Consider the following 122406-nt stretch of genomic DNA (forward strand, 5'->3'; position numbering starts at 1 on the left):
GAAAGAAAGAGAAAGAAAATTAGATACTCATCTAGTGCCATTCCGCTCTTTCAAGGGTTGACTTCCATTCAGAATCTGCCTGCTCTTGGTTCCACTCAGTATCTTTAGGTGGCTGTTTTTGTATTTTCCCCAGAGTTTATAATAGTTCTATGGGGTAAAGTCAATCCATTAGGAGCTTACTTGATCACAGTAGAAGCAGAATCCAGTTATCTTTCAGGTACATCATTTGGATGTTACTTTAGCTAATAAACTTGAAGGACCAGAATGAAATCAAAGAGTACAGTTAGAAAGTTATTGCAGTAATTCAGGCAAGAGCTGATGAGGGCCTCAACCAGAGTAGTAACAATGGGGCCGAAGATGATGAATTAGAGAAAAATGCACAAGGTAACGTAACTGAGTTTCATGACTGATTGCATGGGAGATGATCAAAGTACAAAATGACCTCCTTAAATTGTTTTGCAAATCAGATTATACACTAATATAAATTCTATACTAATTAGGGTGTAAGTTCAGCAACAGTAACCAATGGGAGATTTTATATGCAGGTGCACACATGCACACATACACACACACAGAGTTTTGTTTTCCCTTTTTCTAACATTCTGCAGTTTATCAGTCCAGCCTGGACAGACAGCCCCACACCACAATATCTTTCAGGTAACCAGGTGTTTTTTTTTTTTTTTAAGATTTTATTTATTTATGAGAGAGAGAACACGAGTGGGAGGGGGGTGGAGAGGGACAAGCAGACTCCCCGCTGAGTGGGGAGCCTGAGGCAGGGCTGAATCACAGGACCCTGAGATCATGACCTGAGCTGTAGTCAGACGGTTAACTGACTAAGCCACCCAGGCGCCCTCAGATAACTATATTCTACTCATTTTGTTGATCCACCACCACTAAGGTGTTTCCCTAGTTTTCATGGTCAATATAAAGTCACCACTCTGTCCATGTTCCATCCTGTGGGGAAGAGGGAAAGAGCACGTGGAGGGCAAGCAATATCAACCTTAAGTGTATATCACATATGCTCGCATCCCAAGGGCCAAGATTTAGTCATGTGGCTACACCTAATTACAAGGGAATATGAGAAACATGGGCTCTAGCAGGGCAGTCAAAATTTGGACAGGGATGGGGGCTCTATTCACAAAAGAATTAGAGGATGGACGCTGGGGAACAAGAGCAGCTAATGTCATTAGTCAACCACTCTGGGAACTAAGTACTCATGAGAACTGCCTTTTCACCACAGAAGAAATTTAACCCTTCTCCAGGGCAAACAAGTCGAAGTTCCACCCAGATTCTGAATCTGGCAGTATGTCTAGGATCTCTGGATCTTAAGTAGGAAGCAGGAGAGATGAGGTATTAGGGACGACAATAACTGCCTATGTTTCAGACATAAATTTGACAGCTTTCCTCTACCCTTCACACACATAAGCAGATACATTTTTTTGTGTGTTTCGTTTTGGCATAACAAAATAGAGTCACAAGCATGCCAAATGTGGGTCTACAGTATAGTATAATGAATCACAGGAATAATGCAACTTGCATCAGCTATACAACGGCCTCATGTAGACCAAGTATAATTTTATAAGGAAGTGCAAACAAGAGGAAAAAGGAAACTAAGAATGATGGTAATGCTTGAAAAAGGAAAAGCAATACAAAACTAAAAATGTGTTCATCCATGTGAAGTTGATTTAAGATAGAGCATCAATATATATATTTTCTCTGTCATGTGATAAAGGATTGTAAATGAACGAAAACAGATTAGCCAGCAACTACATATTTTAAAATTTTAAAGCAGACTCAAGGGGTGCCTGAGTGGCTCAGTCGTTAAGCGTCTGCCTTCAGCTCAGGTCATGGTCCCAGGGTCCTGGGATCGAGCTCCGCACTGGGCTCCCTGCTTAGCAGGGAGCCTGCTTCTCCCTCTCCCACTCTCCCTGCTTGTGTTCCCTCTCTCGCTGTCTGTCAAATAAAATATTTTAAAAATAAATAAATAAATAAATAAATAAATAAATAAATAAAGCAGACTCAAATGATACTAAATGAGTCTGATAATTAGAAAGGTTTAATTCTGTGCTAAAGGAAGCCTTTAACATGAAATATTATTGTACTTATGTTGGGCAAAATGAAAACATTTTACTGGGTTACACTAACTCTCCTCAGTTTGCCTTAACCCTATTATCATTAGTTATATATATTTTAATTTTAAAACACTGAATTTTTAATCATAAATTATCTCTGAGGAAAAAAGATTAAAATATATTTTTGAAAATGAAAATCAATATACGTTAAGTGCCTTGATAGTCAGCTTTCCACACATAATTGAAAGATCTGAATTTCTTTTTTATTATTATCCCAGCAAATGTTACACTAGAGAAAATGATTGGGAAAATACAAATAGAGTCATTAAAAACACAGGCTGATTATTCATATCTACTACATTCAGAAGTATGCAAAACAATTTAGTTATATTGCAAAGCTGTAATTCCTTTTCCTAACAAAGCATTATTTTATAAAACTGTAGTGTTGTATTGATTCAATTTTAATACAAAATACTTATATATACAATACAATATAAAAGTAAACTGTGGGACAGTGCCTTCCACAAAGGGATATATTAAGGCGCTTTACAAATATACTAATATATTGACCCAAATTATTTTTTGCTTTAGATTAAAACAAACAGGCTAAATAAATGTTTCACTTTAAATACCAAAGGGATTTTGTTTATTTTCGTTTATTAAAGAAAAATTTCTAAAGTACCTTAGGTAACAGCAGCAGCAATATCTAAAACTCCTCCCACTGTATTCTCTAATTTCTAACATATTATTAAGTCAGAATAAAACATTTTCACTCACAGTTTTGCACTTTGCAACAGCAGAAGGTAATAACTTTTTAAAAAAGTCAATCTCAAAGTGACTTCTTAGTCATACATTCTATAGTTCCTATTACAAATAAGGTAGAAAAGATACAGCAATAGGGCCTGCCTTAGAGTGTCACTGGACAATACATAATAGTATCTACAATTACATAATTATAGAACACATTTTATAAATACTATTGATATACATAAAAAGGGTAAGTATAAGAAAGACAGCAAGTTTTTTAATAAGTGGAAAATTATTTGAAAAAGAAAACACGTATAACCAATGTTTTCACTCTATTTCAACTGAAAGCATATAGGTTTTTTCATGTTGTTCTCATCTTTTTGGTCAGGAAGCACCAGATTCTGTGCTCTAAAAACTGGATATGTCTGGGAATAAGACAGCTAATAAGTATATCCAAACTGTTAAAACTGCAAATATCAAACTGCTTTACATAGACAGCAAAAGCTTATGTTGTCAGAGGAAATTTTAAAAGAACACAAAATTTGTAGTGTCAACACAGATTTTGTGGGGAGGGTGGGGGAAGAGAAAGCACCTTAGTTTTCCTACAACATAAATGTAACAAAGTTGGTTTTGTACTGCATTGCACCACAATCCAGAAGTAAAACAACCAAATGGAAATTTCACTAAATCTGACTGAGAAAACCCAAAGAGCCACAGGGATATCTTAAAATTTGAGTACTGAGCTAAAAATTCTTGAACTACTTTGTTTGGCATAGGATTTTACAGCACTAATCAAATGTTCCATGAAGTGAAGGCTGCCAACTCATTATGGTGCCTTTTCTTACAACTCTCTGATTAGCAGTCCTTCAGAAATATTTCCGTTATCAAGCCTGTAACATGCCAAACATCTATTTCAATGCCCTCAAGAGTATGTTTAGAATGTCTTAGTGCTGTACCAGCAAGAGAGAGGCATTCCTAGGGATATCTTAATACATGGTACAGACTTTTCCCATCACAAATTATCAGTGTTTATACAAGATGTGCGAATCTGAGTACTAATCAGTAAATTTAAAGCAAAGTTCTTAGTTTAATATATCAGTGTTCTTACAGGACAGAGGTCCTTAACCAAGTTTGTGAGTTTTCAACATGTCCAGAATTCCTAAGACTGCATGCGGCATTATATATGTGTGTGTTGATGTGTATTTTTCTGGGAAAAGAGTCCCCACCTTTCATCAGATTCTCAAAAAACCCAAAGAACCCCAAAGACCCGTGGTTTACAAGCTGAGCTCTGAGAGGGACACCTAGAGAAAGCTGGGAAGTGTAAGCTAATAAGTCTTTGTTGCCCGTCCCAGTTCAACCAGAACAGCTTTGCCTTTAATTTTACTTACACATGTGACTTCCACTAGCTTTTTTCTATTAGTTTGATAATCACTAAAATTATGCCTCTTCTTATCCAGACATATAAAATTTTGATAAAACAATTCCCCACCAGTGGAGTTTAAAGAAAAGGAAGTAAAATACAAATTTTACTTATGTCAGAAAAGAGCCCTTTTCCCCTTCCTAAAAGAGAAGCTAAATGTATTTTGGTATGAAACCACAAGTGTTTTTAAAACCTAAACATTATATATAATAGGCATGCTGAAAAACATATTATTTAACCTTAAATTAAGTTAGGAGGATTTGAATTTTCTACTAAGACCACTATGTAACTTTTTCTAATTACTAATGGCCACCTTAATTAAGAATTAAATAATAATTAATTTTTTCACCAGTTAACCTGTCTATAGGTAAAATATGGCCAAATAGCCAGATTTCCTTTGCCATAACAATCCATGTATACAGCACTGTTCTGAAAGAGGAAACGTGTAACATTACTGATGACATAACCAAAACTGTCACTACAAAGAAAAAGTAATTTTCTAGTGAGTACCCACAAATACATTTTCTAATTAAAGTTTCATATGAAACTGAAAATAATCTCTCTGCTTAGGATGGTAGAAACTTTAAAAAAATTTAGAAGTAAAAATATGGAAGAAGGTTAGCATTCAGTACTGTGAATTTTGACTTATGGCAACTTTGTTCCCTTTTAAAAACTAGAAGCAGCATTAAAAAATACCGGTATAGAAGGAAAAATAGTAGTGCTTTGCTTCTTTTAAAGCCAGTAATTCATGAGAAATAAATGCTAGAAGATTAAATATTCCACAGAGGGGGAAAAAAAACCCCCCAGATAATCTGCATTATTTTTTCTTCTGATGAACATACTATTTCAACCCTGTATTTCTCAGTTCCAAATGTAAATTATCAGATTATCATTAGCCTAGGAACACTCATCACCATCATGGCTTTATTTCTATAGCTTATTTGCACCAAAAACAAGGTTATGGGGTTTAAAAAAAAAAAAAAAAAGAGCTCTTTGAATGTGGGGTACATTTCATATTTGGTTAAAGCAAGATAAAACTAAACCTGTCTTTCAAAAAAGTTTCAAACACTCTTGTCTTTTAAAATTATTTAGTGTATGTACAAATAGATACCAGGCTTCTCCTTTTAAACAAAGCACTATTTTTTTAAGTACTTTAAGTACCAAGAACTGACTATAATATTCAGTTCATAATTTACTTTATAACAATTTTTTCTAAATTACTGATTAAAAAGGCTGGAATAAATTAACATTTTAAAAAAATTTTCCATAATTTAGGAACATAAAATATTGTACACAGAGCACTCATACATAGCTCTGTCACATTTGCATAATTTTACTCTTAGAGCCTCAAAAAACTCTGCGTTTCAGGTCTTTTTGCAAATCCTCATTACAATAATTTCCTAGTGTGTTAAACATATACTAGATCAGGATTTTTGATCTCTGAGCCTGTGTGATGATCATCTTCATCTGACTGTTGCTCTGAGCCTTGTGAATTAATATATTCATATTCAATAGGCTTTGGATAATTATATGGGTAGCCATTGTCATCAAAAAACCTCCGAAAGGTAAATTCATAGAAAGCATGTTCAGGGTGCTTTCCATTTTTATACCATCCGTTGAGAGTGTCGTTTACATTTTCTTCCTCATTATCATCACTCCATAACTTATCAGGATCAACAGGATCAAAATTTGATGTATCTGTTGGGTGTGTGATTTTAGGAATATATGAAGCCGACTGCTGTCTCAGGTCACTGGAGAAATCAATTGTTTTAAAAAATGGATGAGCTTTTATTTCATCAGCCCCATTCTTGCCTAAGCGATCTTCTGGTCCTCGGCAAAGTTTAATAATAAGATCAGACGCTTCAGGACTCAGCTTAGCTTGAGGTGGAATGTGAAGAGATGTCTGCCAGTTGATAACCTTCAAAGAGGATTTTTAGAAATTAGGAGGGAAGAGATAAATAAGAAAAACAAAAATTTCCTCCAGGTTTTATACCAAAAAGTTTTACCAGACTATTCGCATCTTTAAAAAGAAATCACATGGTATTTTGCCTTCCTTACCTTTAATAATAAATGAATCAGTGGTGGGAAATAACCTTTCCTTCCATTCCCTCCACTCCAGGCAACTTATACTCACATTACAAGACTCATCATTTTAAGTTTTAGCTCCCCTGTTAAGCTCTTCTACCTATGGCAAAAACGACTTTTTCTACTGTGCCTCCCATTCTATGTATTTACTATTACCATAGTATCTTTAATACTTTGTGACACCTATTTATGTCTGTGTCCTTCTACCACAGAAAAAATTCCATAAGGCTATACACCATGTTTTGTCTTTGTATTTCTCAGTGTCTGGCAAGTTGCCTGGCACATAATGAATAGATGTTCAATAAGTATTTATTCTGCGGGTGCCTGGGTGGCTCAGATGGTTAAGCATCTGCCTTTGGCTCCCAGGTCATGATCCCAGGATCGGGCCCATTAGGCTCCCTGCTCAGCGTGGGGCCTGCTTCTCCCTCTCCCTGTCCCCCTGCTTGTGCTCTCTTTGCCTCTCTCTCAAATGAATAAATAAAATCTTTAAAAAAAAGAGAAATATTTATTCTGGCTTTGAATAAAACAGAATGAGGGAGAGAGGGAAGGAGGAAGGAAAGAAGGAAGGAAAGAAAGAGAGGGAGGGAGGAAGGGAAGGAAGGTAGTAGGTAATGAAGAAATATTTGTTACTACTGAGTTTTGAAAGTTCTTTTTATAGTCTAGATACAGCCCTTTCTGGGAAATGTGATCTGCAAATATCTTCTCCCAAGCTGTAGCCTGTCTTCATTGTTTTGACTGTGTTTTGTTTAGTTTTTAAAGACTTTATTTATTTGAGAAAGGGTGTGCATGACCGTGCACGTGCATGCTGCGGGGGATGGAGGGGGCCTGCGGGGCAGGGGGGAAGAGCAGAGGGAGAGGGCGGGGGAAAGAATTTCCATCAGACTCCTAGCTGAGCGTGGAGCCCAACACAGAGCTCAATCTCATGATCCTGAGGATCATGACCTGAGCTGAAACCAAGTCAGACGCTCAACTGACTGAGCCACCCAGGTGCCCCTTGACTGTGTCTTCTGTATACTGAAAGTTTTAAGTTTTGATAAATTCCAATTTCTCAACTTTTTCTTTTATGGATCATGATTTTGGTGTCATTTCTAAGTATTCTTCATCTAACCCTAGGCCATAAAGATTTTTGCCTATGTTTTCTTCTAAAAGTATTATTGCTTTATGTTTTATCTCTAGATCGATGATCCATTTTGAGTTAATCTTTGTGTAAGGATGAAGTTTACATTGAGTTTCAGTACTTCTGTATATGGCTGACCAATTTTTCCTATATCATTTGTTGAAATACTATTCTTTCTCCAGTTGCACCTTGTCAAAGATCAAATGGTCATATTTGAGTGGTTCTATTTCTCCATTCTCTATCCTGTTCCTGACACTTGATTTATGTTTGTGTCCTTTTGCCAGTATCACCCTGTCTGGATTACTGTAAGTCTCAAAATCAAGTTGATTCCTCTTTCTTTTTATTTTATATTTAAATAAATAAATAAATATTAAGTAATATTTAAATAATAAATATTTATTTTTAAGTAGGCTCCATGCCCAGCGTGGAGCCCAATGTGGGGCTTGAACTCACAACCCTGAGATCGAGACCTGAGCTGAGATCAAGAGTCAGACGCTTAACTGAGTCACCTGGCAGCCCCTTTGTTCTTCTTCTTTTTTTTTTTTTTAAGATTTTTTATTTATTTGACAGAGAGAGAGAGCACAAGCAGGCGGAGTAGCAGGCAGAGGGAGAGGGAGAAGCAGGCTCCCTGCCGAGCAAGGAGCCCGACGCAGGGCTCAATCCCAGGACCCCGGGACCATGACCTGAGCCGAAGGCAGTTGCCTAACCAACTGAGCCATCCAGGCGCTCTGTTCTTTTAAAAAATTGTTTTCATTATTCCAATTCCTTTGTCCATCCATATACATTTTAGAATTGGCTCATCTATGTCTACAAAAATTAGAACAGAATTGGGCGCCTGGGTGGCTCAGTTGGTTAAGCGACTGCCTTCGGCTCAGGTCATGATCCTGGAGTCCCTGGATCGAGTCCCGCATCAGGCTCCCTGCTCGGCAAGGAGTCTGCTTCTCCCTCTGACCCTCCCCACTCTCATGTGCTCTCTCTCATTCTCTCTTTCTCAAATAAATAAATAAAAAATCTTTAAAAAAAAAATTAGAACAGAATTAAATCTACAGATGTTTTTGGAGATAAGTGATAGCTTTACTATGTTGAGTCTTTCAATCTATCAACATGGCATGTGTCTGTATTTATTAAGATCTTTCTTGATTTCTTTCATTAGAGTTTGTAGCTTTTAGCATACAGATCTTGTTCATGTTTTATTAAATTTATACCTATATATTTCAATTTGGGGAAGCTTCTATAAATGGTACTGCTTTTAAATTTCAGTTTCTGGTCATTTATTGCTTGAATACAGAAATACAATAGATTTGTATGTATTACCCTTATATCCTAGGACCTTGCTAAACTCACTTAGTAGTTCTATGGGTTTTTTCATAAATTCCCTGGGATTTTCTTTTTCTTTCTTTTTTTTTTTTTTTAAGGTTTTATTTATTTATTTGACAGAGAGAGCACAAGCCCCAAGGATATCTGTTCTTACCAGTCTTATTAAGCATAGTTCTGGAAGTCTTAGCCAGTATATAATATAGCAACAAAAGAAATAAAAGGCATACAGATTATAAAGAAAGAAAAACTTCCCCTATTCAGAGATCATGACATAATTTTCTATATAGAAAATCCCAGGGAGGGGGAGCCTGGGTGGCTCAGTCAGTTAAGTGTCCACCTTAGGCTCAGGTCATGATCCCAGGGTCCTGGGACTGAGCTCTGCATAGGACTCCCTGCTCTGCAAGGAGCCTGCTTCTTCCTCTCTTTGCTGCTCCCCCTGCTTGTGCTTGCTCTCTCTCTCTAATAAATGGGTAAAATCTTAAAACAAAAAACAAAAAAACCCCCAAATATCCTTGCCTTGTTCTTTTATTTTTTTAAAGATTTTATTTATTTTAGAGAGAGAGAGAGAGAGAGAGCAGGAGTGGGAGGGGCTGAGGGGAGGGAGAGAGAATCTCAAGCAGACTCCATGCTGAGGGTGGAGCCTGACGTGGGGCTTGATCCCAGGATCCCAAGGATGACCTGAGCTGAAACCAAGAATCAGATGCTTAACCAACTGTGCCATCCAGGTGCCCCATCCTTGTTCTTGATTTTAAGGAGAAAGCATTCAATTTTTCACACAGACACACAAACACACACACACATTTTTATATACATATATATATATAATTTTCATATATACATATATTACAATGAAAGTGAAATAAAGACACTTTCAGACAAAATAATCTGAACTAAACCTGAGGGAATGCATTACCAAAAGACCTATACAAAAGAAATCTAGGGGTGCCTGGTGGCTCAACTGGTTAGGCAACCGACTCTTGATTTTGGCTCAGGTCATGACCTCGGGGTCCTGGGACTGAGCTCCGTGTTATGCTCCAGGCTCAGTGCAGAGTCTGCTTGGGATTCTCTCTTCCCCTCTCCCATTGCCCCTACCCCCGCTCGCGTGCACACGCTCTGTCTCTCTCTCAAAAATAAATAAATAGGGGTGTCTGGGTATCTCAGTTGGTTAGGCATCTGCCTTCGGCTCAGGTCACGATCCCAGGGTCCTGGGATCGAGCCCCACATCGGGATTCCCTGCTCAGTGGGGAGTCTGCTTCTCCCTCTCCCTCTTCCCCTCCCCCAGCTCATGCTCTCTCTCTCTCTGAAATAATAAAATCTTTTTTTTTTTAAGATTTTATTTATTTGACAGAAAGAGACAACGAGAGAGGGAACACAAGCAGGGGGAGTAGGTGAGGGAGAAGCAGGCTTCCCACCTAGCAGAGAGCCCAATGTGGGACTCGATCCCAGGACCCTGGGATCATGACCTGAGCTGAAGGCAGACGCTTAACAACTGAGTCACCCAGGCGCCCCTGAAATAAATAAAATCTTAAAAAAAAGAAAGAAAAAATATAAAGGAAGTTATTTTTATCTTATTTATTTTTAAGTAGGCTCCACACCCAACACAAGACCAACATGGGCTCAAACCCACAAGCCTGAAATCGAGACCTGAGCTGATATCAAGAGTTGGACACTTAACCAACTGAGGCATTCAGGCGGCCCAGAAGTTTTAAATATAGTATATTAAATGCAATAAAGAAGTGGTTACAACTTAGGGGGAAGCATCATAGAAGAGATAACTTCAGATACTTAAAGGATGATTAAGAATGAGTTAGTTTAGTAGTTAACCATGTTTAAGAAAGTGGGGAGGGTTGTGGAAGATGGGAAAGAAAGAAGGACATTTCAGACAGAGGAATGGTATGGACAAAGGAAAAGAGGGTAAATTTGTATTTTAATCCATGCACATGGGAACCACTGAAGGGGTTTTAATGGGACTGTTTACGGTCCAAATCAAGGGCAACTTCTCATTTAAGTGCCAGAGGTAATTTCAAGTGGAGATACATATTTTGTTTGTAGTTTGGGGGTAGAATGTGCATGGAAGGTAACAAAGCCAGGAGCCAGAAGGTGACAAAAAATAAATTAGGATAAATCTGCAAATAGTACTAAAGACTTCCATGAGAATGAGTGAGGGGGAATATAATAGTATGACAACAGTAGGATGATGCAGAGTAAAATGCACCTGTGGAATTTTAGTGGCTTCCTATAACCTTACAAGTTCATTTTTTTTTTTTATATATAACTCTATCCCCAATGGGGGCTCGAACTTACGAACTCATGACCCCAAGATCAAGAGTCACATGTTCTATCAACTGAGCCAGCCAGCAACCCCCTTACAAGTTCATTCTTAAATTCCAAATTAAGATGCTCTAAGTAAAGGACTGCTAAAAGTCTGTGATATAAGGACTTTGTGAAATTCTTTGGTATAGATTCTAGCTTACCTTCATTTGTGTTTCTAATGGTGTTTGTGCCAAGAAAGGCGGCTGTCCCACCAGCATTTCAAAAAGAATTACACCAACACTCCACCAATCACATAACTGTGTATAGCCTAAAATAAGATACCAAAGTTATAGTATACAAAGTTATAGTTTCTACAGCTTATGCTGTAGAAATTAGTATTTTTACTATAAACCTGAAAAATAAGCCACATGCTAATTTAAGTTTCAGATGGTTTAAAGGACTATTGAGATATTATGAAACTAATGTTTTACCTGTTCGTAACAACACTTCAGGTGCAATGTAATTGGGAGTCCCAACCAATGAGTGTGCAAGACATCGCTGGTGCTGGCGTGCAGCTCTCCGCTCTAGTGGCTTCAATCTGTCTCCACATCGACAGTTAGAGGGGTCACCCCACTCATTACTGAAATCCATACTGTCTTGCCGTGGATGGTCACCTGTGTAGGAAATAGGTAAGTAAATAAAAGCATCAAGAACAAGAGCGTACCTAAAGCCTGTTTCATCTTTTAGCACCACGGTTTAGAGTTAACAAACTTTTCTTTTGACAAACAATGTGTGCCTATCATTGATGGTATTTATTACTGACTAGAGCCTGTGCTCTGAGATATCAATAGGACAGGTTTTAGTGTAAGATTCAGTAATTCACTCAATGTTAAATGATGATAATCAAAGTCATGAGTAGGCAGGACCAGGAATCTGTTATTCAGATTGCTCCCCATTACTAATCTGAACGAAGTTTCAAACAAATTACATCAGTGTTTCATTCACTCAACAAATGATAAGGATAAATAAGAAAGACAAGGTTCTTCTCTCAGGTAGCTTCTCTGTATGGGACAAACACAACCAGTACATATGTAATCCATATGCATCCCATTCGGAGAATCAACATAGGGTGATATGACAACTATACCAGGGTGGCTCAGGAAGACTGAGGTGACATTTGTAAAAAAACAAGAAAGACTCAACCATTTGAAAACCAGGGCAAGGCATTCTACACAGAAACAGTAACAGAGCAAAGACCAGTGCAGTTAGTAAAGGAGAGAATGGTAGACAACAGAGTGGGAGCCAGTGTACATGGGTTTTATAAGCAAAAGAAATGATTTGCCTTTTACTCCAAATACAGTGGGAAGACAGCGGAGTTTGATGGAAGAAAATGACAAGATCTGATTTATGTTTAAAAAAGAAAACACTAGCTGCTGTGTAAAGACTAGTTTATAGGGAGGACAAATGTGAAGAGAGACCAGTTCAGAGGCTATTGCAGTTAAACTTGGACTATGACTGGGGCGCCTGGGTGGCTCAGTCGTTAAGCATCTGCCTTCAGCTCAGGTCATGATCTCAGGGTCCTGGGATGGAGCCCCACATCGGGCTCTCTGCTCAACGGGAAGCCTACTTCCCTCTCTAGCTGTTTCTCTGTCAAATAAATAAATAAATAAAATCTTAAAAAAAAAACAACTTGGACTATGATGGTAACAGCTGAGACAGAGAAAAGTGAACAGATCCAGGGTATTTTTAGAGGTGGAATAAGCAGGATTTATTGATGGACTGGATGTAGAGGGTGTGGAAGAAAAAGAATCAAGGATAACTAAGTGGGTGGTAGTAGTGCAATTTACTAAAATGGGGAAGACTGGAGGGGGAGAAATTAAGAGTTGTTTATTGGTAACGTTAAGTTTCAAAGGCCCATTAGAAACACACATGCGGTGCCTGGGTGGCTCAGTCAGTTGAGCCTCTGACTCTTGGTTTCGGCTTACATCATGATCTCAGGGTCCTGGGATCGAGACCCGCATTGGGCTCCATGCTTAGCACGGGGTCTGCTGGAGTTTCTCTCCCTGTGCCCCTCCCCCTGCTTGTGCACTCTCTCTCTAAAATAAATAAATAAATCTTAAAAACACACCACACACACACACACACACACACACACACACACGAAAGGGAAGAGGCCATTTCTAAAGAGAAATTTGGAAGTCGCTGATATGAGATGGCATTTAAAGCCATGACTGGCAGCACCTGGGTGGCTCAGTCGGTTAGAAGTCTGCCTTCAGCTTGGGTCATGGTCCCAGGGTCCTGGGATCCAGCCCCGCATCAGGTTCTCTGCTCAGCAGGGAACCTGCTTCTCCCTCTCCCTCTGTCTGCTGCTCCCCCTTCTTGTGCTCTGTGTCAAATAAATAAATAAAATCTTAAAAAAAAAAAAAGCCATGACTAGATGAAATCATCTAGAAAAATACATCTGAAATTAACCTGACTGTAATAATCACTGGGGATGTTTGACTAAAATACAGTTTTTTGGGGCGCTTGGCTGGCTCAGTTTGTAGAGCATACAACTCTTAAACTCACGGTTATGAGTTCAAGCCCCACGTGAGGTGTAGAACCTACTTAAAAAAATAAAAAGCAGGGCGCCTGGGTGGCTCAGTTGTTAAGCGTCTGCCTTCGGCTCAGGTCATGATCCCAGGGTCCTGGGATCGAGTCCCACATTGGGCTCCCTGCTTGGCGGGAAGCCTGCTTCTCCCTCTCCCACTCCCCCTGCTTATGTTCCTGCTCTCGCTATCTCTCTCTCTGTCAAATAAATAAATAAAATCTTTTAAAAAAATAAAAAATAAAAAGCAAACTTAAAAAAAAAATACAATTTCTCCCCTCCAGTGAATATTTTCAATCAGAAGACTGGAATAGAGCCTAAGAATCACATTTTTAAGAAGAACCCCGAGTAATTCAGGTGAATCTGGGGAGACAGGTTCAGGTGTCTCAGTTCTATCCATTTAATGTTCAATTTACTGTGTTCACTTAAGCACAGAAGGCTAATAAGACTTACCTCAGAAGATTGCTTTGACCCTTAAGTTAGAATATATACAAAGAACCTAGTCATAATAAGTATTCAAGAATTGTTAGATCGACTTACACTTCCATTAGGCGCTTTGAAGGGATCTTGGTGAGGCAGTGTGGTGTAGTAGAAATAACACGGGCCCTGTAATCAGACAAACCTGGGCTCAAACCCTAGCCCTTATACTTCTTTTCTGTCTGACTTGGGCAAGTTATTTCATCTAAATAAGCCTCAGTTTCTTTATCCTGTCTCACAGTGATATTGTGTACATAAAGTGTTTACATTTATTTATTTATTTTAAAGATTTTATTTATTTATTTGACAGAGAGAGATAGCGAGAGCAGGAACACAGCAGGGGGAGTGGGAGAGGGAGAAGCAGGCTTCCCGCCGAGCAGGGAGCCCGATGCGGGGCTCGATCCCAAGACCCTGGGATCATGACCTGAGCCGAAGGCAGACGCTTAACGACTGAGCCACCCAGGCGCCCCAGGTGTTTACATTTAAATAAGTTGTAGTCATACAATGGAATCCTAAATAGTAGTGAAAACAGATGTCATATGCAGTAACACAGATCAACCTCAAACACATAAAAGAAGTGAACACAGAAGAATACATACAGAATAGTTACACGTAAATAAAGGTGCAAGAGTAGACAAAATGAAAAAAACATTGTTCAGGGTTACAGACATTATGTAGAAAAAGTATAGAGAGAAGTAAAGAACTGATTACAGAGTTCTGAAATAATAGTTACCTCTACGGAGGAGAAAAGGGGAAGCGGTCGTTTAGGGGCTTCAAAAGTACTGATAACTGGTTCTTTTTTTTTTTTTTTAAGATTATTTATTTATTTATTAGAGAGCTTGTGCATGAGCAGGGGGGGAGGGGCAGAGGGAGAGGGAGAAGCAGACTCCCCGCCAAGCAGGGAGCCCGATGCGGGACTCGATCCAGAGACTCCAGGATCATGACCTGAGCCCAAGGCAGTTGCTCAACCAACTGAGCCACCCAGGCGCCCCCTGATAACTGGTTCTTAAGTTGAATGGCAGGTATGGGGTTTCATTTCAAGATTTTTTAAAATGTTATTTGTCTGACATATTTCAAATTAACAAAATTTAAAGAGATTAACTCAAGAATATTAATGATATTTAGAAATAATTGAATCTAACATATTCTTTCATTTTATAAGACTAGGTGTCTAAAGGATTCACTCACATTTATCCAATAGTCAAAACCTGAAACCAGGACTTCTGGCTTTCACCCAGTGATAATACCATCTTATATCTTATTGCATTAATACATCATATTAATATGTACACATTTTATGATTTTACTCACCACTCTGATAGTACTTAGAATCATGTGTCCATCTGAAGCCAGTGCAGAGGCCGAAGTCAGTCAGTTTAATATGACCATCACGATCAATCAAAATATTATCAGGTTTAATATCTCTATGTATAAAACCCATTTTATGAACACTTTCGACTGCACAGGTAAGTTCTGCTATGTAGAATCGTGCCAGGTTTTCTGGAAAGATGCCCATCCTAATTAATAGGCTCATCATATCACCCCCAGGAATATAGTCCATTACAAAGTATAAATTGTCCTTATCTTGGAATGAGTAATATAGACGAACTACCCATTCATTGTCAGCTTCGGCTAGGATATCCCTCTCAGCTTTAACATGAGCAACTTGATTTCGAAGAAGAACATCTTTCTTTCGAAGAGTTTTTGTTGCATACAAAGCCTTAGTATCTACTTTTCTTGCTAGACAGACTTCACCAAATGCTCCTATTCCTAGTGTCTTTATCTTCACAAACATAGACTTGTCCATTTTGGCCCTCTTAAGACGGATGTAATTAGACTCTTTTTGGCAAAGCATCCTTCTCATTTGATCCTGCGCATCTTGAGATAATCCAACCTAGGCAAATAAACTAAAGGTTAAATGAGGAATTATCTTCTATACCAAATATTTAAAAATAGTTTGGAAAAAATTCAGGCATATAAAGGTTAAATGCATAATAATTTTTAATAAAGCATGTTAGAAATCTAGAAAATACTTCAGAGAAAATTAATTATCAAAAGTGCAGCTTAAGGGATAGTTAACAGGATATACAAAGGTGAGTATATATGCAGATTCTGCTGTGGAGAGCAAGAAGACGATACCAACAGTCAGCCTTCAACTGCTTTCTAATGCACCCCCAAAAAAGTTCCCAATGTGCAATAACCAAACATCTGTTAACATGCATCCTCATCTATCTCTCCATGCATATTCATCCCAAATTATGTGATTAGATTGCCTTCATTATATGCTTCTCTTGTGGAATGCCTAGGATTAAAATATTCTATTTTACCTTTCATGAAAAAAACCTCTTCCCATCCAGATCATTTACTCTAAAAAACTGATGTATTAAGAACAAAAGAACGCCTTCTCTAACCAAACCACTCATTAATAGTCCATCTTTCCTTTCATCTTTCTTTTATTTTTCTCAGGCATTAGAGTAAGGGTAGGACTCACAGCCACCACTAATGCAAAATGCAAAGGCTTTGTCCTACCTTATTTAAAAGGGACAACTTGTTTGATTATAAGGTATCTTTTAGACATTTTGGAACATTTCAAAGGATAGTCATGGTGACTTATGAAGATACCAAAACACAGATTAAAAACAAAAGCCAACTTCTGAGTAGACATGGACTACCTGGATTTAGAAGGAAGTTTATTTTTGGCTAGTTCAATAAAGAACTAATTTAAGGGTTTAAACAGAAAAGGAATTAAAGAAGTAGAGTCTAATTCTAGAAATGCAAGCCTAATTAGAATATAGCAACCTCATGCTTCTGTTAGGATGCGCATTTCCATGCAAAATCTTTAAAGAAGGGTGGCATGCCAGACTTAGAACTGTTTCTCTTAAAATCTTACTTGCCTACACAGTAATGGAGGCTACAGAAGTCAGCAAAGCTTCCAACACCATAAAAGTTTAAATCAGCTATTAGTGAAAGTGAAGAGGAAAAAGGAAAAATAAACTAAGAAAATACATACAGATAGACTTTAGTAAGAAATCCTAAGAACTAAAATATGGATAAGTCCTACAGATTATCATGGTATTTCTCATCTAAGAAAGTTCAATTAATAGCAGGAATGACATAACTGTGAAATCAGATTTAGAAAAATTATCTTAAAAGACTGGCTCTCAAGTTATGTGAGAAAGTTTTATCACAAATTTAAGCCTCCTGGATTCTGAGTGATAGATATAAGATTGGGAGTCAACCTCTGAACTGTAAACATGTGACAAAAATATCAACAATGATGGTACCACCATAACAACTAGTGAAGATATATATATGGAATCATAACAGAGATTTATCTAAAATGAGTGAGCACTAATTCTGGTCTCCTTTTTAGTAGTTTAAAAATTTCAGCACATTTTCCAGTACATTATAAAAATAAAATTAGAAGATGAAATAACAGAAGGAACAGGTCTTTGACACTTTCTAATGAGACCAACCAAATGAATAAGCCTGATAAATAAAGCCCAAAAACTACTATAAGTAAAAACAAATGTTTCAAAAGTATATAAAGAGATGGGACCCAGATATTTCTAGCTTATTTTAAAATGTTGTAAGATAATGTGTAAAACCTAGAAAATAACCTTTGCTCCTATTTCCATATAAAGGGATTATGAAACTAAACAGCACACTATAAATTATATTTTTCTTAATTTATTAGAACTTCATTCCAGGAAATTCTGAGTAAATCTTGAAATACTAAAACAAAATGGCATAATCAAAAGTACTTTAATTTACTGACTTTTAAATAACTGATAATATATTTAGGTATAAAAAGAAAGAAAAATACTGGACCAATATTTTAAAATAAACAGTAAGCAAATAGATGATCAAGCATGAAATGGGCATTTTAAAAGGTTTTACCCGCATCATTTCATTCTCTAATTGTTTTTTACGATGTAGACGCTGCTGATGAGATTTGAGTACATTTTCTACATGTTGCTCCATAAAGAATTTAAATGCCTGAGGAGAGTAACTTTGAATACGAGATTCCCTTCGCTCTTCATCTTTCTTGTTTTTCCTAACGGTGATAGGTGAGGTTGTAATCTGTTTCTTTTCTTTATCCCCACTATCAATATTTTCATAACTTTTTTCACTCTCATCTTCCTTGGGCACGCTCGCCTGATCCTCTTTGCTAGATTTACTGATTGATTCGTATGGAGGAACAGATGGGTTTTGGTGTAGCAGATGCTTGGGATAAGGTGGAGGTGGACCTTGATAGGTTGGAGCTTCAGCAACAGGAGGCATAACGGTCATATTTGAAGTGGTGCCCTCAGAAAAAGGACTAGGTTGAACCGTTTGAATTGGCTGTGGTATCCAAGAAGGGTGTGTAGGGGCTAATGCAGTCTGTAGCTCTGGTTTTAATACACGTATACTTTTCACAGGCTGTTGAATAGGAGCTGGTGTAATAGCAGTGACTGTTGTAGCTGAAGGCTGAGAATTAGCAGGATGACTTGTTCTATTTCCTAATGGATTATTAAAGGAATTGGACCTCACTGGTATGTTAGGCTGCCATGTGGGGATTTCATGCCCACTGCTTGGGGACGACTGGGCTGGAGCAGAAGATGACTGAGGCCAAGTTGTCTGCAGTCCAGGTGCATTCATGTTATAAAGTTCCATGTTATGACTGTTTCTGTTTGGCACCATCATAGATTGGGGAAGATTTCCATTTGTATATGATGAAGGAGCAGCAGATGCCCCCGTTTGTAGAGCAGAAGAGCTCTGTCCATTAGCTGGGGCCAGAGGATATGGAGGCGGTGGCTGCCGATTCACAGTGCCAGCAGGGACATTTTGGTGTATTATAAAATCAGTCTGTCCACTACCATTCTGAATTCCAGGTCTTCCTGGTGGAAAGTTAAATTTGTTGGAACTCTGCATGATGATTGGTTGTCTGCCAACAGGAACAGAACTAATGCCTCTCTGACCCTGATTAGGAGGATTCATTGCGGATGTGTTCAGAGGTGGTGGAGGATAGCCCTCCTGCCAGGCTCCAGGTGGAACAGGAGAGATTCTGGAGATTACATATTCCATGTTCCCGGAATAGCGCTTTGTTTGAGAGTTTGGTTCCCATGAGGGGGGAGGTGGAGTTGTACCTCTTGGAGGAGGAGTCTGGCCTCTGGGAGGTGGTGGAGGAGTGACACTCCTTACTTGAGGAGGTGGTGGGGGGTTCACTCTCTGTCCATTGCTAGGGTGAGCTTGAGCAAAAGCCGTTATACCAGAGCCTGACAAAGGTCTTCCTACATCTGTCTGCGAGTTAGGACTTTCAGAACGATAGGCTACACTTTCTCCTAGTGGTGGGCCATGTCTCTGAGGAACTAAGGATTCTTTGGAACCTTTCCAGCTTTGTTTGCGGTTAACTGATTGTTGCACACTCCCTATGGTCATAAAACAGAGAAAAAAAAACACGTTTTTAACCTCTTATTTTTGAAAAATTTAGCTTGGAATTCTGACATAGCTAAATGGTAATTCTCTTTTGAGAATTATAAAAATCAAATTTCAGTTAAGTGGTTTTATGTTACCTTTCAAATTTTTACTTGACTAGGTAATACATTCTCATAGCTCAGAATTCAAGAAGTACAAAAGTATACCCACCTCTGTCCTTTAGCCAACCAACTTCCTTCCTTGAAGGTAATCAGTGTCATCAGTAAGATATATTGGGGATATGCAAGTAAATACACTACCTCCTATGTATACTACTGTGCCTGGCTCTTCTCATTAAAATATTGAAGATTCTATATCAGTATATAAAGTGTTTGCTTACTTTTAAAAAGTTTACCACAGTTTTCACTGTATGGATGTACCCAAATTTAATTTTTTTTAAAGTAGGCTTCACACCCAGCATGGAGCCCAATGTGGGGCCTGAACTCATGACCCTGAGATCAAGACCTGAGTTGAGATCAAAAGTCAGCTGAGCCACGCAGGTGCCTGGATGTACCCAAATTTAATCAGTTTCCTTACTGAAGAATAGTAAGGTTGTTTCTAGTCTTTTGCTGTACAAAAAAAGAAAAGGCAGTGAAAAATTTTGTACAGATACCATTTTTTTTTTAAAGATTTTATTTATTTATTTGACAGAGAGACAGAGAGAGAGAACAAGTAGGCAGAGAGGCAGGCAGAGGGAGAGGGAGAAGCAGGCTCCCCGCCGAGCAGGGAGCCCGATGCGGGGCTCGATCCCAGGACCCTGGGATCATGACCTGAGCTGAAGGCAGCTGCTTAACCAACTGAGCCACCCAGGCGCCCCCAGATACCATTTTTTAAAATATTTTTTTAAATAAAGATTTTATTTGAGAGAGAGAGCATGCGCAGGGGAAGGGGTAGAGGGAGAGGGAGAAGCAGACTCCCCACTGAGGAGGGAGCATGACATGGGGCTCAATCCCAGGACCCTGAGATTATGAGCTGAGCCGAAGGCAGATGCTTAACCGACTAAGCCACCCAGGCGCCCCCAGATATCATTTCATATATGTTAAGTAGATAAATTGTCAGAAGTGGCATTATTAAGCCAAAGGGTGTGTCCATTAATAATTTTAATAGATACAACAACTACTTTTAAATATATTTCAAAGATACCAGGAGACAATTAGCTGAAATAAGATACAGATTTTATAGTTTCTCTTTACTGGAATTTCCAACTATGAAACAGGCAAGAAAATAAATGATACAAAAAAAAAAAAAAAACTGAAGTATTTAAAGTAGTCTGACTACTTGGAAAAAGATCTTTAACACATTTAAAAATACATAAAATGCATTTATATAAAATGCAATACATATAAATAATACATTCCAGATAGAGAATATACAGTAAAGATAATTTACAGATCTAAATACATAAAACATAAAACACTTAGCAAATTCAAAACAAAACACATATGAGGAAAAATTGGTAAATGTTCAGAATGTACAGCTTAACACTGTGTTTCATTGAGGCTGGGTAGCATTCTGGGCCTATGACTTCAGGAAAAGTCATCACTCCAGGCAACCCAAGCAAGTCTTCTGGCCACCAACCTCAGTTTCACCTTCCTCAGATACTCAGCTGAGGCTAAATACAACAGGTCTTCACTCACTAAGCTTTTACCAGTTAAAATATTAGTCTCCGTGAGCCTAGAGTATACTGCCATCTCTGTTCTGCACCTCTCATAAAGCTCTCCGTGCTCTCCCACTTCCCAAACCCTCCCACTATTGCCCCCCAGACGTGCTTGCTCTGTTCTATAACTAACAAATGCTCCTATATCACCGTCTGCTCCAAGCTTTCCCACCAACTCCTTAAAGCTGGTTATCTTCTGCTGACACTAGTTCCTTTTCAGCCCTTTGCAATTAAGGTTTTCTTTAAAAATAAACTGGGCTAGGGGCACCTGGGTGGCTCAGTTGGTTAAAGGTCCGACTCTTGATTTCAGCTCAGATCGTGATCTCAGGGTTGTGAGATCGAGCACCATGTCGGGCTCTGCACCTGGCATGGAGCCTGCTTGAGATTCTCTCTCTGTCCCCCTGCCCCTCCCCACCTCCCTCTCGCTCTCCAAAAATAAATAATTAATTAAAAAATAAATAAACTGGGCTAAAGGTGGGATTCTACCTCTCATTATTCTTTCATACTCTTTTAAAAAAGCCAGCTCTTTGGATGCTCTTTCTATCTGGGAGGCCACATTCATTCCTCTCAATTAATGAACTCTTATTTGCTTGTCCTCATTCACCCATAGTTTTGACATTCAGTCTACCCTAAGCCCTGCCAACATTCTATAACTTCAACATCCACGTGGACAAACCATCCATCACCCTCACCTCAGTTTCTTGACCTCCTCCCTCAACCTCCAATATCACTCCTAAGATCATATTTCTAATTTTGATATTAACCATATCTGCTTTTTTCAAAATCATTTCTTTAAAGTTTATACACTTGGACTACAACTCTCCTTTCATGTTTAACTACCACTACAAACATTTTTCAACTTCACCAAGACCTTCATATCCCTACTTCACTAGTCCTCCACTTTCTTTATGCGACACTGCGGCTAATTTAATTCCATGGTCCAGTAGTTCTTTCTCCCCTCTGTATTCCTTTTCTCCTCCCCTCACTTCTATTCATTCATTAAATTTTTATTGAGCATCTACACCATCCAAGTACAGTGGTGAACAAATATCCATGGCCCCATGGAACCTCCATTCTTGGGGGAGAAGACTGACAATAAACAAGTAAATAAATAAGGTAACATCTGGGTATGATAAATCCTAGAAGGAACCATAAATGGTGTCAAAATGGTAGAGAGTAAAAGGGAGATAGAAAGGGATGAGATTCAGCAGTCAGAAAAGGCTCCACCAAGGAGATGACATATGATCTAAGACTAGGCAAAGGTCCTGAAGGGGGAGCTTGGTATTTTCCAAGAACAAAAAGAAATTCAGCATGGCTGGAGAGCAGTAAATGAGGGAAAGTGGGGTACTGGAGGAAGTCTGACAGCAGCAAAGCCATCAAGAGGAGTCTGGAAGGAATGAAAAGCCCCTAACAGCAGAGCAGGAATATGCCTTGATTAAGGATTTAAATCACCCTTTCAGCAATATTCTGTCCTCCCTTTATCTATCTTATTTTGTACTTGTTTAGTAGAACTCTAGTCACAGATGATTCCAGCTATCTAACTTTTTTTTCATGCCTGCTAGAAAAGGTGATGTAAAGTGCAGATTGATTCCACCATAAATTCAATGATCAGCATCATCAAATGGCTTTAGCACTGCCAGGAAATCCTGTTTCTTTTGGTCTCCACTACAACTCTCTAGTCCTGGGTCTCCTCAAATTGCCTGTCCCATTCCTCACACACCACTCTCAGCAGATGACCTGATTTTCCACTTTGGAGAAAACTGAAGGCATCAGAAAGGAACTCCCTTATCTTCCCCACATAACCTGGGCCTGTTAGTTCCTGTTAGAGCAAAATGGTTGATTCCTCTTCCTCTATAAGGCTAATAGTCTGTCATCCTATGCTTTGGATCCTTTCTTTTCCTGGCTTCTCAGGAACCTTACTTGATCCTTTTCTCTTGAGTATTTAATTTCTTTATCTTAACTGGAGTTTTGCAATTATCTTTTAAACATGCCTAACTCTTTACTATTAAAACAAACAAACAAGGCTCTCCCTCCATTTTCATCTGGAGCACTACCTCAAAATGTTGCTACTAGTCCACTAGAAGTATGGAAGTGGAGAACAAAAACTTAGAAACCTTTACAGAAATCTAACAGTGAAATTTCATGTCTGTTAAATATAATAATAAACTATTTGTACTTATATATGTCATTTTAAATTTATATTTTGGAATAATTCATCATTATTATATTTTATAAAATTAGGGCCCACCCTAAGTGACCTTATTTAACCTTAGCTGCCTTCTTAAAGACCCTGTCTACAAATATAGTCAAATTTTGAGGTACTAGGAGTTAGGACTTCCTGAATTTGGAGGAGGGAGGACACAGTTCAGCCCATGACACATGGGGTAATTTGTTTCTGTTCAGTCATGGGAGCATAATTCAGAATGGAATGGGTTGAGGAATAAATTGATGTGAGGTAAAGAATTCATGTATAAAAAAAAAGAATTATGTATAAACAACACTTTGAGAAGTTTTTCTATGAGGGTACAGTGAGGACATTAGCAAGTGTATGCTTCTTACACAGTGAAGATCTTTTTATTTTTTAAATTTCCAATTCATTACAGATTAATAATTTTATAAAAAACACTCTTGGCTTTCAAGACACTTTTTTTTTCCCTTCCTCTTCAGCTAATTCTTCTGTCTTTGCAGGCTTATCCTCTCCTGCCAGCTACTAAGTAATAGGCTTGGTTCTAGGCCATCTTGTCATTTTTGTCTACATAATCTCCCTTAATGACCTATTTCATATACAGGGCTAATTGTACATATATCCATCCAGCTCCCTACCTGACATCTTCACTTGGGTAACTCAATGAACCTAACTCAACCTGAGGTAAAAAACCAGACTTACGATCTTTTTCCATCAAATCCTGTTCTCTCTTAGCATTCACTTTTATAGTGTGGGGTATCGCCATACTGAATCTATATTTCTGCACCAGAAGCATAGGAATCATTCCTCTCCATTATCACCCCTTGTATGTAATTTATCACCGGGTCCTTGTCAACTTTACCCTCTCATCTCTCTTAATTCATTCACTTTTCTCCACTGCCCTCTTCCAGTCTAAATAACCCTTGTTTCCTGGGAACTACCGTATCTCTTATCCAGTCTATTCCAATACCCAACCCCCAATCCATTCTTATCCACTGCAGCCATCTTTTTGAAACACAAATCTAATCATATCATTACACTGCCTGAAGTTTCCCTAACTTCCTGCTGCTCTTAGGATAAGATCAACACACAGTCCTGCATAGTCAGGCCCTATGTATTTCTCTAGTCCTATTGCATACTCTTGTTTTCAGTTCTTCCAGTGTAGCATCAAAACCTGCCAAACAGGCCATGCATAGGGACACTGTTCCTCACTAAACATTTCCCATTAACCTTAGTCTTTCTTCAGCTATCAGCTCTACTATCAGTTTCACAGGAAGGTTTTCTCTGATCTCCTTAAGTCAAAAAACCCTTTATGATATGAGTCTACAGTACCGTATAACTCACCCCACTTCATTCACATGTATGTAGCTGTTATCCTATGTGTATTTATTTGTGAGAGGGTTTGATCTCCCTTACCAGAATGTCAGCTCTACAAAATGGCAAGAACTTTATACCCAATGCTGAGCAAAGGGCCTGAAACAGTGGTGAACAATAAAATTTTGCTGAATGAAAAGAATGAATAAATAAGGCCTCTTATAAATCAATAAAAAAGGATGAACACAAAATTAACAAAGAATAAAAATGCCAATTAAAAAATAACCAATAAATAAATAAGTAAATAAAAATAATTGATAACCAAATGTTTAATACCAGTGATCAAAGAAATGTGAATATAAAACAAGACAGTAATTCCACAGCCATTAAATATATAAAAATCATAATACCTAGGATTTATAAATATAGGCATTCTTATATTAAACTGATCAGGAGAATATAAGTTGGGAATACCTTTCTAGACAGCAATATCTAAGAAAAACCTTAAATTTTTGCAAGACTGAAAATTTTCTTCACAAAATCATCAGGAATGTACAAGATTTAGGTACAAAAGGATTTACTGCAATGCTGTCTATAATGGCAAAAAAGAGAAACAAGGCAAATGTCAGAGAGACTGGTTACATAAGCTATGTGATAAGTCTAACAAAATGTAGTTACTAAAATTAATTTGTAGACCATTTAATAACAAGGAAAGTTATGCACAGTATATTAAGTGAATCAAGTAGGTTTTAGTATGACCCCATTTTTTTGCTTAATCAGTAAGAATCAAAATACACATGTAAACCCACTCAGGTTTTCCACAGGAAAGAAGACTGAGAAACAAAACACACCAAAACCTTGTAGGTATTTATAGTGATGTCTTCTTTTTCCTTACTTACTTTCTAAATATTCTGTGATGAACACCTTTCACTCTTATAATAAAACAAGATTATAAAAAGAAAAAAAAGAATAGTTTGAATATGGTATCTGTGGTAAAAAAAGAAATATTTCAGCTTCAGTATAACCAATCAAGTAGTTTTCAACCTCAGCGGCCGCTTATCGAATTACTTATGAAACCTTAAGGGCCCCATCCTCAAATTCATTTTGGTATAACACTATCATGCTATTACCTTGACTAGACTTTCACTTACTGCGATGCTCTTAACAATTTCTAAGACTAAAGAGTTGACGTAGATAAATATTTTAAAACAATACTATAAGAAACAAGAAAAAAATGTCTGATTGATCACCTGGTTTCAAGCTGGCATTGACAGGTCTGGCAGCTGCTGCGGCCATCTGTTCTCGGCGAGGATCTTGGTAACTCATTTTACTAATGAATTCAATTGCTGCCTCTATACTTCTGTTATTAGTTTTCTGAAGAGCTTGTATAACCATATCCTGATATGAAGTTTAAAAAAAAGAAACAAAGCTTAAACTTTATAATTAAGAGAGAAAGAGCACTATGAGCTTCACTAGAGAAATTCATAATTATGAAGCACAGGGCCCCAAACAATAATATTAATGTCCTGTTTGTAAAACTTCTATAAACATCCATATAATCTCAAAGTAAAAAAGAAAACAAACGCTCAAATTCCTCAAATGTTTCTTTAATATTTTCACCTTTATGTAACGTATCACTTTTTTCTTATAGGATTAGCTTCTGGGGACAATCATAACAACAGAACTCTGATTATTTCTCATTCTTTATTTCATCTTTATTTGTTTGTATAAGGAGACTATCAGATTCTTAAAAAGGTATCAATCAAAATACTGGAAACCACTCTTTTGTATCATTAAAACATTTTAGTAAAGCACCTTTGTCACTGGGTTTACTAAAAAAGCTATGTAGTTCTGATTTCTATCAGATTTCTATCTAAAAGAGCTATGTAGTTCTGATTTCTATCCTCTTAGAGCTTACATTTTCAGAGAACCTTATTTACAAGGACATAAATCTAGGACAAATGGTATAAGAAAAACACTTACAGTGTATATGATTATGTGATGATGACTTTAGGAGGCTACATGGTATGATGAAAAAGCAGAGTCTGGAATCAAACAGAAGTGAGTTTGAGTTCCATTACTATGCTTTTGTTTTTTATGCTTAGAAGCAAAAATACACTCCAGTGATTGCAGATTTATTTACTTTAGAACTGTGTGAACTCTGGCAGATTATTTAACATTTTAGAGCTTAATTTCTTCATCTGCAATACACTTACAGAATTGATGTGAGGCCTAAATAAGAAAACATGTAAAAGCACGTAAGTACAGTGCCTGGAGATTAGATGTGGGTTGTCCTCCTGCTCTGCTCCTTGCCCTTTAAGTGTAAACATAAATCATACACTAACATACAGAACGCATACCGATAGGCTTTTTTCAAGAGAGAAGCAGCTATTTACTTGCCCTAGAGGAGCTAGTATTTCAAACAGTATTTTTAAATGGGAATGGAATAGTAAGACCAGTGGGTGAACAGGCTACTGACAGATGATCCTCCTAAAGAAATGACTAGGGTGAGACCAACCACAAAAAAAAAAGGTTGTGGCAGGGGCACCTGGGTGGCTCAGTTGGTTGAGCATCTGCCTCCGGCTCAGGTTATGATCCCAGGGTCCTGGGATCAAGCCCTGCGTTGGCAGGTTCCCTGCTCAGCAAGGAGTCTTTCTCCCTCTACCCCTCCCCTCTGCTCGTGCTCTCTCGCTCTCTCAAATAAACAGAATCTTAAAAAAAAAAAAAAAAAGGTTGTGGCAGAGACTTGCTGCCTATTCAAGATTCATTCTCCCTTTCCTAGAAAAAGTTACTGATTTTGTTGGAAGAATCCTTCCTTATAGCTACAGTGGCCACATGACAATTCTGGCAATGAAAGAAAAGCAAGGGTTTCTGGAAAAATGTTGCTATCCCTGCTTTAGGTACGAGTACTTCCTGTATCCTGTTTCCTAGACGACAGATCTCACATCTGTGCTACAGCATGATGCCACAAAGAAGGAACATTCAAGAAATTCATAAGAGTCCTAGGTTCTCACATCTTTAAGAGTGGACCAATACTAGCTATATAAACTGAGTCATCATTTTGTTTAGAGCATTATTATTTGGATTTTTGTTAAAAGCAACCAAACTCAATCCTTAACTGATAAAAAAGTACAGTGTGATCACATTTTACGCCAATCAGATTTCCGCAAGTTTGTAGTGAGATACAAAGGAATTAATTAAGTCTCACTTTGTGTGCAAATTTAAAATAATTCAGGGGCACCTGGGTGGCTCCGTCGTTAAGCGTCTGCCTTCGGCTCAGGTCATGATCCCAGGGTCCTGGGATTGAGCCGTGCATCAGGCTCCCTGCTCAGCGGGAAGCCTGCTTCTCCCTCTCCCACTCCCCATTTGTGTTCCTACTCTTGCTCTCTCTCTGTCAAATAAATAAATAAAATCTTTAAAAATAAATGAATGAATGAATGAAATAAAATAATTCAAATCACTCCAAATTAAAATTCAACAGGGAGGGCTTAACTTCAAAACTGGTTAAGCCAAATGAACTGTATTGATGCTACTTTCACACAGCAGTGTCATCTCACTTGGTAAGAAAACTGGCACCCACCATCCTTTTTCAATATTGTGGGAACGATTTTTTTTTTTAAAGATTTTATTTATTTATTTGAGAGAGAAAGAATGAGAGAGAGAGGGCATGAGAGGGAGGAGGATCAGAGGGAGAAGCAGACTCCCCTCCGAGCAAGGACTCCAGGATCATGACCTGAGCCGAAGGCAGTCACTTAACCAACTGAGCCACCCAGGCGCCCCATGGGAACGATATTTTTGTTAAATGCACTAGAATTTCAGCTGGTGACTAATATGCTGCCTTTTATTTTTGAATATTATTGCTGTTATGTTAAACTGTTTCTGGCATCTGTTAATAATATCGACCAAAGTTCTGTAGGTGGGGGTGTTGGTGCCAGTGTGAAAAAGAGCACCCTTAAATCAGTAACTTTGGAATCGAAGTCTTATGTGATAAGAAAACATCATGTCCACATTACTATGGTTTTTTCCATGCTTAGCAGCAAAAATACACTCATTGATTGTAGACTTATGTGCCCCAAGAACCCATCAATTCCGTTTATCATTTATTCCTACAAAGAAACTAATCTTGAAATACTTGATTTCAAGTACTGATACTTAATTGATACTTAATTTTTACAGGCTACTAGAAACATTCTCAAAAAACTGCACTGCCTTGAACCTGACATAGCTAAAGGAATAAATAGGGTTTATGAAACGATAAAATAATGAAGTGAAGACTAGATAAAAATTTTATTTTTAAAAAAAATTTTTAAAGATCTATTTATTTGAGAGTGAGTGAGCAAGCAAACAAGTGGGGGGGGGGGGGGAGCAGAGGGAGAGGGAGAGAGAAACCCAAGCAGGCTCAACAGAGTGCAGAACCCAACAAGGGCTTGATCTCACCACCCTGACATTGTGACCTGAGCCAAAGCCAAGAGTTAGACACTTAACCAAATGCACCACCCAGACGCTCCTGGATAAAAATTTTAAAGTACCAAGTTAGGATTTTAAACAAATTCTGCAATATAATGAGAAGCTATCAGAATGAGTGATTCAAGGAGACAGAAGTAAATATTGCCATATGCTTTATATCACCGTGGGGATAAATAATACCCTAACTTCTTTATTTGGACAAATGAGAATTGATAAATGTCTAAATGCTTTTAGGAAAGCAACCTTGCTTAAGGGGTTATTAATGTCATAAGGTGACAACTGTGAAATGTGTGATTGTAATAAAGCTAACGTATCTTTGTAATGAGAAGCAATTATTATTATTTCCAAGAGATAAAGAATAGGGCATTGACCTAAGTGAAGTAAGTCAGAGAAAGACTAATACCATATGATTTCACTTACATGTGGAATCTAAGAAACAAATGAACATACAAACAAACAAAAAAACCATACTCAAATACAGAGAAAAAACTGTTGGTTGCTAGTAGGGAGGTGGCTTGGGGGATGAGCAAAATAGATAAAGAGTATTGAGAGTACAAAGTTCCAGTTATAAGTAAGTCATGAAGATGGAAAGTATAGTACACAATATACTCAGTAATATTGTAATAACATTGTATGGTGACAGATGTTGACTACACTTATGGTGGTGAGCACTGTGTAATGTAGAGCTGTCTACAGAACCGTGGAATCAACATGTTACATACCTGAAACTAATGTAACATCATATGCCAATTATGCTTAAAAATAAAAACAACAGAGCACTGACTAATGCTTAGATTTCTTAAAACTGTCTACATTACAAAGAATTTTTAAGTACCTTAAAGGAATAGACCATGTTTGGTGTATGACTCACTACAGGGATCAAAGGGTTCACACATAGTAAGAGCTCCAGAAATACGTATCTATTGAGGTGACTTACCTGACATAACATAACACCACTTAAGGGCCTTTACAGCCATGTGATTTTTTTAAACTCTCTTTCCCTAGCAATATATAATGGGAACAAATAAGGTCAATGACTCATTCCTTTTTTTTTTTTTTTTTTTAAGATTTCATTTATTTATTTGAGAGAGAGCATGAGAGAGTATGAGCGGAGGGGAGGGGAGAAGGGGCCTGCAGGGCTCGATGCAGGGTTGGATCCCAGAACCCTGGGATCATGACCTGAGCTGAAGGCAGACGCTTAACAGACTGAGCCATCCAGGTACCATGATTCATTCCTTTCATTTTTCTTTGCCTTCTGGCTAAGAGATTAGGAAGAAAGTACTCTGGAGAAACTCCATGTTAAGCCATTTCCTTAATCCTCCAACTACTAACCAGGAAAACATCACAGGTCCTCTCCTCTTTTCTCTCTCGATATTTTCAGGTGCAAATCCAATTATTTTTAGAACACTTAACATAAAAATGATAGGAAATAATGTTAGTCAAATGGATGAACAGGGTACACCAGAAAAGACTCATCTTTTTTCTCTATAGTTTGGTTGAAATCTTCCTTTTCAAATCCTCTACTATAATGCATACTTAAGTTCTGAATTTTAACTGTAGAGATCTCTGAGAATGTGGTCACCAAATTATTAATGATAATGAAAGAATTTTAAAGGTAATTATGTAGTAGAGCTAAAGATAATTTCCAGTGTTTTCTTTACACTTTTTAATTTTTAACAGGAAATAGGTATTTTTATAAGCACAAAAAGTTACTATAATTTCGAAGGAAAACTTAATTAACACTTGCTCATTCACATTTAGTTACATTTTCCATGGCAATTTGTATCCAAAATGATCTCTGCCACCTAAAATATTCACAGAAAGTATGTTATCATGGAAAATAAATTTTATAATCTAAACATTAGATTACAGACCTAAACATATATGATTATAAATATATATATGTGCAATGAAAAACATTCAATGTGAATTTTAAAGGTAAATATTAAAGATTTGGCATAACCAACATGAACTAAAATTTCATTACAATAAAACTTCAAAATTCTAGCAGACTGAGCAACATGTAAATTTTTCGTTTTCGTGAATTTGAGATTTAGACCTGAGAATGATGTGAACATAGCTGCTTAATGAAATCTTGATTTAAAAAAAAAAAATGAAATCCTGATTCTACTTCTTTCTCTGTAGTATGAACTTAAACTTCATAAACTGTCATTTTCACACAGCCACTTGGCTCCCCAGAGCTCCTATAGCAGAGACCTCCCTCCCTACCTACTCTGTCCTCCCCTGTAGCTTTCTTCAACTGCACTTCCATCTGACTTCATGACTTGACCTTTTAAATCCCAGAAACCACAGAGAAAACTAAAGAAATAATTATTTTGTTTTACTAATTAATGGAATTGTAAACAACATTCTTTGCTGATTAGAATATACAAATTTGTATACACAGTTAAATTCTCTCAATGGAAACATTTGGGTAGGAGATTATCAAAATAGTCTTATGTAGTGTAAGTAAGAAAAATCCCTTCTTTTGTCTTTCAAAATTCCTACCTCATCAAATCCAGCAGCTTGCAAGTCTTGAAGCATTTGTGGATTAACTTCTGAAGTACTCCGACTTGTTTCATTTGCAAATGGTTGTAGAGAGTTTCGAATTTCCAGCAAGGCTTTATGATGCGTCCCAAATTTGGGTGGATTTCTGACTTGTCGAGGATCTTCAGCTGACATTTTATTCATGTTATGCTCAGCCTTAGCAGCATCTGATGGTTTGGATAAATTCCTAAGGGATTCCCGAATTTCTTGCAACATCTGCCGGCTACTGCCAGTGTAGTTACTGGCAGGAAAGGTCTTAGGCCTCATTTGTCTATATCCTTCTGGCTTTTCACTCCTCTTCATGAAAACATCTATATTTATAACCCACACAAAGGATTTCTTTAAGACCTACTTGATAGATCCAGAACTTTCTCTTGAGCAAAACTGAAAAAGATCCTTTGCAGAAGTCCCCAGGAATGATGAAATTCTTTACAATCTAAATAATTAACCCTATAAAAGAAAAAAAAAAGCCATAAAGTGATTAACTGATAAAGTAGTACCATGTGTTTGAGGGAAAACAGAGTAGAGACCTGGGTTATAGTTCTGGCTCCATTAAGGATTACTGTACAGGGGGCGCCTGGGTGGCTCAGTCGTTAAGCATCTGCCTTTGGCTCAGGTCATGATCCCGGGGTCCTGTTCTGTGGGAAACCTCCTCCCTCTCCCACTCCCCCTGCTTGTGTTCCCTCTCTCGCTGTGTCTCTCTCTGTCAAACAAATAAATAAAATCTTAAAAAAAAAAGCGGGGGGGCGCCTGGGTGGCTCAGTCGTTAAGTGTCTGCCTTCGGCTTAGGTCATGATCCCAGGGTCCTGGGATCGAGTCCCACATCGGGCTCCCTGCTCTGCAGGGAGCCTGCTTCTCCCCCCCCCCTCCCCCTGCTTGGTGTTCCCTCTCTCATTGTGTCTCTCTCTGTCAAATAAATAAATAAAATCTTTAAAAAAAAAAAATTAAAAAAAAAAAAGATTACTGTACAGCCAGGAAAAGTTAGTTAACCTCTCTGTGCCTATTTCCTAATCTATAAAATTACATCAAGTACTGGTTATGATAAAATATAATTTTAAGAGTGCTTAGTAAACTGGGGTGCCTCGCTGGCTCAAAGACCATGCAACTCTTGATCTTAGGGTCATGAGTTCAAGCCCCATGTTGGGTGTAGAGATTACTTAAATAAATTAAAAACTTAAAGAAAAAAAGGAGTGCTTAGTAAGCATATAAAGTATATACAGATAGAAGGATTACCAAGTGAATGATACAATGGACAGCTCTCATTAACTTCACCTTGCAGTTCCAATTCTAGATTTTAAAATTGGACTTTGGGGCGCCTGGGTGGCACAGTCGGTTAAGTGTTTGACTCTTGGTTTCAGACTCAGGTCATGATCTCAGGGTTGTGAGATCGAGCCCTGTGTTGGGATCCATGCTCAGCACAGGGTTCTGCTTGAGATTCTCTCTCTCCCTCTGCCCCTCCCACTCATGCTCTCTCTAAATAAATAAATCTTAAAATAAAATAAAATTAGACTTCAAGTATAAGATTTCTTTAGAAGAAACAGTACTGTTGCTTTAGAATGGTTTTTAAACCACTAGTCCAGAAGGTACCTTTATGCTTCAAAAAACAGATGCTTGAGCTTATTTCACCAACTGTGGACTAGGACTCTAAGTTTATTAATGACAGGACAGGGAAAGGATGTCTGTGGACAACTTGTCTTATGCCTCACTTAATGCATGAATGTCTTTTAAAACACACTAGAATTTGCAATGATGTGGATGGAACTAGAGGGTATTATGCTAAGCGAAATAGAGAAAGACAATTATATGATCTCACTGATATGCAGAATTTAAGAAACAAAACAGAGGATCACAGGGGAAGAGAGGAAAAAATAAAACAAGATGAAACCAGAGAGGGGGGCACCTGGGTGGCTCAGTCCTTAGGTGTCTGCCTTCGGCTTAGGTCATGATCCCAGGGTCCTGGGATTGAGCCCCACATCGGGCTCCCTGCTCGGCAGGAAGCCTGCTTCTCCCTCTCCCACTCCCCCGGCTTGTGTTCCCTCTCTCGCTGTCTCTGTCAAATAAATAAATAAATAAATAAATAATCTTAAAAAAAATAAACAAACAAACAAAAAAGAAACCAGAGAGGGAGACAAACCATAAGGGACTCTCAATCATAGGAAACAAACTGAGGGTTGCTAGAGGGGATGGAGGTAGTGTGGGATGTGGTAACTGGGTGACGGACATTAAGGAGGGCATATGATGTAATGAGCATTGGGTATTATATAAGACTGATGAATCACAGACCTGTACCTCTGAAATCAATAATACATATGTTAATTAATTGAATTTAAATTAAAAAAAATAAACTGGGAAAAAAAAACATACTAGAAGAACAGTCACCTAAAGTCTACTTAAATATCCTCACTGATAGGGAAATCACTAATGCAAGAAAGCCATTCTACTTGTGACCTGCAGCAAGTGTTAAAGATGTTTTCTTTCCATGGAGCATCGTGAAATCCCACTCAGTACATGTTGAGAGGCTTTTATGGGCTGGTAATAAATAATTTTGCCTACATCCTTATTTAACTATCCTAACAGCCCTGTGAAGAAGGTTTACTATCTCTGCTTTGTACATGAGGAAACAGGTTCAGAGAGTTTGGGAAAAACAGATTGTAAGTGGTACCACTGGGATGTGAAACATTGCTAATTATCATCTACTAGGAGCCTATTTCTATTATATTTTTTTAAGTAATCTCTACACCAATGTGGAGCTCGAACTTACAACCCCTACATCATGAGTCACAAGCTCAGGGCGCCTGGGTGGCTCAGTCGGTTAAGTCTCTGACTCTTGATTTCGGCTCACATCATTATCTCTCAGAGTCGTGAGATTGAGCCCTGTGTTCAGCTCTGCGCTGGGCATGGAGCCTGCTCGGGATTCTCTCTCTCTCCCTCCGTCCCTCTCCCAGCACGCACATGCTCTCTCTTCCTCTCTAAAAAAAAAAAAAAAGATCGACTGAGCCAGCTAGGTGCCCCATTTCTATTCTTATAAATGTAATCATCATTCATGTTACATAAAAAGGTCTACAGGCAAATATAAATACATCCTCCTAGTCATTTAGGTCTCAGCCTTATGTTACCTCCTCAATAGCTCTCAATGACTGGTCACCTAATTACCCTGTTTTACTTTCTTAATAGTACTTATTACTATCTAAAATTATCATAATTGTTTAGTTGTTAATTGTCAATCTTCCCTCACTGACATAAAAGCTCCATGAGAACAGAAGACGTTATTTGTCTCATAACCACTGTCTGTTCAATGCTATCAGAGGCTGACACATAGTGAGCCCTCAATAAATGTATATGTTGACAAATGAAATACACGTGTCTCCTAAACAACCCCAGTTCCTTTAAAGATTTATTTATTTGAGAGACAGAGCAAGCATGATTTGGGGAGGGGCAGAGGGAGGGAGATAGGAAGAGAATCTGAAGCAGTCTCCCCACTGAGCATGGAGCCCTACTGGGGGTGGGGGGCTTGATCTCATAACCCTGAGACCATGACCTGAGCCAAACAGAAGAGTTAGATGCTTAACTGACTGAGTCACCCAGGTACCTCTAAATGTTCCTAATTCTAGCCATACTCTTCTGGATAATGCTCTAGTTTGTCAAAATCCTAGAGGTGCCAGAAAGTAATGGAAAAACAAAAAAATTATTCAAGTACCTGTTCTGTTAATTTTAGCAATGTGAACTTAGGTATTTATTTCTCTCAAAAACTGTCTCCTGAGGCATAAAATGGTTGGAATAACAAGGTTTACCTTAAGGCTTGAATAAGGATTATGAGGAACAGTGCAATACAACTAAAGGAACACAAGGGTTCGAAGATGAAGGATGCTCCTTGCAACACCATTTATAACGGCAAAACATGATTATCAGTCTAGATGCTCATCAGTAATTGAGCAACTGACAGTACATCTGTATGTGATGAAGCAGATGTTAAAAAGAATGATGCGGGGCTCCTGGGTGGCTCAGTTGGTTAAGCGACTGCCTTCGGCTCAGGTCATGATCCTGGAGTCCCGGGATCGAGTCCCGGGATTGAGTCCCGCATCGGGCTCCCTGCTCGGCAGGGAGTCTGCTTCTCCCTCTGACCCTCCTCCCTTTCATGCTCTCTGTCTCTCATTCTCTCTGTCTCAAATAAATAAATAAAAATCTTAAAAAAAAAAAAAAGAATGATGCAATTCTATCTAAATGTACTGACAAGAATAGATACCAATAACACATTCTTTTTTTTTCTTTTTTTATAGATTTTATTTATTTACTTGACAGAGGGAGAGAGAACACAAGCATGGGGAGCAGCAGAGGGAGAGGGAGAAGCAGGCTCTGCGCTGAGTAGGGAGTTCGATGGGGGGCTCAATTACAGGACCCCGGGATCATGACCTGAGCCGGAGGCAGACACTTAACCAACTGAGTCACCCAGGTACCCCCTCATAACACATTCTTAAGCAAAAAGGGCAAGTTTCAAAATGCTACAGATAAAATAAAGCCATTTTCTATTTTAAAATTAGATTATTATTATGGTTGTATAGCTCTGGAAATGAACCCTGAACAACCACTGAATTGTATACTTTAAATGAGTAAATTTTATGGTATATAAATTTTATCTTATAGCTGTTAAAAATAAACACTTTTTGGGGGCTCCTGGGTGGCTCAATCAGTTAAGCGTTCGACTCTTGATTTCGGCTCAGGTCACAATCTCAGGGTCATAAGATTGAGCCCCATGTCAGGCTCTGTGCTGGGCATGGAACCTGCTTAAGATTCTCTCTCTCCCTCTCCCTTTGCTCCCCTCTCCACCACTCTTTCTTCTCACAAACAAAAAAACCCACAAACAAAAAACTAAACACTCTTCTATTTTTAAAAATTACACTTATGAATGTTAATTATACATACACATAAACAACTGTTTGCAGCAGGCCTGAAAAAGGATGAAGTCCTGAAACAGACTATCAGAGGCAGTTTCGTGATGACTTTGCCTCAGTAATCAGTTCTTAGTTAATTATGATCAATCCAATTCTACTTAACAAGCAGCACGTATTTCTTTTTTTTTTTAAAGATTTTATTTATTTATTTGAGAGAGAGAGAATGAGAGACAGAGAGCATGAGAGGGAGGAGGGTCAGAGGGAGAAGCAGACTCCCTGCAGAGCAGGGAGCCCGATGCGGGGCTCGATCCCGGGACTCCAGGATCATGACCTGAGCCGAAGGCAGTCGCCCAACCAACTGAGCCACCCAGGCACCCACGTATTTCATTTTTTAAAAACAAAAATGAACTCTGTCATTGTACTGCTGAAAATTACACATATTCTGTCTACAACATAACCCAATCTACTGATAACTACTTCATAAATGAAATAAAGATGGACACATCTTATGCTTTTATGAAGGAAGCTGGTCCCTAATGATAAGCAGTTTTCCCCTAAGCCTTCCCAAAATATTAATAGCCTACTAATGAAATTTTTTAGGTTTCACATTTAGCTCACCAGTCTAAAATTTACAGAATTCCCCTCTTGCCCTTCCTGAAAGTGAAAATATTTTCCATTTCCTGTTCTGCAACCTATCATTTCTCTGCAATCAAGGATTAACGATAGTGGTTATGCAATGTCATGTGTCAGTTCTCTCAATATCTGAGTTATATTTCATTCATAGCATCTAAGCATTCCATTACTAAGTCACTTATTTTGGGTTTCAACTCCAAGTTTAGTACCATTTTACTATAAGTATTTTACCATTTCCAGTATCATTCTCCTTGACAGAGAAGATAAAAATTAACAAAATAAGCATAACTTGCTTTTCTCTGTAAATATACAACATTTGCTTCCATTCCTAACACAGAGCCTGGTAAACAGTAAGCAGTGCAAAAATATCTGCTGAACTAATAAATGCAAGTGATTTATCCCTTCTTTTTACTCTTAAAAAACTATAATCTTAGTTTTTTCTAATTATACAAAAATGCATCCTTATTGAAAAACTTAAATATTATATAATATAAAGTAGAAGTCCCTCATAATTCACCTCCCTCAACAGTAAGAATCACTTCAGTAGCCTGAATAATGGCATCCTAAAAGATATCTACTTCCTAATCCCTAGAATCTAAATGTTATCTTACTTGGAAAAAGGGACTTTGCAGATGTCATTAAGGATTTTGAGATGGAGAAATTATCATGGATTATTCAGGTAAGCAGTACACACAATTACAAGTGTTCTTCTGACAAGGGGGAGATCGGATACACACAGAAGGGGAAGAGGCAATGTGTCCGAGGGGACAGAGACTGGAGTGATGTGGTCAGAAGCAAGGAATGCCGGCAGCCAAAATGGCAAGGAACAGATTTTCTCCTAGAGCCTCTTGGAGAAGAGTGGCCTTGTCAACACCTTGATTTTGGGCCAGTGATACTGATTTTGAATTTCTGGCCTCCAGAACTTTAAGAGAATAAATGTACGCTTTTTAAATCCTCATGTGTAGTGATTTGTCATGTAAGCGGCACAAAAGTATATTAATACTGCATACTCTAGACATTTTCAAAGAAGACATACAAATGGACAACAGATACATGAAAAGATGCTCAACATCACTAATCATCAGGGAAATGCAAACCAAAACCACAAGAAGCTATCACCTTATACCTGCCAGAATGGCTAGAATCAAAAAACAAGAAATAACGTTGATGAGGATGTGGGAAAAAGGAACCCTTGTACCCTGCTGGTGGGAATGTACTTTGGTGCAACCACGGTGGAAAACAGTATAGATGCTCCTTAGAAAATAAAAAATAGAAATACCATACAATCCAGTAGTTCCATTACTGAGTATTTACCCAAAGAAAACGAGAACCCTAATTAAAAAAGATATATGCAGGGGCACCTGGGTGGCTCAGTCGTTAAGTGTCTGCCTTCAGCTCAGATCATGATCCCAGGGTACTGGGATTGAGCCCCACATCGGGCTCCCTGCTCTGCGGGAAGCCTGCTTCTCCCTCTCCCACTCCCCCTGCTTGTGTTCCCTCTCTCATTGTGTCTCTCTCTGTCAAATAAATAAATAAAATCTTTAAAAAAAAAAAAAGATATATGCATCCCAATGTTTACTGCAGCATTATTTATCATAGCCAAGATATGGAAGCAACCTAGGTGTCCAATGACAGACGAATGGATAAGGATGATGTGGTATACACACACACACACACAACGTACTATTACTCAGCCATAAAAAAGAATGAGATCAGGGCAGCCTGGATGGCTCAGTGGGGTAAGTGTCTGCCTTTGGCTCAGGGCATGATTCCAGGGTCAAGGGATCATGACCCTGGGATCAAGCCCCATGTTGGGCTCCCTGCTCAGCAGGGAGTCTGCTTCTCCCTCTCCTTTTGTCCCTCTCTCCCGCTTGTGCTCTCTCTTAAATTAATAAATAAAATCTTAAAAAAAAAAAAAACCAAAAAACCCAAAATGGGATCACAAAATATGACATCATTTTATATAATACATGAATTTATAAGAAGAAAATGCTGTGTTGCCCAAACTTCTCTGACCAAAGAACTTTTTTCCTTCCGAGCATTTCATGAGATTCATTTCTATGGAATATATTTTAGAAGATGCTGGGCCAGGGGCACCTGAGTGGCTCAGTTGGTTAAGCGTCTGCCTTTGGCTCAGGTCATGATCCAGGAGTCCCCGGATCAAGCCCCGCATTGAGCCCCACATCGGGCTCCCTGCTCAGTGGGGAGTCCACCTCTCCCTCTGCTCCTCCCCTTGCTCATTCTCTCACTTGCTCACTCTCTCAAATAAATAAAATTAAGAAAAGGAAAGGAAAGGAAAGGAAAGGAAAGGAAAGGAAAGGAAAGGAAAGGAGAGGAAAATGCTGGGCCAGTCATTCTAATCCTGTATTCTGTAACTCTGTACTTGAATGATGTAATTTCTTCTAACAGTGTTAACATCTGAGTATACAATGGTCCAGAAATGACTGAGGTCTGGTATATGTGTAATAATGTGTTTTAAGTTAAAATAAATGAAAAATTAGTTTATGCTTATCTCTTTCATCTACATGTTGAAATATGAATAAAATATGATGTCTGGAATTTATTTTAAAATATGACATCTGGAATTTTATTTACTTATTTATAATTGGGTTTTGTGGTGAAGTGGAGACACAGATGAGACAAACGTAGCTGATGACTGCTGCAGCTGGGTGATGGGCACATGAAAGTTTGTCATACTATCCCCCTTACTTTTGTATGTGCTTGAAATTTTCCAAAACAGAAAGTTAACAACTAAAAAAGAAAGGAAATGACTACAGTGCTCTGGATCTTGAAATGGTTCTGCTGCAGATTATTCTTACACAAATACAAAACACACAAAGAACACACAGGATTTCTTTAATTTAAAGGAACCATTAATTCCATGCAACAACATCATTTCAACATTAGCTTTTCAGGGGAAATAACAGAGACATTACATTTATCTTTTTTTTTTTTTTTTTAAGATTTTATTTATTTATTTTAGAGAGGGAGAGAAAGCACAAGCAGGAGAGACAGGCGGAGAGAGAGAATCTCAAGCCGACTCCATGCTGAGCACAGAGCCCAATGTGGGGCTTGATCTCACGACCCTGAGATCATGACCTGAGCTAAAACCAAGGGTCAGACGCTCATCTGACTGTGCCACCCAGGCACCCTGAAACATTACGTTTAAATGTTTGTTTCAAAAGGTAATCCATACCATCTGATTTCAATAATGATGGAATGGACGAAATGTGGCATATCTTTATCTAATTGCTCTTGATAAATCCTTGTGCCAGAGACTATCTTCACATACTGCCCTCTATTTCCTAAATTAGTTCTGGCCAAAGCTCTGTGAACTGATGTAATGTGTCAATTCTAGGTTGAGGCAGTTAAAAGCCAGAGCTTCTCCATCTCTCTCTTCCTGCTTCAATAACAATGCTGGTCACATTTTGAGATGGTAGCCTCACAATATGGAGGGAATATGGGTTCCTAAGCCACTGGATGGCTTACTACTGAACCCCACTGGACTCTGTGTAAGGAAGGTAGGAATCTCTGTTGTGTTATACCACTGATATTTTGCGATATTACCACAAAACAGCTTAATATTATTGTGGAAATAAAGACCATCCAAGGGACGCCTGGGTGGCTCAGTCAGTTAAATGCCTGACTCTAGATCTCAGCTCAGGTCTTGATCTCAGGGTCATCAATTTGAGCCCTTGCAATGGAGCCTACTTAAAAAACATTTTTTTTAAATAGATAAATAAATACCAGTGAAAATAAGCAGAGTCTATTTATTAAGAGCCTGCCATAGCAAGGGAGGCAGCCAGCCACCATCTCTTTGGCAGAGATTCAAAGGCAGGCAGGGGAGCGGAAAAGCTTTAAATTGAATAAAAGGGAAGACATCAGGTATGCTCTGCCACAAGAAAGCTGGAGGCCAGCTAACTTGAAGCAGGGCAACCTATGTGATTGGTTGGGGGGTGTATTTGTCTTTCCCTGGTTGGTCCTGAGTTAGAAGTTGGCAGTTACTGACTAAGACCTGGCTGTTTGGGCCTATTGCTACTGAGGCTGTGGGTCACAGTTCTATTTTCATGTATGATCTGGCCATTGTCTATCTGCCTATTTAGTCTCTCACTCTCCTAATACAGACATTGGTACCTAGAAGTGACATGCTACTATAACAAATACCCTAATATAGTATAGAGTTAGTAGTGAGGCAAAGGGCTTCAAGGAAAGTGATGCTGGGGGCTGGAAAAATGAAGAACCATGTTTAACCGTGGCTAAATATTTGATAAAGCTGTTGTCTGTTATAACTTACAAGGTGACAAAGAGTCTACTGAATTTGTAGTTCTATAAAAAAGAGTTTGAGAAAGAGAATCTTAAAAGTGTATGTTGGCTGCTATTGGCTATTTGGCAAAGCATTATAAGTAAATGATAAGGTCAGGAAAGCAGCAGCTGATTTGCAAACAGAAATAGGAAGGAATAGACAGAATTCAGAAATTTAAAGTCTTGTTGGAATGCAGCTTGCTTCTAGACCCCGAACAGGAAGAGATGGAATTAAAAGGCTGAGCTCAGATGCCCACTGGCATCTCTCAGCTGGATGAAGTACCTCAGTGGTAAAACCCACACTGAGGGGATAGCCATCTCTCAAACAACCAACTGAGTAGAGAAATGGGAGCCCTCAATCTTTGGAAGAGGTTACTAACACATGTGAACTTATGGTTAGGGACACATGGAATTGACTAGAACTAAACACATCAAAGGCTTACTAACTTTGAGGAAATTACTTTGTTAAAATTTTATTTATTTACTTATTTATTTTTAAGATTTTATTTATTTGACAGAAAGAGACAGCCAGAGAGGGAACACAAGCAGGGGGAGAGGGAAAAGCAGGCTTCCCTCAGAGCAGGGAGCCCGACACAGGGCTTGATCTCAGGACCCTGGGATCATGACCTGAGCTGAAGGCAGACACTTAAGGACTGAGCCACCCAGGCGCCCCAGTTAAAATTTTTTTTAAAAAAACTACTCAAGCTGAGACTAAAAAAGCCTTTGACTATTCACAATTTAAACCCCTGGGGCTCCCAACTTCCATGAAGCATATTCTAGATGAGAAGATTTGCACCTTCCAAAGAGGACTAGTCTCCCAAAGTTCACACAGCCCTATGTGGCCAAGGATGATAATCGGAAAAAGAACCCCAAGGAGGTTCTTGGAAGGAACTATGGCCAAGGGTCACAGAGAACAATGAATGAGGGAGTTCTTTCCATATAATTGGATTAAGGCCCAATTAAGGAAAATCCCTACCTCCAAGGCTGGTTGCTTGCAAGACCTATGGTTGTCTATAGAGGTATCAAAATTATTACAGAACAGCGATTGCTGCTATTTCCTATTCTCCTTTTCTAACAGTAGTGCTTACTAAGGCCCTGCCATTCTTGTTATACCACTGTGTACTTAGTGGTGAGTGAATGAGTGAGAAGAGATGGAGAGGAGGACAGAGTGAGAGCAAAGATAACTGAACAAGTCTCTGGACCAAGAGGAACCATAGTTGTACCTGAAGGGCAGATTACTGGACATACGGGCCACAGGGCCTGTGAATCTAGCTATTGCCGCTTAGGGCCCAATATACTATCAAAAGAATAATATAATACTATGAACATCTTTCGTCAGTAAGTACAGTGTTTTCTTGATTCTAAGATACATGCTTTTCCATATTCTAGTATTTCTGAAATTGAGTATATACAAAAGTCAGTATTTATTTTTAAAGATTTTCTTTTTTCTATTTTAAGTAGGCTCCATGGCCAGCATGGAGCCCAAAGCAGAGCTTGAACTCACGACCCTGAGATCAAGACCTGAGCTGAGATCAAGAGTGAGATGCTAAACGGACTGAGCCACCTGGGAGCCCCTTAAGATTTTTATTTTACTTTTAAATATTATTTTTTTCCAAAGATTTTATTTCTTTATTTTATAGAGAGAGAGCACCTGAGTGAGCAGGGGGAGGGGCAGATGGAGAGAGAATCTGAGGCCGACTCTGCATTTAATGCAGAGCCCAGCACAGGGCTCAATGATCTCATGACTATGAGATCATGACCTGAGCCAAAACCAAGAGTTGGTCGCTTAACCAACTGAGCCACCCAGGCTTCCAAGATTTTGGAATTTCTACACCCAATGTGGGGCTCGAACTTACAACCCCGAGATCAAGAGTTGCACGCTCTACTGACTGAGCCTGCAAGGTGCCCCTTAAAGTCAATATTTAAAGAAATTTTGCCAGCTCCAAAGCAGAGAAGTTCTGGAACAGCAGACAGTGCACATAGCTAATTTGACCATAAATACGAGGTGAAATTTCCTTGTCATCTCAACTCTGTGTGTGTGTTTTTAAGTAGGCTCCATGCCTAGCATGGAGCCCAATGTGGGGTTTGAACTCAGGACCCTGAGATGGAGACCTAGCTGAGATCAAGATCTGACGCTTAACCGACTGAGCCACTTATGTGCCCCAACTGTGTTATTTTTACAGGCAGCACCACATATAGTTGAATCTAGACCTTTGATTAATAGTCAAATGTCTTTTTTTCAAAAAGATTCTATGATGTAGCATTTTGTACTCAGGCAATGCAATTAAAGGTATAAAGAATTGCCAAATTTAGGTGAGATCACATAATTTTCAAAGGTAGGAGAGATTCATAAAGTACATGCACTCAGACATGAAACAACTGTCAAAGTCGTCTGAGTTATCATCATCAAATGTTCAATTTCCAGCAGTAATTCACTTAGCTAAGAAAAAAATAGTTTAAGCAAAAAGAAAAGACAAAACCCCAGTATTCTTCAATATGCCTCAAAATTATATACTTAATCATAAAAAAAAAAAATAAAAGTAGCATGTCCCCATATTATGTGTTAACTACCCCAAAGCCCAAAGAAATTCAGCCTTATTCACATTCAGAATTTTTTCTGAATGTGAATAAGGCTGACTCAAACTTTATTGCCATTCAAAAAAAAAGGGGGGGGTTCTACAATTGACTGGATAAATGTATGCTACTGAAGGTTAATAAAAAACTATGTTTAGGGGCGCCTGACTAGCTCAGTCAGTGGAGCACATGACTTTTTTTTTTTTTTTTAAAGATTTTATTTATTTATTTGAGAGAGAGAGAATGAGAGAGAGCACATGAGAGGGGGGAGGGTCAGAGGGAGAAACAGACTCCCTGCCGAGCAGGGAGCCTGATGCGGGACTCGATCCAGGGACTCCAGGATCATGACCTGAGCCGAAGGCAGTTGCTTAACCAACTGAGCCACCCAGGCGCCCGAGCACATGACTCTTGATCTTGGGATGTAAGTTTGAGCTCCACAATGAGTACAGAGACTACTTAATTTAAAAAAAATTTTTAAGAAATATTATTGAAAAAATTAACTATAGGGGCACCTGAAAAAATTAACTATAGGTGGCTCAGCCGGTTAAGCGTCTGTCTTCGTCTCAGGTCCTGATCCCAGCATCCTGGGATTGAGCCCCATGGCAGGCTCCACGCTCAGTGGGGAATCTGCTTCTCCCTCTCCTTCTGCCCCTTCCCCTGCTTGTGCTCTCTCTCTCTCAAATAAATAAATAAAAATTTTTTTTAAAAAAAGAAAAAATTGACCATAAAAAAACTATGTTTCTATTTCTTTCCCTGAAATACTGTTACTAAATAGATGGTTTTAGACTTACTGTTTAGAATTTCTTGAAACTGAGAAAATATGACAATTCAACCTTATTTTTCTAAATAACTAAATACTGAATACATCATGTATATGTACCATAATTTATCTATCCCCTACTCATGGGCATTTAGGTTGTTCCCAATTTTTGCTATTATGATGTTTCAAACATTGATAACTTCAGCTGTATTGGTAATATTCTAGTTCTGAGGATGGGTGGAGAGTTCATGAATTTTTTTTATTATGATCATAGCTTACACGTATATAACATATTCCTTGTAAATATAAAAACTAGTTCATTAAAAAATAAAACAATAAACTGTTGTGCAAACATTGTTGAGCATTTCCCTTAGGACAAATTCCCAGGCACTGGGTGGCTTAGCTGGTTAAGTGTATGACTCTGGATCTCAGCTCAGGTATCGATCTCAGGGTTTTGAGCTCAAGCCCCATGTTGGGCTCTACGCTGGGCATAGAGCCTACCTAAAAAAATAAATAAATATTTATATATATTTTGTTTATATATACTCTATATATTTATTTATATATATTTTATAATAAATAAAAATAAATTCCCAGAACTGGAATTACTGCATCAAAAAGAATGCATACAGGCATATCTAGTTTTAGTATACGTGCTGCCGAAGTGAGCACCAGGCATACCTAGTTTTATTTGGCTCCTCTTTATTACATTTCAGATACTGCATTTTTTTTTTTTTTTAACAAATTGAAGGTCTGTGGCAACCTTGCCTTGAACAAGTCTATTGACACCATTCTTCCAACAGTATTTACTCACTTCGTGTCTCTATGCCATATTTTGGTAATTCTTTAAGTATTTCAAAACTTTTCATTATTGGGCGCCTGGGTGGCTCAGTCGTTAAGCATCTGCCTTCGGCTCAGGTCATGATCCCAGGGTCCTGGGATCGAGTCCCACATTGGGCTCCCTCCTCAGGGGGAAGCCTGCTTCTCCCTCTCCCACTCCCGCTGCTTGTGTTCCTGCTCTCGCTATCTCTGTCTCTGTCAAATAAATAAATAAAATCTTAAAAAACAACAACAACAAAAAACCTTTTCGTTATTATTTTATTTGTTATGGGGATCTGTGATCAGTGATCTCTGACACTATTACTGTAATTGATTGGGTACACCATGAACTGCACCCATACAAGACAGCAAATTTAATGTTGTTGTTCTGACTGCTCCACCCACCAGCCATTCCCCCATCTCTTCAGGCATCCTGATTCCCTGAGACACAACAATACTGAAATTAGACCAATTAATAACCCTATAATGGCCTCTAAGTGTTCAAGTGAAAGGAAGAGTTGCAGCTCTCTTGCTTTAAATAAAAAGCTAAAAACGAATAAGCTTAGTGAGGAAGGCATGTCAAAAGCTGACATACCAAGAGGAACCATATTTGGACCTGAAGGGGAGATCTCTGAAATTGAGTATATACAAAAGTCAGTATTTATTTATTTATTTTTAAAGATTTTCTTTTTTCTTTCTTTTTTTTTTTTTAAAGATTCTATTTATTTATTGGAGAGAGAGAGAATGAGATAGAGAGAGAGCATGAGAGGGGGGAGGGTCAGAGGGAGAAACAGACTCCCTGCTGAGCAGGGAGCCCGATGCGGGACTCGATCCCGGGACTCCAGGATCATGACCTGAGCCGAAGGCAGTCACTTAACCAACTGAGCCACCCAGGCGCCCAAGATTTTTTTTTTTCTTGTGCCAGTTAGCTAAGTTGTAAATGCAAAGGAAAAGTTGTTGTTGTTTTTTTTTAAGATTTATGTATTTATTTTATTTTATTTAAGATTTTATTTATTTATTTGACAGAGACAGACACAGTGAGAGAGGGAACACAAGCAGGGAGAGTGGGAGAGGGAGAAGCAGGCTTCCTGCTGAGCAGCGAGCCCGATGCGGGGCTCGATCCCAGGACCCTGGGATCATTACCTGAGCTGAAGGCAGATGCTTAACGACTGAGCCACCCAGGCACCCCAAGATTTATGTATTTATTTTAGAGAGAAAGAATGAGAGTGCGAGCAGGGGTAGGGGCAGAGGGAGAGAATCTTTCAAGTGGACTCTCCACTGACAAGGCGCCTGAGGCGGGGCTGGATCCCACATCCCATGAGATCATGACCTGAGCCAAAACCAAGAGTCAGACACCCAACTGACTGAGCCATCCAGACACCCCAGGAAAAGTTTTGTTTTTTTTTTTAAGATTTTTTATTTCTTCATTTGAGACAGAGAGAGAGCATGATCAGGGAGTCCACGTGAGGCTCGATCCCAGGACCCTGGGATCATGACCTGAGCCGAAGGCAGACGCTTAATCATCTGAGCCACCCAGGCGCCCCCCCTCCCCCCGGAAAAGTTCTTAAAGGAAATTAAAAGTGCTACTCCAGGCATGCCTGGCTGGCTCAGTTGGTACAGCATGTGACTTGATCTCAGGGTTGTAAGTTTGAGCCCTACGTTGGGTGTAGAGAGTACTTGAAAATAAAAATCTTTAAAATAAAAAAATAATAAATCAAATCAAAGTGCTACTCCAGTGAATGCATGAATGATAAGAAAGCGAAATGCCCTTATTGCTGATATGGAGAAAGTTTTGGGGGTTTGTGTTAACAGATCAACCAGCCACAACATTACCTTAAGCCAAAGACTAATCCAGAGCAAGGCCCTCCCTAACTCTCTTCAATTCTGTGAAGACAGAGAGGTAAAGACAGTGCAGAAGAAAAGTTTGAAGCTAGCAGAGGTAGGTTCTTGAGATTTAAAGAAAAAAGCCATTTCCATAACATAAAGTGCCAGGTGAAGCAGCCAAGTACTGACTTAGAAGGTACATCAAGTTATCTGGGAAATCTATCTAAGATAATTAATAAAAGTGGTTCCACTAAACAACAGATTTCCATTGTAGGTAAAACAGCCTCTATTGGAAGAAAATGCCACCTAGGCCTTTCATAGCCAGAGAGAAGTCAATGCCTGGCTTCAAGGCTTCCAAGAACAAGCTGACTCTCTTGTTAGAGGCTAATGCAGCTGGTGACTTTATCTTTCTAAAAATCCTAGGGCCCTTAACAGTTACGCTAAACCTACTCTGCCTGTGCTTTATAAATGTAACAACAATGCCTGGATGACAGAACATCTGTTTACAACATGGTTTCCTGAATATTTTAAGCCCATTGTTGAGACCTACTGCTCAGAAAAAAAGATTCCTTTCAAAATATAACTGTTCATTGACAATGTACCTGGTCACCCAAGAGCTCTGATGGAGATGTACAATGAGATTTATGTTGTTTTCATGCCTGCTAACAAACATCTATTCTGCAGTCCAGGGATCAAGGAGTCATTTCAACTTTCAAGTCTCATTATTTAAGAAATACATTTCATAAGGCTATAGTTGCCATACACAGTGATTCCTCTGATAGATCTGGGCAAACCTTTTCCAGAAAGGTTTTCCATTTCCAGAAGGTTCCAGATTCACCATTCTAGATGCCATTAAGAACATTCATAATTCATGGGAAGAGGTCAAAACAGCAACATTAAGAGGAGTGTGGAAGAAGCTGATTCCAACCCTCATGGGTGATTTTGAGGGGTTCAAGACTTCAGTGGAGGAAGTAACTACAGATGTGGTACAACCTCATGATAAAACTCTAATAGACGAGGGGTTGCTTCCTTATGGATGAGTAAAGAAAGTAGTTTCTCAAGATGGAATCTACTGCTGGTGAAGATGCTGTGAAGATTGTTGAAATGACAACAAAGGATTTAGAATATTACATAAACTTAACTGAGTTTCTTAACTTAGTTGAGAAAGCAGTGGCAAGCTTTGAGCGGATTGGCTCCAATACTGAAAGAAGTTCTACTGTGGTTAAAATGTTATCAAACAGCTTGGTGTGCTACAGAGAAATCGTTCATGAAAGGAGGAGTCGATCGATACAGCAAACTTCACTGATGTCTTATTTTAAGAAACTGCCACAGCCACCCTAACCTTCAGCAACCACCACCCTGATCAGTCAGCAGCCATCAACATGGAGGCAAGACCTTCCATCAGCAAAAAGATTATGACTTGCTAAAAGCTCAGATGATGGTTAGCATTTTTTAGCAGTAACTTATTTTTTAATTAAGGTATATATATTATCTTTTTAGATGTAATGCTATTGCACTATCAAGTAGACTATAGTATGGTGTAAACATGACTTTTATATGCACTGGGAAACCAAAAATTCATTTGACTCGCTTTATTACAATATTTGTTTTATTGCAGTGGTCTGGAACTAAACCTGCAATATCTCCAAGATATGCTTGTATTTAAAATCCTGACATCTGAATCGCTAAAATCAAAAACACAAGAAACAACAAATGTTGGTAAGGATGTGGAGAATAAGGAACCCTCTTGCACTGTTGGTGGGAATGCAAACTGGCACAGCCACTGTGGAAAACAGTATGGAAATCCCTCAAAAAGTTAAAAATAGAACTACCCTGAGATCCAGTAATTGCACTACTGGGTATTTACCCCCAAAATACAAGAACACTAATTCAAAGGGATTCGTGCACCCCTATGTTTATAGCAGCATTATTTATAAGAGCCAAATTGGGAGCAGCTGAAGTATCCATCAATAGATGAATGGATAAAGAAGACGTAGGGCGCACATACACACTGGAATATTATTCAGCCATAAAAAAGAATGAAATCTTGCCACTTGCAAGGACATGGATGGAGAAACAGACCTCTAATTATAGAGAACTGATGGTTACCAGAGGGGAGGTGAGTGGGGGGATCAGTAAAATAGGTGACAGGGATTAAGGAGTGCACTTGTGGTGATGAGCACTGGATGATGTATGGAATTGTTGAATTACTATATTATATACCTGAAATATAACACTGTATATTAACTACACTGGAGTTTAAAATAAAATACAATTCTTGAAAAAGGGAAAAAAAAATAAAAGATATGCCAAAAAATAAAATGAAATGAAATAAAATTCTGACACTTATTGTCAGATTGCCTTCCAGAAAGGTGTACTAATTTATAATTCCAACCACCAACAAGATATGGTCAACACTGGCATTAACAAATCTTAGTAATCTTTGGGGCGCCTGGGTGGTTCAGTCATCAAGCGTCTGCCTTCAGCTCAGGTCATGATCCCAGGGTCCTGGGATCGAGCCCCACGTCCGGCTCCCTGCTTAGCAGAAAGCCTGCTTCTCCCTCTCCCACTCCCCCTGCTTGTGTTCCCTCTCTCACTGTGTCTCTCTCTGTCAAATAAATAAATAAAATCTTAAAAAAAAAAAATCTCAGTAATCTTTGCTAATTGCAAATGTGAAAATTCAAATTAATAATAAGTAAAGAGAGTTTTTAAAAGAATTCTTCAAAAGCTATTTTGCTTTGAAACACGCTAACTCGTGTTACACTGGTGCCAGATTAATCTTCCAAATAAATAGTTCTGATCATGTCACCCTCAATGACTCCTTTAAATTAGTGGTTAGAGAGCTTTGGAGTCAAACTGCAGAGTACAAATCCCAGTTCTACCACTAACTGGCTGTGTAATCTTGGCAAGCTGTGCCTCAGTTTCTTCATCTTCAAATGTGGGCAATAATGGTCCTATCTAATCGGGTTATTTTGAGCATTATGCTCAAAATACAGTTTAATACAGTTGACCCTTGAACAACACAGGAGGTTAGAGGTGCCAGCCCCCTATGCAGTTGAAAATCTGAGTATAACTTCTGACTCCCCCGGAACTTAACCATTAATAGCCTACTGTTGACCAGAAGCCTTACTGATAACATAAACACAGTTAACATATACTTTGTTTAAGTATTATACTCTATATTCTTACAAAACTTTTTTTTCTTAGTTTTTTCTTCAGTATTTCTAGGTTATACATCTGTTTTTTTCATTTTTTTTTTCAAAGATTTTATTTATTTGAGAGAGAGAATGAGAGAGAGAGAGCACATGAGGAGGGGAGGGTCAGAAGGAGAAGCAGACTCCCTGTTGACAGGGAGCCCCATGCGGTACTCGATCCCAGGACTCCAGGATCATGACCTGAGCCGAAGGCAGCCGCTTAACCAACTGAGCCACCCAGGCGCCCTCATCTGTTTTTTCAATTTGTTGCAAATCTCCAAAAAATTTTCCAATATATTTAATGAAAAAAGTCTGAGTACAGGTGGACCCGCACACTTCATATCTGTGTTGTTCAAGGGTCAATGGTGCATGTCAAATGTTTAGAATAAATGCCCATTGGGGTGCCTGGGTGGCTCAGTCAGTTAAGCGTCTGCCTTCGGCTCAGGTCATGATCCCAGGGTCCTGGGATCGAGCCCCAAGTCAGGCTCCCTGCTCAGTGGGAAGCCTGCTTCTCCCTCTCCCACTCCCCCTGCTTGTGCTCCCTCTCTCACTGTGTGTCTCTGTCAAGTAAGTAAATAAAATCTTAAAAAAAAAAAAAAAGAATAAATGCCCCACTCAATTATCTTCTTATCTCTTTTCACTATCTCACTGGACTCTCCCCAGTGTACCTTATACTCTAACCAAGCCAACCTACTTGCTCTCAGCTTTTGTACCTCTGCTTTTCTACCTTCATGTCCTTACTCATCCTGTTTCTTCTTGGGAGAGGCCCTGCCATATTTTTTTCTTACAGAAATTATACCCAACTTTTAAGGTGCCATTCACATGCTGTCTTCACAAAGATTTCATTGAACTGCCTGTTTGTTAGCCTTCTCTGAACTGTAAATGCACTTTGCATGGTCAAATAAAACCTATGCTTTTGCCCTACTTTTGTAGTTGTCTCATTTTTCCTACTAGATCACAAATTCATAGAGAATAGGGTATCTTAAATATATATATCCCACCCCCCCCATACACACTCCAGATGAGGAAATGGATCCAGAGAGATAAACTGGCCTAAGTTCACACAGCCAGCTGGAGGTCACACTAGAAATAGAATCCACACATCCTGAACTGGCCCAGTGCTCTTCTCATCAGAACCTGCATCTTGAGTTTCCTAAAGGCAGGGATCATGACTCACTCATTCCTTTAAGGAACATTTAAATTGGTTAAACTGAACAGACAAAACCTCCGTTTCTTTGAAACTTCAGACCTTCATCAAATATGCAAATGTCAGCAAACCCAAACAGTTTTTGTAGATACCTCGTTCAACTTGGGGAAAAACCAGGTACCACTACATATTAAGATTTCAAAGTGTTACCTCTGGTTGAATTAGGTTTATAAAAAAAGATGGCCTGTCTCAGTGCTTTGACTAAGTCAGTTATGAGAGTAGCAACAGTAGTAATATGTACTGTTTCTTTCTGAGCAGCATATAGTCTCAGTTGCTTAGACAGCAACATTCAAGACTCTATTGCTTACTGATGACAGTTTCTTCAACTCGCTTTCTACAAAGCTGATCAAAAGTGAAAACTACCACTATATTTTATTTTATGCTGAAAAATGCCATTTCCACTTGATAAAAATGTTGTTCAATGACTAAATAACTTTGTGGTCTACAAAAAAGCCACTAATCTAAATATAACATCTAGAATGAAAACTAAATACTCAGAGTTAGATCTATTCCAAGGCTATATTTATACAGAATAACAAGGACTATCATTAAAAACAAAACAACCTATAGGAGAAAACAGATACCATACCAAAAAAAAACACTTCTAAATTTTTTCATACCAAAAAAAAAAAAATTGTAGAAGTACTTTTTTAATTTGCCTTTGGAGAGTGGCAAGGCATATTCAATAGATATTCAAGCACAGAAAGAATGCGCCTTCCCCAGCATGTGCCACGATCCAGTTTCTTGCAGCATCATCTGATCAGAATACAATGCCGCTACTTTTACTGTTAAAAATCAGTCAAATTCCTCCACTGCCTGAGGGAATCAACTAGCTCATTTTACCTGCCTATGAACATTTTAAGGAAAGAAATAACCTTACTTAAATCACAAATGTAGCTATCTTAGCAGAGAACATTCATTCCAATTATAATGTCCTACCTTTTCTTCCTCATGAAGGAAATTTGATAAAGAATTTTAATCTTCAATAAATAATCCATAAAGGCCTGACAAGCTTCATGATCCTGGGTGAAGTAACACAATATTTGTGTGTGAGACTGTATTTATTTACTTATTTCTCACTAGATTTATGAATAACGTCTACACAGCGATATATATTTTTTAAGTCATAGTAACATATGGGGCGACCAACATTAAACCTTGTTCTCTTAGAAAATAACTTTCAATTGGAGAAGTGAGAGAATGGGTTAATCAAATCACCGGAGAGTCATTCTTTGAGATCCAAGTTCTTTTTGAAGTCATAACAAATAATATTCCTTTCCTTTTCTTTCCTTCATTTTATTTAGGTACACAGTCCTACTCCATAAAAACCCTTCCATCCCTCCTACCCCTTCCAACTATGAACCGTAAGCTAACATTACAGTGGACTGGAAATAGAAATTCCCACGCTTTCTTCAAGGTAAATCCAGGATCGACTCTCTCTGGGATGCAAAGAACTGCGGCTCTTTCACTGCAATTTTCTTTCAGAACCACCTTTCACTTTCCTTCCTTCCTAAACACTGACCCGTCCGTGTTCGGGATAGGGGTGGAAGCGGGAGACACTCCGCGCAAAGCCTCCAGCAAGTCAGGCTCTCCCCAACCTAACCCGCACTTCCAAGGCCGCGGTGCCTGCGGCTCTTCCTGCAGCCCCGGGCGCGGCCAACCCTCGCTTCCCCAGGGCAGGGCTCAGCTCAGGTCCATGCAACCAGCCAAATCAGGCCCGCACCGGGCCGACCGGGCCCGGCCCACCCGTCCGCAGCAGCCCCTGGACCCCCGCCAGCGGGGCTGGGCGTGGGCCCCGGCGGCCACCGCCCCGCTCACTCGGTCTCGGGAGGAGAGAGTGAGCCCCACCCGCTACGCCAGCCCCAGACCTACCTGCAGGGGAGACCGGGGCTCCTGGACAGCGGCCACGGGCCCGAGGGCGGTCGCCCAGGCGGCTGGAGCCCGTCCCAAGGACCCCAAGTGTCCCTGGTGGGGCAGGGCGGGGAGAGACGCCGGGGAGCTGCCCCGGGCCAACGCGGCCCGTCGCGAGGGTCGCGGGGACCTGGCTCTCCCCTCAGCACCAGTCCGCCGCCGCCGCCGCCATTTTGCCTTCCACTCGGTGTCGCCGCCGCCGCACTCCGCCGCAGGTTTCCCGGATGTAGGCATTTCCCGGCGTCGCTTGCGCGGGGGCCGAGGACTGGGGGCTTCTGTCCGCCCGGCCGCCAGCAGCCCGCGCGCCGCCTGCAGCCTGCCAGCCGCCTCCGGTCGCCTTCTCCTCAGCGTGTTGGCGAGCGTCGCCTCGCGTCGCCCCCGCCTGGTGCTGCCCAGGTGACTCGTCCCGGCTCGTGGGATCAGGCTCTCCCCCTCCCAAGTCCACTCATTTCAGTGTCTCTCTTTTTTTAATTGAGCTCTTCTGTGCACGGATAGAGAATAAGACGCACATCTCAAGGAGTTTAATTCTCAGAAGGACAGCAATGAGTTGCTCTGAAACCTCGCTGTGGGAACCAGGATCGAGATTTCTAGAGGCTTTGAAATGAATTCAGTTTTGCTTAGCACTCTTTCCTCGAGTAAGTCGGTAGTTAAGTATTTGCTGAATCAGCCAGATCAATATATTCTTGAGCCAAGACAGGGTTAACAGAGTTTGGAGATTTTTAACCTGTCAACCGAATCGGTAGACGGGGAAGTCATTATTGCCATAATTGGAATAATGGCGACTGTCAGAAGAGGTTTTATTTCTTGCTAAGTTGAATTAGAAGTTTGGGATGAGATCATTAGGCTTATGGTGTTTGCAAGTACCGTCTACCCTTTGTAAAGAGTGCCTTTGCCAAATCTGCCTCTAGAAAATATAATTAGTATTTTAAAACATCTTTCTTTTTCTTTTCTTTAAGATTTTATTTTTTAAGTAATCTCTACACCCAACATGGGGCTGGAACTCACAACCGGAAGATCCAAGTCACAAGCTCCACCGACTGAGCCAGCCAGGAGCCCCTCAAACATCTCTTTTCATTCTTCTACTAGAGACTAACTATAAAAATTTTCTTCGAATTAAAATACTTTTCTTTCTTTCTTTTTTTTTTTTTTTTAAAGATTTTATTTATTTATTTGAGAGAGAGAGAATGAGAGAGAGAGCACATGAGAGGGGGGAGGGTCAGAGGGAGAAGCAGACTCCCTGCCCAGCAGGGAGCCCGATGCGGGACTCGATCCAGGGGCTCCAGGATCATGACCTGAGCCGAAGGCAGTCGCTCAACCAACTGAGCCACCCAGGCGCCCCTAAAATACTTCTTTTCATGATGTTAAATTAGGTACTGGCCAGGGCGCCTGGGTGGCTCAGTCGTTAAGTGTCTGCCTTTGGCTCAGGTCATGGTCCCAGGGTCCTGGGATCGAGTCCCGCGTTGGGCTCCCTGCTCAGCGGGAAGCCTGCTTCTCCCTCTCCCACTCCCCCTGCTTGTGTTCCCTCTCTCGCTGTGTCTCTCTCTGTCAAATAAATAAAATCTTAAAAAAAAAATTAGGTACTGGCCATTGTATCCTGAAGTTCAAATGTGAAAATCTCTGTTAAAAGAGTCCATTCCAAGAGCACTTGGTTGAAACTCTGTAAGCACAAGCACAGAGATTGTAGAAGATACAGTGTATGACCCAAGGTGGGTCACATAATAGCCCTAGGTCTTACTTTCTTCAACTGCAGGACTAAGTAACCTTTGGAGATCCTTTCAGCCTCGAAATTATATGAATCTAATATGTTCACAGGCCTGCTTGCCCTTCTCAGAAGGATTATGTATCTGAAAAGACATACTGCCCCCCAAATCTTGTCACCTCTGTCATCATCCAGAGAACTTCTTTACTTAAGCTCTTCGATTCTAAGCCTAAAGTGGAGTATCTCCATAAACTACTGTTCTGGGGAACTTTTCTGGATTATTCAAGGAGCTTAGTGAATTGCTCTGAGACGAGAGGTTTAACTCCAATGAAGCAGGGGGAGAGAAGAGCAGGAAAGAAGGAATGATCAGGAAAGATGTAGCAATCCCCAAGATGAAAAGCATCTGAGACTGGGGAATGGGGGGAGGTGAAAGAGCAGGGAAATGCTTACTAAGGCTGCTGGATGTCTGGATGGCAAAACCTACCACTGCATTGAAGGGCTTTGTATTGGTGTGATGGAAAACCCTTGGTCCAGCTTCAACCTACTCAACTTTTCAATACTTCATGGAAATGGGGACTTGGGGTTTCATTTTATTTTTATCAACAGGTGTAGGGGCCAAATTTCATGTTTGGGTGACTGTAGGAACAGGGACAGCAAACATGGAAGAAGTCTGAAGAGCAATGTGGCCCTGAGAACTTAAGTCCTCTCAGTAGCTCAGTCTTAGGGGAAGGCTATAGACTATGAGCAGCCCACACTTAAGGGGTGAAGAATTGCATTCTACCTCTTTTTGGGCAGAGAATTTACATAAATTGGTTGGAATTCTGAGCAGATTAGTCTCTTCTCCATTATTTTTTTTTTAAACATATCAATATGGACTCATGGATATTTATTTTATAGTTTGAGTATTTTATTTTGTTGATCACATTGTTCCAGCTTTGACTATTGGGAGCTCTTCCAGTTGAATTGGCTTCTGTGTCCCTTTGACATACCCCTCCTCTCCCCCATTATTATGACATTTAAAAAAAAATTTTTTTTAAGATTTTATTTATTTCACAGAGATAGCAAGAGCAGGAACACAAGCAGGGGGAGTGGGAGAGGGAGAAGCAGGGTTCCCGCTGAGCAGGGAGCCTGATGTGGGGCTTGATCCCAGGACCCTGGGATCATGACCTGAGCCAAAGGCAGACGCCTAATGACTAAGCCACCCAGGAGCCCCTTAAAATTGTTTTTTAAAAGAACTCCCTTAAGGGGCACCAGGGTGGCTGAGATGGTTAAGCATCTGACTCTTGATCTCAGGGTCATGAGTTCAACCACTGCATTGGGCTCTATGGAGTGTGGAGCCTACTTAAAAAAAAACTTCCTTACTTTCTGACAGTACAAGATGCTTCAAGCTATCTTATATATTCCCTGTCTCTCCAAGAAGTCCTTGTTCCTTTTATTGGAGAATGGTATTAGAAACCAAATCTGGGGGCACCTGGGTGGCTCAGTCAGTTAAGCATCTGCCTTCCGCTCAGGTCATAATCCAGGAGTCCCAGGTTAGAGCCCCGCATTGGGCTACCTGCTCAGCAAGGAGTCTGCTTCTCCTTCTGCCCTCTGCCCTTTACTCTGCTTGTGCTCTCTCTCACTCAAATAAATAAATAAATCTTAAAAAAAAAAAGCAAATCTGGTTTCTAGGTATGCTTGTTACTACTGGAGTATCATTGTTTGTAGAACATCTCTTCCTAAGAAATTTTAAAATTTAACCTCATTCCATACTATGAAGGGGTAAAATCTGTATTTTGATGAGTAGGAGCTATTATTTTACAGTCTACTATTACAGTTTAGCTTCTTATGTCCATGGCCTGCACAAAAATTATTTTTTGACAGCTGATGCATTTCTGATGACTCTGTTAGGCTAGTCTGTCACCTACTGCCCCCCAAAGTCTAGTTATGACAGTTTGGAACTGAACATTAGTTTATTTTTCATTAAATTTTTTTTTACTTGATCAGCTATATTCTGGTCATTCTTCTTCTCCCTTCTTACCTGCCTCCCCCCCAATGGTTTTCTCCCTCCTTGTTTACCTAATACAGCAAAATGTTCGAATTGTTTTGAAGCTAAGATGATGGTAGTCTGGTAGTTCTGTACATTGCCACTTAATGTTGTGGTTCAGAAGATACTGCTGAAAGAGTTTGAATACTTGCTTGTCGTAGTTCAAATGTCCGCAGGTTTCTAATCTATAAGACTAGAGCACTGCTACTGCTTCAAACCATGTAACTAGTCTGAGCTGGGTACCATATTGATACCATAAGCTTAAATGAAGGCTTGATATAAACTATACTGGTGGACTTAGTATTCTTCCTAGACAAGATTCTGGAATGGATTATTAAAAGGATGTTTCCACAATACTATGAAATGGAAGTGTTACAAAGGACAAGGAATTTTTCAATTATACAAAATTTTTGATGGGATAGCTATAGCACAGTTATCTCCCCCACAGCAGCTTTGTGAACAAGATAAATGGGGCAGAATGTCAATAAATTAGGTTTATAAAGATTTCAATAACTATAGTCAAACACCAATGATTTACATGTTGCTGATAATTGGGAGGACTAGAGGAGTGGGCCTAAGCACTTCAGTACATTTATCCTATCGCCTAACCAATGGGGTGAGAGTGTAGATCATGCTGGGAAATTCTGAAAATGATCAGCTTCTGCTGAAAACATTCAAAGGAGATTGTTAGTTCTTTCCTCTACGGAAATAGGATTTGTCTTTTAGAACAGGGATTGACCTATAGTAAGGATCAAAATCATCTGCATTAACTCAACACTAGGGGAAGTACAGTATAGTATACTACATGTGTGAAAAAGGCAAAGGGTTTAAGTTCAACTAGTCAGCAGTCTAATTGAACAAATGTCAGAATAGTTAAAATAAGTTGAGACAGCATTACAAAGGAATATTGTGCCAAGAACCAGGATGGTGAGTTTTTTTTTTTTAAAGATTTTATTTATTTATTCATGAGAGACAGAGAGACAGAGGCAGAGGGAGAAGCAGGCTCCCCGCGGAGCAGGGAGCCCGATGCGGGACTCGATCCCAGTACCCTGGGATCATGACCTGAGCTGAAGGCAGACACTTAACCGACTGAGCCACCCAGGCGTCCCAGGATGGTGAGATTTCTTAAGTCAACTCTGAGGGAGGCAGACACCACCTGGGAAAGCATTCATTTTGGAGGTCACACTTTAATGACGGTCTTTGGTGGCAAAAGGGAGTATTTTTTTTTTAAGGGAAAACAAGACTGTGAGGTTAGTTCAGCTCAGTTTGCACTGACTCAGTGTTTACCATAGATCAGACACTATATTAAACATTATTAACACAACACTAAGGTATGGGCCTTGTTTGTGTGGTCCAGTAGAAACAGGCTGCTTAATACAGCTGTAAGCACAGCACAGGCTCTGCACAATGGGCTTTTGAAGCAGAGGACAATTTAGCCCAAATTGGTAGAGGCCAGGAAAGGCTTTCTGGAGAAAATGACACCTAAAAGGAGTTTGGAAGTTTTGGAGTTTAGCCAAGAAGGGCAAGAAACAATGCAAAGAGAACTTTGCCCATTAGAAACCATTGAAGGGATTAAAAAAGTTTACCCCAAAAAGCTATGATACATAGTTTTGAATATTTGGATATGTGATGAAGGATTTTTTTGTGGCTCCCAAGAAGACAAATGAAAGCAAATTTCAGGTCAGTATATGAAAATTAATTTATTTAGTAAAACCTTATAGTAAAGCACCCCAACATAATGTAAATTCAGTAAACTGATTGGTGATTGGCTGTCTCGCAGTAGGTTCACATGATCATTTCATTAACCCATAATAATATAATTCTACTTTTTGTTTTACAGTATTGTTTTAGATTCCACTCATACACTAAAACCCTGCCATAATGCTGTATCAGTAAGAGCTGTCCAAGTGAGGGGAAGCTGCACTGGGAAATGGGAAACTTGGTAACAGTATATTTTCAAGTACAGGTTGGATGATAATTTGTTGGGAATGCTGTGGAAGTGATGGTTAAATTTGGGTTAAAGATGCTCTCCAAGGTACCTTCTACCTCTGTGATCCTGCAGCCCTCAAAGAAACTATTTGATAGTTTCATGAATCAAGGCAGTGATAATGAACAAATTTATAAACCAGGTTTTATTTATACTACAGAAAGCTTATGTTTCTTATTAAATCTGGCAGAATTCACCAACTGATAAGAAATGTAACACTAGGGCACCTGGGTGGCTCAGTTGGTTAAGCGACTGCCTTCGGCTCAGGTCATGATCCTGGAGTCCCGGGATCGAGTCCTGCATCTTCTCCCTCTGACCCTCCCCCCTCTCATGTGCTCTCTGTCTCAGATAAATAAATAAAATCTTTAAAAAAAAAAAAAAAAAGAAATGTAACACTATCCAAACGTACTTTCTTTTACTCATGGTTACAAATACTCTTAAATCAAAGCAAAGCTTCAAACTTGAAACTTTTTGCAGCCCAAGTTAGTATTCTAAGCCTACACATATGGCTCCCTCCCTCTACCAGTTATTTACTATAACAACCCAGGGAAATTGTATGTAATTGCTGCTGGAACCTGAGAAGGGTGCTAAGAACATGTATGAATCCTTCAAACTTTTCAGCAGCATATAATGTAGATGAAAGCAGAGGCACAAGTTTGCCACTCACTGTGCATGAAAAATGTGCCCCCCAGGAGCTACCTTTCTAGGAGGGAGATCAACTCAGGGCCCACTCAGAGCAAGGATGTTAGTCTGCTGAATGGAATGGGAGTATGCCTGGGAAGTAAAGAAAGGGACGCTGAAGCTCAGGTTGCAGCAAGACATTCATATAAAGGGAAATAAGTCAAAGGAAAATTAATAGCTATGTTTTTACTATGGAAACCATGTGATTACTCCTGGGGAATATATATTCATAAATATAACATGATATATTTCATTTTAATAAAGTATACACACATTGATGGATTAAAAAAGGGAATGAAAAGACTATTAATTGTATAAGTACTTAAAAATTTCTTTTGACTTTTTTTCTGTAACAAATTACTTTTGTAATAACAAAGTCTTAAAAATTAGTCAGCAATAAAACTATAAACAGATTAAAACTTCCATTGGCAACATTTTCTTTCTTCCTCTGATTCTCTATAATTCAAGTTACTAATTTTATCAAATATTTCTGAGTCAAATTTATATAAAAAAGATTGCATATATGTATTCCATTTAAAAATGTTGACAAAAAACCCCACACAACCCCCACCCCCCGAGGTAAGGTGGCATAAAAGAACTGAAAAGTATTTATTAGGATGGAAAAACAAAACTTTACCATAATTACTATTATTGGAATTATAAAGTAAACGAATACATGCTTTAAGAGCATAATAACAGTGATTTGTCATTAAGGTCTTCACGTTCAATAACAGACTTAACAAACTTTGGAAAGACAATGTCACAAAATTGTTTTTAAGCACTACACATTAACCTGAAACTAATGTAACATTATGTCAACTACACTCAAAAACAAACAAAAGAAAACACCTACATGTTAGATTATCATTAACATTGTAGACAAGGGAGGAGGGGGGTGGGAGGATGGGTTAGCCTGGTGAAGGGTATTAAAGAGGGCACGTTCTGCATGGAGCACTGGGTGTTATATGCAAATAATGAATCATGGAACACTACATCAAAAACTAATGATGTAATGTATGGTGATTAACATAACATAATTAAAAAAACATTGTAGACAAGGACAAAACAATATTCTTTACTCTTACCACATCATCATACTAGTCTCATACATGTTATCTATCAAATTTTAGTTTGGAAGTCAGCTCAGTTATCAATATCAAATTCTATTTTATTGCACAATGTCCAGTCCAGCAATTTTGAACTATGTTGTAAAACTAAATGAAAGCAAAAATCCTTAGGAAAAATACTTTTCCTTTTTCAAGAAAAATGAAGTTGGGTCTCAGCAGTTGACAGAGTTCTGTTCAAATCTACTCTAATAGAGGAACCTGTCAAAACACTTTCCTTTAACAAAACCTTAAAAAAAATGGGAACACTACAAAAACCTGTCATCTTTGCTCTTCTCAATTCTTTGTGAAGTTTATTAAACTTATTAAGGAAATAAAATGTGGAAAGATTGAAGAAAATATCTACAATAAAAAGGATAAACATTAACATTGGCCAGGGCCACCAGGGAGGGGTAATATCCCCCATAGTGTCGATAAAAAGAATAGGAACCTGTTGGTGGTTTGAGAATATTAAGTTCCATAACATCAAAAATGAAGAGCAGGTTCCATGAGCTAAAGCAGGTTCTACAGAATAGCCTGTTTGAAGGCAGTGTATACATGAGCAAAAGGATCCCTCTGATAGTCTTCCACAGATTCCAATTCTCTTGCCATCAGTCATCTCTCTGACTCTGCAACTATGAGAACATTCAATTGACAAAAGTCAAAACAGGGCATCGATATTATCAATAGTTTACAGAAGCTTCCTCTGCAAATTTCACATTTTGCAATAATAAAAATCTGCATAGAAGTTGTACTTCAAAACGCTAACAATGTGCTTCACCTGAAATCTTGTAATTATAGTATTTTCATGAGAAAAGCTGTCTAGTAACATAAATGGCTTCTGAATCAGTTCCACAAACAAGACAAGGACCTAAAACATCCAAACTGTTCACGGACAAAGTCCTGCTGGGAAGCAAGCTTGTGATTTCAATACGGTCTTTTGCAGGATCAGTGCTGAGCCAGGAGCTTATGAGAGACTGGTGAACATTAGTCTGGCTACTAATGCTGTGAGACAAAAAAGTACTATTTCTTCCTCCTGCAAGAAAAAAAGGGGAACACATCTTTCAAGACTAATATTATGTCATAAACATCTGAAATTCTATTGATATTTTTAAAAGGCTAGGATTGAAACTTAATTCCAGAATAACAGGGTGATGACTTCATTATCATACATCACCATTTTTGACCAAAGGCTTATTCAGTGATATTAAATCCTCAAATTTCCATAGGATATTATGGATATCAAATTTGAATTCTTCAAGCAAAGCAGGAGATTTTAACCGTCCTTCTGGTGATTCTTGGATGGAAAGTCTCGGAAATGTAGCATGAAGAACCCTGGCTGTGCGAAGTTAGCCAGCTTATGGCATTTGTAGTCATCAGCACTAGAGTAGTAAGCAGCTGACAGATTTCAAGCCCTATGATACTAGAATTTACCCTGAGGCAGGAGAATGGAAACATTCTACCATTCTTTAATGTTAAAAATACGAGAATTTCTAATGTGGTATTTAAAACTACAACAAAATTACACACAAGAATCTTCATTAAATCCTTTTACCTTGGTTAAACAGTGATGATTTTTCAGGTACGTCTGTGGAGGCATCCCAATGCCAGAGGGATCCATCCTCAGAACAAGTAAATAGATGATCTGGGTTGGACGGGTGAAAGTGCACTTCCCACACTAAAAGATAAGAACCAAGAAGCTATTTCCTGTGCAGAAAAGTTGAACACACTTTAAGACCCTATCTCTAGGCATCATATTCCATTAACCTTCATCACACACCTTCAAACCCCAAGTCTGTGATAAAAATCAAAGGCTTCAGAATTAAAGAAAAGATATAATTCTCCAAATGGCTATAACACATAGATAGGATAAAGAAGCCAAATAAATCTACTTGTGTATTGGGCCAGCAAGTGAATGAAAATAAATGCTACCAGAAGCTATAAAGAACTTATCAAACTCAACACCCAAAGAACAAATAATCCAATCAAGAAATGGGCAGAAGACATGAACAGACATTTCTGCAAAGAAGACATCCAAATGGCCAACAGACACATGGAAAGTGTTCAAGATCACTCGGCATCAGGAAAATACAAATCAAAACCTCAATGAGATACCACCTCACACCAGTCAGAATGGCTAAAATTAACAAGTCAGGAAACGACAGATGTTGGCGAGGATGTGGAGAAAGGGGAACCCTCCTACACTGTTGGTGGGAATGCAAGCTGGTGCAGCCACTCTGGAAAACAGTATGGAGGTTCCTTAAAGTTGAAAATAGAGCTACCCTACGACCCAGCAATTGCACTACTGGGGATTTACCCCAAAGATACAAATGGAGTGATCTGAAGGGGCACAAGCACCCCAATGTTTATAGCAGCAATGTCCACAATAGCCAAACTATGGAAAGAGCCTAGATGTCCATCAACAGATGAATGGATAAAGAAGATGTGGTATATATACACAATGGAATATTATGCAGCCATTTAAAAAAAAATGAAATCTTGCCATTTGCAATGACGTGGGTGGAACTAGAGGGTATTCTGCTGAGCAAAATAAGTCAATCAGAGAAAGACAATTATCATATGATCTCACTGATGTGAGGAATTTGAGAAACAAGACAGAGGATCATAGGGAAAGGGAGGGAAAAATGAAATAAGACAAAACCAGAGAGGGAGATAAACGTAAGAGACTCTTAATCTTAGGAAACAAACTGAGGGTTGCTGGAATGGAGGGAGGTGGGAGGGATGGGGTGGCTGGGTGATGGACACTGGGGAGGGTATGTGCTATGGTGAGCACTGTGAATTGTGTAAGACTGATGAATCACAGACCTGTACCCCGAAACAAATAATACATTACATGTTAATTAAAAAAAAAAATAAATAAATAAATGCTAATCATTTGACCTATTACATTTTTTTATGGAAGAATATGACAATGGGGTAATTCCTAAAATATGTACTTTTAAGATTTTATTTATGTATTTGTCAGAGAGAGCACACAAGCAGGGGGAGCAGCAGGCAGAGGGAGAAGCAGGCTGCCCACTGAGCAAGGAGCCTGATGCGGACTCGATCCCAGAACCCTGGGATTGTGACCTGCGCCGAAGGCAGATGCTTAACCAACTAAGCCACCCAGGTGTCCCTAAAATTTTTTTTTAAATTGTTAAGTTCTCTTATTTTCAATTCCTGTGTCATTAACATATGAAGAAAGGTTAGGTGTACCTGAGTGGCTCAGCTGGTTAAGCACCTACCTTCGGCTCAGGTCATGATCCCAGGGTCCTGGGATTGAGCCCTGCTTCTCCTTCTCCCTCTGCCCCTCCCCACTGCTCATGTTGTCTCTCTCACTCTGTTCTGCTCTCTCTCAAATAAATAAATAAAATCTTAAAAATATATATATGAAGGTTATATAACTGGAAAAACAGAGAGAATACCATAAAAGCAACATACAAATGAATTTCTAAGCAGCAGTTCAATTTTGCTTCATGCCAGGCTTCTGGATACCTCTGGTATATATCACAGAAATAGCAACTAGCTCTTAGCAAACTAAAACCTATAAATGCTCCCAGAATCTGGACTCATTTTCAGATGGAGGGCTTTTAAGAAGCCAGCGTAGGATTGAGGACCCTGCAAGTTCTAAACTTTAAAGGAACTTTGTGTCAATAGACAAATGGGAGCCAACAACTGGCCAGGTCGCCTTAGGAGGTTCTCTGCAGCATGCAAATCAAACAGGTAGTCTGTGAACAAGAGTTCTGTGATTCTGGACTAGAACCTTAAAGAGGCATCATAGAAGGTGCCTGGGACATGGCATAAAAAGTATTAGAAGGCACATGCTTGCAATTGGGCAATTTTCATTCTGACAATTACCACAATTAAGCATCATGCCACAAAACATTAAAAGGTCATCTTCCTCAAGAGAACTTGTTCTGGGCAAATCCCTATGTAAAATACATTCATACTGTTTCATTAAAAAAAAGTGAAAGAAAACAGCCTCTAGAGCCATAAGCCTACTGTACAAACCTAGATTCTTAAGTATTTATTTTCAGAGTAGAAAACAAACCTCTATACTAAAACATCTTATTTCATTTCTAGTCAAGAGTCAGAATGAATCAAAACAATACATTACGATCTGCTACATTTGTATGTATTGCTTGGCAATACAGGCTGGCAGTTAAGGGGGGCTGGAAGAAGAGATCTGAAAGTTTGTAATATTACTACCACTGGCTTAGCCAACATCAGATTCTATGAGGACATACCCTATTTTTTATTTTTTCCCCCCTGGGTAGAGTTATAACTAGAAGAGGCAAAAAATTTCTATCCTTTTATTTGCTTATTAAATATAATCTTAAAAATCATTTATCTTTCCAAGGTAATAATGGAACTTAAAATCGAGATTACAATACTGGTATGTTTCTACTTCTGTACTTTTATTCAAGCAAAGCTTAACATAAACTTCTCTTAAGTCAGAATTTAAAACTATAATGTAGTCATGGTATCAAAGATGGTGATAAAATGAAAAATTTCTGTCTAGTCAAAAAATCCCCCAAATCAAAAGATGAACAAAAAGGGGACAAGATCCTATATATACTGTTCCTATTTAAAAAAAAAAAAAGGTACAATTCTTCTGTGAGGAACACACAGATCGGTAAATATTAACAATAGCCTGCATTTGCATGGGAAAGGGCATCCTCTTATACAGAGTATGGCAATATAAACTGGTATTATTTTTATGTATAACAGTTTGATAACATGTATCACAGCTTTATGTTTTGGCTCACCAATTCTACTTCTAAAAAATTATCCTAAGAAGATAAGCCCATAAAGATGAACATATAAGGATAATCACTGTGGTTTTGGATAAAATAATGAAACATGTTGAAGAACTTAAGTGTCAAGTAAAATACATACATTTACATAATATACATAAATACATAAATACATATAATTCAGCCAAAAGCTACTGTAAAATGATCCGTATGTATGATTATGGAAAGCTGCTTACAGTACATCATACTACTATCCAACAAAAACTCATGTATCTCCACAGCACTTACTTTCAGCTTCATGAGCCTTCAGCAGAGACACAGGCATAGTGCCTTGTCTAACATCCCAAATACTCAGCATTCCATCCTGGCCACCAGTAGCTACAACATGCTGCTGGTTGGGATGTCTGTCAACACAGTGGAGGGGCACTCGGTCACCAGTCCTTTTATGGGAGATACAATGACATCAAACATGTTGTGAAGTAGGATTTATCTTTGCATAATCCATGAAACATGTTTCACTCTAGAAACTAAATGATGACTTTGTGGCTGGAGCTACTAGCTGAACTTAAATTATGTCAAAAAATTGAGTGCATTAAATATATTTCTAAATATTAGAATTTTGCAATGAAATTAAAGCCAAAGTTATTCCCTCTTCGATTTGGAGACATAAGGAGCATGATAATCTGATGGTAAGATATGCAAACATATTTCCATTTCTTGGTATTTTAAAAACATTATGTACAACTAAGCAGCATATTTTTTACTTTTACCTTATTTAATATTTTGTTTATATAATTACTTTTTCAGTTTGACACATTCTATATTCTTATTAGGGAAGAGAAAATCGCACACACAGAATGGGAATTTTTGCTCAGAAAAAATCTTGGGATTGTATTTTTTTTTTTTTTTTTTAAGATTTTATTTATTTATTTGACAGAGAGACACAGTGAGAGAGGGAACACAAGCAGGGGGAGTGGGAGAGGGAGAAGCAGGCTTCCTGCTGAGCAGGGAGACCGATGTGAGGCTCAAACCGAGGACCCTGGGATCATGACCTGAGCCGAAGGCTAACGACTGAGCCACCCAGGCGCTCCTCGGATTGTATTTTTCACCCAATCACATCTGGATTGCATTGTACCTACTATCAGTAGAATCACTTGCTGAGCAAAAATAAATTCCCCATTAAATAATATAAACTTCAAAGAGATAAAGGCTCTGAATCAATACGACAAATATTTACTAAATGCAGCACAGCAGTACCAAACCCATCAAATTACACTTGCTTTATCAAATTTAATCAGGGATCATTCTCTTCAAATGCAATTAAAATACAGTATGGTTTAAAGTCAGTTGCTATAAATAATCGAACAAATTAATTTTGCATTACGGTACTGAAATTACAAATGAAAACTTACAGTGATAATATCTGAGAGGGCTCATTTCCTTGTTTTCTGAAATCCCATATTTTTAATTGCCCAATTGAATTTACTGTAAGAATCTCAGGAGTTCGAAGGAAGGTTACAGCATGGAGTGTACTGCTATCTGCATTGTCTACAAATTAAGAAAACAGTAGTGTGTGTTAATAAGTCCTACTTTTCCACAAAATTCTTAAATTGCATTCCTTCTATTGATTGAAATATTACAAGTGAACTTTTAAATAAGTCAGTCTAATTTCTATAGAAAAATGCACGGTAATATGTATGTTAAAATGGACTCTCCTTTGATAGAAATATATTACTTACAGAACATCTGACTGTTTTCCAAACAGAGGGCAGAGTTTTCATATATTTCTCTATTTCCACCTAAGATTGTCACCCTCCAATGCTGATATAGCTATTCAAGTTCCTCCATATACAATTTTATATCTCCCACTAGTGCTTAACCCAGAACCTCCAAACCCCAGTGCTTCCTATAGAGCTCATTCCGAACTTGTATCATTTGGCTGACTTATCTCAAATCCATTCATCTTTAGGGTCGCCTGGTTGGCTCAGTTGGTAGAGCGTGCAACTCTTCATCTCAGGGCTGTAAGTTTAAGCCCTATGTTGGGTGTAGAGATTACTTAAAAATAAAATCTTCAGGGGTGCCTGGGTGGCTCAGTCAGTTAAGCATCTGCTTTTGGCTCAGGTCATGATCCCAGGGTCCTGGGATCAAGCCTTGCATCAGGCTCTGGGGTCAGTGGGGAGACTGCTTCTCCCTCTCTTTCTCCCCCCTGGCTGGTGCTCACTCTCTCTTATGCTCGCTCACTCTCTCTCTCATGCTCCTCTCCCTCTCTCTCTCAGATAAATGAGTGGAATCTTAAAAAATAAATTAATTAATTAAATAAAATAAAAAATCTTAAAAAAAAAAAATCCCTTCATCTTTAGCCTCATTAACTCTCTTCTCCATGAAGTCCTTCCAGACTGGTATATACTGGTCCTTTACCTTTTCCTAGAGTGTTTAAGTTATACCACATATTTTTTTTAAGATTTTATTTATTTATTTGACACAGAGAGAGATAGCGAGAGAGGGAACACAAGCAGGGGGAGTGGGAGAGGGAGAAGCAGGCTCCCAGCTGAGTAGGGAGCCCGATGCGGGGCTCGATCCCAGGACCCTGGGATCATGACCTGAGCCAAAGACAGACACTTAACTGACTGAGCCACCAGGCGCCCCTATACCACATAATTTAACATATACTTCTAAACTTTTGTGACAGTCCTCCAAACTCCAGGCAATGGTCCTTAACGGTTAAATAAACGTTCTTCAGAACTAAAAAAAACTAACAAACAATACAAAAAACTGATTCATGGGCTGAATGCACAGAGGTTCTGATTCAGGAGGTCTAGGGTAGTGAGTTGTTAAAACTACTGTCAGGCTGGAAAGCATAGTTGAGAACTACTAGACTAGAATAATCCTTCTAAAGCATGACAGGGAGTTTATCATCCCCTTGCTCAAAAAGATTCAATGGCTTCTTAGTGGCCCAACTAACAAAATGTAACCTCTGTAGCTATGCATTAGACTCTTCACAACCTGGCCCCAATTTACTTCTCTTGCTTTATCTGTCACCTCTCCTACATAAGTATGGAAAACTACACTTTTTGTCATTCTCTAAATGGACGTATCCTGCCTCCATGTTATTCCCTTTGTTTGGTGTGCCATCATTTAGGATTATTTACGGTCTAGAACCTAGATTAAATCAATTGCCACTTGCTCCTCAATTCTTTATTTGATAATCTTCACCAGCCAAAAAAAACACACAAAAACCCAAACCCAAACCCAAACAAAAAAAAAACACCCCCTCAAAAAAAAAACCCAAAATAGTTTCTCCTGCGTAGTCATTCATTCATACACGCCTTATCGACATATTGTCTTATAAAGGGATCCTACTCTGTATATTTTTACATCCCTCAAACACTTAGCATTGGGTCTGCTTAGCACATGGTAGGTGCTCAATTACTACGTGATAACAAAAGAAGTATGATTTTTCTTACCTATGGTTCTCACCGCCTCCTTGTGATCGACTCTGAAGAGATTGATCCGACCATCTTCTCCGACGGTGACAATTTCTGGGTTACTGCACACAATACCTGTGCACGGTGCACTGCCGCAGGAAGGACTGCCCGGACCTGTGTGGTAGTGAGCGGCTGTCCACTGCTGGCTGACCGACAGAGTCTAGGAGTCAGAAATGAGAGTACGATGAATCAAAGCAAAGCCCTAAAAACTAGCACTTTTCCCTGAATGAAGAGTATTTTAAAATTCTGTCTCACACCCTCCTAGAGAAAGAATAACTCCCTCCTTTTTCCTTTGTATTTCTGGGCACTAAAGCCTAGAAACTACTTCCATCAAAGTTCTGTATACACTGGATTAGACTAAAAAAATGCTTTTCAATAATATCTTCAACTTATCTCAAAGAAATGGTTTAGGTATCAGATAGTTGTGTGTTCAAAAGCAACTCTAAATTCTTTTTTTTCTTTTTTAATAAGTTTTTTTTATTTGAGAGAGACAGGCACAGCGAGAGGGGGAACACAAGCAGGGGGAGTGGGAGAGGGAGAAGCAGGCTTCCCACTGAACAGGGAGCCCGATGCGGGGCTCGATCCCAGGACCCTGGGATCATGACCTGAGCCAAAGGCAGACGCTTAATGACTGAGCCACCGAGGTGCCCCCCCGCTTTTTTTTTTTTTTTTAAAGATTTTATTTATTTATCTGAGACAGAGAGAATGAGAGAGACAGAGAGCACATGAGAGGGGGGAGGGTCAGAGGGAGAAGCAGGCTCCCTGCCGAGCAGAGAGCCCGATGCGGGACTCGATCCAGGGACTCCAGGATCATGACCTGAGCCGAAGGCAGTCGCTTAACCAACTGAGCCACCCAGGCGCGCGCCCCCCCCCCGCTTTTTTAAAAGATGTTATTTATTTATTTGTCAGAAAGAGAGACAGCACGAACACGCATGCAAGAGAGCACAAGCAGGGGGAGTGGCAGGCAGAGGGAGTAGCAAGCTCCCCGCTGAGCAAGCAGCCTGATGTGGGACTAGATCCCAGGACCCTGGGAAGAAGACTTGAGCCAAAGACACTTAACTGACTGAACCACCCAGGAGTCCCTAAAAGCAACTCTACATTCTTTTTTTTTTTTTAAGGATTTTATTTATTTGACAGAGAGAGACACAGCGAGAGAGGGAACACAAGCAGGGGGGGAGTGGGAGAGGGAGAAGCAGACCTCGCTTAATGACTGAGCCACCCATGTGCCCCACAACTCTAAATTCTTAAGGGAATTAGCCTACATCTAAGAAATAAATCTTTAGTGTTTTCTAACTGAAGCCATTAAGAAAAATACGTAAGAAGATCTGGGTCTTATATTTACTAGGCATGTCTATTAGGAAGATGACCTTTATTAGCCTGAAAATCTAAATAAGCAATCTCTTCAAGCAACTTAAAACTGTTACTACAAATGCGGCTATGTTAAAGAACTGCCCTACCATTATGAAGGTCAGCACTCAGGCTTTCAATACACAAGAAAGGCACTGAAAAAATGTCAAGTCTTCATATAGCGCATCCTCTCTTCTAATTAAAACCTAGGTTCTAGGGGCGCCTGGGTGGCTCTGTCGTTGAGCGCCTGCCTTCGGCTCAGGTCGTGATCCCAGGGTCCTGGGATCGAGCTCCGCATCGGGATCCCTGCTTAGCGGGAAGCCTGCTTCTCCCTCTCCCTCTGCAGCTCCCGCTGCTTGTGCTTGCTCTCTCTGTCAAATAAATAAGTAAAATTAAAAAATAAATAAATAAATAAAACCTAGGTTCTATCCATAGAAGCAAAGTAGCTGTCCCTGTTCTCTCTAATGATACCCAAGCTAAAAGGTGCTCTTTCTTTGAAAGATCAGAACAGTAACTTTTAAAAGAGAAAATTACAGGAAAATTACTTGCCAGAAAACCATATTGATAGCTCTGGACCAACAGAATTTAAGAGATATCTAATTTCAATAAAAGCTCACACAAACCTGGTTTGGGAATTAATCTACTGAAAGATAGGTAATATGGTATTTCCCCCTCCATATTTTGAGAGTATGAAACTTATTTGTGTCATTATTACATACAATCTAGTTTAGGCCTTCTTAAAAATAATTAAAATATAAATTCAGTTTTCAAGCAAAAATTCTTTACCTGGTTATTCGGGTGGTGAAGGAAAACTGTTACACATCCTGTTGATGAAGCAGCTACAATTCTTTCCTGGTCAAAAAACTAAATAGAAAATTCTTGCTTGTTATGGATTCAGAAATATCGATAGGAAGGAAACCCATTTGTTTAACTCAATTAGTAGTACAACAATTTTAAAATGCAAAGAGCCTATAAAATGCTAAGCAAATAAAATGTGATGATGGATCTGAAAAGTCAAAACCACTACACAAATGAAAGGATTTTCATGAACAATAAATAAATTTTTTCCCCTCAACTCCTTCACCTAGAACTGGTTTAATTTTGGACTACCACCATAGAGGTTTAGAAAATAATCATTCTCAAGGTTAGGCAGCTTTCTATAGAAGAAAATGCAGGGACTTTGAAGTCCTATAGACCAGGGTTTGAAAACTTAATTCTATTCCCCCCACTTTAATGGCTTTGAGACATTGACCAAGTTAAGTTCTCTAAGCCTTGGTAAACTTTTTAAAATGGAAGAACTAATCCCCACTTAGGGGGTTGTTATAAGAATTTATAAAGCAAAACCATGTATAGTGCCTTGCACAGTATTTGTCCCATGGTGACATATAACACCTGATTCACAAACACGTGATAAAAATATTAGACTTTTGTAAAGCCCCCCAAATGATGTTTGGCACACAGATGGCCAACTAATTAAACAAACAAACCAGGATTTTAAAAACTGATTAAATTCACATCCCCTTCCCCAGTTCTGATTCTGCCATTGAGTGGCTATATAATTAATATTAGCAAATCATAACCTATAGAGAACTCAGTTTCCTGTAAACCCGGAATAAGACTAGACAAAATCTAAGGTCCTTTGCATCTCCAAATATATTAATCTCAGTTTTTAAAAAATTAGCTTTTGGAAGTTACACAGACTTACTTGTAAATCCATTACATCGCCATGGTGTCTGATATCACACAGTAACTGATGGTCTCCTTCAAACCCTCCATCAGAGTCCAAGTTCCCAAAATCTCCAATAGACCACAGTGAAACATAATTTTCCTGTAAAGCAGAAAGTTTTCTCTTGAGATGAAATATACATCAAACTCTTGAACATTAAAATCTGTGTTGCCTTCAAGCAACCTTGCTTTGAAAGCATCTCAGATAAATGGAAGGTGATGGTTTAAAATACGAGATTCGAGGCTCAGGCACATCATCGATGGCTCTGAGGTACCGGACAACCGAACCTGAGATGGGAACTGGGGGACGGAGATGGCGAGAGGAGCTAGAAGGCGAGAGGAGCTAGAAGGCGAGAGTTCGCGCGCAGACCCCCAGCGGCGCGGTTCTAGGAGAAAGAGAGGAAGCAGGAGCTTCCCGCCCGGGAGCAGAGGTACCTCATTGTCCCAAGATCCCGCAGCGAAGGTATCCGCGGTCTGCAGGCTCCCCGGAGGTACCGGTCGCCAGCGGGTTTTGCTGATTTTCTGAGACACAAACTTAGCATAAATATCCTCCATGGCAAAAGCAACCCCTACGGGTAGAGCAGGAAACACTGCGCGCGCCTCCGCGTCCCGCCCCTTCCCGCGGAGTCTGATTGGGCCGGACATTACAAGGCGGACGGTGGCTGCGGAGAGCCAATTCCCGTCCTTCGGCAATGCGGGTACCATCAACCCCCAAGCGGGAGGAAGTTGGAGGGCCCTTCCTTACCGAGGTGGCTTTGAACAGAGTCCTCAAAGTCAGTATAGGAACACTGAAACGGTGCATTTGTGCAATAATTGTGCAGTGTAAGAAAAATTTAAGAGCAAAACCAAAACAAAATCAATGCAAGAGAAACCACCTAGTAGCTACACCCTAGCATTCAGTTTTGTATCTCAGCACCCATTGAAAATACTGAAAATCCTTCAATTCTTATAGAAGTGCCTTCATTACTGCACAACCTTTATTCTAAAGGTCTCCCTCTTTGTCTCTCAAACAAATACTTTGCTTCCAAGTTGTTAATACACACTGTCAGAGCCTGGAGTTGGAATTCTAAAAACTCCAATTCTAGTTTTGACTGAACTGTCTAGCTATGTAACCTTCCTCAATTCATTTATGTATGTAATTAATGAGTTTGATATGTAACGTCGACAGCCTAGGAATTAGTGCTCTAGGTTCCTGCTTCTGTACTTTGAATTACCTACAATATCCTTTTATTCCTTTCTACTTCTTAGAATCCTTGTCATCCTTCAAGGACCAGTTCCTTCCCCTATCTTTTCCTGATTACTCCAGCCCATGATGATCTAAATAAGCATAGCACTTGACATCTAGACCAGAATAGTACTTATATTTTGCCCTCTGCTGCCTGTTTTCTTTTAATGCAGATCTCCCCAATTAGAATGTAAATCCTATTGCGTACAGAAGGTATCATTGATTTTTTTTTAAAATCTCCTTTATAATACATTCATAACTGTGTGTTGGTTGTTTCTTTAAAAGGAGCCCTGATATCTTCTTTTTAACGGATATTGGTAGTCCTATTTCCCAGCCAGAGCTTATGGAAGCACCACATGTAGATGCAATTCATCTAGGTCAGCTTTAGAGAGACTTACCAGGCTCTTGCTGAGGATAGACTGGTTTTGTTCTTTTAACTAGAATATTAGGAGACTGCAGAGATAAGATAGAAAACTAGTAGAGTCCCAAACGGACAATTTTATTTCTGATATTAAAGAACACTGAGGTGCTTCCTTAGGGCAGTAGGCAGTGCGTCAGTCACATAAAGAACACTTTTTTTGAGTGTGGTTTCATTTACGTCACAGAATCCCAGAAAACAGGTAATGTACAAGTGTATTTCGGAGTGGTAGTAGAGGCTGAGTGTTACATTTGACAAAATCTGACAAGAACTGGAATTTGAAAACCACTGCTCATGCAGTAGCGTAGAGGTCTTGACATTGCTTTGTTTCCTTTCTTAAAAGTTTATTGGACTAAATGATGACTGGATTCTGTCAGTCTCAGTTCTGATTAGGAGGCAGCAAGTTGGATGTGCCGGGCAATGTTCCCTGTCAGCTTCCCGAACTCATTGTCTTGCAGGGCTGGTAGCGATAAAGCTGGTGTCCAGTCTAACGGTGGAATTTGTGGGGATTAATTAGCTGAAAATGCACACTTTTGTTGGGAAAATAACACATTCTCCATTAGATACTGTGGTAATTTTAGCAGATTGCATTGTTTGCAGGAGCAAAGCATTCCCACGCTCCGCCGCCCCCCCCTCCCCGTTATGGTGTTCTTCCACTCTGAGTATGTGCTTTAGAGTTGAGAACAAACCAGGGTCCCAAAGTCTCTGCTAACCAAACACTGATGTACTTGTCACAAAGCCAGAGGCTCGAGTACTCGGGTCAGAGAGGGCCTTTGCCCTCCCGTTCTATTAAGATTATTCAGGCTCCACCATACGGAGCTCCGACTCGAACTGACCTAAATATTAGACAACTGGGTTGGGTGAGGAATAACGGAGGAAGCCCACCGTCTAACAATCTGGACAGCTATAGGAGCAGACCCGCGGCTCGCAGCAGCTGACTCAGCTGCGACTACGGAGCTACCGGCAGCGGCGTAACCGGATCGGGCAGACGCGGGGGCACAGATCGGTCCCGCCGTCGTGCCACCGCGCTCGGTGACCCAAGGCCGCAGCCAGGCACGCGACCGACCACGCCGGGGCCCACCCCGCCTGGCCGCAGGGCGAACTCAGCAAGTTGGCGGTGCGCAGCCCGAGTCCTCAGAGAGGGGGCACGCGCCGGCGGCGCTGACTCAGCCCGGGCTCCCAGCCCGTCCGCAGCAGCCGCAGCTGCCACAGGCGCAGGCGGTGGGGCACGCGGCCACCCCTGCCGGCGGCCCCACCCCGCCGCACCCGAGGCCGCGCAGCGTCACAGAGCGCATGCGTGCCGCGGGGTATGCCGGGAGCGCGCAGTGGCGGCACCGGCGGCGACAGCAGTCACAGCGGAGACTACAGCGGGGACGCGAGCGGGGCGGTGACCGTGTGGGAGGTGGTCTCACTCTTGGGGAAGCTGCTGGGCACCGTCGCCGCGCTGAAGGTGGTTCTGTACCTGCTCCGGGTGTGCTTAGCGATGGCCTGGAAATCCGGCGGCGCCAGCCACTCGGAGCTAATCCACAATCTCCGCAGTAAGTGCCACCCCCGCCCAATGTGGGGCAACTGGGCCAGGCTAGGCCTGGACTGGGTCTCCCTGGGCCGTCCGGAACGCTCTGTCTACGCCTCGGCCCCGTGCCGGCTGGAGGGTACGGTGCAGTGTTGCACCAGCAGTATCGAGCGGCTTGCGCTTGCTATCGCCTCCCCCGGGGACCTGTCACTCATCGGCGACGTGGACTGGAAGGGTAGAGAAAGAGCCACGGGTCGCTCTTGGTGAGGCAGGGGCAGGCGTCTCCCCACGGGCCTGGGGGAGGGGTTGCGGCACAGGTGGTGGGGCTGTCACTCGAGTCCGCTGCCTGCTCGTTCGGGTCTGGCGGGCGAGGGGCGTGCCCTCAGGGTGGGGAGATGTTGGCGGGGCCTAGAGGCTGGGCTGGATCTGAGGGGACCCCACCTTTGACCCCCGCGTCGTCTCGCTTTCCTTCTCCTTAATAATCGGCCTCACTGCAAGCATTCTCTCCGTCCTATACAGCCTCCCCCGCCCTCCGTTTTTTCCTCTGGAGGGAGATGCCACCGTCTGATACAGGCGAGGGGAGGGAGGGAAAGATGAGAGTATTGTCATTGCGGATGCTGGGAGAAATTTCTGGGGCGGCTGGCCAGTGGAAATCTTCGTGGGGGGCGGAGGAAGAAATAATCAGAGGATGCTGTTCCTGAGAGACTTGTGTTTCAGGAGCTTTTAGAGGTCTTGGGATTCAACAAATGATTGTGTGTGTGGAATGTTCTAACTTTTTTTCAAGGCAGTTTCTTTATATCATTTTCTTTAGTTATTGTATTCCTTCCTTTTATGATAATTTTAGGGTGGGGTGAGTGCTGTTACTTTCTTTTGTTAAATGGAGATAACAGTGTTGCTGTCGGGTCGGGAGACCAGAAGGACCGCAGTCCGTAATACCTTCACTCTAGTCAGAATTTATAGCATTGTTTGCCACCAGCTTTGCAAATAATCGTATCCTGCCACGTGGTGTTTTTAATTGTCATATGTTATTTAGCTTTTCTTGTATTTGTCATGTTTCCTAATTCGATTTGTAACTTCCTTGAGGGCTAGGACTTTTTTTTTTTTAATCTTTGAATTCTCTCAAACTTAATTCTCATTCCTTTTTTCATGAATGCAATTAAATATACATTATATGCTTGGATCTGTGCCAGAAATACCAAGATGAGTGAGAGAAATGGCACATGGTTAGTACGTAATATTAGTCATTTGACTTTTTTTTAATTACAGTATTTAAAAATTTTGTAATTGTATCCTTTGCATTTAGTAATGAAGAATGTTTAGATTTCAAAATTCTGTCAAGCATTGCCAATGTTCATTTATGGAAGGGTATTTGAGTGGAAGTGGACATTTATATGCTGAGGCAGTATTTTTAAGTCTGATTTAGGTTCCCGTGGATTACACATAAGCTCAATATGTTGTAAATATTTTAATAACATTTCTTAAAATGATCCAGTGCCTGCTCTCTTAGTGTACATATCCAAAACATTCTATGCACAAATTGTGACTAAGTAATTTTCCGCTGGTAAGTTATCACAGTAGACACTGGCCTGTGGCAGAAATTTGTAATCAGGCTCTTAATGACTCTCCTTTTTGGGTCAAACTGGTAGTAAGTCAAGACTAGCTCTTTCCCCAGTGGTTTTATAACCATTTTATTGCAGGGTTATTATTCCTAGCTGAAATTTCTAAGGATGTTTTTCTGTCAGAAAATTTAATAACAAATGTTTAACATACATGGATGTCAATATTGCAAATATTTAGTCTTTACTGTATCTGTGATTTGAGTACTCAAATTGTTTAGCCTCTTGTAACACTTGTGCAATGTTAGTTTCAACTTCGTGCGGAATTCTAGCTAATAGATTTCATTTTTACTTATTAGTTTATTATAAAAGTAGTATTTTCTTGTGAGAATTTCAATTGGCACAAAATTTGAAAATTTCTCTCTTTTCCTAGTTATTCCACTGTTGTATGTTCCTGAAGGCTTCTAGTTGAATCTTTAGAAAAAGATTAAAGCTTGATTATGTTATTGAATCACTCTATTGTATACCTCAAACTAATATAACACTATACTGTTAACTATACTGAAATTAAAATGAAGAACTTAAAAAAATGTGCTATGTTGATGTTGAAGTGAAAAAGGATCTGCAAATTGGAAGAGGAAGCAAATTACAGTTGTATATTTTTATTTATTTATTTATTTTTAAAGATTTATTTATTCATTTGAGACACAGAGATACGGAGAGAGAGAGAGAGCATGAGCAGGGGGGAGACAGAGGGAGAGGGAGAAGCAGGCTCCCCGCCGAGCAGAAAGCCCGATGCGGGGCTCGATCCCAGGACCCTGGAATCACGACCCGAGCCGAAGGCAGACGCCCAACCATCTGAGCCACCCAGGCGCCCCTACAGTTGTATATTTTTAAAAGAAATGAAGTTCACGATTGCTTTAGTTTTAATATTATTATAATTTTATTGAAAATATCTACTGAGTTTTCCTTTTATAAGATGTCATAATAGAAATATGGTATATGATTTCATAGTTGATATATCATTTATGGAATATTGTAAAATGTAATGGTATGTCTCAGTATTTCATAGCTTATGATGACAAGCACTTTTTTTTTAAGATTTTATTGATTTATTTGAGAGAGAGAACACTTGTGTGAGCGAGAGAGAGAGAGAGAGAGAGAGGAGGAGCAGAGGGAGAAGGAGGAGCAGACTCACCCATTGAGCCGGGAACCTGACATGGGACTCAATCCTAGGACCCTGGGATCATGACCTGAGCTGAAGGCAGATGCTTAACGGACTAAGCCACCCAGGTGCCCCAACAACCACTCTTAAGTAACTTAGAACAGTGGTCTAAAACTTGAGCATGATTCAGAATCTCCTGGATCCCCTGGAGAGCTAGTTAAAACAGATTGCTGTGGCTCAAGAACTTGCATTTTTTTTTTTTTTAAAGATTTTATTTATTTATTTGACAGAGAGAGAGAGGGCACAAGCAGGGGGAGTGGCAGGCAGAGGCAGAGGGAGAAGCAGGCTCCCCTCAGAGCAGGGGGAGCCTGATGTGGGACTCAATCCCAGGACCCCGGGCTCACGACCTGAGCCGAAGGCAGTCACTTAACCAACTGGGCCACCCAGGCACCCCTGTATTTTTTTTTAATAAATAAATTTATTTATTCTTTTTAAGTAGGCTCCACGCCCAATGTGGGGTTTGAACTTAAAACCCTGAGATCAAGAGTCACATGCTCCACAGACTGAACTAGCCAGCTATCCCCAGGAGTTTGTATCTTTAACAAGTTCCTAAGTAATGCTGCAAGTGGTCTGGCCACCACTTTGAGAATCACTGATACAGAGAATTGAAAATTATGAGGTTAAACTCTACCAGTGTTTCAGCTGAATCAGTTTTATGCTTTAGAATAAAGTTTTAAGAAAAAAATATAACAGTCCTGTCCAATAGAGCTCTCTGTAATGTCTGTGTATCTGTCCTCAATATGGTAGCCACTAGCTACATGTGGCATTCAGCATTTGAAATGTGCTTAACACAACTGAGGAACTGGATTTTCATTTATTTAACTTAAACAGCCACATGTGGCTAATGGCTACCATATTGGACAATGCAGGTCTATAGAAATGAAGAATATAGTTATTTTATAATTACAGGCTGATGATGTGCTCTTAAAACAAATTAACTTAAAACAACTATGAGCCTGCTTAATCCAGGAAATGTGACAATTTAAGTAAAGTTTATATTAGAATTTATTTTCTACTTTTATTGGAGTAATATCAAGCCATGGTAAAAGTTAGGAAAAGATAGGGGCAGGAGTAGATGAGGTTGAGAAAGGTGGTCTCCTAGAGCAGGGGTGTCTAAACCTGAGCATTTGTGGAAGGTTAACTCTTAACTGAGAGACTCCAAATGCTATACTGGCCACTTAAAACATTTTTTTTTTTTTTTTACCTATTTTTATTTGTTAGAAAAAATTCAATCCAGTGCTCTGATAATATCTGTTATTTTTTACTTTGCATTCTTGATTGTGTCATTTTGCATATACTATAATGTTTACAGGATTTGTCAGTTAACTGATATTTAACTATCTTCTATATACCAAACTGAACAAAACAAATACTCTCTTTTATAGATTACTTCTAATGGGAGCAGACAAGTATAATACCTAGTATGTCACATGATAAGTCACAAAGTAGGGAAGGAGATTTGGGAGTGTGGGGTACTAGGTTTGCAGTTGTGGGAGGGAAGGCCTCACTAAGGTGTCACTTGAGCAAAGAGTTGGTGGATGGGAAGAAATTCTAACTATGCAGATAGAGCCGGGGGACAGGCATTCCAAGCAGAAAAAATTGTATGTGCTAGACTTGGGGTGTGGGAGAAAGATTGGAGTCAAGGATATGAAAGCAAGGTTTTGGGCCTGGGCATTTAGAATGATTTGGTATTTTCTGAGTTGGAAACAATAAGTGAGTGAGCAGCAGGGACTTTTGGGTGGTGGGGAGGAGGTGTGCAAGGAGGTGTGGAGAGCACGAGTTTATTTTTGGGGATGTTGTATTTGAGATGCTTAGGAGACATTTCGGTGGAGACCTTGATTAGGCATTTGAATAAGGATTATAATAATTTGTAGTTTTTGTATTCTTACTTATTTCTGCAAATAAATTGGAATTATTTTCTTATGCTATTTAGAGTGTCAGTTCTTAGCTACTAGTAGCGTGACTAGTGGAAAAGAGACCATTCCATTAGTTTTATTATGTGTGTTCATGGACCAAATATAACCAGCTAAGAAAATCCTAAGGGATTGTTTTCAGAAATTGGGACCTCATTTAGAATCCAGTCCTCCTCATTTTGACTAGTTTCAAGTCAGTCTTATGGGTACATACTAATAGGTAAACTTACAATACATTGAGTAAGATCTAATTTATATGATGGGGGGGCTTTAATATCAGTATGTCTACTTAAATTTAAATCGATTAAAGTTAAATGAAATTTAAAATTCAGTTTCTCAGTCACACTAACCATATTTTAAGAGCTCAGTAGCCACATGAGGCTAGATCTGTTAGTGCAGACATAGAACATTTCCATCATCCTAAGGTCTATTGGACAGCACTAGATCTAGATGGATTGTATTACATTCTATTTCATGTGATCTTAAGTCCATTGTGCTGTTCCACATATTTTTATTAGTATTACATTTAGTTTTAGCCAACATGCTTTAAGAGTAGCAGTGAAAACACAGAAGATTATCAGGCAAGGGTGATCAAGATGACCAGAGAGAGTCAGCATTTTATATGGTAATTTGATGGGATTGAGGTGGTTTGATTAGCAATGAGAAAGCTTAAGAGAGCAATAGTGTTGAAATATTTTAGGAAATGTCATGTAGTAGAGGGTCAAACCAGTACAAATGGAAGGCAGATCTTGGCTCATTATAAGGAAGTATTCACAAAGCTATCCTAACAATCAAAGAGTTGGCTTTGAAAAATAATGTTTTCTGTCACTGAATATGTTGAAGCAAAGAACGGTTGACCATTTTTCTGTAAGGGATATCATAGAAGAGATCTGTCATCAGCTTTAACTGTATATAAACTCCTAAGGACTCTTCCAAATCCAAGATTCTTGATTTCAGTTATATCGTGGATTCTGTAAAATCACCTGAAGGGTGTGTGTGTGTGTGTGTGTGTGTGTGTGTGTGTGTGTAGGAGAGAGAGCCACAGAAGTTAACATGCAGGGTGTGTGTGTGTGTGTGTGTGTGTGTGTGTGTGTGTAGGAGAGAGAGAGCCACAGAAGTTAACATTTGGTTACCTATATTTTAGAATCCTGTATAACATTGTAGTTTGTCAAATGTGAGGAGTCCAGGGAATATCCTCCTTTAAGAAAGTGTCAAAAAGAAAAAGAAAAAAGGGGCGCCTGGGTGGCTCAGTCATTAAGCGTCTGCTTCTGCTCAGGTCATGATCCCAGGGTCCTGGGATCACCCCGCATTGGGCTCCCCGCTGAGCGGGAAGCCTGCTTCTCCCTCTCCCACTCCCCCTGCTTGTGTTCTCTCTTTCGCTGTCTCTCTCTGTCAAATAAATTAATAAAATCTTAAAAAAAAAAGAAAAGAAATAGTGTCAAAACAAATAGTTAACTTCATGTATCTATTAGGAGTGATAGCAGTCCAGGGCGATATGTGTTTTTTCTTTCTTAATTATCTGACACAGAGTGCTACATTAGTTTCAAGTGTACAACATAGTGATTCAACAACTCTAGGAAGAAAAATGTATTTTTAAATAATCTCTGGTACTTAGATGATATGCTTTATCATAATTTGCCATCATGTGAAATTCTTCTTTGATTATAGTATGAATTTAAAACTAATTTCTCAGACTTTCTATACTGAAAGTGTCTCAAGCTCTGTTTACCTCTTATGCCTAATCATTCTAGATAGGAAGTAAAGGTGACCAGTTTGTTCATTTCTTACTGTTTTTCCTGGCATGTTGATAGTTGAGAAGGAATATAGAGTAGATGGTTAGCAACTGTTCAAGTCAAATAAAGTAATATGTAATGTAATACTTATTTTATTGAGATGTAACTTTTTTTTTAAGATTTTATTTATTTGAGAGAGAGAGAGAGAGCGAGCACGAGAGCAGGATGAGGGGCAAAGGGAGAGGGAGAAGCAGGCTCCCTGCCGAGCAAGGAGCCTGATGGGAGACTCAATCCCAGGACCCCAGGATCATGACCTGCGCCAAAGGCAGACGCTTAACCGACTGAGCCACCCCGGCGGGCCCTGAGATGCAACTTTGTAGCAAGATTAGAGAAACTTGTTTGAAGTCCATGGCAGCTTACTTTTCCCCCGATGTTCAGTGCTTCATATCAACACAGGCTTTCTTCCTTTCCGTTTCTGCCAGGGTTGCTTCCATTCTTCTGTTCTCCTGGATCAAAAATCTTGGAGTAGTCATTGATTCTTTCAGACTGTTACCACATTAACTCAGCAGTTCTTAATGGATACCTTTCCTAGTCATTGCTTCCACTGTTACTGTATTCTCCCAGCCTGGGTCCTTCGTCCATACTCGGAGTGATAGACCTCCAGGTGTCTGATGGGTTGTCACACTCTCAGTTTCCCTCCCCTCAGCTCTGTTCTACCCATTATGCTAGTTTTCCTAAGATACTGCTTTCTGTTAAGTCACTTGCTTGCCCAGGCTTCCCATTGCTTACTCTGTCAAGTGTAAACACCTCTTGCTCAGCTTTCAGGCCTCTTTAGGGTCTTCTACAACCTATTTCCACCCTCCAACTCCATTCCTGTTCTTCAGACTGATCTTGTTTTCCTCATACACTGTGTGCATTAGGGTTCCTGTTCATCTGCTATAACAAAGACCACAATAACAATGGCTGAAACAAAATCAAAGTTCTGTCTCCTGTAACAACCCAAGCATAAACAGTTCAGAGCTAATATGGTGGTTCTAAAGTGTTGAGGACCTGCGTTCATCTCTCTTGTGCTTCCTAAAGTCTTTCCCTTATCTAAAAGTTTGAAGATAATTTACCTGCATCATTTCCGTATTCCGGCCAGTGGGGAGAAGAATGGCAAAAGAGAAAAAAACCCATTCCTTTTTAAGGGGATGATCTGGAAGTTGCATACATAATTTCTGTGTATGTTCTGTTGACAAGAACTGAATTTTAAGACTACACATAACTACAGAGAGGCTAGATAATGCACCCAGTTAAAATTCTACCACTGGGAAGGAAAACGAGTCCCCTGCCACATCTTACATCTTGCTAATCGGAGAGGTGTGTGTGTGTGTGTGTATTGTTTATATATTTATATAAATACATACTATCTGATAACAAGGTTAGGAGAATTAAGATTAATTTTTATTTTTTTAAAAGATTTTAAAATTTATTTCTTTTCTTTTTTCTTTTTTAAAGATTTTATTTATTTATTTGAAAGAGAGAATGAGAGAGAGAGAGCATGAGAGGGGGGAGGGTCAGAGGGAGAAGCAGACTCCCTGCTGAGCAGGGAGCCCGATGTGGGACTCGATCCCAGGACTGCAGGATCATGACCTGAGCCACAGGCAGTCGCTTAACCAACTGAGCCACCCAGGCGCCTTCTATTTATTTATTTTCTAAATAGGCTCCACACCCAGCGTGGAGCCCATTGTGGGGCTTGAACTCACAACCCTGAGATCAAGACCTGAATGGAGATCAAGAGTCAGATGCTTTAACCAACTGAGCCACCCAGGTGCCCCAAGATTAATTTTTAGTCAAGTAATACATGTACATGGTTAAAAGATAAAATCCTACACAAGGGCATTTATTGAAAAATAACAATTGCTTGCTTGGCTCCATTCCTTCCCACCCCTAGACTCATTGCCTAGAGGGAACCACATTTAACTACATTTTTTTGTTTTTTCTGGTGATTATCTTCATGTCTTTAAATCATGTGGTTAAACTGTCATTTCTTGTTTTATCAACTTCAGACATTTATCTGTTGACCTCCTGCCAAGATGGACAAGTATTTAACTCTACAAACCCACCTCTCCCTCATATAGTTATATCATAATTTTTTGCTTCCTTTTTTGTGGTTACCTTTCTAACATTAAGTAATATACTTTAACCTCAGTTTCTTGTTTCATAATTTATAAACTAACACTACCTCTGGTTAACCCTTCTACTTTGTAAGAAAGGATACTAGGGAGTTCTCCATCTCATTTCCCAACTTATTAGCGGCTCTTTTACATTGTCAAAGTTGATAATTTGTGTTCTGAGCAGTAAATAAATTTTCTGCATTTTGTTGATTTTTAAGTGTTGAAAATCAGTAGTCATCAATTGTATGACTATGTCAACATTTGGCTGAGTTATGTAGTCTGCTGTGAGTTTATTCCCTACTTTCTGTTTCCAATATCACAGACCCCTCCACTATTGTAGAGGAATAGTCGGATATTTTTCCTTGTTTTCACATTTGATCAGTTGCTTGAAATCATGTCACATTTTAGTTTTCTTCATATCTAAATCATGACTCTTACAGCATTTTTGTTTTTTTCCTGGAATTTATCTGTACCCTTCCACCTCTGTACCCTTCCACCATCCATCAAGTTGAAAAAAGAAACAGACACCTTAACATGGCTCTAATCTTTTCAGGTTTTTTATTATTTGACTTATGGCTTGGATTCTATTGCATTCTCCTTTTTGAATCCTACTGACTTCTCTTTTGGATCAATTGCATATTTGGACCAACATTAGCCATTATTATAATTATTATTTTTAAAGATATTTATTTATTTGAGAGAGAGAGAATGATAGCGTGAGAGGGAGGAGGGTCAGAGGGAGAAGCAGACTCCCTGCCAAGCAGGGAGCCCGATGCGGGACTCAATCCAGGGACTCCAGGATCATGACCTGAGCTGAAGGCAGTGGCTTAACCAACTGAGCCACCCAGGCACCCGCCATTATTATAATTATTTAATTAAGGTCCTTGGTCTCTAGGGCACAGGAGGATTGGGTATGGGTGGTTCTAAAGCTGTTCACTATTTCAGAAAGCCTAATGGTAATTACACATTTACTCATAATTAGGCTATCCACAAAAAAGTGAAACATTAAATTATTTTGCTGTTTGATAAAAATTTTCAAGGCACTGGCAGTTGTATATGTCAAATTACCAAAAATGGCAAAATCACTTAATAACTTAGTAAATGTAGCTTAGTTTAGGCATCTTTCAAAATACAGAATTCAGGGCGAAAATAAAAAGAATCTTGTGAAAATTTTGGAAACCAACCAGTAATGGTCTAATAAACCTGGATTCTGAGCCTTGATGTGTTCAGCTTTTTAATAAATAATGACATGCTTTTTTTTTTTTTTTTAAGATTTTATTTATTTATTTGAGACAGAGAGAATGAGAGACAGAGAGCGTGAAAGGGAGGAGGGTCAGAGGGAGAAGCAGACTCCCCGCCGAGCAGGGAGCCCGATGGGAACCCGATGCGGGACTCGATCCCGGGACTCCAGGATCATGACCTGAGCCGAAGGCAGTCGCTTAACCAACTGAGCCACCCAGGCGCCCCTAATGACATGCTTTTAAAAACCATTTGGTGGGGGGTGCCTGGGTGGCTCAGTTGGTTAAGCATCTGCCTTCTGCTCAGGTCATGATCCCGGGGTCCTGGGATGGAGTCCTGTGTGGGGCTCCCTGCTCAGGGGAGAGCTTGATTCTCCCTCTCCCTCTGCCCCTTCCCCCCGTCGTGCTCTCTTGCTCACTCCCTCAAATAAATAAAATCTTAAAAAAACCCAACATTTAGGCGGTGCTTGGGTGACTCAGTCAGTTAAGTGTCTGGCTCTTGATTTCGACTCAGGTCATGATCTCAGGGTTGTGAGATGGAGCCCAACAATGCTGGGCCTGGAGCCTGCTTAAGATTCTCCCCATTGTGCTCATGTACACATGTACATACACACACGTGTTCTCTCTCTCTCTCTTGCTTAAAAAAAATTACAATTTGAAAAATTTGACAAATTTAGTTGTGTAACCCAGCACCCTAATGATATAGAACAAGGGTCAGCAAACTACACCCCATAAGCCAATCTGGGCTACTGTCTGTATCTATCTATTTATTTATTTAGATGTATTTATTTTATATGGAGCGAGTGTGTGCCTGAGCAGGCTGAGGGAGGAGCAGAGGGAGAGAGACTTCTGAAGCAGACTCCTGGCTGAGTGTGGAGCCCAAAGTGGGGCCCGATCCCAGGACACTGAGATCGTGACCTGAGCTGAAATCAAGAGTCACAGCTTAACTGACTGAGGCACCCGGGCACCCCTACTGTCTATTTTTAGATATAAAAATTTATCTTAATATAGCCTTTATTTGGTATTGTTTGTGGTTGTTCCCATACTACATTGACAGTTGAGTTCTTGCAACAGAGACTTTGGTCTGCAAAGCCTGAAATATTTACTATTTGGACTTTCATGTAAATTTGCTGATCTCTGATACAGAACATTTCTTTTACCCACAAAGTTTCCTGATGCCCCTTTGCAATTAATCTACTCCTTTTACCCCCACTCTAGCAATCACAGATGAGCCGTCTGCCACTATGGTTTTGACTTTTCTAGAATTTGATATAAATGGAATCATATAGTGTATAGTCTTGTCTGACTTCTTTCACTGAGATTAGTACTTTTGAGATTTATTCAAGTTGTTGAATGTATTAGTAGTTTGCTTTTTTTGTTGTTTTTTTGTCATTGTGGGGTTTTAATTTTTTTTTTTTTTTTTTTTTGAGTAAGCTCTATGCCCAATGAGAGGCTTGAACTCATGATCCCAAGATCAAGAGTTGCATGCTGTATGGACTAAGCCAGCAAGCTGCCTCAGTAGTTTGCTTCTTTTCAATTGCTGATTTGCATTTTCTTTTCTTTTTTTTTTAAAGATTTATTAATTTGAGAGAGAGTGTGTGCAAGGTGGGGGCCGGGCAGAGGGAGAGAGGGAATCTCAAGCTGACTCCGCATTGAGCACTGAGCCTGACCTGGGGCACGATCCCAGGACCCTGAGATCATGACCTGAGCCAAAACCGAGTCAGATGCTTAACCGACTGAGCCATCCAGGCATTTTCTTTTCTTGAATTTCTTGAAAATGTTGATTCATTCTTGCTTTGCTTTGAATTTTGCTTTTAGGAAATCTGATGGTTGCCTAACCTTTTTTTTTTTTTTTTTTTAACCCTTACTAGGTAATATGATTTTTTTGCCTTGAGGCTCTGAGGATTTTTTTCCATGCCTTTAAAGTCTGAGTTTTTGTTGTTGTTTGTTTTTGTTTTACAGGGAGTATGCTCCCAAGCCAGGCTTGGGTGCAGGGGCAGTGGAGGAGGGGCAGAAGGAGAAGGAGAGAGACTCTACACCTAGAACTGTGGGGCTCCATCTCACTACCCTGAGATCATGACCTGAGTTGAAATCAGGAGTTGTATGCTTAACCAACTGAGCTACCAGGTGCCCCTAAAGTCTGATAGTTTTATTAGTATATGTCGTGAGGTTGATTGTTCCTGGTAATACTTTTCCTTACTTTCTGCTGTTTGTTTCTGTTTAATCAGCTGAAATTTTTTTTAATTTTTAATTTTTTAAAGATTTTATTTATTTGAGAGAGAGAGAGCATGAGCAGGGGGAGGGGAGAGGGAGAGGGAGGAACAGACTCCCCACTGAGTACAGAGCCTGACATAGGGCTCAGTCCCAGGACCCTGAAATCATGACCTGAGCCAAAGTCAGATGCTTAGCCGACTGAGCCACCCAGGCACCCCTTTTCTGTTTTTGTTTTTTTTAAAGATTTTATTTATTTTAGAGAGTACGAGGAGGGATGGGAGGGAGAGGGAGGGGGAAGAATCTCAAGCAGACTCCTTGCTGAGCTTGGAGCTCAAGGCAGGGCTTGATCTCACTCATGACCCAGAGACCATAACCTGAGCCAAAACCAAGAGTTGGATGCTCAACCTGCTGAGCCATCCAAATGCCCCTTAGCTAAAATGTTTTGATTTGCATTTTGTTTTCTTTTTACAGTATCTTTGAATGGAGTTGGGTTTTTTTTCTTTTTCCTATTTTTGGACATTTTGTGGACACAGTTCCAGAGCACCTTTTTCAGTATAGTGACTTGCAGTTTCTTTAAAGGTTGGTGATGTGTTAGGAGTAGTGCTGGGGAAAAAGGGGAAGGAGTCGGCACATCTTGTTGCTTTTTGTTTCTGCAGGATCCTTAATTTTCTTTTCCTTTATTGCTGCACCAAAAGGCGCCATTCTTTCCCTGTTTTCTTTTGATTCTTCCCCAGAATCAGAGCTTCTCGATTGCCACTTCTAGTCCCATTGAATTTTTTGTAAAGATTTTTTACTTATTTATGAGAGAAAGAGAGAGATTGAGCAAGCAAGTGGAGGAGCAGTGGGAGAGGGACAAGCAGACTCCTCGCCAAGCGTGGAGCCCAACGCAGGGCTTGATTTCAGGACCCAAAGATCACGACCTGTCCTAAAACCAAGAGTCAGACGCTTAACTAACTGAGCCACCCAAGCACCTCCATTGAATCTTTTCTTTAAAATATATTTTTAATTTATTTTCCAATTTTTTTAAAGTAGGCTTCCCACCCAGCTTGGATCCCGGTGTGGGGCTTGAACTCACGACCCCGAGATCAATACCTGAGCTGAGATCAAGAGTCACTTAACCGACTGAGCCACCCAGGCACCCCCATTGAATCTTTTTTTTAAACAGCTTTACTGAAGTATACTTTCATTATATAATTCACCTATTTATTTATTTATTTTTAAAAGATTTTATTTATTTATTTGACAGAGAGAGACACAGCGAGAGAGGGAACACAAGCAGAGGGAGTGGGAGAGGGAGGAGCAAGCTTCCTGCTGAGCAGGGAGCCCAATGCAGGGCTCGATCCCAGGACCCTGGGATCATGACCTGAGCCAGAGGCAGACGCTTAACGACTGAGCCACCCAGGCTCCCCTAATTCACCCATTTAAATTGTGAAATTGTAATTATATTATCTTGTTTATTTCTAATTCTATATAATAATAATCCTAAGTGTACCATTGTATCTGGTATGTATTAGACAGTCAGTAAGCATATTGAGTGAGTTAATAAGGGCTTTACTGAATAATAACTGTGCATGGTACCATGAGGGTTATTTAAGTTTAACATATTTACTCAATCTCAAAGAATTTATAGTTTATAATCATTGACCTTGCTTTCCTTCTTGAAAAATTTCTTTTCAGTTGGGGTTTGTAACAGTTTATCTACTTGATTTTCATCTACCCTTGTGGCTGCTTTTTGTCATAATCTTTGAAGGTTCCACTTCCTTTGCACATCTCTTCAATGTTCGCTTTTATTTTTCTTCTTTGTGTATTCTTCCCTGGCTACTTGAGTTCACTTCCATTGTTTCAGTTACCGTCTATATTACCAGAAGTCTCTATCACTGTCCTAGATCTCTTTCCTGAGCTCCAGATCCACGTGTTCAGTGGACTGCTGCTTTTCTCCACTTGTATGGTTTATAGCCACTAACTGAATAAGCAAGTGATCATTTTCCTCCTTACTCTGCTCCTTCTCCAGGATTTCGCAAATCAGTATATGATATCAGCATCTCAACCATTACCCAACATCTTTCCTCCAAAGCTAGTTAGTTAGGTATATATTACCTATTAAATGTAACTCAAATCCTTCTACTTTTCTTCATCCTTAGTGTCATTGCTGAAGACCAGGTTGTGTTTACCTGGGCCATTACAGCAACTTCCAATCTTGCTCTCTTCCAGTCCAGTCTCTCCAGTGTAACCAGAGTAAATTCTAAAGTATATCTGGTCATCTCGCTCCTAGCTTAAAATGTTTGCCTCATTCATTTCAGAAAATGGAATCATCAAAACAGATAAAGTATTTGAAGTAATGCTGGCCACAGACCGTTCCCATTATGCAAAATGTAATCCTTATATGGATTCTCCACAATCAATAGGTAAGGTCTGGATTTCTGAAAATGTCACATTTTTACTCATTTACTGTATAATTTTTGTTAAATAAAAATGGACGGGGACACAGATATTTATTATTACCTTGCTAGTTTGAATTTTATGCCTCAGTTAAGTGTCATAATTCCAAACATAGCCATTTCAATAAAATGATGTTATGTATTAAGTACCTTTTCTATTTTTTCAAAGTGTGTATAATATATATGAAGAATATTTTAAACATTTTTCTTAAAACATACTTTTAATGAAAATTTAAGTTTAAACTGAGTGCTTAGCTTTCTTTAGGCCCTTAATGTTGACTAAAGTTGTTTTTCATATTAACATCAGTTTTTTAAATCAATATTAAAGGAAATAAGTGTAATTAAGTGGTTACTGACTTCTCTGCTTCACTTGCCCTGAATTTTTTGGTTTGTGCTTGGTTTTAGAAAGTTCGGTATTTAACTCCTTCTCCTGAAGCAGGTTTTACTGAACTGCTGAGCCTTGGCAGTGGGCGCCTTTGAGGCTTAGAAGGGCCACAGGATTCTGTCAGCCAGCTGCCATGCTTTCTTCTTTTGAAGCACTATAACAGTCAGCAGAGAAGATCCTGGGGAGCTTCTGAACCCCGAAGGCACCTGCTACCACCGCTCAGTGAAAATTGCTTCAGATGCAGAAGCAGGTAAATAAGTTTTGAGAAAGCAACACTGGAAGAAAAAACTTGAAAGCTTAAAAACTAAGAAAAGATTGTGAATTACCATCAGGCGATAGTATAAAGAGTAAACTGAGGTAGTTTTTTAGTCTCTTAAGCTACTTTGATTGCCAGTTGCTCAATAAGTTGCCAGAAATAGGACGCAATTTAATTTTCAGAAATTTTGCATACCTATTATATATGGAAGTTTATTTTCTTTTTATAAACCTGGAGAGAAAACAAGTCATAAACTTACAAACTCAACTTCTTGAGTTTGTAAGCTAACTATATGGGAGAAGAAATTTTTAGAAATAGTGGGAGTGTTGTACTAGATGAGCATATTAGCCTTTGGCATGATGTATTTTCTCATTATAACTGCTACTTGACAGTACTCTAAAATGCAAAATAAAAGTTTTATTTTCTTGAGATCATAAAAACGAGAAATATTATTATGAAAAAGAATTTGTGGATGTTAGGAAAGGAGTTACATGGAGTATCTGGTACGTTTTTGCAGCTGAATGTGTCAGTAGTTCTCTTCTTCTTTTGCAGGTTTCCAAGCAACAATCAGTGCTCCACACATGGTAAGTTAACGTTGGTCATTTGGGTATAAATGGATCACATTTTTCCTCTAAGATCATTTTCTTTAGTAAAAAAGGTTTAAAAAAAGTTGAACTTTTAATTAGATCAATTTTATCATCTGTGAGTTTTGTAGATTGGTAATGAACCTCTTATTCTTAATACATGATATATAGAGAGAAGTCTTCTTGGTAGAAACTGTCATTAAAGTTTTTGTTGGTTGTCATTAATATCTAATCATGTAAAAATTGGATATAAAAGGTTATTTAGTGATGAGCAAATTAAGGAAGAGAATATTTTTTTTTTTAAGATTTTATTTATTTATTAGAGTAAGAGAGAGCACAAGCAGGGGGAGTGGCAGACAGAGAGAGAGAAGCAGGCTTCCCGCTGAGCAGGGAGCCCGATGCGGGGCTTGATCCCAGGACCCTGGGATCATGGCCTGAGCCGAAGGCAGACGCTTAACCGACTGAGCCACCCAGGTGCCCCAAGGAAGAGAATATTTTATTTTATTTTATTTTTTTAAGGATTTTATTTATTTTTATTTATTTGACAGAGACAGTGAGAGAGAGAGCACAAGCAGGGGGAGTGACAGACAGAGGCAGAGGGAGAAGCAGGCTCTCCACTGAGCAAGGAGCCTGATGTGGGGCCTCGATCCCAGGACCCTGGGATCATGGCCTGAGCCGAAGGCAGACGCTTAACTGACTGAGCCACCCAGGCGCCCCAGGAAGAGAATATTTTAAATAATATAATGGATATATTGTAGAAATCTCAAGTTGAATATTATTTCTTTTATTTCATATCTTATTTGGAAAAATCATTAGGGATTGGTCAAATATAGCAGCTGTGAAGCTGTATAACTGAGAAGGACCTATTTTAAGTTATCTAGCACTTTTAATCTGTTGGGAATTTTCTTGGGTTTTAAATGTCAGTTATTTGAATGAGTACTCTGTTGGCTTTTGGGGAGAAGAACAATAGCTTTTCTGATTCTCTGAAAGTATTTGGGATTGGAGAAGCTCTTATTTAAATGTAAAGCCTTCTTTATATTAAAATAAATTTACATATATTTATGATGAACTGTTACACTATATGAAAATATAGGAAAATTATTATTTATAAACATTAAATAGAAATGACTTGGGGCACCTGGGTGGTTCAGTCGTTAAGCATCTTCCTTTGGCTCAGGTCATGATCCCAGGGTCCTGGGATCGAGCCCTGCATCGGGCTCCCTGCTTAGCGGGAAGCCTGCTTCTCCCTCTCCCACTGCCCCTGCTTGTGTTCCCACTCTTGCTGTCTCTCTCTGTCAAATAAATAAATAAAATCTTAAAAAAAAAAGACTTTATTTTTTAATTTTTAAATTTATTTTCAAAAGATTTATTTATTTTAGAGTGAGAGAACACAAGCTGGGGGAGGGGCGGGGGGGCAGACTCCCCACTGAGTGTGGAGACTGATGTGGGGCTTGATCTCATGACCCTAAGATCATGACATGAGCTGAAATCAAGAGTCACATCCTTACCAACTGAACCACCCAGGTGCCCCTAGAAATGACTTTTTAAAACATGACAAAAGATGAGCCATTAAAAAACACGATATATTTTGCAACATAAAAATTTTGGATTTCTGCAGAGAAAAAAATGTTATAAGCAAAATTAAAAGGAGAAAAACTGAGGGAAATATTTAGAATACATACAACAATCTAGGTCAAATTTCCATATACAAATGTGGGTTTGTATCCTATAAATTAAGAAATGAAAGACTGGTGAACCCAAAAGAATATAGTTAAAGTACCAGAATGATAGTTAATAGAAAAAGAAGTAGAGATGACATTAGCACTTAAACAAATGAAAAGATGTCATTTTCATTTATATTTATATAGTTAGTAAATTACACATTAACATTGTAGTGAAGTACCGTTTTTCACCTATCAGATTGTCAGAGGTGAAAAAGTTTAATACTTTGTATTGGAAAGGGGGAAACAGTTACATACTTTTTTGTTGAGAGTAAATTGATAGTGTTGGAAGGCAACTTGGCAAATTTATAAAATGTGAGATAAATATACCTTACATTCTTCAGTTTTATTTCAAGATATTTATCCTATGGTACATTTTTGTAGGTACAAAATGACTAAAGATGTTCATTGTTACATGATTTATAATAGCAAAAAGACGTGATCACTGATAGTCCACTAATAGTGGATGGTTAATAATTATAGTTTGTCCATACAGTGAGTTACTGTGAAGCTGTTAAATGGGGAATTTCTGTAAGTACCAATATAGCAAGATGTTCAGGAAACATTAAGTATAAAAGCAGAGTACAGAAGAGTATTTAGAGTATTCTGCAATATACAAAAATCAAATCTGCATGTATACACACATATGTCTTCCTCTAGGCATGAAAACTAAAAATGATTTCTTCTAAGGTCAGAAGTAGATGATTGGAGGGATGGGAATGAAAGTGAGATCTGCTTTTCACTCTGTACCCTTTACATGTTACCAATTTCTTTCTGTTTTCTTCTCTCTCTCTTTTTTTAAAGTTTATTTATTTAAGTAATCTCTATAGCCAATGTGGGGCTTGAACTCCCAACCCCAAAATCAAGAGCTGCATGCTTCTCCGACTGAGCCAGCCAGATGCCCCCTTCTTTGTTTTTTTTAACCATGGAATAGGAATGTTTTGTTTTTTTTTTTAAATATTTACTTCTTTTATTTATTTATTTTTAAAGATTTATTTGAGAGAGCACGCAAGCTAGCACAAGCCAGGGGAGAGGCAGAGGGAGAGTGAGAAGCAGACTCCCCACTGAGCAGGGAGCCAGATGTGGGGCTCAATCCATGGACCCTGGGATTATGACCTGAGCCAAAGGCAGACACTTAACTGACTGAGCCACCCAGGCACCCAAAAAGGATGCATTTTTATTTTTTTTTAAAGATTTTTTCTTTATTTATTTGACAGAGAGAGTCACAGCGAGAGAGGGAACACAAGCAGGGGGAGTGGGAGAGGGAGAAGCAGGCTTCCTGCGTAGCAGGGAGCCTGATGCAGGGCTTGATCCTACGACCCTGGGATCATGACCTGAGCCCGAAGGCAGACGCTTAACTACTGAGCCACCCAGGCGCCCCAAGGATGCATTTTTAATCACTTATATATCTTTACCTCTGTCTCTTAATAAGGAAAATGTGTGTATTTATGTGTACGTATATAGTCACACAGTACATCTATATGTATGCTTGTATGTACAAACAGTAATAATACAGTGTCCTTTGATGCTTGCTGAACCAGGATGTGAGTTGAATAAAATAGTATTAATCGGGGGCGCCTGGGTGGCTCAGTTGGTTAAGCAACTGCCTTCGGCTCAGGTCATGATCCTGGAGTCCCTGGATCGAGTCCCGCATCGGGCTCCCTGCTCAGCAGGGAGCCTGCTTCTCCCTCTGACCCTCCCCCCTCTCATGTGTTCTCTCTCTCTCAAATAAATAAATAAAATCTTTAAAAAAAAATAGTATTAATCGTATTATACAGACAAGAATTTGTGATTTAGTATCATTTATTGCATAGATCTTAGAAGTATTAAAAGAGAAACAAAGTGAGGAGCAAAGATAAATGACATCTCTGTTTAATGAACTTTAAAGTCACAGACTTGCTTGGAAGTATCTATAATCCTGGAATATTTTCCAAAGTCTTAATTGAAAATGTGATATATGCATTGGGTAAGAGATTAAAAGCAACCTGTTAAAACGGCATCCTGGTAGCCGTGAGTACACATAGTATACAGATATTGAATCCTAAAAAACATTTCTCACTAAATGAGACTAGAGCTCCTTGGAGAAGTGACTGAATATTAGAAAGTGAGGAAGTACTCAAAGGTTGATGGGGTGATGTTGGAAGGACATATGAGCAGGTTTGAAGAGATTCCCAGAGGCCAAATTGTAGACAATTTGAAAATTGAAAAATGATAGATAATCAAGGTAATGGATTGTAACACTGTGAATTAAGAAACAAAAATCCAGGGTGCCTGGGTGGCTCAGTTGGTTAAGCGACTGCCTTCGGCTCAGGTCATGATCCCATGATCAAGTCCCACATTGGGCTCCCCTGCTCTGCGGGGAGCCTGCTTCTCCTTCTCCCTCTGCCTGCCACTCCCCCTGCTTATGCTCTCTCTCTCTCTGTCAATAAATAAGTAAAATCTTAAAAAAAAAAAAAAAAAGAAAAGGAAACAAAATCCATGAGTTCATAGAAATTTTAAAAAAAAGCAAGACGGAAAAAAATGAAAAACCGGAAGAATGCCAATTAATACATTTGGAGGGAATAATAGAACTTTGTAAAAAAATCACTATTTTGTAATCATCAATATGATTAAATTGGGCAGAGATCATCAATTAATCTAAAACAGTTTAGAGAAAGGTTATTGAGGAACAAAAATGTTCATGTAGTCTCAAATTCTTACTCTACATATTACTTATTAATTACTAAGAGAAAATTATGCCTTTAAAATAGAGTGATCTAGTCGTTACCATATTTACTGAGTGGTTGAGCTTGGCAAGTCCAGAGGTAAGGTGACCCAACATTATGTGCTTCCTGATGTGATGCAACGGGAGGTGCCTAGCAAGCCTCGTGTGCTGTTCTTGCTAACTCTTGGATCTGAGTCTAACCTTGAGGAAATTCACACATCTAGAATATGGGGAATTATGTGGGACAGCCAGACAGGACTCCTTAAAGGAGTCAGTGTTCTGAAGAATAGAGAAGTGGTAGGTAGAGGAGAATTGAGGGGAGAATATTTTATATTGACAAATGCAGTGCATGAACCTTGAATGGATTAGGGAAAAAACAGCTGTAAAGGACATTTTGGGGACAGTTGAAATTTGAGTATGATGTGTATGTTAGATGATACTAAATTGATTATTTTCTTGAGTGTGTTAATGGTGATGTGGTTGCAAAGGGAGATGTCCTAGTTTTTTAGCAGATTCATGCTGAAGTATTTTGGGGTGAAGTATCGTGATGTCTACAGCCTATTTTCAGATGGTTTGGTAAAACATTTGGCACAATATATAAAGTCGGTGACTGTATGTAAGGAAAAAAAGGGTATTCAATGTATTTGTGGGTTTAAAATTTTTTATAATTATAAAAAAGAACTTTTAAAAAACATAGTTTGAGGATTTAGAGATAAACATGGGCTATCTAGAAAAATATTAGCTAGGGTGATAAAAGCATAAAAAAAAGCTAATAATTGTGATTGAAGGCCTTGACATTTTAAATCTGAATGGGACTTTAATAATAACTCAGCATACTCCCCTTTTAAAAAAACTAAATCTTATGCAAACATAGTACTGAAAAAAATATTCCTGAGGTTTTTTTGGAATTAAGATGGTACAGTACTGCCTGTAGATTGGGGATTGGTACCTTAAAGAAGTCCTTCTTGTCCTTTCATTTCTGGATCCGGAAATCCAGATATTGCAGAAGTTATTTTGTTTCTTTGATTACTTCCCTATTCTTCTAGTCCCATGCTTGTTACCTTATTAGTAGAAATTATTAAACCTCGTAACTGATTGTTGTAAGAGTCTGATGAAAGCTACTTTTGATGTTTAATCCAGAACTCTCTTTCATGGCATGAATGTTTTTCACTCTTTAGGCAAGAGCCTCTTTTGTAAAGCAATCCATATGAAAAATTGATAAAGGTAGTTCTCTATTACTCATTTCCCAAAACACACCCATCCCTCAGTGTGTATTTGTGTGTTATCCCTAATGGGCTTTTGTGGAACCTTAATGACTTTCTGGAACACTGAAAACCCTTGGATTGTGTGTGGTTTTATCTATTAAAGGCCTTTTTTACATTAGTTGTGGAATAGTAGCCTTAGCTTTTTCTTTAACTTTTTAATATGGAAAGTTTCCAACACCACATATACAAATAGGATAATATAATGAACCCTCATGTAGCCATCATCACCTTTAATAATTACCCACAATTTGTTAATCTTGTTTTATCTTTGTCTCCCTCTTACTGAACTATTTAAAAACAAATCTCAAACATAATATTATTCACCCCTAAATATTTAAGTATAAAATCTGATGACTTTAAAAACATGACTACAATACTATATCATACCTAACAGTGTTCATTAGTATGTTATTACCTTACACATAGTCTGTACTCAGACTGGACCATGTGTTTCAAAAAAATTGTTTTATGGTTGATTTGCTTAAATCAGGATCCAAACAAGGTCCAGACATTGCATCTTTTTAGTCTTTTTCAGTCTTTTTAGTACCTTTTAATTTTAAAAGACCTCTTTCTTTTTTTAAATACCACTTATTTATTGACAAAACTCATCCATTTGGGGGCGCTTGGGTGGCGCAGTCGAGTGTCCCAACTCTTGGTTTCAGCTCAGGTCCTGATCTCAGGGTTGTGAGATTGAGCCCTGCGTCGGGCTCCACATTCAATGCAGAGTCTGCTTAAGTTTCTCTTTCCCTCTCCCTCTGCCCCTCCCCTCTGCTCTTTCCCTCCCTCTCCCTCCCTCTCTCAAATAAATAAGTTCTTAAAAAAAACCCAAACAAACCCTATCCATTTGTCCTGTAGAACTTCCCATATTCTAAATTTGGTTAATTGTTTCCTAGTGGTATTTAACTTATTCCCCCCACCCCGACACACACATCTTCCCCCCCCTTTTCCTATTCAAGAACACTGCCTAATGATTTTTTTTGTTCCATCACATCAGGGGTACATGAAATCTGATCATCCACTTTTAGTGATTGGAATACATAGTCTTTTCAATAACTTTTTTTAAAGATTTTATTTATCCATTTGAAAGAGAGCGAGCGAGAGCAGGGGGAGGAACGGAGGGAGAGGGACAAGCAGACTCCATGCTGAGTGTGGAGCCTGACGTGGGCCTCAATCCCAGGACCCTGAGATCATGACTTGAGCTGAATCCAAGAATTGGACACTTAACCAACTGCACCATATAAAACCCAATAATATTATACACGCTTGGTAAGGTACACAAATCTTAAGTGTATAGCTTAATGAATGTTCACATATGTATACGTGTAGCCACCACCTAGATGAAGATCAGAACGTTTCCTATGTTCTAGCAGGCTCTCTCATGCCAGTTTCTTAGCCTTTACCCTCTGTGTAACCAGTATTTTGGCTTTGGTCACCTAAATTAGTTTTCTAAATAGGGAGTTTCCATCCTGTCCTCCATTTTGAACATTACCTGTTTCTGATGCTTAAAAATTTTTTTTTTCTTTTTAAAGATTTTATTTATTCTAGAGAGAGAATTGGGGGGAGGGACAAACAGACTCCATGCTGAGCATGGAACCCCATGTGGGGCCGATCCCATGACCCTGAGATCATGACCTGAGTCAAAACCTAGAGTCGGACATTTAACAGACTGAGCCACCCAGGCGCCCCTCAGATGATTTTTTTTTTTAAGATTTTATTTATTTATTTGAGAGAGAGAGAATGAGATAGAGAGGGAGCATCAGAGGGGAGAGGGGAGGAGGGAGAAGCAGACTCCCTGCTGAGCAAGGAGCCCATGTGGGACTCAATCCTGGGACTCCAGGATCATGAACTGAGCTGAAGGCAGTCACTTAACCAACTGAACCACCCAGGTGCCCCCCTCTGATGATTTTTAATAATGAACATAGCAGGCATTTAAGGACAGCTTTTGAGATAACATTTATTAGTTCTAATCACATATTTTGGAAAAGCAAGGAAATGTAAGTTTATAAAGAGGAGGGAGTAGAAAAGGCTTTATTTCTTGGTTTGGTCCATAGTGTATCCAATATGATTTTATTTGATTAAAAATTTATATATACTGTAAACATAAAACTATATATCCTTTGACCCCCCCCAATTCTACTTCTAGGAATTTATCCTATAGGTACACTTTATAAGATTTTTTTAAAAGATTTTACTTATTTATTTATGTGAGAGAGAGAGAGCATTAGTGGGGGAAGGGGCAGAGGGAGAGAATATCCAAGCAGACTCCTGCTGAGTGCGGAGCTGGGTGCGGGACTCGATCTAATGACCCATGAGATCAGGACCTGAGCCAAAACCAAGTCAGATGCTTAACTGACTGAGCTACCCAAGTGCCCCACTTTATAAGATTTTTATAAAGATTATTATATTATCCTACACATATACTTTTTAAGATTATTTCATATCTTCTGTTATAGAAGATTGGAGCTAACTTAAAAATCCCTCATTAGGGATTTTTTGGGGGGGGAATTTTTGTTATTATAATATACATATAAGAATATACTTCTCAGCCATAAAAAGGAATGAACAGGCTATTTATTTATTTATTTTTTAAAGATTTTATTTATTTATTTGACAGAGACAGCGAGAGAGGGAACACAAGCAGGGGAGCGGGAGAGGGAGAAGCAGGCTTCCTGCCGAGCAGGGAGCCCGATGTGGGGCTCGATCCCAGAACCCTGGGATCATGACCTGAGCCGAAGGCAGTTGCTTAACAACTGAGCCACCCAGGCGCCCCAATGAACAGGCTATTTAAGTATGGATAAGAAAGGTTCTTCAAGGGGTGCCTGGGTGGCTCAGTCGTTAAGCGTCTGCCTTCGGCTCAGGTCATGATCCCAGGGTCCTGGGATCGAGCCAGGCATCGGGCTCCCTGCTCCGCAGGGGGTCTGCTTCTCCTCTCCCACTCCCCCTACTTGCGTTCCCTCTCTCACTGTGTCTCTCTCTGTTAAAAAAAAATCTTAAAAAAAAGAGAAAAGTTCTTCAAGATATAATAAATGAAAAAATAGATATGTATTTGCTTCTATATGCATAGAATGGGTATGTTTGAAAAGAATCACAAGAAACTGACAACATAGATTGCCTTTAGGGAGTGAAATTGGTTGGGGATGTGGAAGGTTATGGACAGGGGTGGGGTGGAGACTTCACTGTACATCCTTTTGTAGCTTTTGACTTTGAATTAATTAAAATTAAAAAATTCACACACTGGGGATCTAAAATTACTAAAACATTTTATATAAATGTAAGAATTCAGTCTAAAAATTTTCTTACATAATTCTGTAAATGTAAGTATATAATATGTTGTGTTTTCATTATCTTGGTAGATGACAATTGTAGAAAAATTGGTAGGAAGTTGGCAACTTTATTTGTATGCCAGGGTATATGTACTTTATAGAGTCTTGAAAAAAAATGAATATTTGCTTTGTTTTCTTTTGGCAGCATGCATACGCACTAGAACTTCTATTTGATCAATTGCATGAAGGAGCTAAAGCTCTCGACGTAGGATCTGGAAGTGGAATCCTTACTGCATGTTTTGCACGTATGGTAAGAGCTTTCTTTTTCATTCCGTTCCAGCAGCAGCATATTATATATTTGGCTGTATGTTTTTTTACTAGCAGTTTTTGAGTTTTTTTTTTTTTTTAATTCTAATATAGCAGTTGGAATATGTATCACTTAGGTTTTTTTGTTGTTGCAAATAACAGAAGATTCGGTCCAAATTGGCAGAGTAAAAGGGAATTTATTTGGTTTATATAATGGAAAAGTCTAAAGTATATCTGGCTTTTTGTGTGGCTGGATTCAAAAGAAGATCAGACGTTGTTATTGACAGTGGGTTTCTCTTTGGTTTGTGGTTTTGTTTTGCTTTCCTTCAAATGTTGGCTTCAGTCAGGCTCTTCCTTTGTGATCGCAAGATGGCAACCAGTAGCTTCCAGACTGCATTCTTTCAAATTCGCAGTTGGCAGAAAATGATATAGAGAATCTGATTTCCAAACACTCCTCCAGGGTTATTAGAAATATATAATGTATATATATATTATATATATATAATATAATTTTTATATTAAGAAAAGTACTCTTAGAAAAATGCCTGTTTATTACACTTCAGGTTTTATCACCAGAGGCTTATCTTGGTTCGTGACTGTCCAGAGTCTGGCTGGAGGCCTACTCAGGCACTTTGAGTAAAGGTTTATCTGTGCTCAGATAATCAATCAATTTGATTATTATGAAAAATCTTGTCCCTGAGGGCCAGATAGGAAGGTTCTGGTCTAGTTAGGTTAGGATTCATGGATGATGCATCTTGGACTAGAATCCATTTAACTTGCTGTATATATGTAAGTGGCAGACCACTAGCATGTAAGCTCCAGGGAGGCGGGAATTTTATTTAATTTTTTTTTTCCTTTGATGTATCCTAAGCATCCACAACAGTGCTTGTTAAATAATAAGGACTCAGGTATTTCTTTTCAGTTGTTTTACTTCTTTTGTAGAAGTTAAGCCCTCCCTAATGGAATGTCAGGATGTTTTTTTTTTAAGATTTTATTTATTTGAGAGAGAAGTGTGCGCTAGAAAGAAAGAACACGAGATAGAGAGAGAGAGCGAGCATGAGCAGGGGGAGGGGCAGAGAGAGGAAGACTTTGGACCCTGGGATCATGACCTGAGCCAAAGGCAGACACTTAACCAACTGAGCCACCCACACACCCTAGGATTTTTTTTTTTAAGTTTAGACACAGTATTTACTTAATAACATGTTCTTGATATTTGACATATTTATGGTTTTAGAGAAAAATACACTTATTAAAAGTTATTAGATTTCTGAATTATCTTTTTAAAAGTAGTGTTAATGTCCTTCACATACTTACCATGTGCTAGTCAGTGTTCTAAGTGTTTTTCGTGTATTCTTTTATTTAATTCTCACATCATTTATGAGGTACGTACCCTTTTCCTCATCATTTTACAGTTGAGGAACCCAATTCATAGAATAACTTGCCAAGGTTGTACAGTTGTAAGTAAGTGATGAAGGTTAGATGTGAACCTGGCTTCAGAGTCTTTATTTTGCTAAATTTATTTTACAATTAATATTTATACTTGGGGCCTTTTTATACTTTTATGTATTTTATATTTTCCACATATGGCAGTAGAATCGGGTGTAGAAATCCCTATAGAATTTTTTATGTAACATTTTAATGTTTAAAGTCACACTTCTAGGTGGAATTTAAATTAAAAATGATTGTACCAACTACCATTTAATATTAAGTGCAGTTTAAGTATTTAATATTAATTTATTAAACATTTTTTATTATTAAGTATTTAATATTAATATTAAGCATTTAATATTAGTTAATTATTAGTTAAGCAGTTAAGTCTTATTTCAGGGTTTGGGGTTTAAAAATTAGAAATTGAAGAAAAAGGATTTTTTTTTTAGTATTGCAAGTTTTTGTAATTCTAGCTTCTTAATTCCTGAAACGTAATTATCCATTTGAGGGTTGTAGCTGAAAAAGTTGTATTTGGTAAATATTTTATAGTAAACTGAATAACAATCTAATTGGAGGCTTGAGCTGTTTGTCTTCATTTCACATTGCAAAATATGACTTTAGGTGAGGAAACACTTTAATGCACTTCAGAAAGACAAATTTAGGCCAGTGAGCTATTGAATTATTCCCTTATTTCCAGGTTGGCTCTAGTGGAAAAGTCATAGGAATTGACCACATTAAAGAGCTAGTAGATGACTCAATAAATAATGTCAAAAAGGACGATCCAGTGCTTTTGTCTTCAGGGAGAGTGCAACTGGTTGGTGAGTATCAGAAAACTTCAAAAATTTCCTCTTTGGAGAATTTTTATTTTCAGAAGATCCCATGCAAGCTAAATAATACTCAAGCTAATTTTTGCTTTTTTTTTTTAAACATTCACCTTTAAGTACTAGGTAAGGAAAACAGTTACTGTAAAATGTTATGCTGGTTCTACCTTGACTATGGTGGTCATATGACTGTTAACTATTTCAGAAAATGCTCATGTTGTAAATTCTTTCTTCATTACTTTTGAAGAATTAATAGTAAAGTAGCAAGTGTCCGTTATGAAAAATTTAAAGTGCAGAAATGTGTAAGATAAAAAAGAAACCCCTCCTTTTCTGTCTTAAGTTTTCTAGACATATAAATTATACATATGAATAAATATACATATATACACAATTTTTTTTAATTGACTCATATATTCTGTCGTTTAGTTTGCTTTTTTCAGCAGTATAGAGTGAACATATTTCCGTGTGAGCACACTGTACTATTATGAGAAGTAACAAACATTAAAACATGCATAAAGCATAAATGTGAAGCTTAGCAAAAATACCTGCTTCATCATCACACTGATTGATAGAAAGGGAACAACACTGGTAGCTTGGATGTCTGCTTGCTTTTCCCTCCTCAGAACTCTTTCCCTTCTCCTTAGTCCTGACCAACATCATTACTTTTATGCATTTACTACTTAGCTGCACTTCCATAAACGATGCTCAATTTAATTTTGAACTTTAGATAAAGAGAATCATACAGTATATATTCTGTGATGATTTATTTCTTTCATTCAATATTATGTTTGTAAGAGTCACCCATCTTTTATATATAGTTAATTTTTATTGCTTGCTGTATAACATTGTACTGTAAGGACATTACCAAAATTTGTTTATTCTACTGTAGATGGATATTTTGGGTTGTTTCTAATTTGGGGATGTTCACAATGCTGCTGTGAACATATGTGTACAAAGGTCCAAATGCATATATACACTCATCATACAAGCATTCATTTATGTAGAGTATTATTACAGGTTCATAGGATAACCATAGATATCCAAAACTTTTTAAAAGTGATTGAACCAATTTACATTCCCATCAGCAATGTATCAGTGTTCTTAGTGCTCTATGCCTTATCAACACTTGCTATTGTTAGATTTTTCTTTTTACCCACTTAGTGTATAGCAGTAAGTCTTTGTAATTTTAATTTTGTATTTTCCTCCTAACTGATAAGGTCGAACACTGTTTCATATGTTTGACCATTTGGATGTCTTCGTTTGTGAAATGTCTTGTTCAGATAGTGAGTTGTTTATATTTTTCTTTGATATGTAGGACCTCTATAGATTAGCCTTTTGTCTATTTATACATATTAGAAATCTTTTCTCCCGCTCTTTGGCATGCTTTTTCACTTATATTGGTGCTTTCTTGATTAATAGAAATGCTTAATTTAATTTTTTTTTTTAATTTTATTTATTTTTTTACTTGAGAGAGAGAGAGAGAGAGAGAGAGAGCACGAGCGGGGGGAGGGGCAGAGGGAGAAGCAGACTCACCAATGAGCAGGGAGCCCGATGCGGGGCTCCATCCCAGGACTCTGGAATCATGACTTGAGCTGAAGGCAGATGCTTAATCGGCTGAGCCACCTAGGCACCCCAACAGAAATACTTAATTTTATCTATCTATTTATTTATTTATTTTAAAAGATTTTATTTATTTATTTGACACTGAGAGAGAGAGAGTACAAGCAGGGGAAATAGCAGGCAGAGGGAGAGGGAGAAGCAGGCTCCTACTGAGCAAGGAGCCTGATACACTGATCGAGCAAGGGCTCGATCCCAGGACCCTGGGATCATGACCAGAGTCGAAGGCAGTCGCTTAACCAACTGAGCCACCCAGGTGCCCCAGAAATACTTAATTTTAATGTGTCAGACTTAGTAGCTTTTTCCAGTGTTTTCTGTGTCCTTTTTTTTTTTTTAATTTATTTATTTCTTCTAGAGAGAGAGCACAAGTGGGAGGGGCAGAAGGAGAGGGAGACAGAATCTGAAGCAGACTCCTCTTGAGTGCAGAGCCCAATGCAGGGCCCCACCTCATGACCCCAAGATCACGACCCTAAGATCATGACCTGACCTGAAACTGAGTCGGATGCTCAACTGACTATGCCACCCAGGCTCCCCTTCTTCTGTATCTTCTTTAAGACTACTTTAAAATTGGGATGCCTGGGTGGCTCAGTTGGTTAAGTGTCTGACTTCGGCTCAGGTCACGATCTCCAGGTCCTGGGATCGAGTTCCTCATCGGGCTCCCTGCTCAGCAGGAAACCTGCTTCTCCCTCTGCCTGCCGCTACCCCTGTTTGTGTGCTTTCTCTCTTTCTGACAAGAAATGAATAAAAATCTTAAAAAAAAAAAAAGACTACTCTAAAATCATGAAGATATATCCCTGTGTTATTTCTCAAAAGCATTATTTTAGCTTTTCACATTTAGATCTTTGATCTGACATTGATTCTTGTGTATGTAAGAGATAGATTCAAGTGTGTATATTTTTTCCATAGGAATATCCAGTTGTCACAGCATCATTTATTAAAAGTCTCTCTTTGCTCTGCTTTAAACCTCCTATAATTCTTCACACTGGGTAGTTCTATCTGAGCAGATTTTTAAAGTATAATTTTTTTTCTTTCAGTGGGAGATGGAAGAATGGGATATGCCGAAGAAGCCCCTTATGATGCTATTCACGTAGGAGCTGCAGCCCCAGTTGTACCGCAGGCAGTGAGTTGGGGTTTTTCCCTGTGTTTTTGTGCTTTAGTCAACTAAAGCTGTAAAAGATTTATAGAGAAATGACTTCTGGATGATCAAAACATAATTAGACTTTTATGTCATGCATTTTAATTACACTTAGTAGGCAATTTTTTTTCATATAAATGAGTTATATAAATGACTTGGAAAATTACGAATAGTTCATGGCTGTCTTATTTGAAACTGCATTTGATCCATCTAAGAACTCATACGCCAGTAGAATTAGAAAAATCTGTCTGGAGTTCATGATCTGATAATCACTTCGTGTTTTATTAAATACCAGAATGTGCAAGATTGCTAAGTGCATGGGTGAGACCAAGGAGATATTTGTCATACATTTTATGTATGACATATCACAAAGCTTATATTCTGGAAGAAACGTGTCATACACATAACAGGGAAATTAATGCTATGATAGCATGTCATCAGCATATAATTTATATTGAAGGGAAAAGAAAACATGTACTACTGTAAGAGTTCAAGGGAGGGAGAGAACTTTATGTGGAACAGTTAAAGAGACTACATATAGGAATGGAATTGGAACTGAATCTGAAAGAATAGTAGGGTTTGCATAGTTGCAACGAGATGGAAGGATATTCCAGTATTGTATAGTACATAATCAAGGAAATATTTAAGTACAAAATTGGTTTTTTGTTTTTAAAAAAAAATTTAGAGAGAGAGCATGACAAGTGGGGGGAGGGGCAGAGGGAGAAACTCAAGCAGACTCTGAGCTGAGTGCAGAGCCCTACTTGGGGCTTGATCCCAAGACCCTGAGATCATGACCTGAGCCAAAATCAAGAGTTGAATGCTTAACTGACTAAGTCACCCAGGTGCCCCCAATACTGGTTTTCTATTTCAGTAAGACTGATGAGCTTCTGTCAGCCCTTAATAATCCTTGGTTAAGTTCACTGAGATGTTAGGTTTCTATGGTGTCTGAGTTTTCCACAGTCTGGACTAGATGACTAGGGGCTGAGAGTGACACTTCTGCCCAGTTTCAGCCACTCCCCAGTCTGGAAGGGTTCTGTTTTGTATGTTTAGATCAGCTAATGAGAGGCTGAAAGTTAGGGAACTTGTTCTGGTCATTGACTTCCTGTTTATTGACTGAATGACTTTGAGAAAATTACTTATTTTCTCTGGCGCTGTTACCTGTTTTTGTTGTTGTTGTTTGTTTTTTCAAACTAAACCAGTGGTTTTAACACATTTTAATTGAAGGGTTGATATGTTGTAGAGGGGATGCCTAACTGGCTCAGTAAAGCATGCACATCTTGATCTTGGGGTCATGAGTTTGAACCCCATGTGTGGAGTAGAGTTTACTTCAAATTAAAAACATATATGCAGGTGCCTGGGTGGCTCAGTCATTAAGCGTCTGCCTTTGGCTCAGGTCATGATCCCGGGGTCCTGGGATCGAGCCCCACATCGGACTCCTGCTCAGCGGGAAGCCTGCTTCTCCCTCTCCCACTCCCCCTGCTTGTGTTCCCTCTCTCGCCGTCTCTCTCTGTCAAATAAATAAATAAAATCTTTAAAAAAATAAAAAATAAAAACATATATGCTGTAGAAAGATGTACAAGTCATAAATGAATAGCTCAATGAAAGTTCACATATAGACACATGATCCGTAGGTTTTTAACTTTTTTTTTTTAATGCAGCCTAGTAGGAACAATTAAAATGTGAAATAGAACTGTGTTTAAATGAAGGGGCTGGGGTGCAGGGCTTATCTTCCCCCACTAAGTCTCTGAGATGATCTTGAAGGGAATTTCTGGCTTTAGCTCAGTATGAATTTAAAAATTATTTATTTTAGAGAGAGAAAGAGCATGCACACAGGGGGTGGGGCAGAGGGAGAGGGAAAGAAGCAGACTCCCCACTGACCCCGCTGACCTGCTGAGCACAGAGCCCAACACAGGGCTCGATCTCACGACTCTGAGATCACAACCTGAGCTGAAATCAGACGCCTAACTGACTGGGCTACCCAGGCATCCCTAGCTCAGTATGAATTTACATGTGACTGAAGAGAGGGGCCTTCCAGTTTTAAGATAACAGAAAAGATGTTTATGCCTCCTTTTGTATATTACCCCCAAACAACTAGAAAAGCAGGAAACAGAAACACAAACTCCATATTTCTTTATCTTGGAGATTGTACCTGTGCTCCTGAACCCTGTGGTATATGTAGATGGAAAGTGGATGGAGTAATAACTGACTGCGGAGGGCGGAGGAAGTTGAACCAAAGAGCCTGCAGAGGGGATCATTGCAGAAGCAGTTTGCTTGGCACAACTTGGAAAGGGCTTAGAAATCAGAGGCATGAGGATCTCGGAAGTCAGAGATGAAACATGGGTCTGACAAGAGGAGCTGATGCTTGAAATTCTGTATGAGGAACAATTAGTGCTAAGCCTTAGGCAAGAAAATTTCCCAGAACCGAAGGACATGATTCTATAGTTTGAAAAGATCTATTGAGTGCCCATTATGACGAATTTTTTCTAAAAAGAGAGGGAAAAAAAAAAACATATCACCATAAAATTGTAGAGTATTAGGGATAAAGAGAAGATTCTAGAAGCTTCCAGAACAACAAATCATAATCTGTTAAGGATTGGTTATCAGAAAGGCATCAGACTGCAGAATAGCAGCATTAGAATCAACAAGTCAGAGTAACAAACCCTCACAGTTCTGAACTGAAAATGATTTCCAACCTTGAATTCTGTACCCACACATATTGTCAAGTATGTAAAATAGTTTTAGACTTGCAAATTTTAGTCTCTCTCTTTTAAAATACTCCATGCACTGTTTCACAGAATACTTCTAGAGGAATTGCTTTAATGTCAAAAAATGAGGGAGGAGAGAGATGGTAGGAAAAACCAGAAAAAGGAAGCCCTGAGATCTAGGCAGGTAGAACAGCTGGTTCAGGAGAGAGATGATGAGAGTCCCCATTGTTACCAGGGAACTCCCCTGACGAGAGCTGTGCAGCGGGCCTGGGGATTAAGCAGTCCAGATTTGGGGCAGGAGGAGGAAGGCACTCGAAGGGAGTCTACCAAACAACAACAACAGAACACTAATTAGATAGGTTTGACTGAAGATCTTATTGAGAAGTTGTTGGAGGGTACAAATATTTAGAAAACAGTTACAAAGAAAATGAAGTGAATGAAAAAAAAAAAGAGCTTAAGGTTCTTTTTTTGTTTATTTTTTATTTTTATTTTTTTAAATTAAGAATCTCTACGTGCAATGTGGGGCTCGAACTCAACAGCTCTAAGATCAAGAGTTGTGCTCTTTTTTTTTTTTTAATTTTTATTTTATTTTTATTTTTTATTTTTTTAAAGATTTTATTCATTTGACAGAGAGACAGCGAGAGAGGGAACACAAGCAGAGGGAGTGGGAGAGGGAGAAGCAGGCTTGCTGCCGAGCAGGGAGCCCAATTTGGGGCTCGATCCCAGGACCCTGGGATCATGACCTGAGCCGAAGGCAGACAATTAACGACTGAGCCACCCAGGCGCCCCAAGAGTCGTGCTCTTCTAACTGAGCCAGCCAGGTGCCCTGAAAGAGCTTCAGTTTCTAAGTGCAGGATAAACAACTGTTGTATAAGAAAGGAAACGAGCATTGGCTACCTCTTGGCTCAGCTGCAAATGATGTTTACAGTCATAACTGAAAATGGTTTTAAAAAATTATGATATTGGTTGGATTGAGGAAGAGGGGAAGGGAGCAGAGTAAGAGAGCTCAGGCCTCATCTAGCATATAATTTGAAATAAGAATGTAAAGACTCTACAGCATGGTCACTGTAGTTAACAACACTGTATTATATATTTGACAGTTGCTGAGTGAGTAGGTCTTAAAAGTGCTCTTCATCACAAAGAAAAAATTGTAACTATGTGTGGTGATGGATGTTAATTAAACTTATTGTGGTAATCGTTTTGCAGTATATACATATTATCAAACCCTTATGTTGTACACCTAAAACTAATACAATGTTATATGTCAATTATATTTTAATAAAAAGCATAAAAGACATGCTTTAGAAATAATCACTACCAAAAAAGTAAATACTAGTAGACGACACAGCTAAGAGCACTTAAAATATTTAAAATGACTGGATTTAGGGAGCAAGATTGGAGTAGGGGCAAGTCTGCTTCATTTTATCATAAACCTTGACATTTAGAGAAACAACTCAAAGAATACTTGCAAGAATTACTTGAATAAAGATTAAAGTGGGAAAAATTAGATAGGCTTGCTGACAACTGAAATTTTGAGGATGCACTTTTCTGGGATAATCTATCCAAAGTAAAGTTTCTCCCTTACAGTTTTAGATTAGTAGTCGTTGGTCAGGCCGCATTCAAATGGTAACATGTGACCTAAAAGTTTTCTGACTGGAAGGGCTTTCACTGAGTAGTCTTGGTTTTTCATTGACAAGGGTGTCTTACATTCTAATGCTGCAGAACTCCAGCCCTGTCTTCCTTTGTCATGGTGTGAGCAATCCTAAAATCAGTCATAAAACCGAGGTTCCCTTATTTTTTTGGCTCAGTGATGCTCTAAATTCTACAATGACAGGGTAGGGACTCCTTACTGATTTTCTGCACTCCCCTGCTCCCTTCTCTGTTCCAAACCACACAGATTTAAAATGGTATACAGGCATTGAAATGTTCTGCTTTGCCTTTGGTCTTCCCAAGAGGATAGCTCTACATTCTGTGGTTCCGTTCATTTTGAGCCCTGCAGTTGTACCATGTACTATGTTAGGTGCCCAGCGCACAAAGATGAATAAGATCACAGTCCCTCTCATCAAAGAACTTGTAGTTTAGTAGAGGAGGTCGATCAGTAAATGGTTAAGTGGTGATTGAGTAATAAGTTTAACAATCAAAGTATGTATCTACTAAATAAAGTGCATTTCTGCTTTCTGCGCACGGACACTGGAAAGTTGTGGTGATGTAAAATGACTCTTAATATAAAATCTGTAACTTGGTGTGTATGTCTTTTTCTTTTTCTTCTTAGCTGATAGACCAGTTAAAGCCTGGTGGGAGACTGATATTGCCAGTTGGTCCCGCAGGTGGAAACCAGATGTTGGAGCAGTATGACAAGCTGCAGGACGGCAGTGTCAAGATGAAACCCCTGATGGGAGTGATATACGTGCCTTTAACAGATAGAGAGAAGCAGTGGTCCAGGTGGAAGTGATTTTACCTTCTGCTCTTTCTTCTTCCACACATGCAAGGTGAAGGGTGTGGATTCTAAGACATTAGACCACAAGAGCTGCTTTTTTTGGTTGTCACCTTGATGCTTCTCCATTTTAACATCAGAAATTCACTACATTAAAAATCTAGAAAAATTTTGCATGAGTCTGCCCTTCTTTTGGTTTAACTCATATCTTTGGGAAAGGGGGGTGAGACTTGGTTGGCACAAAGGTGGTTTTTTTTTTTTCCTTCCTTTTTTTTAAAAGAGGCTTTTAGCCACAGTTCAGAACTTTTTAAGGATACTTATTACCAGCCATTGTTTTTCTGTATTCACAAATCATTTTTGTAGCTGCTTTATGGTCATGGAAAGAAAGACTTTGGTCCGACGAGAAGGGGCCATCCTTTCTGCCCCGTTCACACCCTGTGTGTACCATTGTTACAAAGAGAAAGAAGGGAAAAGATGCTCTTGTCCCAGTTTTCAAAGGTGTCAGAATCCCAGAGAAGGCATTTTCCCGCTCAGCTTGCTTGCTTTCAGTCAGGTTCATTGACGTTCTAACAACCTGGGCCAAATAAACTTCTCACCAGTCTCACCAGAACTGGCCAGCCCTTTTTTTTTTTTTTTTAAGATTTTTTTTTTTTTTTTTTTTTTATTCATGAGAGACAGAGCGAGAGAGAGAGGCAGAGGGAGAAGCAGGCTCCCTGCTGAGCAGGGAGCCCGATGCGGGGCTCGATCCCAGGACCCTGGGATCAGGACCTGAGCCAAAGGCAGACGCTTAACGACTGAGCCACCCAGGCACCCCTTTGGGGACTCTCTTAATCCTCCATACTGACCTCCATTTTTATTTTTTTTATTTTTTTATTTTTTAAAGATTTTATTTATTTATTCATGAGAGAGAGAGAGAGGCAGAGAGAGAAGCAGGCTCCCCACGGAGCAGGGAGCCCGATGCGGGACTCGATCCCGGGACCCCGGGGTCGTGACCTGAGCCGAAGGCAGACGCTCAACCGTCTGAGCCACCCGGGCGCCCCTGGCCCCCCATTTTGAAGCCACCCTCAGTTCCCGGGGAGGGGAGTGGATTCAGTGAGCTCAGAGCGAGTGCAATGCCCAGGTCTCACAAACCCACCCAAAGGGCCAGCAGCATGCAGCATAATCCTCAGTACAGCATGGCTCGTTATAACGCCTCCTTGTGTTTTATGTCTCAGCATAATCCGAGTATTGTGCCTGAAGCCAGGGTTTCTCTTCTCCCTCTCTCCTCCTCCCTTTCCCTCCCCGTGTCCTTCGGTGGGAAGGAGTGAGATCAGTAAGAATGACACTAGCTAAGACTACTTAAAATTAAATGTCAAAATAAGAAAGACTTTCAAGTTTCCTTGTTTTAGAATCTCTTTTTACTTGACAGAGGTACTTATTTTAAGATAATTTTTTTTTTAGTAAGTAAAATGGTGATTATACGTTTAATAGACCTCTTAATTTTGTTTTTTTGGAAGGAGGAAAGATACCATGTGAATGAATGTTTAATTGCAAAAATGGTAACAAATTTCAGTTTTTCTTTTTATTCTGATTGTCCATTTCTGAGATATGTTATTAGGAATTGCTTTATTCTTCACTTAATATGGACATAGCTATTTTCTTTGAGTTCTAACCTGGAGCACGGCCACTTAAAAAAAAAAAATTACAAAGCTATGAGTCCTGTCAGTTAAAATCATATAGTTCTTAACAACTAATTACAACCTTCCTTGATTTTGCTTCTAGTATGGTTATGTTGTTATATAATTGTATAGTTGCTATTGTATAAAAGGGGCAAACATACACTGAACTTACCGAAATTTGGTATCAAGTAAGAGTTCAGATTTTCATTAGTGAGTTTCAAACTTTTCTTTTTATATACAGTAAATATTAGTATTGAACATTCCACTGTAGTTTGATGATGAAGCAATTACAAAAAGGTATTTTGTTTTTATAACCAGAGGTGGATTTAGCATGAAGCAAACGAAACTTAAGCCTCAGGGCCTTCACATGCTTGGGGGCCTTCCTGGCCTTACACCTAATATTATAGGCAGTCTTGTTTTTAGTCCTCTTTTTTTTCCCTTCATGAAGAGGTTCTCCCCCTTCCCAGGTCATACAAGCTCTATGTTTCCACAACACCTATATTCACCCCTTATAAAACTAAATTATTTGTATTAAATTTAGAATAATTTTTAAATTTATGGACAAGTGATTTACCAAATATATTTAGTCATTTACCAAATATTTAAATATATATACTTGTTTTTCTTTTTGGTTTTCAACTTTTTAAAAGATTGGGCAATTTCACTGGAAACTTTTCTCTAGTTGTACCAGGAGGACTTCCTAATTCTTTTTGTTGTCAATTTTCTGTTTGTTCAAACACATTTTCCTACATCCAAAGATGTAGTGGGTCTTTTTTGTTTTAAGTAAGCTCTATGCCCAGTGTGGGGCTTGGACTCATGACCCTGAGATCAAGAGTTGCATGTTCTACCAGCTGAGCCATCCAGGTGCCCCCAGAGATAGTTACTTAATTGTAAATCTTTAAGTTTAAAGAATATAGGTTTAAAGAATGTAAAGGTGAAACAAAATCTGGAAACAAAATTGGAAAAAACAACTGCCACATTAAATTTTTTTTGTACTGAAAGAAATTACCAGAAAATAGGATGTTTGAAAACAACAGTTAACTTAAAAATCTAAAGAGACCATTAATCTGCTATTTCTATTTGTATTCTTAGACTCTCAGTCAGGGTCCAGAACAGAAAGTATGCTCAGCTAGGATTTTAAAGTGATTTTAGTGAAAGGACTGTTCAAAGAAATATGGGAACGGTTATGGAAATCCGGAAAAGATGTTGACATACCCAGGTACCAGGGTCCTACCATGATAGGCCATAAGGGGAGGAAACAGTTTTACTGGAACCCACTGAGAGCAGGGACTGTACTAGGGCCATGGATACATAGCTGAGAATTTGAAACTGACCATTCTCATGGAACTTACAGTCACTTGGGAGATCCAAAAAAATCTGAAGAAGACAAACAGGCAATTAGAGTATAGTGTGTTTAGTAGGGAGCAGCTGTGTTGAAGCCAGACAGTGAAGTAATCAGAATTACATTTCAGAAAGATTACTCTGGCTGTGGTGTAGAGAGTAGATTGGAAAGGGACAGAACGACAGAAACAGAATGTGGTTGTAGCAAGTTAGGGGTGAAATGGTGGTGGCCTGAGTTAAGGCAGTCGATAGAATGTGGTTGAAAAGAGTCATTTACCATTTTCTAAGTGCCCAGCCCACATTTGGGATTTATCATCTCAGAAGCTCCTAGTCAGTTCTATTGCCAGGTTAGGTGATCTTTGTTCTTTCAGATTTTCTTCAGGATTAATTTAACAGCTCATCTCCATGCTTTCTTCTGGACGTTCTCTAGCTTCTCACCAGCCTTCCATCCTTTTCTTCCTGAGGAGTCCAGAGCTAGTTGCAGTGCTCCATGAGGGTGAGATCCAATCTTTGCTGAGGAGGTGTGGTAGAAACTATATGGGAAAAAAGACCCCTAGTGGGCATGCTGAATTCTCATGCCAAATAAAGCCCAGAGCCTGGATGTAGACTTACGTTTCCTTATACTTGGAAAAATATCACTTCTAATTTTGGTGGAGTAATAAAAGGGGAGACAATGCCAGATGTATGAGCCATAGACCTAGAACCTGTGTATTATGTTCACGACTATGAATGTGTAGTAGTTGTATTAGTTGCTTTATAAGCTCTTTATACTTTTTAAATTTGTATTTTATTTTATGTAAGTATTATATGTAGAAATCAATATTTTGTTAATCATCTGGTAAGTTTTATTTTTGTTTTTAATGGTCACAAGAGTCAATGGAATAAGCCCATCTCTGGTTTGTGAAACTGAAGAATGTTTCAGGATTCTCATTCTGTAAGCGCTTTGCTTATCAATGTCATCTCAAAGTGCCATGCACACATGAAAAACATGTTATGAATTGGTTGGGCATTTCTAAGATTGACAGTATAGGTCCTAGGGTATCCAGTTATCCTGTGTTCATATTGTTCTATATTGTCCCTTTTTAATTTCTTTACATACATCACAGCATTATGACATATTTTGCATTCTTATAGGCAGGGATATATTTTGTTGCTTTTGGAATTATTTTTATGTCTCTCATAATACTTTGTATAATTTATTATCTCAGAAAACCCATTAAGTAGAAACCATTCATGGATTTTGATTGTTGTTTCTTGGTAATACATCTTTTCATTTGTTCTTGATAAAAAATATATAATACTAATGTTAGTAGGTTAGAGTTATTAACCTAATAAGTTATATATAATTATACATTATATAATGAAATAATATATATATAGTTATTAACCTAATGAATATGTTTAGCACATATATAATAAAGAGACTTTCTAGAAATTTAGGACATAATACTTTTTATTGTAAGTTATCTACACGTGTAAGTCAGATAAAGATAGTTATGTAGAATTTGGAACATTAAGTGGAAAAATAACTTGAAAGTTACGTCAGTTTTGGAGTATTAGGATGGGACATTTATACATGCTCTGACAGCAAATTTTTGGTTTTCTTCGGCATCCTAAATGTTAAAATTCGAGTCCATAGACTTAATTTCTTTTCCTTTTTTTTAGTGCTATACATTTCCTTTTGTTTTTAATAATACTGTTTCTGACTACCAAAATAATACATATGTAATGTAAAAATTTTTAGATGTACAAAGGATGAAATAAAAATCATCCACAGTCCCAGAACCTAGAGATAACCACTATTAACATTTTGGTAGATTTTTTTTTTTTTTAACTCTTATCCATAGTCCTGTATACATCTTTTTGTAATCCTGAGATCATATAGTAGCATTATCTTGTAATCTCCTTTTTCCATTTAATAATTTCATCAACATTGTCCCACATTGTTAGCTTTTTTAAAATATGACTTTTTCCCCAGTTTTAGTGAGATATAATTGACATAGCATTATATTACTTTTATGTGTACAGCGTAGTGATCTGATATATGTATATACAGCAAGATGATTACCACATTAAATTTCGTTTTATGGTTTGAGGTCTTACATTCAAGTCTTTAATCCATTTTGAGTAGATTTTTTGTGTGTGGTGTAAGATGGTGGTCCAGTATCATTCTTTTCCATGTGGCTGTCTAGTTTTCCCAGCACCATTTACTGAAGACATTATCTTTTCCCCACTGTATGTTCTTGGCTCCTTAATTAAATGACCATATATGTGTGGGTTTATTTCTGGGCTGTCTATTCTGTGTCATTGACCCTTGTGTCTCTTTTTATGGTACTACCATACTATTTTGATTATTATAGCTTCGTAATATAGTTTGAAATCAGGAAGTGTGATACCTCCAGCTTTGTTCTTTCTAAAGATTGCTTTGGATATTTGGGTCCTTTTATACAAATTTAAGGGTTGTTCTGTTTCTGTGAAAAATGCTGTTGGGATTTTGATATGGATTACATTGAATCAGTAGATTGCTTTGGGTAGTATGGATATTTTAACAGTATTCATTCTTCCAATCCATGAGCATTGTGTCTTCTTCAATGTCTTTCATTAATGTCTTATACTTTTCAGTGTACAGATCTTTCACTTTGTTTAAATTTGTTTTAGGTATTGTATTCTTTTTTGATGCAATTATAAATGGGATTGTTTTCTTATTTTCTCTTTCTGATAGTTCATTATTGGTGTATAGAAACACAACTGATTTCTGTATACTGATTTTGTTTCCTGCAACTTTATTGAATTAGTTTATTAGTTTTGACATTTTTTTGTTGGTTTTTAGGGTTTTCTATATATGATATGTTGTCTGCAAAAAGAGACAGTTTTACTTCTTTCTTTCCGATTTTGATGCCTTTTATTTCTTTTTCTTGCCTAATTGCTCTGGCTAGGATTTCCAGTGCTATGTTGAATAAAAGTGGCGAGAGTGGGCATCCTTGTCTTGTTCCTGATCTTAGAGGAAAAGCTTTCAGCTTTTCACCACTGAGTATGATGTTAGCTGTGGGCTTGTCATATATGGCCTTTATTATGTTGAGGTACGTTTCCTCTATACCCAGTTTATTGAGAGTTTTTATCCTTTTTAAAAAATTTTTTTAATTGAAGAGGATATTTGGAAATGTTTGTACTGTGTTGTTGGGCAATAAGGATATTTATTTATAATATCCTTAATGCTTTGCAACAGGCAAGTCAAATATGGGAAATTATTTTACAAAAACAGTAGTATCTTCAATTCACATTCTAAAAAGCACAAGTGAATTTATGAATAGAGCACTTTGCAAGTGAACTCTTTGTAGATTAAATATTTTAATGCTTGCATGAATTTAAGTGAAATCTATTCTATGAGAATTATAGTGCTTAAATTATTTAGAAGAATATATTAAGAGGAACCAGAACTGATAATTTGTCATTTAACAGATAATCCAGTACTCTATGACAATGGCAGCTTATGAGAGAAGTAATCTTTAAAATAATTTCTCACACGATTTACAAAATTCAGTTTTAAAAAGAAGCATACTATCTGATAATCCCTTAATTCACCACATACCTGGGAAATTTTAGCTCTTTATTATACTTTCCCTTCAAATTTATTTTAGCTTTTAAAAAGCTTTTTAATTTTTATTACACATTGTAAGAATAGTATGAAGACTTCCTGAATCTCTTCATCCAGAGTTACCAATTGTTAACATTTTTCCACATCCACTTTCTCACTCCCTCTTTCTCTCTGTATATATACACAGGTCATATTTTTTCTTGAGATCATGGGAGATTTAGTTGCAAACATCATACTTCTTCACCCCTAAAATTCTTGAGTGTTGAACAGTGTTTTTGTCACTCAGATTATCCTCAAATATGAAGCTTTTTGGGTAGCTTTATTTTTTCACTTTTAACAGCTTTCTTGAGGTATAATTTATACACCATACAGTTTGCTTTAGGCTGCATTCTTCCTTCCTTCCTTCCTTCCTTCCTTCCTTCCTTCCTTCCTTCCTTCCTTCCTTCCTTCCTTCCTTCCCTCCCTCCCTCCCTCCCTCCCTCCCTCCCTCCTGACAGAGGCTGGTACAACGCTGCACCCGGCTGAGCGAGTGTCCTTTGGAGCTGAGAAGCTGCCTTCTGAAATCAGCTGACAGATACACCTACACAGGATGCTTTTTCTCCCAGAGTTTGGATTGAGGCTGACCCACTCAGCATTTGCTAGCAGATAGTCTAAGCAAAAGGCCACATTTTTGTCCAGTTTTGTCAATGTAACTGTAAAAAATTATTCCAACTCTAAATACCCATCGCCATTTTATGATAAATAGTGTTAGCAAGATCCTAGATCCAAAAGTTAAAATTTCTCTGAATTTTTGGTCTTGAAGGAAGAAAGGTACCTTTAGAATGAAAAATAAGGAATCCAGGGCCTTTAGGACTCATTTCATTCTGCAGTAGCACGAGAGATGTTTGGATGGCTGACTTCCATTTTTGCTTTGACTTGGGGCTGTTTGCTTTTTTTTTTTTCCTTTTTATTGCTTGGGGATGGGTGTATTTTTACTTATTTACTAATTGTATCTAAATTATTAGCCAAGTTTTGTAGTATGTAATGCCTACTTATATATTTCTCTTTTTTACCCCCAGGGATGAACTGTAAAAGCACCATCAGCTTGACCAGTATATAATATTACAGTGGATTGCTCATCTCAGTCCTCAAAGCTTTTTGAAAACCAACAGCATCACAGCTTGTTTTGGACTTTGTTACACTATTATTTTCAGCATGAAATGTGTGGTTTTGTAGGGTTTCTAGTTCTTCAAAGAGGCGCAGAAGCTGAATTGGTGAAAGAACGATGCAGAGTATAAATTTGTGTATTATTACTTTAACACGCCCACATTTTACTTAAAAATATTAAAAGACGGGGTTCCACAAAATGGAAGACTTAGTTTGTGAATTGATTTCGAGGAGTGGTTTTTCATAGATACTTAATTCTGTTTCAATATTAATTTATCAGATTGCTCTTGTGCATCAGATAACACCATTCACAAGTTAAGATTCTTAGTTTTTGGATGTCTGTTAGATGCCACTAAGAAAATAGAGATGAGCTTCCTTTTTAAAGCTTTTGATGTGGTGTCCTAGAGTAGCATGTTGTAGATACAGTCAGCTGCTTTGTTACCTTAAAACTAAGCATTTGTAAATATTAAAACTTCAGAAGATGGCAGGTGATGTCCTTCACAACACTTAGCTGTTCAGATTGGACATAACTGACATAGTTCTTCCTTTCCCTCTTTAAAATTATAGGAGACTTGTAGCTCAGTATTGTTTTTTCTGTTTCTCATTTGCTGCTGATAATGTATATGAATTTACCGTGCTGTGTAAGCTGGGTCCTAGTCACTGAACAGTTTATGCAGTGCTGCTTTGCCAAATAAAGTTAAAAGTAAAAGAGGCATTGGTGGTGTTTGAATATAAAAGAAAGAACCACATGTCCCCCCGGTACGGAATGCTGACTGAGATCACAGAGATAGAATTGTGTCTCTGATGCTCCGTTTTATGAAATCTGAGTAGCATAGATTGAAAGCATTAATCCAGCTGTGCATTTGTAGAATATGACTACGTTTCCGGCCCACGAGGACTACACTGCATTTGTAGAATATGACTACGCAAGGGCTACATCATTTTTCTCTGCCTAACACAGGGCTTGCCCTCTTGTAGGGGAACAGTAAATGCTGCCTGAGTGAGTGAATGAGTTGACTTCGTGTCAGGGAAGAACAGGGTCAAAGATGCATGTTCCAAAACACATTTCTCATCTATAAATAGATTTATTAACATAATGACTGGAAAATGAGTTTCTGTGAGGGCAGTAGCACTTTGGGATCTTGTTTAAATACTGTGGTCTAAAGCCTTTTATAAAAGGATCTTAGTTTTTCTAGGAGTTCTAGAACTTGGGAAAAATGTAAACTAGATCTAGCAGAACTAGTACTCCCAGCAAAGCAACCCCCTCCTGTGTGCAAATGTGTAGGATTCTGCCAAGTCCATCATTAGAGTGTGAGGCACCTCTTCCCCACCTCTTAAAGTCTTAAGCTTTATTTGTTTAAAAACTTTTTTTTTTTTTAATTATGCACACATCTTTTCACTGGTGTCTTCTTGGACAAGATCTCAGACATGAGGAACTAGCATCCGTTGGCAGCTAAAACTTGTGTTTCAGTTTCTTGCTGGCTTCAGTCCACTGCTGTTGGTACTGCTTCTGGACCCAGGCCATGGACCCTTTGGGGGCAGGACTCAGTGTCATTTGAGGTAGTTTCAAAGGTTTTCTTTAGGTCTTAAAACTGAATTGATTCTTAAACTTATCCACTAGTCTGTATCCTTCATAGCCATTGCCAACATTTTATTATATGTAAATCCCTTATGTTAGGTCTTGGGGCTAGAAAAACGTGCTTAACTCTCAAGGAGTTTACAATCTGGCCGAGGGGACAGTTCATAAATACAGTAGGACCAACTGCCACCTCATTGGTATAGACAAATGCCATGTCACGCATTACTGTTGGATTTTACACTTTTGTGAATTAAAATTTTTAAATGTTGAATAAACAGTGGATTTTAAGGGAGCATCGATAAGTGGCAGAGACAGCAATAATGGATTTTAACTAGGTCTAAGAGCTTTCCTCTTAAGAGCTAAATTTATATATGTGCTGGTCAGGGATAAGAAATGTCTCTTTAATCTTTAGGATTCACAATCTCTAAAATATTTTAGCATTCCATTTTTTCTTAATAGAAGTGATTCCTTCATACAGTATAAAGAAGACAATGAAAATATTTTTAAAAGTTCCAGTCTTGTGAGATCCTATTGAAACAAGGTGTTTTTACAGATTTGACTTTATTAAAGGACAAATCTAGCTCCTAGTTAAGAATTAAAATTAAGAATTCCAGTTTCTATTTTTTTTAAATTCTTTGTCAGATAATTTTTTTTTTTTTAAGATTTTATTTATTTTATCTCAGAGAGAGAGAGAGCACGAGAGACGGGGAGTGGGAGAGGGAGAAGCAGACTCCCCGCTGAGCAGGGAGCCCAATGTGGGGCTCGATCCCAGGACCCTGGGGTCATGACCTGAGCCGAAGGCAGACGCTTAACCGACTGAGCTACCCAGGTGTCCCAAGAATTCCAGTTTCTAATGAGGGTTTCAACTCTTCCCCAATCAGTAACATTAGGGAAAAAAATGACATTTTAGGAAAATAATACATTGTCTGTGCAAATATTTAAAATCCTATTGCCCTAATTTTTAAAAATAGCCATTGCTAAAAAAAAAAAAAAAGTCAATTACACTTTTTAAGTTGACCATAATGTATCTATCCTAAAGCATCTTTAAAAAATCAATGTATTTTAAAATAGGATAACAAACAATGTAATGCTCATGAATTGTTTGAAACCATTCTTAGCATCAGATTGTCAGCCAAGAAATAGAGCTTCTCCCTCATTAGAGAGGGAGGTGTTTCTAGTTTTCAGCTAAATGTTAACAAATTTTCCCGTAGTTTGGTATGGCACGAAAAGAGCTCATATGACAATGGTAATTGAATACTAATGTTGTAAACAAAATATCAAACATCTGTAATTTTCTAAATGTTCTAAATGGGGTTCAAAAGGCCAATAACTTAGGTAAGTGCTAAGTCTTTGAGGGTATAAATCATCACTTCCTACAAATTTTATTGAGTTATTTAAAGCACTAGCAAACCAAAGTGTCCTGATCAGATTTCAGTTTCATGTCTCTTGAGTTCTACCATTTTTCAGGAAGATGACCGTGTTTTGTCCCCATTGTACTTAAAAGGGTGGCTCAAATAGATGGCCGGTAAGAAAATCCTGCGTGAAGAAAACTGGCTGGCCCACGTGGCCGGCAGAAATCCACGTCTGTGTCCTGTAATATCATAAAAATGAAACAAGTCCAACAGTTTCCTTATCTTTAATCCTTCTATCAGTGCTGTAATAGTAGGTGTTACTTCCCGTCCTCAGACTTCCACCTTTGTATCTAACTGTGATGTCTGAGCCAGGACCCCATGAAGCGTTCCCTTGCTTGGTGGAAGAGAAAACATCTGCCTTCTAGTTCCCATAGATGCTATCCGGAGCCGGGGAATCCCTCTCTTCCTCTCTGTCTTTTCCTTTCCCCTCCCTTCCTTTCCTGACATGACGTCCGAGGGCTGCTGGAGCTGAAGAACTCATTCTTACTCAGTGGGAGTGTCCTAATAGGATGGGCATCACAAGAATACTTTTTGTCCCAAGGGCAGGTGATCGCAACACTGAAGACATTTTAAATATGAGAGTGCAGCAACCCAGGGGTCGGGGGCAGCTGAGGACATTTATATTTGAATTTCCACTCCCCAAATACATCACTGTGCCCCACCCCCACAGGATCACATCACAAAGAGTCTTTTTTTTTTTTTTTTTTTAACCAGCCCTATTATTTAGGTTTTTGGTGATAATCCTGTCAAGATTTAGCTTAGAAATTACACTGTAGATGAAAGAGCCTGTAGATGAA

The 122406-nt window shown here is 38.9% G+C and overlaps 3 protein-coding genes across 8 annotated transcripts; 1 reads left to right on the plus strand and 2 right to left on the minus strand.

Moving 5' to 3' along the window:
• Positions 1–2313: 2313 nt before the first annotated feature.
• On the minus strand, positions 2314–54004 carry LATS1 (large tumor suppressor kinase 1). 4 transcript variants are annotated; one of them, XM_054505598.2, is made up of 10 exons: positions 53777–54004; positions 52844–52926; positions 34545–34671; positions 31664–32152; positions 25939–26086; positions 17976–19486; positions 15387–15969; positions 11503–11685; positions 11233–11339; positions 2314–6157 (listed from the first exon to the last, which is right to left on the minus strand). In XM_054505598.2, the coding sequence occupies exons 4-10, from the start codon at positions 32003–32005 to the stop codon at positions 5648–5650; spliced, it is 3384 nt and encodes a 1127-aa protein (XP_054361573.1). In that variant the 5' UTR covers positions 32006–32152; positions 34545–34671; positions 52844–52926; positions 53777–54004; the 3' UTR covers positions 2314–5647. The 4 variants fall into 4 exon arrangements, with proteins under 4 accessions (XP_054361573.1, XP_064454281.1, XP_045721687.1 ...); XM_064598211.1 differs by lacking the exon at positions 34545–34671; XM_045865731.3 differs by lacking the exons at positions 34545–34671; positions 52844–52926.
• A 5210-nt stretch (positions 54005–59214) lies between these two features.
• On the minus strand, positions 59215–73218 carry NUP43 (nucleoporin 43). The gene is made up of 8 exons (XM_045865736.2): positions 73061–73218; positions 72606–72728; positions 71687–71764; positions 69533–69713; positions 67481–67616; positions 66357–66508; positions 62867–62989; positions 59215–62347 (listed from the first exon to the last, which is right to left on the minus strand). Exons 1-8 carry the CDS (start codon positions 73178–73180, stop codon positions 62118–62120), a joined length of 1143 nt encoding a protein of 380 aa, XP_045721692.1. The 5' UTR covers positions 73181–73218; the 3' UTR covers positions 59215–62117.
• A 2343-nt stretch (positions 73219–75561) lies between these two features.
• On the plus strand, positions 75562–119331 carry PCMT1 (protein-L-isoaspartate (D-aspartate) O-methyltransferase). 3 transcript variants are annotated; one of them, XM_064598216.1, is made up of 9 exons: positions 75562–75806; positions 90117–90221; positions 91448–91479; positions 100638–100742; positions 102864–102984; positions 105639–105724; positions 110717–110886; positions 116814–116957; positions 118531–119331. In XM_064598216.1, exons 1-9 carry the CDS (start codon positions 75578–75580, stop codon positions 118541–118543), a joined length of 1005 nt encoding a protein of 334 aa, XP_064454286.1. In that variant the 5' UTR covers positions 75562–75577; the 3' UTR covers positions 118544–119331. The 3 variants fall into 3 exon arrangements, with proteins under 3 accessions (XP_064454286.1, XP_045721694.1, XP_045721693.1); XM_045865738.3 differs by lacking the exon at positions 116814–116957 and having other exon boundaries at positions 75563–75806; positions 110717–110933; XM_045865737.2 differs by lacking the exon at positions 116814–116957 and having other exon boundaries at positions 75563–75806.
• The last annotated feature ends 3075 nt before the right edge of the window (positions 119332–122406 follow it).

This window comes from Mirounga angustirostris, unplaced genomic scaffold (assembly GCF_029215605.1).
Source record: "Mirounga angustirostris isolate CCGP_5_RB_7025 unplaced genomic scaffold, mMirAng1.0.hap1 SCAF_8, whole genome shotgun sequence".
NCBI classification, from domain to species: domain Eukaryota; kingdom Metazoa; phylum Chordata; class Mammalia; order Carnivora; family Phocidae; genus Mirounga; species Mirounga angustirostris.

Bases quoted from the DNA above. Each gene is read 5' to 3' on its own strand.
- LATS1 (XM_045865731.3), bottom strand. From the start codon at position 32,005: ATGAAGAGGAGTGAAAAGCCAGAAGGATATAGACAAATGAGGCCTAAG. The intron at 26,087-31,663 runs GTAGGAATTTTG...ACTTCATATCAG, and splicing joins AAGCTGCTGGATTTGATGAG to GATATGGTTATACAAGCTCT. The intron at 19,487-25,938 runs GTGATCAATCAG...TTATGACCATAG, and splicing joins CAATGCCAGCTTGAAACCAG to GGAGTGTGCAACAATCAGTT.
- NUP43 (XM_045865736.2), bottom strand. From the start codon at position 73,180: ATGGAGGATATTTATGCTAAGTTTGTGTCTCAGAAAATCAGCAAAACC. The intron at 71,765-72,605 runs GTAAGTCTGTGT...TTTTCTATTTAG, and splicing joins GCGATGTAATGGATTTACAA to TTTTTTGACCAGGAAAGAAT. The intron at 62,348-62,866 runs GTAAAAGGATTT...TTTTTCTTGCAG, and splicing joins ATCATCACTGTTTAACCAAG to GAGGAAGAAATAGTACTTTT.
- PCMT1 (XM_064598216.1), top strand. From the start codon at position 75,578: ATGCCGGGAGCGCGCAGTGGCGGCACCGGCGGCGACAGCAGTCACAGC. The intron at 91,480-100,637 runs GTAAGTTAACGT...TTCTTTTGGCAG, and splicing joins CAATCAGTGCTCCACACATG to CATGCATACGCACTAGAACT. The intron at 105,725-110,716 runs GTGAGTTGGGGT...TTTTCTTCTTAG, and splicing joins CCCCAGTTGTACCGCAGGCA to CTGATAGACCAGTTAAAGCC.